The sequence below is a fragment of the Felis catus genome, chromosome B3 (genome assembly GCF_018350175.1).
Source record: "Felis catus isolate Fca126 chromosome B3, F.catus_Fca126_mat1.0, whole genome shotgun sequence".
Taxonomy (NCBI): domain Eukaryota; kingdom Metazoa; phylum Chordata; class Mammalia; order Carnivora; family Felidae; genus Felis; species Felis catus.
This window is the reverse complement of record NC_058373.1, coordinates 132,307,130-132,440,252: the sequence shown is the minus strand read 5'-3', so window position 1 is coordinate 132,440,252 and position 133,123 is coordinate 132,307,130. Positions and strand designations below refer to the sequence as shown.

Sequence of the window (133,123 nt, the reverse complement as noted above, 5' to 3'; positions counted from 1 at the left end):
GAAGGAAGGGTTCGTGGTTGGAATGACCTGTTGTTTTCTGTGTCTACTGCTGAAAGATGAAAGGACTTCTGACACTGAAAACTGTTAAGCATCAGAACCAGCTTGAGTGGGTGACGAAATGCTTGTGTATGTGTTTTTTTTTTTTTTTTTTCTAGAACAGTTTGGGAATGGCAATATTTGCAGGCAGGAAGTCACAGCTTTGTTATTTTTGCTATACTTATTAATGAGTCACAATTCACTTATTTTTAAATGTAGCTATAAATAAAGGCAAGGCATGGTTCCAGCACTGTTTAGATTAAGAAGATTATTCTGCAATTTTTTTTGGTGAGTCACCAGAACGATTAATAAAATACTCTATATCCATTGGTGCCATATATTGACAATGCCCCTCCCCTCGGGATCTCTTTAATATTATGTATCTTTAGAAGACACTATGAAATATTGAAATATATTTAAAGATATAGAGGAAAAAGTCAAGATGTAGATGGGATAAATTGTACTGTTTTTATTCACAATCCTTCCATTTCTCCCTATTCTTGCCAAAGTCACTGAGCAAAGTCTTTCCTTGTCTCACGTGACCATATTGCTTTGCCCAGTAGAATGTGAACAGTCAAAACACACACCACACCCGAGTAGAGGTTTTAAATGTGCTTGGGCGGATTGGCTTGACCACTTGCCCAGCTGTCTGGCGCCATGAGAAGAACCCACCCCAGGTAGCGGCTAATATTTTAGCTTCGCTCTCAGCAAAAGATGTGTGAAGAGTAGCCTTGGGATTACCCAAAACTAGAATCCAAGCCATGACAGCCAACTCACAAAACTCAGAAATAAGTGTTTATTGTTGGAAGTCACTGAGAGTTTTGGAGCTGTTTGTTACACAGCGTTAACCCAGTGATTGTTGACTGATAGAGGAGATTTCAGATGCTTTTTAAAATTCATTTTCTTTTTCTATTTTTTAAAAATGTTTTTCTTTTTGAGAGAGAGGAGGGAAGGGGTAGAGAGAGGTGGGGACAGAGAACCTAAAACGGTCTGCGTGCTGACAGCAGACAGGCCAATATGGGGCTCGAATTCACGAACCTTGAGATCATCACCTAAGCTGAAGTCAGATGCTCAACTGACAGCCATCCAGGCGCCCCTATTTTCTTTTTCTGGAACCGTATTTCCGATTTTTCTACAGTGAAAAAATGCTATTTAATTTACTCAGTCAGTAGTATGTATATATATATATATATTGAGCACCAACTGTATACCTGCCCTAGATATTGGGCATGAGGTGGTGGAAAAACAGTTGAAATACCTGCCCTCACAGAACTTAGGGTCTGATGGGGGAGACAGGCATCCATCCAACCATCGCACACACAAATGTGAGCTGGAACAATCAGCTGTGCTGCCAACGGGAAGCGTGTGGGGCTAGGAGTATGCAGAGAACAGAAATGTGACTTAGGCAGGTGCTCCAGGAGAGGCGTCACTGAGGATGTTGACCTCTGCCGAATGGGGGGCTAACCAGGTGAGCTGGTGTAATAGAGCCTGGCTTTTAGGAAAATAAGTTTGCTTTTATGTATCAGGTTCTGCCATAACATTAACAGGTAATGTTTAGCCCGAGGACTAACTTACCATCGATCTTAATACAAACATGCTAGAGGCTACATAGAAGGAGCACCTAGCTGTCCATCAAAATCCTCACTCCCCCTCCCAGGGTACAGAGTTGTTATTAGAGAGTCGCTGTCCAACCACAAACTCCTTTCCGAGATCCCCTTGTCTTCAGGTGCCGTTGTTCTTACCAATAGAACTGAGCCCCGGTGATGAGCACCATTTCTGGGCCAGCACTGTCAAGAATCAGGTGTGCTCTCTCCACACCAGAGCTTTTCTCCTCCTCCAGCAGATGACCCTGGCCACAATGGGACTCTGAATGACCGTGTGGAAGAAAGCTGTCCATCTACCGGGGACACCTGCCTAGGAACCCCCACCCCCCCACCCCTGTTATGTGAGCAAGAAACAAACTATTCTGTCAAACTGCTAAAATCTGGGGGCCTATTTGTTATGGCCTCTGTGTTACACGGATTCATAGTTACATGGAACGTATATTTTTAAAACCGATCCAGTGTTCTCCCTGGTCACTCACGTACACAGCCAATCTTTTACTCGGGTGGAATATTTCCTTTGTGCGAATTGAACTTTAGACCCAATGGTCTTTTCTCCCCACCTTGGTAGGACCTTGGTTGTGTGGGTCCCGCGTGTCGCACCTGATGTGGTGAGTTTGGTAGAACTGCTCGCTTTAATGCACTGCTAATTCTGTTTGCTTTTCCATTTCCATGAATTCTTGCAGGCAATGCTGACACTTCCAGCATGAGGACTGTTTTACACAAATCAGAGGTGCTCTGCCGGAGCCTGAAATGCATTACCTTGAGAGAAATACCGTATTTACTCACATAAATCTAAAAGGCCACATTTGAGAGGGCGGATGCCAGACCGAGGAGTCTGATTTGAGAGCCAACGGGGAGCCATTGCAGGCTCTCCAGTGGAGGAATGATAGGGCAGAGGAGGTGTTTTAGGAAGATGAATCTGAGAGTAGCACACAGAAGAAAGGAGAAAGGAAATAGTTCGGAGGCGTGGAGACCAACTGTTGTCACAGTCCAGCTGAGAAATAAAGAGGTCTCGTCTCGGAGGGTGCCCGTAGGGGTGGAGAGAAACGGGGGGCCACGTGAGGTTGCAGAAAAGGAAGAGCCCTGCTCGCCCACGGTCCCCAGCTCATCGAGTGTTCTTGGCAAACCCCAGAGGCTCCTCAGCCCGGTTCACTCCCATGGCTCCGTTCGCACTAGCTTCCCCGCAAAAAATAGCAATACAGACAGGATTATTAAAGTTATGGTCTTGTTTTTTAAAGAATGTTCATAAGAGAAAAAGGGGGTAATTGCTCCACTAATTAGAAATGAGACAGATGAGCTATTTTCTAAAATCGTTTCTAGTAGCTGACTAATCTCCAGAGAAGAAAAGATTGCACATCTTGGTTGGGGAAAAAAAAATTACCGTACACGTTTTTATGCCGGAATGAGAAAGTCAGCTAAAAGCTAGGAAGCTAGCATGAGAGCAAAGAGGATGCCTGAAGATGTTTTGTGGAAGCACTGGCAGGTGGCTTCTTTGATTTTTAAAAAAACTTTTCAAATGTTTGTTTATTTTTGAGAAAGAGAGTGTGTGTGGACGAGCCGGGGAAGGGCAGAGAAGGAGACAGAGAACCCCAAGCAGGCTCCACGCTGATAGCAGAGAGCCTGCCGTGGGGCTCGAACTCAGAGAACTGCGAGATCATGACCTGAGCCAAAGTCGTTTAACCGACTGAGCCCCTGGCAAGTCGCTTCTGTGTGTGCTCTGCTGGAGGAAAAGTCAGACTGCCAGGGTTAAGTCTGGCTCTGCCTTCCTCCCTGACCTCACCTTCCCCACCTCTCCTCGGCTGAAGCTGCTCTTGGCTCCTCAAATGCACAGGCTCATCTGTAGCTTGGGGACTTTGCCCGGCCCTTTATTTTTGGGAGAGAGAGAGAGACACACACACAGAATCTGAAGCAGGCTCCAGGCTCTGAGCTGTCAGCACAGAGCCTGACATGGGGCTCAAACTCAAGAACCGTGAGATCATGACCTGAGCCAAAGTCAGACGCTTAACTGACTGAGGCACCCAGGCGCCCCCCTCCCCCCCCCCCCATTTCACCTTAAATATCCCCTTGGAGAGTCTCTCCAGACATCCCAATCTAATGCAGCCCCTTCCCCCCACACCCATCATCCCATACCATGTCTCCTTATTTTAATTCTCTCCCAGCATGTATTTTGTTTTGATATCCTCCCATTTATCTACGTGTTTGTTCATCAATTTGCCCTGCTAGAACGTAAGCCCCATGAAAGAGCACCCAGCCAGTCTGACTCCCACATTATCTGCAGCTTCTAGAACAGCTCCCACATATAGTAGCAGCTCAATAAATATTTGCACATCATTGAACGACCAAGTCAGGGACTAATGATCAAAGTACCCAATGAATTAACCCCAAAATAAATATTCTCTTCTCAAAAAAAGCTTATTCAATGAAAGATTTTCCTCCCTGAGTTTACGTTTGATTAAGAAATATATTTTCGCAATTATGACTGAATTTTTCCAATCTGTATTTTATATCAGACAACTAGACTCTAGGAAAACATAAGGTTCCTAATCAAGGGGAAAAAAACCAAACATTTAAAAAATCATCTCTGGGAGAAGGATAACCTTAGATGTAAGTCATGAATTTTATGCATGGTTTCTGCCGCTGATTAGCATCTTTTCTCTTCTTAAAGCTACAGTATCTTCTAGGTAGCACCTATCACCGACTTACACACACATTCAAAATTCAGAAAATATTGAGGCAAGGATAAGGAGACAGTGTTTGTGATCTGTGGGTTTGGGAAGGGCTGAGAAGTTTAAAATAACTATCACCACCTCCAGGAAGTCTTTCCTGATTCTCCCAAGCAGAATTTCTTTCTTCTCTGCTCTCATAGCACTATTCACTTGACTCTATAACCACCCTGGTGTCTAACACCAATGAGGTACTTAATAGGCACTCGATTAAATGAACACATAGATGATTGAAATTATGTAAGGAAAAGCTGTCTGAATTGGGACAAGCTTTTAGAAATCACCTTAGGTAACGTTTCCTAAAATTTAGTTATTTGCATCTCCCATTAAAATTTTGGGCATACTATTCTTTTTTTAAGTTTATCTTTGAGAGAGAGAGCGGGCACACGCATGCAGGAGGGGTAGAGAGAGAGGGAGACAGAATGCCAAGTAGGCTCCGTGCTGTCAGTGCAGAGCCCGAGACGCGAGGTTCTATCCCACGCCGAAATCAAGAGTTGGTCGCTTAACCAACTGAGCCACCCAGACGCCCCCATACTGTTAGTGCTTATGTGTTTCTCTAAATCAATCCTTCTACTGCTTAAATGCATTCGTATTTTAAGAAAAATATGCATCATAATCAGTGGAGAACTGGCATGGCTTACCAGAAGTAGAAAGCAATCCCCCCCCCCCCTCCAAAAACCAGTGAAAGCTAAATAAAAATCTAGCTTGGTCTTATGGGCTGAACTGTGTCCTCTCCTCCCCATTTCTGTGTTGAAGTCTCAACCTCTAGTACCTCAGATTGTGACTATATTTGAGATAGGACTTTAGAGGTATTGAAGGTAAAGTCAAGTTGTGAGAATGGCCCTAATCCAATATGGCTGATGCCCTTATAAGAAGAGATTAGGACACAGAGACGCCAGACATGTGTAGACCTCAGACATGAGCGATGAACACAAAACAAGAAAATAAGCCACAGAATGAGGCTGGGGAAGAAACCAAGCCGACAGACCCTTTGATCTTGGACTTCCAGCCTCCAGAACTGTGAGAAAATAACTTTCTGTTGTTTAAACTCCCAAATCTGTGATACCTTGTTACGACAGCCAGAGCTAACACACTGCATATTACTGCTGGTGAGGGACACTGAGCCCAAAGGCAGATCTCATTTGGTTGAAACCTGAGGTTTTAAAAGAAAGCGAATTGTTAAAGACATACTACCACCAACTGAGATTTTCTCCTTGACAAAAAATGAAGTAGCATTTAAAAGGGAACTTTTTCACTTTAAGACTTATACTGGTCAAGCTGGAATATGCTGTATTAGAAATAATCTCAGTGTCTAGGGGCGCCTGGGTGGCTCAGTCGGTTGAGTGTCCGACTTCGCTCAGGTCATGATCTCGCAGTCTGTGAGTTGGAGCCCCGCATCGGGCTCTGTGCTAACATCTCAGAGCCTGGAGTCTGCTTCAGATTCTGTCTTCCTCTCTCTCTCTGCCCCTCCCACGTTCATACTCTGTCTCTGTCTCTCTCTCAAAAATAAATAAACATAAAAAAAAAAGAATCTCAGTGTCTTAACACATGAAAAATGTATGTTTCACACCTGCTATGTGTCCTGCACAGGTAGCATAGCACACCTGCTATGTGTCCTGCACTGGCCCCCGCACAGGTTAGCGGGGTGTCCCCGCTCCCCGGGTCAGGGACCCTAGGCTGATGAAAGTTCCACCATTTAGAACTCACGGGTACCTTCTCTCACCACGTGTGGGGAGGAAAGTTTGGAGAATTGTGCCTGGCCCTCCCACCCTCTCAGACCGGAAGTGATGCACATACCATTGTTGCTCACATGTCATTGGCCGGAACTTAACACGTGACCCCTGCTAGGCAGAGGACCAGGAAATGTAAGCAAACGAGCTGATTCTTCGAGATGTGTTACTGTCTCTTCCGTAAGGTCTGATGCTACGTAAGGTCATCTTTCTGTCCTTACAGAATCATCTCAAGGGGCGCCCGGTGAGCTCGGTGAAACGACTGAATCTTGATCTCCGCGTTGTGCGTTCCAGCCCCACGTGGGGTATAGAGATTACTTAAATAAATAAAACTTTAAAGAAACCATCTCAGCTCAAGGTTGCATCCATGTTTGGGGGAAGAAAAGATCTGGTACAGTTTCTTCATCGCAAAGCTGAAAATCCCAACGTGAGCATTTAGTTGGTGTTACATATCCTCTTTGCGGTGAGTTTGCAGCCAGAGATCTGGTTCTACCCTTCAGCTCTGTCCACTCAGCCCCGTGAGCGCGAAATTGTAGCAACTGGAACAATTGGGATGTCTGTTTTTGGTGCAAGAACTTTTCATTGTTTATAACGGGAAATATTCTAAAGGCTAATACCGATACTGAAGCACGTGAGGGCAACTTGTCCCATTAAGCATTTCATCCGGAACATGCGGAGACCTTTCCCACTCACGTCTGAGGCGACTACATCTGTGGCATCAATGAGAATGTATGATTGCTCGGTGTTGTCTGGTTAGCATCCAATTATGTACACTGTATTTATTTTAAATTTAGAAGATGCACACCAGAGGGTTCCAGGAACGACATGGGAAGAAACCGGCAGTGCACTGAATGGAAAAAATTAATGACTTGAATTATACAGCCTGTGTGCATCGAAGCCGACAAGAGGGGGAGAACAGGGGAGAAAGGAGGGCGCAGGTGTTCACACTGTAGTCCGCGGACAGTCCTGGGCGGTGCTTGAAGAGCAGTCACCCTCCGCGCCGCTGTCCGTCACATCCTTTACCTTCATGGCAAGGCGGGGCTCTTTGGATCACGCCTGTGCAACAATTTCGGGAGTACAAAAGTGATGCCCCTAAACAGACTTCCACAGCAGACATCTTTGTAGAGAACAGATCCAACTGTTAAGTTTCAGTGAAATCACTTTGTCAGCTCCACAGGGCTAGAGGGTGGTGGGGAGTGAGCAGAGCCAGAGCAAAGAAACACAGAGTGGGCCTTGGGCGTTTCTGCCGATGGAAGGAATCAATATCTGTTGGGCTGCTACCCTGGGAAGCACCTGTTATGTGTCAGGGACCTTCACACACATTGTCTCCTTCATCCCTCAGGATTACCGCTAAGTTCAGAGGCAAAGAAACTGAGGTCAGCCTGATTCCCTTGTCCTGGGTTAGGTTGTGTCCCCTCAAAATTCATACATTGAAATCCTGGCCCCCTAATACCTCAGAATACGACCTTCCTTGGGCATAGGGTCCTTGCAGAAGTAATTAGTGGAGATGAGGTCATATTAGAGTAGGGTGGGCTCCAGATACGATATGACTGATGTTCTGATGCAAAGGGGGAAATTTGGAGACAGACAGACAGACACACACACACACACACACACACACACACACACACAGGGAGGAGGCCGTGAGAGTGGAGGTAGGGATGGTAGTGATGCTTCTAGAAGCCAAGGATACCAGAGATTGCCAGTAACCACCCCACCCCACCCCCAGAAGATAGGAGAGAATCAGGGAACAGGTTCTCCCCCAAACCTTCGGAGGAGGAACCAGCCCAGCCAACACCTTCATCTCAGATGCCTGACCCCCAGAACTAAGAGACAATAAATGCTGTTGGTTAAGCCCTCAGTCTGTGCTCCGTTGTTCTGGCTGTCCCCGCAAATTAATACAACATGGTTACGAAGCAGAGGGCCACTAGGTCTGTCTGAGTCCAAACCTTGTCTGCGAAGGCAGGGTCAGTACTCGCCTTGGCACCTGCTGTGTGCGGGCATGTCCCGAAGTCTCCCCTCCTTTTATATAAAGGAGGAAACTGAGGCCCGGAGGTTAGACTGTCCTGTCCAAGGCTTCAGGTAGGCCAGGGCAGAGGCAGGTTTCTCTGTGCTTTTTCGTATGTGACATCATGATTCTTCTCCTCATCGTTCCAATTTCAGAATGTTCAAGACAGCTTCTTGGATTCCTGGTAAATCAGGAGCAGAAAGCAAAAAAAAAGGATTGTTCCTGACGTGGAAGTGCCTGAAAGCTTTTCATGGGGAAAGGATTTGGGATCCTGGCAGGTTGTAGTCTCAGAATCAATCAGTCATTTGTTCTGTGAGTTAGGTCTTACTCTTCTCATATTACACATGAGAAAACAGACTTGGAGACCGTGTAGCTGTTGGGGAATGGCGGCCTAAACCCCAGCCTGGTAGACCGCAGGGGCTGATCCGGGCACACAAACTGTGCCGCCCTGCCCAGAGTCCTTGGGTGCACTCTGCTCTTGGCCTCCCCTCTCCGAGGCTCATTCTTTGGCTTCCTGGCCCTCTTACCTCTTATCCGTCTTTTCTGTGGTTCCCTCTGGACTTCGGTGACAGTCTTCCATGTGACGTGTGTCATAGACAGTAGAAGCCATGTTCCCACACCACCATGGAGGACTTGTAAAAGGCTGATGGAAAATCAGTTTGTGACCCTTTGATGACCATCACCTCCGAAAGAGGGCTGGGTTTAGGGAAAGGGTTTCTTTGGAGAGCCCTGTCTCCATGGAGGTGATGGGGGCAGGGGTTTCTATTCTTATCTCTAATCTGGTGGAAGAGGTGCCAATGTGCCCTTGGCTTGGGATATGCCTCTGAGCTGTGGGGCAGGGCGTACTGGTGTATGACTTCTACCCAAGAGAGCCGTGCTGTGGGAAATAACTGTATTCTCACCTGACCATACTGCCCGTGTCCCAAGGACCACGGGTGAGTCAGGTGGGGCAAGCCACCCTCTCTACCCTCACTTCTGTCCATTCTTCATTCAGTCACATTGAATCAGTAGCATTGAATCAGTTCACTAAGTGTGTTGGGCTTTCTTTGACCCCCAGGCTGCTGCACATGCAGCTTACCCCACCCCCCCGAATACTCTGCCTCACCCTTTCTCCTGGTGAGTTTGAATCAGTCCTCTGCTCCAAAGTTGAGATAGTACTTTCCCTGGGACCCCAAAAGTTGAGTCAACTTTCCCTCATGGGCTCACTGGGATTTGAGCCTTCCGCTTCAGAAGGCTCCTGCACCAGTCTGAGAACTCCTTAGGTGAGGAGCACAGTCTAGTTCACACCTTCCTCCCAGAGCCCACTGCAGGGTCTCTTTTGTTCTACAACATTTAATGAATGAATGAATGAATGAGTGAGTGAATGAATGAGTGAATGAATGGGAACCCCAAGGTGCTCCTTGACAGGGTCATCTTGGGGCAGTCACATCCTAAGGGGGCTGTGGGCCAGTAGTCCCTTCTCAGCCCAGTTGACCCCCAGCCATGTGACGGGTGAGTGGCCCCAAACAGCAGAGAGGGAGGAGGGCAGAGGGATGTCTCCCCTGTAAAGCCTTGCCATAGATTGGGGGGCAGATATTTTGTGAGTGTTTCAGTGATCGGGAAGTAATTTAGAAGTGTGACAAAAGTGCCAACAGAAAGAAAACAATAGTCCCGTTTGCCCCCACTTACTAATGGGGTATCCGGAGGAGGCTCCACCCCCTCGCTGAAATTTCATTTCCTCAGTGGTAAATGGGTATCGCCACATACCCTCCTCCCTGGCTTATAACCAGGGGCAGCTACATGTGTGAAAATATGATGAGGCTGTCAAGACGCAAAAGGGAGCTGGGGCTGGCTCGTTCTTTCTGGGCCGCTGCTGTGACAAGGTAGTACTTGCCCGCAGGTGTGTTCTAAGGGTACAGGGTGCAAAGTATTGTGTGTCATCCACCTGTCCCTCTTAGGGACTTCAAGAGATGTATTTATTCCAGACCAGACTCTGGCATTTGTGGGAGACACCAAAATGAACACACAGTTTCTGCCTTCAAGGAACCTATAATTAAGTATAGGAGCTAAGACCTTTAATAGCTACTTGATGTACTAATGTATGACCTTGATGTCCACTGTCATCCCCTGGCCCTTTAAAATCTCAATAAGATTTGCCGAAAGCTCTCAGACAGTCTTCCATGCAAGTCTAAAACCATCCCCAAGATTTGTGAGAAGTCCCGTCCTGGGAGGATCACAGCCCCTCAGTCACCGGCCAGCTCTGCGTCCCCGCAGCCTCTGACTGTAGATCAACTTAGGGACAAGCTTCCTGTCCCTGTCCACTGCCTCGGTAAGCCAGACACGGGGGAGCCTCGGTTCCCTTCCCAAATATCCCAACTCTGACAGTGCTGTGCTCACGCACGTGTAGCAGACTTTACTGGAGGTCTGGAGGAAGAGGACACGGAGGGGTTTCCGGTGCAAAACCGCAACACGTAAAGTCGAGTGTTGCATCACAAAGTCTCCTGGCCGCCCCGACTCTGAGGATGTCACCACATGGTACCCCGGCCACATCCCCATCTCACCCGCTCTTGATCCTTTTTTGCCTCTCACCGTCCTTCCCCACCTCTCCTTCCCATTCTCTCCATTGTCCAAAGCCTTCACACTCCTTTCTGCAGAGCAACTCCTTTCTCCCACACGTCTTCCGGGCTCACTTCCAGAGTCCCGCCCTGCAGATCCAAACTCTCCCAGTGGGGGTGGACCCAAGGGTCTTCAGGAGGCGGACTGTTCACAGCAACCGCGTGTCTCCATTCTCCAGGATTGGGGCCTTTGGAGGCAGGGCAGAGAGGCAGATTCCAGTCAGAGGGATCCTGGCAGGAGGGAGATGAGCCTGGGGCCAGGAGAGCAGGACCATACCCTCTGGCCACCAGTGATGCAGGCTGTTGAGAGAAGGGACGGACCCAAGGTGGACAGGAAGGACAGAGGGAAAGCAGAACCCCGTTCTGCCCCAGCACCGCACTGGCCCCTAATTTGCTTGTTTACTTTTTATTCAACTAGCCTATATACATATGACATACGTTTATGTATAATATATATACTTTTCATATATATTTGTATTTTATAATATATATGTGTATCACCTATTTGTAAATACGTGTAATTCAATAGTTATCTCTATATAATACGCATGAAATACATTCATTAAACGTATAAATATAGATTTGTATTTACACTCACACACCGACTGTGCCTGTGTACCTTACGCCAGCACCCAGGCCTTGAAGCAGACCGTGCCAGCACCCAGATGCTCCCCTTGCAGCCCCCACATGAAGCACTCTTCTGACTACTCACTGCCCAGATCTGTTCTGCCTGTTTTTGTACTTTACATAAATGGAATACTAAAGTTGGCCCTCCTTCACGCCTGGCATCTTTCAGCATTTTATTTGTGCTCTGCGCCCCCATTTGGGGATGCGGCCATACATAGCACCCCCTTTTTACAGTTGGTACTGGGTGACTATGCCGTGATTTATTTGTATATTCTATTGTGGATGGACATAGATTGTTTCTAATTGGGAGTGACGGTGGAGCCTTTGCTTTTGAACCCGATACTTGCAAAAGGCCAGTTACTTGGAGGGACACAAAAGAGTCCCTCATTCACTCAGCAAACATCTGTAGTGACTTTGCTGTGCCAGGTGGGTGGACGAGCGCTGGAACCCGACACAGAGCAAGGTCCACGCGTCCCAGCCCTTGTGGAGCTGACCATCCGTATGGGAGGTGGGTGTGTGGGCAGACAATTAGAACAGGAGACTTAGATGGGGGCACCTGGTGGCTCGGTCGGTTAAGCATCTGACTCGCTCAGGTCATGATCTCGCCGCTCGTGAGTTCAAGCCTGCCTCGGGCTCTCTGCTCTCAGCACAGAGCTGGCTTTGAATCCTCGCTTTCCCCCTGTCTTGTCCCCCCCGCCCCCAAAATAAACATGAAAAAAAAAAAAAGCATTTCAAGAACACAAAGATTTAGAGCTTCGTCAAGGATGGAGAGGACCAGCAAAGGGAGGATTTGAAGGGAATCAAGCAAAGGGGGCTGGAGAGAGTATGTTGCAGGAGAAGGAACAGCTTGTGCAAAGGGCACATTCGTCAGACTCCAACCTCCCTAATGCTGAGGCCTAGGGAATGGGGTGGGGGTAGGTCAGGCTGCACTGGTAGGCAGGGGCGGATCTTGAAGGGCAAAGAGAACCACTTTAAGGAGCTGGGGCTTTTCTTGAGGACAAAGAGGCTCCATCTACATGGACATATGGCGTCAACCGCTTTGCCTTTTTAGGAGCCCCTCATGGTTGCAGCTCAGGGTGGGTGGAAGCAGGCATGCCTGGACACAGATGGACAGGCAGGGCATGTTTAGTCCGAGAAGAGGTGGTGGGCCTGAGTCCCTTTCCCCCGCTCCCGTCCCCAGACATGGACCTCACAGCGTAGCCTACAGGACAATGGATTCGCCAGAGACCTTCACGGAGCACATTTGCTTCGGGAGTCCCACATGCTTCCACTAGTCCCCTACGATGTTTCGTCTGGAAGCTTCCAAACTGAACTCTCATCTAACCTTTCTGTGTTTCTGGAGCCCTCGCTTCCCATTCAGAACTCTGACCCTCGATGGCCATTTCCTCCGGAGTCGCCTGGCCTGGCTCCTCTGAGGCGAGGAGTCTGGGAAAGAGAAGGCTGGGTCTTGCCTCGTGGGGAAAGAGACAGCTGCTGGGCCACATTTCCTCCGCCTTGCTTACTCTGCATTTTTGGGTGAGCTGTTTTTGTTTAATGTAAGCAGAGCAAATCCATCCATAGCAAAATCAGAGAAAATAACTTGTTGATGTGTAAACCAGGATGTCACAAATAACCCTGTTTGTTTAATTATAGCAGGCTGAGTGTTGTGAGCAGAGAAGGGGGTGGTGATGGCAGTGGTGGTGATAGAAGGGGATTTCAGGATACCGGTGCCCGTGCTGGCGTCCCATAGGCTTGCAGAGGAGACCTTGAGGAAAATGTGAACGCCTGGAGCCACGTGGATAAAGTGGGGCACATATGGTACATGAGTCAAGGTCAACGGAGTGGGTAGATGGCTTTCGGTGCTAATGGGGATTCGCTGTGGAGTCGCTAGACAGAAAAATTAAATCATAGGTGAAAGGAAAAAAAGAGGGAAATAATAAGACTGTGAGCGTAGGAAATTTTGACTTTAGGACTAACTGTTTTATGAAGAAGTTCTTCGCTGTGAAAGGCATCAATCTGGTAGAAGGCAGAGGACACCGGGCATGGGAAGAGGGGTCTCCCCACCCCCACCGCACCTACCATTGGCTCCTTTTCCATTTCAGGAAGAACCTAGAAACTAGGACTTTAGAAAAGTTAGCAGGAATGTAGCATAGCATTTGAGATCATGGCGTTGGATTTAGGGAGGCCTGGGTTCAAGTTTGGGTTCAAGTTTCTCTTCTCTCCTATGTAACCCTAGGAGTTAGCTCACTTTACCTGCCTCGGGTGTTGGGGTAATCCAATTCAAGAGGCATAGATGAGATCTTAGCACTGTACCTGGCACAGAGGTAAATATCAGTGAATAAAAGACAGGTACACCCCGCTTTTCAAAAGTTCACGTTATGTCACTTTGCTTTTACAAAATCTTTTTACAAAGACTTAAATTAGTACCTGTTTTCACAAACTGAAAGGAATCCATCCAAAGAGGAAATTTGCTTTTATGAAAAAAGGCGAAGAGTAAAAATAGTTCGGCATTTGTTTTGCCTCTCAAGCTGTTACAGAGGCAGCACCCCCCGCCCCCCCCCAGCATGGAGAAAGGTGTCGCCAAGCTCCTTCCCGTCGAACTGCCCTCAGCATCTCAGCATCAAGGCGCCAGAGCTTTGAACTGTGTCTTTGAACATCTGTGCTTTATCTCAATTTATTTTGTGCATCCATTAGTAAGACGTGTCCTAAGGAATTAGGAAAGCTTTCATAGGAAAGCTCCCCTTCCGGACAGCAGGGGAAGCCTGTACATATATCAGAATGAGAAACGAATGCTGTGGACAAGGGTGTGTTAGGTGATGCTGTTCTGGCATACACCAAGTGTCCCTGTCACCTGCATCACCTGGCAGGAGCTGCCCCAATGCCCCCATTAAGCTTTTAAGGAAGAAGTCACTCTATTTCTTTTTAAGAGAGAGAAAGCACGAGTGGGGGAGGGGCAGAGAGCGAGGGGGGTGGGGAGAGAGAGACAGAGAGAGAGAGAGGGAGAGAGAGAGAGAGGGGGAGAGAGAGAGAGAGAGAGAGAGAGAGAGAGAGAGAGAGAGAGAGAGAATCCCAAGCAGGCTCCATACCGTCAGCACAGAGCCTGATGGGGGTTCGAACTCATGAACCTCGAGATCATGACCTGAGCCAACACTGACTGAGCCACCCAGGCGGTGCCCCAAGGAAGCAGTCATTCCAAAGGGGCTTAAGACTTTCCTCAAAGACAGTAACACATTGGGTAGTTAATTGACTTTTTGGGGAGATGAGAGAACATGACAATTACCTTCAGAAATTTGGCTCTGAAGAAAAAAAGGTCACATTATAACTTTCCTGGGCTCATGGCACCTTTGCCCTCATGGGCCTTTTTCCTCCATAAGGAAAGGAAAGGAAAGGGAAAGGGAAAGGGAAGAAAAAATAAAATAATTATATTGTGTGACTACATTGGTAAAAGGATGCATGTAATATAGGTTGGCTTCATTATTATATATTCTTCATAATCATTTTTATTCTGGTTTTGAAAGAAATTAAAATATTTTTTGTGGCGTCTACGCCCAGGGCCTATTGGTGGGCCCGAGTTAGGAGCATGGAAAGTAAAACTTTTTTTTTTTTAAGTTTCTTTCTTTTGAGAGAGAGAGAGAGAGAGAGAGAGAGAGAGAGAGCACAGGCGGTGGGGGTGGGGGGAGAGGGGGAGAGAGAGAGAGAAAAAGAAAAGAAAATCCCAAACAGGCTCCTCTCTGTCAGTGCAGAGCCCCATGCGGGTCAGAACCCATGAACCGTAAAATTGTGACCCGAAACAAGATAAAAAGTCAGACTTTTAACTGACTGAGCCACCCAGGCGCTCCAAGCATTTTCTATGGAAGTGAAAATTTTATAAAAACAAGAAAATGCATTGCGTTTTGCACACAGCTACCTTTATTTAAGTAAAAGAGAGCTTTTTATTTTGAAACTTTTTCTGTTTTGTTTTCTTTCGTGGTTAAAACGGGCTTTCCGTCAGGAAATGATCATGAAATTACATAGTAATTTTATTTATTTATGTATGTATGTATGTATGTATGTATGTATGTATTTATTTATTTATTTATTTATTTATTTATTGGTTTGTTTGTTTTTTATGTATTGTTAATCGGACAAGATAAAAACAGCTCTGGGTTCACCTCTCCCCTGCTCAGGTTCCCAGCTTGCTTCCCTAAGGAACAATATTCCTTTGTTGAGCCACCCCTCCCCCACTCTCAGTAGTTCTGATTTGGGTGGGGGTGGTCACACCCCCCTTGAGCTGGTCTGGCCAATCAGAGTAGTCCTTGTGGGCGCTGATTGGTTCAGTGATAATAAGCGCTTGATTGCAGACAAGGCCAATGGGAGCCCAGCCTAGAATTCGTGCGGTGGGTGATCCGAGAAGGAGGAGCTCTGTTCCTACTAGGATCCCTGGTAAAAAGGCAAGTGTAAATTTCCAGCTCCCAGCGGCTACCCGTGGTAAATACCTACCTAAGAGTGAAGCCATGGCAGAGAAAAACAGAACAAAGAGATAGAAATGAAGCTCGGATAGCATCAGTTGAACACCTGGATTTAGTTATGCCTGAAGCTACTTAATCCTTGGGATTTAAATTACAGCAACCAATAATGTTTTTTGTGTGTTCATCGCTTAAATCCGTTTAAATTTAGTTGTTGTTTTTAATCAAACCAAAAATTCTGTCTAATACACCTGGCAACCTCAGAATTTTTTTTTTTTTAATGCCTTACCTGGGAAAGGGGGGGGGGGTGTCTGGGGGACTGCGTTGGTTAAGGGACTGACTCTTGATTTCAACTCAGATCACGATCTCTTGGTTCATGGGATCCAGCCCTGCCTCACCCTCCTCGCTGACAGTGTGGAGCCTGCTTGGGATTCTTGTTCTCCCTCTCTCTCTGTGCCCCTGCCCCACTTATTCGCTCTCTCTCCCTCTTTCTCAAAATAATAAACAAACAAACTTTAAAAACGCCTGGGTAGCTCAGTCAGCTGAGCATCTGATGCTTGATTTCAGCTCAGGTCATGATCCCAAGGTTGTGAAATTGAGTCCTGTGTCTGGCTCTCGCTAAGTATGGAGCCTGCTTAAGGTTCTCTCTCTCTCAGTCTCTCTCTCTCACTCGTGCTCTGCCCCTCTCCCCTGCTCATGTTCTCTCTCTCTCTCTCAAATAAATAGTTTAAAAAGAAATATATAAAATAAATAGAAATGCCTTATGAAATACATACATACATGTCAGAGAGTGTTCTGTGCCTACATGGAGTAAACGTAATGTTCAACCAGTGTTTCCACTTGGATGACTTGGCTTCTGCAACCGCCCTCCTCTTCCTTTCATTTTCTAAAAAATAACTTTAGGGGTTCCTTCCATCAGCAACTGGCTCCCTTGAAAGAGATTCTTCTGAATAAAAAAATGACCTCTTTTTCTGTATCAGGAACAGGTAGAACAGGCCTTCCCTGCACTGTGTCCCAGAAATGTGCTGTTGGAGAACTCCTCCGAGAGGAAAATCAACAATGACAATCAATATGTGTGATTCATTCACTATGGGCAGTATTTCCCAAAGTGTGGCCCCTGGACCAAAGCATCGGCATCATCCAGGAACTTTTTAGAAATGCAAACTTCTTGGGCCCCACCCTAGATTTACTGAATCAGAACCTCTGAGGGTGGGGCCCAGCAATCTCTATTTTTACAACCGTGAGAGGCACTAGCTCTGGGGTTTCCTCTTTGAGTTACTATAGATGCAGCTACTGGGTGTTTGAAATCAAACCACGGTAACTGTGGTAGAATCAATCTGGGTTTGCAATTCTTTTTTCACGTTGAGGATAGGAGGGGTCAAACTATAATAAATTGGCTGTTTTCTTTTTTTCCTTTTTGTTCATTAGTAGTTTGCTAAATACACGTTGTTTTTATTCTTTCCTCAAGCACTTGCTTTTTCACACTTGACTCAGCATATTTGACTATATATACTTCCATCAATGTTGAGAGCCAATTAGTATCTATTATCCACCTCCATTCAGAAGCTTAGACCTTGATAGTTCATCGTGTCTTTCTTCCCTCTTCCATTTTCTCTCCTTTCCCTCATTCCCAGGTTTTGTTGAAATCTTTTGGAATTTAACAGGTAGAATTTTTTCTTAACAATTAATTAAGCTTCACAGCCATGTTTTTGGTGTTCTGTTGGGCTTTACTGGTTTTATTAGTTTCTTTGCTCACCACAATTGGCGTGTGACCTATCTTCCTCTTTCTTGGATTCATTTTTCCTGTTGGAGTACATCCCCTAGAGAATCTTTCAGAAAGCATTCATGGAGAGGAACTTTCTGAGTCCTTGTTCATCTAAAATAGTTATTTTTATTTTGCACTTAAATAGTTTTTGGCCTGGTACGTAATTCTAGATTCAAAATTGTTTTTGTTTTTTGTTTTTTTCTGCAGAGCTTTATAGTACTTCATCTTATGGGATTTTATATTTATTGCACTTGAGAAGTCTGATGATGTCCTTCTGTTTGTTCTTCCTTGGAAGTTAAACTATTGGGATTTTTTTTCCTCTCTGGAATTTGTTTTCTTTATTCCTGGAAATTTTACCAATATGCCTGGGGCCAAATCCTCCACACTTCTCTCTCTCTCTCTCTCTCTCTCTCTTTTCAGTATTTTGTGGGCTCTTTTAGTATGAAAATTTGAGAATCTCTTTAAGTTTGACATTTTCTTGAAATTTTATTTGATTATTTTCTCTATCTATTTTCTTTTTGGATATTCTTTGAGACAGAGGTTGGAACTCCTGGTTCTGTGTTATGTATTTTTTTTTAAGGCTTTTTTCTTTTCTTTTTTTTTTTTTTTTAATTTTTTTTTCAACGTTTATTTATTTTTGGGGGGACAGAGAGAGACAGAGCATGAACGGGGGAGGGGCAGAGAGAGAGGGAGACACAGAATCGGAAACAGGCTCCAGGCTCTGAGCCATCAGCCCAGAACCTGACGCGGGGCTCGAACTCACGGACCGCGAGATCGTGACCTGGCTGAAGTCGGATGCTTAACCGACTGCGCCACCCAGGCGCCCCAAGCCTTTTTTATTTTCAAGTAATCTCTACACTCAATGTGGGGCTCGAACTCACACCCCGAGATCAAGAATCACACACTCCACCCGCTAAACCAGCCAAGCACTTCCTGGTGCTGTTTTTTATACTCAATTTTATGTCTCCCGCATTTCAATGCTTGGAATTTTACATTAGGTCCTGGGTAGATTCCTTGCCTCAATATTTCAGTTCTTTATGCACTCTTCATTTGTATGGATTTTATTTATCAGTCCATCATTTGTGGGGATTTTTTCATTTGAAAATATTGTAAGCCATAGAAAATTGCAGAAGATAGCATAACACCCATGCACACATCACTCAAATAATAAACATTGAGGTTTTGTCATATTTGCTTTAGTTCCTTTTAATAAAATATTGTTGATAAAATTGCAGTTTATTCCTCTCCTTTCTAAATTTACTCTTCTCTCTACTCCTTTTCTTCATCTTCCCCAGAGCAATTACTATCATAAATATTATTTGTTTATATGTGTAGATATTCTACCATCACCCCTCAGTCTTTCCTAGGTTTTTGTTATTGCTTTTGCTTTGTTTTGTTTTGTTTTCACATTTTCAGATAAATAGTAGTATCACACTGGATTTACCTTTCTGTAGCTAGTAGTTTGTTTTTTTTTTTTTCACTCAACAATAAGTTTGGGGAAACTTTTTTAGGTTGTTGGGTGTCTAGTTCATTCATTGTAGGAATATGTGCAATGTATTTATTCATTCCACTAATGATGGATATTTAAGCTGTTTCTAAGTTTTTTGCTCTGAGAAGCAACCCTTCAGAGAATACGTGTGCTTGTCTACTTGTACATGCATGAGAGTTTCTCTAAGAGTTATATTCAGAGAAAGAACTGCTGTGTCAAATGATACGCACATTTTCAATTATTAAAAAAACTGTTAAATTGCTTTCCAAAGATGATACACAGGTGGCATTCTTATATGTTTCTACCAATGGCGTTTGAGAATTTGTGGCTCCCCCCATCTTCACCAACTGTAGATCTTGTCAGACTTTTCCATTTAGGAAAGCTAATGGGTGAAAGGAAAAAAAAGGAAAGCTGATGAGTGGAAATTGTTTCTTCTACTGGGCTTTTGTTTTTGTTAATCAAGATTTTAGTTTCCAAGAATTCTTTTGTTTCTAGGAACTACTTTTCATAGAAGTTTTGTCTGTCTGTCTGTCTATCTATCTATCTATCTATCTGGATATGCAGCTGTCTCAAATGTCTCTGAGGATATTAATTATATTTATTAAAAAGCATTTCCTGGGGCACCTGGGTGGCTCAGTCAGTTGGGCGTCCGACTTCAGCTCAGATCATGATCTTGCCTTTCGAGTGTAAGTCCCACGTCAGACTCTATGCTGACAGCTCAGAACCCAGAACCTGCTTCTCATTCTGTCTCCCTCTCTCTCTGCCCCTCCCCCATTCATGCTCTGTCTCTGTCTCTCTCTAAAATAAATAAATATTTAAAAAAAAATTTTTAAGTTCCTTTCCCTTTTTTTTTTTTTTTTTTGGTTCTCCATTGAATGAATTCTGTTTCTTCAGGTGTAAGTTTTTCTGGAGGTGAGTTGGTGCCTCTCTTTCATTCTGCTAGTTTTTCTAAAAGTATTGGCAGTTCTTAGCATCTGTTTGTCCATATCACTCTGGCTAGAGTGGATTTCTCAGCCCACATGAGAATCCCTATTTACCTGGCCATGCCTGCAGGTGCTTAGTAGAGAAACCTGACTCCCCCATACAGGAGACAGAAAAGAGACATATGCAAGGGGTTTGTGTTGTGAGCATGAGGTTTTCCGTCCACTGTGATGGCCATGGATGGCTGGGGTACTGCTCAGCTATCCTGGCCAAGAGGCTCCTGTGGGAGTTTTCTCCTAGTTCTGGAGGCTAGATGTATGTCCAAGATGAAGATGTGGGCAGGGTCGGTTTCTTCTGTGGCCTCTTTCTGTGACTTGCTGGTGCCCTCCTTCTCCTGTGTCTTCACTTGATTTTCCTCTATGCCCGTCTGTCCGAGTCGCTTCTTATAAGGACACTGGTGATACTGGGTTATGGCCATTCCAACAGCCTCATTTTAATGTAATCACCTCTTTAAAGGCACTATCTTTAAGTAGGATTACATTCTGAAGTACTGGGGTTAGGACTTTGACATATGAAGTTGGAGGAGACACAACTCAGCCCATAACAGTCCTATTCTAGGGTTCTGCTGAAAAAAAAAAAAAAAAAAAAAAAAAAACCTCTTTTTCCTGTAAGGCCTCTCTTTATTCTATCTTGTTTATGCCATAGTATACAAACTGGACCGTCTCATATGGAGGTTAGCAAATTTGTTTAATTGAATCCTGTGATTAGATATTTAGTTGTACTTCCCTCCCCCCCTCCTCCTACCCTTTCTATTATAAACAGTCTGGGCAATAAACTTCTTGTGGCTAAATACATGTCCACAATTATTTTCTCCTATACAAGTTTTCATAATTCAAATTAGATAGAATGTGAAAGATGAATTAAGGAAATTTATTTGCATCACAGGGATCTCTAATGATTACAACTGAAATGCCTAGTGAGAAGTCGTGTCAAACATGTAAGGGAAAAAACTGTGGAACAATCTGGAATGAACAAGGGAGCTTCTAGAATGCTGGCAATGTTCTGTTTCTTGATTTTGGTGCTGGTGACATGGATATGTCATACGACGTGAATGTGTGCATGGAACTATATGCTTATGATAATGTATATTTCTGTACAGATAATATACTCCAATAAAAATTAAAAGGGGGAGAATCTAGTGAGCGGGCAGCTTAGGAACACAGTAACTTTGAGTACCGCTGGAGCGGTCGGCATTGCATTTTTTAAAGACAGTTATGAATGATGTGCTGTGTAGCAATTTATTTTAATGGTCTGGTGGTTCTCAACTCTGGCTGTACATTAAAATTGCCTGGGGATGTGTTTTAAAAAATCCTGCTGTCCGGCCCCACTGCAGATCAGCTCAGTCAGAGCCCCTTGGGGGTGGGGCTCCAGCACCAGTATGTTTACAAAGCTCCCCAGTGACTCTAGTGTGCAGCCAGGTTTGAGCAAAAGTGGTCTGGAAACAAAACTATTTTTATTATCTGTGTTCTCTTCTGATTTGCTCAGTGACTTCAAATTTTTTTTTTTTTTTGTCCGTTTAGATCCACCATTCCTTTCACAATAATAAAAAATGCACGTGGAGCTAGAATGTACTTTATTACCAACGTTCCTACAGGACAAAAACAGAACTTTTTACTGTAAATGTCAATTTAGCAGCTACTCACATCCTTTTTATTTGGAATCATAGAAATAACTTCTTTAATAAAGCAACTTTTGTGAAGTCAGGGATGTGATTATGGTGTCATACTCGGATGCATTCTTGGAATTAAAATTATTGGTTCACATGGGTGCTTCATCTTTTAGCTTCTGGTATCGTTCAGTTGTCTGCCGGGATTCCCATGGATAGAAGAGCAGGCGGGCTGCTCCCCAGTCTTGCTGCTTCCCCTTCTCTTCCTTTTTTTTTTTTTTTTTTTAAGAAAAATATGTTCATCACACAAGTCCTAATTGTATATAAAATACTAAGGAGAAAGCTAAAACGACCCGGAGTTCTACCACCCAGGTAATCATCCTTACCATGTTCTTGTCTCGCTATCTCAGTCTGTGTACAGATGTATGTAACGTGCAACTGGGGAGACAGGTCAGCCTCTCTTTCTTCCCGCACACCACCTCCTCCAGATGCTCTGTGGTCAGGATAGGAGGCCTGGGCCTGGCACCAGGATCATTATTATTTTTAAAGAACTGAGAATATAATCATTTCAGAAGATGTATACGTGCAGTGTGTGTGTATATATATGTTGTATACACACACACACACACACACACATTTTTTCTTCTAGATTCAACTGAGCGGTCTTTGAAAAGAAATTTTAGGTTTATTTTACATGCTTTAGGAGAGAAGCAGCTCCAGCCTGTTTCTCTTTCCTCCCCCCTCGCCATGTCCAATCCACATCTACCCCCACCCTCACACCGGGACTAAGTGGAGAAGAAAATGCCTGACCTTCTACCGGCTCCCAAGCTGTAGAATCTCAAGACACAAGAAGGGACTAGGGCATGGGACCTCTTCAATGGGCGTTCTCTGCAAGGTCACTCACACTGGATAGGAACATGTAAAACATCTACAGTCAAACTTATCATCTGCCCCATCTTGATTCTTAGTCCAGGTCATGGTCACTGGTGTTTCTCAGGCTTCTAAATGGGAGCTTACGGTGACACGTGGCCCTTCTTATCTCTAAGCAGAATGTAGCCATTATGCCCTGACTGATTCTGCCTTTTTTTTTTTTTAATTTACATCCAAGTTAATTAGCATACTGTGCAATGATGATTTCAGGAGTAGAGTCCAGTGATTTATCCCCTACGCATAACACCCAGTGCCCATCCCGACAAGTGTCTTCCTTAATGCCCCTCACCCATTTAGCCCATCCCCCACCCCACAACCCTTACAGCACCCCTCAGTTCTCTATAGTTAAGGGTCTCTTATGTTTTGTCCCCCTCTCTGTTTTTATATTACTTTTGCTTGCCTTCCCCTGTGTTCATCTGTTTTGTATCTTAAATTTCACATATGAGGGAAGGATTCTGCCTTTCTTAACTGGCTGCTCCTCTCCAGGCTGTGGGGTGAAGCTCACTCTCAGAGTCACCTTCTACAACAGATCTGATCCTGCCCCTTTCCTGCTTTCAAGTCTTTCTGGGCTTCCTGTGGTCCCCAGGAACAAGTCCAAGTCCCTAGCTCAATGGTCAAGGCCCTTCACCATCAAGATCCCTTCACTGCTTCATTCTGGCCCTGGCTGCCCTCCAAGGCACCACCAACATGCCAGCTGCTCTCAAACACCCAAGCTTCTGCGTCTTTGCAGGGCTGACCTTTGTCTCAGAACAGCTTTCCTCACCTGAGCTCTCAAAACCCAATTTAGATGTCTTTGGAAGGCATCCTGAGTTGTCAAGACCCAGTTTAGGTGTCTTTAGTTTGGGAACATTCTCCTTAACCCCCTATCCTTCTTAGGGCCAATCCTGAAAGGGGGGGGGTGATGGCGCAGGGGGGCAGGAAGGTCATTTGAACTGGACCACATGTTCAGGAATAATCTCAAATTCGGACTTTTGACGCTGTCTTCAAAAAGATGCATATGTACACACATACATTCACAGGATAATAGCCTGATTGCATTGAAAAGGAAGAAGATTCATCATGTGCCTCTAACCATGTCTCATTACCCAACCACACTGGCCAATAGGTGCTATACATTGATGGTTACTTTTAAATAAACTGTGATTATGCAATGACAGACACAATCACATTGTACTGTATGTTTGATGGATGCAATATTTGAAACATCTCACAGATTTTATAACTTTTTGGCATTTTCTTTTCTTTTTAATATACTGCAGTGAAGTCTGTGTAACTCTCTGCTTGGTCTCCTTTAGAAGTCAAGATACCTCTATTATGATGCCTACTGTATTACATTGCAGCAAAACCAGGTTATCCAACAGGTTGAGCTCAGTGTACATAAGAGGAAACAGCTTTGCTCTCTCCCCCCACTGCCATCCACCATACTCTGTGGCCTCTCCCTGCCCCATAGCTTTTCAGTCACTTGCAGCTGTGACAGCAGTTCTTTTGGGGGTACTGTAGAGGCCATTCCAGCATGGATCAAAACTTCAATCTCACATCCTGTTCCATGGGGCTCCCATCCCAGCTCAGGCCAGTGGTTAGAGGATGCAGTGGGGACAGGAACAGGGCTGGGCTCAACCTTCCAGGTCGTTCTGCTACTCCTTCCCTGCCACCTGCTGATTCCTCCAGAGGTGAGAAGGGGGAGATCATTTGAAGGACAGGGTTGGTGTTCTTGAGATGTGCACAGCAGGCCCTCCCTCACACTAAGGCATTTGTGAATGCCTTAGAGACTTCCTCAACAGTGTGGTTGGTCCACGCTCCCTCTGATCTCCAACAAGCCCCTGCATTTCTTATGCTCACCTCCCCGGCACTCACTGGATATTTAGAATGAGGGCCCTTGACCTGGCAGGAGCCCTTGGGAAGGTCCTTCCGTGGAGCTCTCTGGGCCCTGCTTCCACTGCGGCCTTCTCTCTTCTCTCTTTCCTTATGGGAAGCTGGGGCCAGCCTCCTGCCTTCAGTGTCCTACAGCCAGGAGGGAAATATCCCAATTCCGTGTTTGTGTCATCCAGACTCCTAGGGACACATCGCATTTTCCGAGGAACTATCTTCCTCGTGCCAGTGGCCTCTGTGAGATAGGCGTTCAAGTCTCTGCAGCTTGGCAAGTGCCTCTAGTTGAGGGGTAAGGGCTCAGCTCCCTTCACAAAGCCCCCCCTTAGTCTCTAGGAGCTGTTCTCTTGGGGGTTCCCCCCAGACTGAAAGTGCTCTTTTCTCCTACAAATGCCCCATATTTATTTCTATTGCGGCTATAGTATAATAAATTACAAAAACCTAGTAGCTTAGAACAACACATATGTATTCTCTCACAGTTTCTGAAGGGTAGGAGCCTGACACGGTGACACTGTGCTAACATCTGGTGTCGGCAGAGCCGCTGTCCTCCTGGAGCTTGAGGGGAGAGTCTACACCCTTGCCTTTTCCAGCTTCTAGAGGCCTCCATGTGTCTCGGCTAAGGACACAGCTGCTCATCTATCCTTGAAGCCAGCAACATTGTATCTCCCTGACCTTTCCCCCAGGGCCACATGTGCCTCTCTGACAACAGCCAGGCAAGGTGATTAGATTCACCCCCCAACCCCCGCTGAAAGATCCAGGATAATCTCCACACGCCATGGTCTCCAACCTTAATCAGTCCCGCCAGGCACCAAGTGCATTTATTTATTTATTTATTTATTGCCAAGTAAGGTAACATGTACACAGGTTTTGGGGATTAGTACACGGCATCTTTGGGGAAGCAATATTCTACCACATCCCATTGTTTCCATGACCCTTCCTTCAAATGTCTGCTGTTGTTTTACATAAACTGGAGGAGAGCAGTGGGACTGACAACAATAGGACAGTCTCAGCCTCATTTCAGTAACTCCTGTGGGGACAGCTCTCTCTAGGATCCAGAGTGGTTATCGCCTGTTGCCCTCGGCTTTGGGGCCGTAACTGGAATTCTAAGCATCTGAAAAAGTCACACGCCATACACTGGCCTTCCCACTCCCGGCCAAGAGATCCTTGAGGGCAGGGTCTGTTTCTTGTTTGTCAAATATTGGTGCCAGGCACAGTGCCTCGAGCCAGCGAGCCTTCTGGAAGACTTCGTTGTGTGTATGCCAGAAGAGAACCCAAAGTTACCCGCTTCATTGCTTGGAGGAACCCGGGATATACGACAGTTGTCATGAATGCTGGATAAAATGACATAATACATTTATTTAACAGAGTAGGCAGACTTCAGGCAAATATCAGGCCGCATTAGCTTGCCAAGGAGGGAGAAAGACTTGTGACTTTCTGGACTGAGGATGCTCTCTTGGTGATTGTGATTAGCATGCCAGTATGAGAGAACACCTGATGGGGTTCCAGCCGCCCTTGGCACAAAAGGTTCGCTGCACAGTCCAGATCAGTCTTGCTCAGGCTCCTGGTACTTTACTGCCTGAGAGCTATGGCTCTAAATCCTATTCCTCCTCTTAAACAACTGCAAAGTGGACTGCAGGGAGATTATTTTCGGTGCTGCCTTAGGGGCACTGGGAAGGTGGGGAACCCGTTCGATACTGTTAGCCTGCAATGGAACTGGGCATCGGTGCATTGGGACAAACTGGCTTTCACCCGCCTGTTGACAGGAGTGGACAGACTCGGTTATAGAGCCACTTAGCCAACTCTGCCTGCTCCCTCTTATTTATGTTTGGTCCCTAGGCAACCTGAAATTCCTCCTGTGACTTTTAAACAAAGCCCAGGGGAGAGAGAGGTGGGTGGGAGGAAGCCTGGGCTGGGCTGACTGGGATGGAGTCAGTCTCTCACACTCTGGCCCCCTTGTTTTATATACTGTGAATGCTGGAAATGTAGTCACACCCAGATTCAAAACACAGTGAAAATCCCCAGATAGCTCTGTGTGTGTGTGTGTGTGTGTGTGTGTGTGTGTGTGTTTGCGTGTGGTGTGTTTTCATTTATGCCTCATTCTTTATTTGGTGAAGTAGGCTGAATAATGGTGCCCTTGACGGATAATAGGAGTGAATATCAGGTAAGAATCCCCAGAGCCTGTACTCATTACCTTATATGGTTAAAAAAAAAAGGGGGGGACTTTGCAGAAGTGATCACTAAGGATTTTGAGATGGGGAGATTGTCACCCTACATTTCCAGAGTGAACCCTAAATGCTGTAACACATAGTTTAACATAGTTTAATAAGAGGCAGGCAGAGGGGGAATTGACTACCATAGACAGGAAGGCCCTGTGACCAAGGAAGCAGAATTGGGGTGATGTGGCCACAAGCCAAGGAATGGCGAGAACCCCCAGAAGCTAGAAGAGGCAAAGAATGGAGTCCCCAGGACCTCCGGAGGGAGCACATCCTTCTGGGTGCTTGACTTCAGCCCAGTGGTACTGATTTTGGACTCCCCCCTGCAACCCCTGCAGAATTGCAGAGAATAAATTTCTGTGTTTTAAGCCACCAGATTTGTAGCAATTCGTTACAGCCCCAGGAAACGAATACATTTGGTATATAGCTGAGAACAGATAACCTACATTATTCATACCTTCAACAAACATTTGCCATGGTGCAGGCACACATTTGAGCCAGGGGGCAGGCAGACGAGGGCTGGGGGACACTCATGGTCCCATACCACCCCCTCAGTCATAGGCCAAATGCTCCAAATGTACACATTTTTCTGAAGAGAAGCTTTTATCATTTGCGTCAGGCTCTGAAAGGTTCACATCCCCCCAAAGTTAAGAAGCTTTTTTTTTTTTTAATTTTTTTTCAACGTTTTTATTTATTTTTGGGACAGAGACACAGAGCATGAACGGGGGAGGGGCAGAGAGAGAGGGAGACACAGAATCAGAAACAGGCTCCAGGCTCTGAGCCATCAGCCCAGAGCCTGACGCGGGGCTCGAACTCACGGACTGCGAGATCGTGACCTGGCTGAAGTCAGATGCTTAACTGACTGCGCCACCTAGGCGCCCCAAGAAGCTTTGATATAAATATCGATGGCCAAAGTTTCTGCCTTGGCTGAGTGACTCCACACTCACCTCCCCCAAACACCTGGAGGACAAAACAACAACCACAACCACAACCACAACAAAAAGCAAAAGTGCGTTCTTTGCCTTTCTTGGGAGACTAGATAAAGAGACAGAAATTTACATATTGCATTTCATTGTTTATATTAAAATTTAGAGATCATTTGTCTATGCAAATATTTGCCAAGCACTTGGTCCGTGCCAGCTGCTACCCTAAAACACCAGGCATACGGGGGGAACAAGGCAGACCAAAACAGCCCTGCTCTCATGAAGCTGACATTCTAGTTGAGGCGAGCAGACAGAAACGCGGATCCATATGTAACGAGCCTGGTGCCGTCACGTGGGAGGCTGAAGCGACAGAGGCTGGTGGTGGGCACTGGGACGTGGTTCATTTAGAGAATGGTCAGCGCACTGATCAAAACTAGCTGTTGGTTTTGTTTAGCCGGTAAACAACCTAGCGATACACAGAGGGAAACAATTCAACTAAGAGAGAATTTTTTTCCCTGGTGGTATCAGATCTCAGGGAGACTTGTTACATAGTGAGTTGTTACCCAAAGGAAGAGAGGGAAGCTCTGTTGGGTTGTTTAGAATTCCACTTAGAGGAGGGAATACGTTGACAGGCAAAGTGCCCAGAACAATCCAGAAAGCAAACAGGACTTGGGTTTCTAAGTAAATGTGAAGCAGTAATGAGTTGACCAGAAAGAAGAAGTGGGAGGGGGTTGGTTGGGTGTCTTGTGGGATATTTTTGCGTGTGTTTGTTTTCAGTAGTTTGTAACTGAGCCTCGAGACCATGTTTCTAACTTTACTAAACGGTGACAGTAAGCGGTTGTTCACATTCGGGGCTTTCAGATTGACAGCAGGCCCTGGAAGTTTAACTGGGGAAAGTGACCGGAGAAAGCGACCTGGAAAGACCTCCAAACCAGTGGGTGGGCCTTCGGAAGGCCGGTCCCAAGGATCTGGGAGGGAGTGTTGAAAACACACTGCTCCCTGGAGGGCCTGGGCCAGCAGAAATGAGGTTTCCAGGGCCCTGGTTCCTGAAATGCGGTGAGGATGCTTGTGCGCAGCAACTTGAAGGTAATAAAACTCTGATTCAATTCCACAAACGGAGCCGACTGAGAGGCAGTACAGGGTGGTGATCGCATGCGAGCGGAGGCGGAGCCGACCTGGGCTGGAACCCCGGTCCCTCCTCTGGCTCCTTGACCTTGGAAAGCTACTTTTCCCACCTGAGTATCTGTAGTGAGGTCCGCCTACATCTGTATCTGTAGAATCGCGTCCGCCCCAATTCATGGCCGCCCAAACCCTCAGATGAGGGTCTTTACAGACGAGGTCATCCTGGATTGTGATGGGCCCTAAGTCCAATGATAGTGTCTTTACACGTGAAAGCAGAGGGAAATCCAGACATGGAGACGAGCAGGGAAGAAGGCCAGGTGACCACGGAGGCAGAGATTGGAGGGAGACCGCTATCAGCCAAGGAATAAGAAGGATCACCAGCAGTCACCAGAACCCGGGGAAGGCAGGAAGGATTCTCCCCGAGAGCCTTCAGAGGGAGCAGGGCCCTGCCTACACTTTGATTTCAACTTCCAGCCTCCCAGACTGTGAGAGAAGGAATTTCCCTTGCTTTATGTCACGAGTTTGGGATAATTTCTTGGAGGAGCTCCGGGAAACGAATCCAGCAACTTCGTCTATAAATTGAGATTATTTGAATGGTCTCCCTCTGTTTCTTGCTGGTCTGTTTACCAGCTAAATGAGACTAGCAACTAGAATGGGGTGCCTGGGAGGCTCAGTCGGGTAAGCATCTGACCCTTGCTTTTGGCCCAGGATATGATCTCGCGGTTTCATGGGTTCAAGCCCTACCTCGAGCTCTATGCTGGCATCGTAGAGCCTGCTTGGGATTCTCCCTCTCTCCTCTCTCTCTGTCCCTCCCCTACTCTCACGGTCTCTGTCTCTCTCAAAAATAAATAAACTTCAAAACAAAACCTAGCAACTAGTTTTAATCAGTTTGCGTGGGACTGACAGCTTTCCCAAGATGCTGAACTGATGCCTCACCTGATTCATCCACAGAGAAAACAAAACCCACCTTTTCTTCAGATTTTTAGGGGATTGGATGAAAGGAATCATTTACTTAACAAATATGTATTAAACAGCTTTAATATGCCAGGTGTTAATTATACGAGCTGATACACAGGTTAAACAAAATACACACAGTTCCCGCCTCCCAGTATGATACAGTCTAGTGGGAAGAGGAGATTTATACAAGGAAGTTGCAACTGTGGTTAAAGGTGGGCAGGAAATGGGAAAAAGAACCAGGTGGGCCTGCTCTGCGTTGAATGAAGGAAAAAGCCTCTGGGAACTGAAAGGTGCGGTACCAGCTTTTAATATTTTTAACGAGAACCCATTAAGTATATAAACTAAGGGAGGGACCAGTGACATTTTTTATAATGTTAACTTTTCCTATCCAAGAATAGGACAAACTTTTCCATTAATTCAGAGTGCTTTCAGGCTAAAGGGAAGTGCTATTTTCTGAGTTTTGTTTTCAGTGTTTGAATTTTTGTTTTTAATAATGAGCTGGCTCACTGAAAGCAAGGAAGGCTGACAATCACGCCCCCCCCCCCACCCCTTGGCGCCCCCTGCAGGCTCCTCCTACAGATCCAAGGCCCTGCCTCCTGCCTCCGTGTGGTGGGGTGAAGGGCACGCGCTCCCCAAAACTGTACTTATGATTCCTTGTCTTCGTTCCTAATTTTACACATTTCCATGTACACGTGAAAAATACGCTGCCCATTTTGCTTACTTTTTGATCTTTCTGTAAGTGAAATCACACTGTCTGCCTTCTCTAGGCATTTGCTTTCTTTGCTCAACGTCAGGTTGCTGAGATTCATACGTGTCGATGGAAGGACAGCCATGCCTTCCCAGGTATGTACCCATTTTCCCGCTGGTGGTAATTTGGGTTGAATGTGATTCCTGGTGTCTGTGTGTAAGTCTTTCCAGGACATTTATCTGGGAGTGGAACCAGTGGACCATAGGGTATGGGCATGTTTCACTTGAAAGGTAATGCCAGTGTTTTCCCAAAGTTGTTGAACCAATTTATCTTCCCATTAGCGGCACGTAAATGTTGCCTTGGCTCCACATCTTTGCCAACACGTGGCATTGCTAAATCCTTTTTCATATTCACTTGGGTCAGTGTGGGTATGAAAGGGTAGCTCCTTGTTTTAAATTAGCATTTCCTGCTTATTGAGAAGGAACATCTTTTCTGATGTTTGTCAGCCACTGTGTTCTCTTCTGTGAAAAATCTTTTATTTTGTTGTTCATTAAAAAAATGAATCGTGGGGCGCCTGGGTGGCTCAGTCGGTCAAGCGTCCGACTTCGGCTCATGTCATGATCTCATGGTCCATGAGTTCGAGCCCCGCGTCGGGCTCTATGCTGACATCTCAGAGCTGGAGCCTGCTTCAGATTCTGTGTCTCCTTCTCTCTCTGCCCTCCCCTGCTTGCACTCTGTCTCTCTCTCTTTCTCAAAAATAAATAAACATTAAAAAATTTAAATGTATGAAATGAAACTCATTGGATTACAAAGAAAACCAATGATACTGAAATGTAGTTATCAAAATACCAAAAATTATAACATATAAGTGTGTTTCTTTTCAATGTATTCAATAACTAGATTTAGCAGAAAATCTAACAGCTGCTGTAAAGTTCCGTGTACTGATGAACATAAATAATATTTTGTGATACCTACAGCAGGTATCATACGATATGAAAATATCTGTTTTCTTATTAGTGGCAACATCACAGGTACAGGTAAGAGGGCTGTGGTGTGGTGTGTATGTTCATGATTGGATCTCTGAGTTTTAGCTCAAGATTTGTGAAAATAAATATCAATTTTTTTCCCATCTGTGTTCACAAACCTATTGAATTCTATTCCCTGACCCACTGGGGGGTCTGTGGGACCTAAGTAATGAACCCCTGAATTTTATAAAAATGTTAATGTTTTATCCTTCTGTTTTTGTCTTTTATCAATCAGAGGTTTTTCCCTTTATATGGTATATCACATTTCCTTTTTTCTCTTTTATTGATTAATCTATTCCTTCCCCTTTGATCTATAATGTATGTCCTGGCTTAAATCATGGTTCTTTTTAATGGTCCATCTGTTTCTGGAAGCTTTATTCTACTCTGCTTATGTAGTTAATTATCTGCGTAAACTACAAGTATCTTAGTTACTATAACTTTATTTTTTTCAATATTTATTCAACTTTTGAGAGACAGAGAGAGCACGAGTGGGGGAGGGACAGAGAAAGAGGAAGGCACAGAATCTGAAGCAGGCTCCAGGCTCTGAGCTGTCAGCACAGTGCCAGATGTGGGGGGCGAACTCACCAACCATGAGATCGTGACCTGAACTGAAGTCGGACGCTTAACTGACTGAGCCACCCAGGCGCCCCTAGCTACTATAACTTTAAAGTCTGACATCTAGTAAGGCAAGTCCCCGTACCTGTGTGTTGGCTTCCCTTAGTCTTTTGCTTTTCTATGTAAATTTTAGAACAGCTTGACATGTTCCATGAGAAGGCCCATTGGGTTGTTGACTGAAATTTCATTGAGTTTATAGACCATTTATTTATACCTTTCAGTAAAAGTTTATGTATTTTTTTTCATTAAAGACGCATACACCTTTTGTTAGGCTGCTTCCAGGCCTCTCTCTCTGCCTTCCCCTACTTACCTATCTATGTTGCAGTTGGAAATTATATCCTTAATATTATATTTTCTCTTTGTTGTTAATGTATAGAAAATCAATTGCTTTTGAATATTGTTCCTTTATCTCTCAACCTTTTTAAACCTGCTTATTAAATCTACTTGTTTGTAGAATTTCAGGGAGTTCCCTATGAAAATAATTATATCACCTTCAATGAATGCCTGTTTTGTTTCTTTGATTCTAAACCTCGTATCTTGTATTTCTTTTTCTTGTTTTATTTCACTCACCAGTACCTTCAGTACAGTATTGAATAAAAGCCGTGATTCTTTTTTTGACACTTCTAACCTTTAAATATGATGTTTGCTGTGGGCTTTTGGTGGATGTTCTGTATTGGGTTGCAAACATTGCCTTTTATTTATAGCTCATTGATTTTGTTTTAAAATCGGAAGTGAATATTGTTGGGTTTTTGTTTTGTTTTATTTTTTAAGGACAGATACCAGAATGTGTATTATGTCAAAGAAAAACGTTCACTGAGGAAAAGGAAATTGAAGATACAAAACAGGGAGGAGATAACTTGAATACCCAAGTCCTTGAGAAGACTGAGGGTGGAGTTTTATGTATTTCTTTATGCATGTAAAGTACTTTACATAATGCCTGGTCTGTTAATTTCCTCTTGCTGTGGTAAAAAATTACCACAGACTTGGTGGCTTAAAACAACACAAATTGAATCTCTTACAGCTCTGGAGATCAGAAATCTGGAATCACTTTTACTTCACTAAAGTCAAGGTGTGAGCAGGGTTGAGTTCGTTCTGGAGGTTCCACGAGAGAATCTATTTCTTTTTTTTTTTTTTTTTTAATTTTTTTTTTCAACGTTTATTCATTTTTGGGACAGAGAGAGACAGAGCATGAACGGGGGAGGGGCAGAGAGAGAGGGAGACACAGAATCGGAAACAGGCTCCAGACTCTGAGCCATCAGCCCAGAGCCCGACGCGGGGCTCGAACTCATGGACCGCGAGATCGTGACCTGGCTGAAGTCGGACACTTAACCGACTGCGCCACCCAGGCGCCCCAAGAGAATCTATTTCTTACATCTTCCACCTTTTAAGGTTTTTTGCTTTGTTTTTTTTTTTTGTTTTTGTTTTTGTTTTTTTATTATTTAAGAGAAGGGGAGAGGGGCAGAAAGAGAGAATCTTAAGCAGGGTCTCAGCTTGGAGCCCAACATAGGGCTTGATCCCACAACCCTGGGATCATGACGTGTACTGAAATCAAGAGTCAGAGGCTCAACGAACTGAGCCACCCAGGCGCCCCATCTCCCACCTTTTAGAGGCTGCTGACAATCTTTGGCCAGTGGCCTCTTCCTTTATCTTCAAAGCCAGTAGAATAGCATCTTTAAATTGTCCTCTACTCTCATCGAAGCAAAGTTGCCTCCTTCTATGGAAGGATCTTTGTCAATAATTGGGCCCACCCTGATAATCCAGGATTCTCTCTCTATCTCAAAATCCTTTACTTAATGACATCTGCAAAGACCCTTTTGCCGTATAAGGTAACATGCACAGGTTCAAGGGATTAGGATGGGGACATCTTTGGGGTCCATTATTCGGCTCAGCATTCTTGCATGTATTTGATTACACCATATGTGTTTGAGGGTTATAAAAAAAGTTGAATATTAGCAATTCTCTGTGTTTCAACCTGAAGGTTCTCAATATATAGAAATTACTATTAATACTAACAACAAAAGAGGAGATTATTTCACCATAAACTGCCAGCTCCAGGGCTGTCCCTGTTGTTTTCAGCAACTTGCAGTAGACATCCTGGATCCTGGGTCACTGCCCTGGGAGCATAGGTATGTCCCTCTCCCCAAGGCCCTTGCCTCCCCCCTGTCTTGGTAGAGGCCAGCTAAAGGACTACAGGAAGATCCTCTTCCCATGGGGCAGGAGAATCCTTCTGTCCAGCTCCAAGCACAAATATTCTACCTCTACCCCACAGCACAAATATTCTCCAGGAGAAATCAACTCTAAGGATCTTCCATGTTGGAAATGTGTGTGAGGCCGGTGCTGAGCCGCGCCATATTGGGACCTGAGGCCAAAGGGGAAAAACGATCAGTGGTACTGATCCCGTCTTAATTTAAAATTTTGATGTTTTCTTCACCGTGAATCTTGTTGCATTAATTTGGACTTAAAACAAAATATTGCATTAAAATATTAGTTATCTTGATTACTGAGTCTTTTGGCACCCCCTTAAATTTCACACCCTAGATTTCACTCTCCTTACTTTCATTCCCACTCTGGTCTACGGATCTATATTTGTAGCTGTTTTCTCTAATGCTAGTGTTGGATGAACACTCCTGGCAAAAGTTCAAGCCTTATCTGTAGAGAAAACCCACGACGGTTAGGATTGACCGAGATAACAGGAAAGGAAGGCCACCTCCCAACCTCTGAACTGCCCATTGTCCAAGCGACTCTCTTTCTGCCAATTGCCTTCTCCAAGCGCGAAAGAATAAACTAATTTCATACCTATTCAGTCCAATAAGGCTCATTGTCCTACCTCTACCTCCAGTGATAAGAGACAGGAACACTTCATTTTCCATTGCTAAGCAACAACAAAAACAGAGCCTGGCATCTGTGCCGGCCTGACCGGCTGATAGGGATCAGTGTCTAAAGTTCTTGTTTGCATTTTGAAGTCAACAATAATTGCAGTTCTCTATTAGTGTTCATTAAGTTGGTTTATGGCTGGACCAACTCCAATCTCCACTCGGCAGTTTGAATGTGTTGTCCTCCTAGGGAAAGAAATATTTGGCAATAAAAACCCTGTGCTGATTTCCTCAACTCATTTCCCCTCGATAGACTGGGAAGCTGTGGTCACCATCCGCAGTTCTCTAGCTCCGGAGAACAAGGCCTCTGTTGAAGGTTCTGGAAGAGTGCGTGGAGAGCAGGGCAGGGAGGATGGCTCTGCTTCCCCAAGCTGGCTTCCTTCCACTCCAAGCGAAAAGTAGGCCAGTGGAGCAGAAGACTATTATGTGAACCGAGCTGGGGTGGAAAGTACTTGCCCCATTTCCCCAACGCCAGCACTAAAGTTTGGAAAGAGCTCTCTCAGCTTCTTTCCATGGTCTCGTGCCAGGAACAGGCGCGACCGGGGGACGTGATCGGCTCCTGCCTTCCCTGGCCTGGGAATGGGTCAAACAGTGGCCTCAGCGTAATGGTAGAAAGTTCCAGCCAGCTTGAAAGAGCCGCCCTTGGATGCCATTTCCCAGGTGTTGACTCACCCCGGGCGGCTGAAAGGCTGCCAGCCCAGCCAAGGAGCAGGTCTGCTGCCTTACATAACCTTCCCTTCATCCCCACTTGTCGGGAGCTAGGTCTGCTCTGAAAAGAAAATCAGAAAACAGCTTAAAGCAATTAATGAGGATGTTGTTCTCCTTTCTAGACTCCAGTCCAAGACACCCTTCCACTCTCGGCACTTTCCGAAGTGAAAGAGTGACTCCTGGTAGTCATCATCTTGTCTCTTCTGCGCCGGTGAGAATTTCTTAGGGCCAAGCTGGAGAACAGCTTCCTTGCGCCCCCTAGTGTACATAGGAGCCCGGCACCGTGCAAAGTTGGGTCTGGATGAGGCCAGACCAGGCAAGTGGGACTGTGCAAGTGTGTCCTGGTGACTGGGGATTGGGGTAGGAGGGTGCAACTCCATGAGGCCCGGGGCAGGTAAGAGGAAGCCACCTTTGCATTTTCGATTCAGTTCATGACCCAGGAATTTGGGTCACTTTCTTCCGACTCTCCTCTCTTCCTCTGCCTGCTACAGAGCAAGAGGCTCTTTGCGTCTCTATTACCGAGAGCAGGTGAGGACTAAGGAGTCAAAATACTTGGATCTCATTGAGAAGCCGCAGAATAGGCCTGTCTTAACGGTTAATATGTGCAGAAGCTTCACTGTGGTGAACTGAGAAACTCTGAAAGTCGCCGTCGTTTGATTTGCTGTTGTTGTGACCATGGGTGCACGCTTCTGTCGGGTTCCACGGTCCCCCAGGGCGCTGATTCCCAAACAGCAGACTAGCTGTGGAAGGTCGAGAAGATCCGAACCCCAAGTTCCTTGTATCCTCGTAATTCCATGAATCATTCTGCAGGAGAGAGTTCAGGTAAATGTGAGAAAGAAAGTCTGTTTTGAGGATTAGCCAAGGCAGGATGGGCAATGGAGTACGACGTGGGTATCAAGAACCATAGAAATCTTTAAAAGAAGAATTGACAACCGTTATCTAGGATAAGTAGGAGGCTTACCTACCTTGAATCTTTCCAGATTGACTGTTTTGATCAAGAAGTTAAGAATAGGGATGGCAAATAGGTTTAATATTATGGACAGACGTTAGTGATGTCTGCCAGGAGCACAGGACAGAATACTGACGGTACACATGCGAACAAGACAAGAAGAAAAGGGAGCGTATAAGAATGAGAATAATATGAATTATAATCATAAAAAATTATTAAGAGAGCTAAGCCACCTCATCTTTTGATGCTGTTTTTCTTTTTTCTTTTCTTTTTTTTTGGCATTCTTGCAATCATGAATTATGACGATGTGGTTTTTCCAACTTCCTGTGCTAGGGTGCGGGGAACTTATTGTTCCTGTCTTCTTCCTTAGTTTGTGTAGTGTCTCAGCTGACTTGAAGGCTGATGTGAAATAACAACAGGGTGGAGGTGAGAATTCATCTGATTCTCACCTGTCTTGAGATTATTATACAGTGATGGCTCAATCCCCAAGTACACTTGAATGTTGACTGTGTACCCAGTAGGCTGGTAAGTGCTATGGGTGTGCAGAGAAAGAGAGGGGAGAGGTACCAAAAACCCTAAGTTTATACTCTCCTTAGTTACTTGACCCATAAGAGGCAACTAGAGAACAGGGTCCTGGATGCATACCGTGGTCTCAGGAGAAACACAGAAAGCAGGAAGGGGAGAAGGTTAAGCAACCACATCATCTCCCTCGGACCCTGTAGACCCTCACGCAGCCTTGGATTGGAAGGCAGAGAGCTGCTCTGAGGGTCTGGCTCAACTCTGAAGCGGTGCCCTGTCCGGGGGCCCCTGCAGACTGCCACAGAGTACTGGGGAGTCTGAGTGCCCCCCTTCCAAAATGCACCTTGAACTTTCCACTTCTCTTCATCTCCACCACTCCCGTTTCAGTCCCGGCCATGGTCACCTATCCCTGGACAATGCACTGGCCTCCTAACAGTTCTCCCTGCATCTGTCCCTGGCCCCCCAAACCTTCGGTCCACCCCATGGCCTGGGGTTCACTCCCACCATCCCCTCCCCTTTGCTCTGACCCCATAGCTACATGGGCCTCCATGTGTCACCTTGAAGTAATACCTCTGCCCAGTGGCCCTTGTGTAGACCTTTCTGCCTGAATCCCTCACCCTCCCTCTCCTTCTCTTCTTTACTTTGTTAACATCTCCCTCCCGCTGTGTCTCTTCACCTCCTTGGGGCTCGGTTAGGACCTTGTGCTTATAGGCTCACAGAGCACCTTAAACTCTCCCTGGGGACATCGATCATAATTGTAACTAGTTATTTGTAAAATTATCTGCATAGTGTCCATTCCCAGCTAGACGATAAGCCCCATGAAAAGAGATCTGATGCTCTTATTTACTTCAGTGTCTCAAGTTCTTAGCATAGCCCCTAACACAGTTCTTGACAGGTAATAGGTGCTTAATATTTATTGAATAAATTAATAAATGGAAGGGGGAGAGAGAGAGAAAGATGTATGGATAGAGGGATGGGTGGATTGGACTTTCTGAGATTTCCAGTCGATTTCCACCCCTTGCCTATCACAGTGGAAGAGATAGGGCCTGTGGGTTTGGTATCATCACTAAAGGCTGGGTGGGGGAAGGGGGGGAAGGAGGGTGTGTTGTATGGATAGACAGATCGTTCTAGATTGTAGCTTCATTTCCCACGTTCCTCAGCTTTGCCTTTCCAAGACTTCCAGGGTTGAGTGTGCAGAATCCCATTCCTCAAAATGTTATCTAAGGAAAGGAAAAATCCAAAAGAAAACTTTATAGATCAGAGGGAAGGAAATCAAACTTTGAGCACTCATTCACGTTGCAGGGAAGGTTATATGAAAATAAGTCCCTTCTGTGGCTGCTTTTGAGCCGTTCCAGCCTCCGCAGCAGCCTAATTGCCAAACAATGTGTTGCCTTGCCCTGGGACCTTCTGAAATCTAAGAAAGCAGACAAGCCTAGCAGTGTCACGATCTATTTTTTTAATAAGGCAGGCTCCACAGACCCAGTAATTGGCCATGTAAATGAATACCTCAGGTACGTAACATGAGGGAAAACGAATATAATATTGTTTTCGGCTCCCTAGGATCTATTCAGGCATCTGAGGCCTGTGCTGTCAACTCTTTTGGTGGAAGGGGAGCTGAGGAGTGGGGCATGGATGGCTCAGCAGCAGGACATATCCAGAGAGTGGGGTCTTCCAAGCACTAAACTTGGGGACGGGTTCGGAGACTCGGCCATGGTTTCCACACTCCCAGCCGAGAGCTGGGTCTCCTTGCCTGTCAAGGGAGCGCACGTTGCATTGGGTTTTTGTGGGCTTGTACCAGAGGTGTGGACCCCATTCTGCTATCGAGGCCCATCCAGAGCTGGGCTGATGGACATGAAGGGCAGAAATCTCCGTGGATGGGAATCGGCAGCCACCACCTACAGGGCTTCTGTGTAGACAAGGGAGCGCCTTTCGGGGATACCGCAGAGGGCAGCGTGGCTGGGTGAGGTGCTCACTCCATGCTCCCTCAGCACACGGCAAGCACCACTCTGTGCACATCAGTCATAGGCGGGAAGCTCTGTGAGCAAAGGGACCACGTCTGCCTCCTTAGAGCACTGTGCCTCCTAGCGCCGTGCCTGGCCCCGCGACCCTGACGAATACATGCTTGCTGATGAAGAATAAATGCATGGATGGATGGAGATATGGGCTGAATATCACTCAAAGCTTTCTGATCAATTGAACGGCCCAGCGATGGAATGGGCTGCTTTGAAAAGGACCATGGATGTAAATTCCAGTTGGAATGGGGCAGCACCAAGGCATCTGGTGGTGGGAGACAGATGTGGAATCCGTGTGCTTTGGGGGCAGACAAATCTGGTGTGAGTCCTGCCTCTGCTACTTATGGCTGTGAGACTTTAAGGCAATTTGCCTCCACGTCCACATTTGTAAAATGGGCGTAAGAATCCAGTTTGAGTTTCCTTAAAGAAGAGCCTGAGACAAAGACGTGAGGAAAGGTAATTTATTTGGGAGGTCATCCAGGAAGCAGGAGGGAAGCAGCCTCCTGCTCTGAGTGGGGGCCAGAGAAGGAGGAAAAGCCCATCAAGGGGGCCTCTTAAGCCTTGCTAAACTAGTAGGACTCACTCCTATTGGCTGTCCTAAAGGGATTACGTGGAAAGTGTTTCTCTTAAAGGGTGAAAGTCCTGACATCTCCCCACCACCTCCCATCTCCATCCTTTGAGGCAAACTTCCCTGCATCTTATTCTTTTTTTTTTTTTTTTTGATTTTTTTAATGTTTATTTTATTTTATTTTTGAGAGAGAGACAGAGTGTGAATGGGGAGGGGCAAGGAGAGAGGGAGACACAGAATCGAAAGCAGGCTCCAGGCTCCGAGCCGTCAGCACAGAGCCCGACGCGGGGCTCGAACTCACGGACCGTGAGATCATGACCTGGGCAGAAATCAGACACTTAACCGACTGAGCCACCCAGACACCTCCAGGCTTCATCTTCTTGTGGGATAAGGCCTCTCCTTCCCTCCGTCCTCAAATAAGAGGCCACTGGAGGTGGGGAGCTGTGCATCCCAGCCACGGCTGCAGACGGAGGTGGGTAGAGGGGATATGGCACAGAGCACTGTTCTGTGCCTGCCTCAAATCTTTCCATGGTGGGGCACCTGGGGGGCTCAGTCAGTAAAGCGTCCGACTTTGGCTCAGGTCATGGCCTCTCAGTTCGTGAGTTCCAGCCCCGAGTCAGGCTCTGTGCTGACAGCTTGGAGCCTGGAGCCTGCTTCAGATTCTATCTGCCTGTCTGTCTCTCTCTCTCTCTCTGCCCCTCCCCCAGTCATGCTCTGTCTCTCTCTCTCTCTCAAGTAAATAAACATAAACAAATTAAAAAAAAAAAAAACCTTTCCACGGTGATAGATAGAAACCTTTCCATGGTGGTGGAATGGGAGCTCCGTGAGGGAGGGACTTGTCAAGACTAGAGTGACTCAATAAGTATATTTTGTGGGCACCTGACTGTCTCAGTTGGTAGAGCATGCGACTTTTGATCTCAAGGATGTGAGTTCAAGCCTCATGTTGGGTGCAGAGTTTACTTCAAACAAAGTCTGAATTAATATATAAGGGTTACATAAAGTAAAATTCTAAGGTGTAATACAGTATCTGAAAAGAAAGTGCTGCCTATGGCTATTAATTGTTATTAATTTCTTTTTATTAATAGATGATGCTACTTTTCAAGAGGAATAGGAATCGTTTGGGGTAACACTGTAGCATTTGGGCTTGCGTAGTTGCTTACAGGAACTCGTTGTTTTGGAGATAAAAAGAGTTCTGGCTTTGACCTACAGAATGCAGACTCTAGATGAGTTAGGACAGCCTTTCAGACATCTGGGCACATTGGAGTTTCTCGTCTGGATTTTAGTGAAGCCACTGCCTTTAAGACCCTCTGACATGCGGCCTACAAGTTTTCTGAGTTGAACTGACAGTTTTAAAGCAGGAACAATAGGATCATGTCAGGGAGAATTACCTGGAGACCCTGGACATCCTAAGATGGTCTTTTAACTGACTGATTTATGGAAAATAAAAGTGTCAAAAGTTGTGCGGACACACACTTTGCCATCGAGCTCAAACCCTACCCCATGGTGCAAAAGGAACACGTGGCCAAAAGGGTTAATCCACACTTCTGCACAGTCAGGACCAGCACCAGCTCCGTCAACCATCACACGCCTCTCCCCACGGGAGAAATGGAGACAGTGACAAACAGGTGGGACGGCTTTTCCTGTGGGAGGGGGCCCGGCCCATGCTGTAGAACTGTTTTCTGAAGCCTTTGGTCTTAGGGTGCCTGGGTGGTGCCGTTGGTTATGCGTCCGACTCTTGAGCTCAGCTCAGGTCAAGATCTCTTGGTTTGTGAGTTTGAGCCCCACATCCGGCTCCCTGAGCTGATGGTCAGGAGCCTGCTTGGGATTCTCTCTCTCCTTCTCTCTGCCCCCCCTCCCTCCCCCAACTTGTGTGCTCTCTCTCTCAAAAGTAAATAAATAAAACTTAAAAAAGAAATTTTTGGTCTTGACCTGGGTATGCTCACTAAAGGAAACCTCTTCTCCATTCTGAATAGATTTGGCCTCAGGGGAGAAGGCAGATGATGGGGGGAGAGTGGGGGAGGGAGAAGGTGGTACCAAGGTACAATGGAAAAAACAGAAACGATGGTCTAGAAGGAATCCAATGGGATGGCCGCCAGGCACGTTGGCAAGTCTTCGGGCAGCATTAGAATTCTCAAGCAACAGATCCCTTCTTTCACAGACAGTGGCTTGGGTGGGAGCTGTCCCCCTAGCTACCCTATGGTTTCTACCATTGCCAAACTACTGAATGGTCACCTTGAAGACTAAAGATTCTCATTTTCTGGCGTTTGAGGTTCTCCTGGCCGGCAGAGATGGGTACCAAAAACCAGCTGTCTTTTCTTCTGTGGCACAGTGCACAGCAAAGACACTTGGCTTACGCCCGCGAGATGCAAAAGAAGTGTTCTTGAAATACGTTGCCGCCCTGTCGATACTAATGCATTCAGGAAGCTGAAGGTGATTCCCAGGACACTGTGTCAGGCCTGGCATTCAAATATTTAGTGGCCGAGTAATTACTGTAATAATTAATTTCCATTGCTTAATCCAGCAATCAGGCATGTCGCTTTACACATGGGAAAATGTTGGTCCCCGTAGGGATGTGTGTGTGCGTGTGTGTGTGTGTGTGTGCGTGTTTGCGTGTTGGGTAAAATACAGAACAGCAGTGGCTATTTAGTTAAGATTTGGAGATCAGTCTGTGGAATAAATGAGATGCTTTTGGTTTGGTTTTTACTTACAGGTTTGAGAGAAAAGCCAAAAGGTGAATCAAGAGCAAGAAAACTTAAATGCCCCAAACTTCAATCGCCATCCTTGTGAGACCTTCTCCAAGTCTGATCAAATGTTACCATTTGCAGCTTTGGAGATTTCACCTTGAAAGTGGATAATATTACCCAGATCCTGCCCTAGGCTTTCCAGAGCTGTGCTGCTCAGCAGGGATACCCTGCAAGCCACATAGGTAATCTTAAGTTTTCCAGTAGCCACATTTTAAAAAAAGCAGAAAGAGATAATGAAATTATTTTTAATCATGTGACTTCATGGAATAGATCTGAAATACTACCAATGGAAAATATAAGACAGTAATGGGGTATCTTCCGTTCTCTTTCGTACAAAGACTTTGAATCTGATGTATTTTTCACACTCCCAAGATATCTCAGTTCAGTTAAAAATTTAGTTCCTCAAGCTCAGTAGCCACATTTCAGGTACCCAAAAGCTACATGTGACTAGAGACCTCTATCCTGGCAGCACAGAGGCACAGAATGCTGATGGCCCGCTAGGAAGCCATCACTTAAATAGAAATGATAACATTATCATAAAAGAAATAGGCTATGGTGTTTAGTGTGTCAAAGGATGATCTGATTCAATTTAAGCAGTAACTGGGCACCTCGACAGACTGAGCGAGGTAGGGACCACGTCTTTCTTATCTTAAGCCCCCCTTTGCATTCATTTTTTTGTATTGTTTTTTCATCTTTCCTCGTATGATGAGAACCCAGAACATGGGAATTGAGTGAAAGCCTAGCCCCACTTGATAGGTGGGAGAAAGACAGGATACAGAACAAGAATTGAGATGGACTCTGAACTCAAGGAATTTGCCATCAGAAGAAGCCATATCAAAACGGAATGATGCGAGAATGTCACCTGATGTCTAGAGTATGGTATTGGGTTAAATGTGTTTAAATGCCACAGTGAAAGGTGGATGGGAATAGAGAAGTCAAAGCTGGCTGTATTTACTAGGGATAATTTCTAGGGAATGGCAGACCCTTCAAGGCTGGCTGGGGTGTGAGCAGGTACAGGGGAAAGGCATTGGGGGGGGGGCAAGTGTACTGTGGAGATCCAATGAGCATCCTCTCTCTTCGACATTCATTAAGTCTGGATTCGTGGCTGTAGTTGCTTTGCTCTATTCAAGGCCAGCCAAAAATTGGAGATGTTGCAAGGGCAATTAGATTTGCCTACTTCTTTGAAAGCCTCCATCTTCCCTCTTTGCCCTTGATTTTGACTTTTCTTTCCTCACCCCCTATGGTAGTCTTGAGTGCAGTGTATAGGGAATCCTAGTTTCCCATCTTCTGGAAGGAGTGCACTTCCTGGCCCCTGCGTGTCTGGGCAGGGCCATGTGACTAGTTCCTTTTTTTTTTTTTTAATTTTTTTTTTAACATTTATTCATTTTTGAGAGACAGAGAGAGACAGAGCATGAGCGGGGAAGGGGCAGAGAGAGGGAGACACAGAATCCGAAGCAGGCTCCAGGCTCCGAGCTGTCAGCACAGAGCCCGACGCGGGGCTCGAACCCACGAACTGTGAGATCATGACCTGAGCCGAAGTCGGACGCTCAACCCACCGAGCCACCCAGGCGCCCCATCATGTGACTAGTTCTGACCAATGTGACGACAAGTGAAGTGAGTCACTCCCAGACCAGTCCTTATCAGTGTGAGACCCTCTGTGAAGGGCTCTCTTTGAAGAACTGGCTTGAGATAGTGGCCCTCCGTCACTAACTATATGCTTTGAGCCCTTCTGCTGACTGCTAGTGGGCATGTCATGGGAGACTGAAATGCACTGTAGTGGTTTTAAATCCCATTCCATAGACATTGTTGCCGTGATTTGACCTAGCCTATCCCGACTGCTACAACCCTTCCACTGAGAGAGGACACAATTTCCTTGCGGCGGATGGGTTTGAAAGAGGGGCCAGGAGAGTGATGTCTCTAACATAGACGTGAAGAGACCCTGGAATACCCTGCTTAGGACAACCCTCTCCGTGGTCACCTAAGATTTTAAGGGCCCCCTGCTGGGAAACTCAGCTCCAGTGGCCATCCCATGGAAGACATACACAGTCGGCACTCAGTGCTGAATACTGGAGGCGGAGTGGTGGGGAGGAAATGCCTAGATCTGTACCCCCAGAAGGAGAAAGAAGAGAATAGGGGTCTGGCCCACCGGTGCTAAAGAAAACTAAAGGCTTAGGGTCAAAGAACATCTTGGTTCACCCTGGACTGCTGCCCAGAATGTCCCTCTTCCTCCACAGCCCTATAGCTGCATGCTGCTTCCCAAGGCTTCCTTTCCCTTTCTCGCCCCTTGCCGCTAGTCCTTTAGTCAGATTTTACCTTGCCAGGTAAGCAAGGGGTCTCATGTTCAATCAGTTATTTAACAGACAGCCCTTGATGTCCTCCTATGTGCTTGTCTTTAGGATACTGTGCCAGATGTACTCCTGCCCTTAAGGAGTTCCATCTAGTGGGGGAGAGCGACCAGTAGGACTGGAATTCCTCAGGTGAGTTTTAAGAGCTAGGACTGGCAGTCCAGAGGCAGTTACCACAGAAAAGGAGCCCTTCTCCCAGCCTGAGAAGTCAAGGAGGGCTTCTTAGTGGAGGTGAGGCAGGAGCCACTGGGCAGAGTTAAGGGAGAGGCAGTCCAGGCAGAGGTAGTAAGGAGAGAAAAAGAGGAAGTGAGTGAAGGTGAGATGGCTGGGCTGTGTGCATTCAGAGAGCACTAAGTAGCTGGGCAGGAGAGGCTAGGGAGGCATTGTGGGCAAGCAGTGAGAGATGAGGCTGAAATGGAGGGGGCAGGACCCGGTCACCAAGGGCTCCGTAACCATAGCAATGGTGATGAGTACAGGCTAGCAAGAGCTACTGCGGAGATTTAAGCAAAGGAACACCTTGATCAGATTTACGTGCCGTTGGGAGAGGGAAGTTTGTGTGTGTGTGTGTGTGTGTGTGTGTGTGAGCTGGCCAGACAGGAAGAGATCTGTTTTGTGGATTTATTTGTTTGCGTGTGTATTTATTTGTGTTAAACAAAACTCCCCTCTGGCACAGGTGATGTGAAAGGATAAACCGGTATCTTAACAAATTGAGAGCACTTGTTTATTTTTCCTCACTAAGGGACCCAGGAGAAGTAGCAGCTCAGCACAGGGGGAAGGGAGCTGGGCAAAGCTCACCAGTGATCAATACCCTCGAGTGAGGGTGGCTGAAGGCCGGCAAATAGGGGTGTCCAGTATTAAATGTGAAAGGATTAGGGGCACCACACTTCAGCGTTAACCCCACCCCAGCCCCACCACCCACCAATCCTCACCAAAAGTGACTTCTGTGTTGATGTGGGTCCAAGAGAAGGGAAAACCCTAGGACGTGAGATTCAAAGACGAGCCAGAGAGTTGGAAGGAGCAAGCCATGGGGGATGGGGTGAAAAGGAGGAAGGTAGGTCCTCCCCAGAGGACTATTGCGGATATTGGGTGGAGGGAGATGTTGAAACGGGGCCTGAGCCAGATTTCTTTAATGCAATAAAGGAAATGATGGGAGGGAGGTGAATGGCCACTTGGGCTGTCACAGTACTCTGAATGAGAATATACAAGGTTAGATGCTGTCTGTGTTTACTTGAAAATAGCTCAGGATGGATGTAGGAGGAATATACGTAGGTAAGCTAACGTTAAGTGGAGACCAAGGTTGAAGGGTGCTAATTAGTAAATATGTGAAGAATCCCAAGTTTCAAATATTGCGCTCTAAAGCTTCCCCAGAGAGTTTAATTAAGAATGATTAGGTATTTGGGGTTGGCTAAAAGAGCAATGCTAATGCATGCGGAGAGCTAGAAAGATATACAGGCATCTCTCCATGCGTACAAGAAAGTGGCACTACAACCTAATGCTTTGGTCCAGAACTTTGGTCCTGTCTTCCATCCCATGTTCCCCCTCCCCGCCCAGATCCTGTCACCTAATTGGTTGGTTCTGCCATAAGAATTTTACTGCATTTGCCTCAGCTGAACCTAAGTTAGTTAGGGTATGCTGTTGTAAAAGAGAGCTCTCCACCTCCCCCCCCCCCCCCGAAAATAGAGGGACTTACAGAAGTTGATTACTTTCTCAGATAACCATCTCTAGGTGAGAGATCCGGGCTGATGGGGCAACTCTCCTCCAGGCAATGATTTAGGGATCCAGGCTCCTCCCATCTTGGTGCTCTGTCGTCCTGTAGGGCATTGCCTTGCAGGGTCAGAGCTCAGTTGTGGGTTCTGCATCTTCCTACCCATGGGAAGGGAAAAGAAGGAAGCTCAGGTGCACGCAGGTCAGCTCTCAACTTGGAGTATAAGTTTTAAGTTGCCTTTTAAGTTGGGTGAGTTGGGCTCTATCTCCCAGGAGATTTGCCTGGGTGTTGCATATATCCCGTTCTGCTCCCTTCCCACTGGCTTAGACTTCCTGACAGATCCACCCAGAATGGAAGACCAGGAAATGAGGTCTCTGGCTCAATGGCACCCGCCTACCCTCAGTCCCAGCACCATGAAAGAAGGGGACAGTGGATTTTTACCACTCTGCCACAGCACCCTTCCTTAAGTTTCTTGCCAAAAGGACAGGGCATTGGGACCTCACAACAGGCTGAATCTAGTTTCTGTGCCTACAAGTTAGTAAATGTAGGTACAGCAGAATTTGGTCTCAGAAGTCCTTTCATTGCAACATACGGATGGCAAGGTAGTGGAGGCTGGTCAGCCATGACCTGGGAACTTGTTAGAAATGCAGGGCTCAGGTCCCACCCTAGACTGCTGAGTCAGGGCCTGTCCTTTAACACTGGTTGTCCTTTAACAACCTCGAGGTGATTGGTGGAGAAGCAAGGTGTCCCAGGAACTTTACCTGGTCTTGACTTTGGCCTCATACATAGACAGCTTTCCGTTGATTTTTACAGCTGGGAGAGCCCAGCCAGCCTCTATGACAGTGATCTTCCAACTTTAAGAATCCACTAGTGAGTAGGGATATTTTAGCAGATCATACCCAGCATTGAAAGAAAAGTAGAAAAGACATAGTATAGAATTTAAAAGAAAAGAAAAGAAAGGGCACATCACACTAAGGGTGTTTGCAGTTAGGTGCAGGTCACTGTCAAAAACCAAAAAGGTGTTTGAAAGCCACGGATGGGGGCGCCTGGGTGGCGCAGTCGGTTAAGCGTCCGACTTCAGCCAGGTCACGATCTCGCGGTCCGTGACTTCGAGCCCCGCGTTGGGCTCTGTGCTGACGGCTCAGAGCCTGGAGCCTGTTTCCGATTCTGTGTCTCCCTCTCTCTCTGCCCCTCCCCCGTTCATGCTCTGTCTCTCTCTGTCCCAAAAATAAATAAACGTTGAAAAAAAAATAAAAAAAAAAAAAAAAGAAAGCCACGGATGTAGGAGGTAGGGGTCTGTGGCAGAAGTTCACGGACTAGATAGCAACAGTCGTCGGGCTGAATACCACTTCTGAACAGGGTGGCTTTGACCAACATTGAGCCTCATGTCCTCACATGTACAACAGGTTAACTGCGGCCTGCCGGGTTGTGACCTGGATGAGGAATAAGTCTCATGTGGGTCCTTCCTTTGCCCTTAGTCATACCCCCTTTCTTTTTAGGACAGGAGAGTGGCTTGCCTGGGCTTCTCAGCTGACACTAAAGCCAAGACTCCTCTTTCTTTGAGCCTCACTTTCCCTGTTTGTAAAGAAAGGCACTTTTGCCAAGAAGACCTTTGAAGGGGTTCAGGTCCAGGGTCGGTGCAAGAGAAGAATGTGTCCAGAAGGCACGTGTTTGGGGTGTGGGAGGGGCGGTGGTGGAATGACCCTCAATGTGTCTCCGCACCTCGCAGACGCCCTGGTTCCCGCCCTAGCCCCCCGCCTCCAGCCCCCCCCCCCCCCCCCCCCCCCCGCGGCAGCAAGAAAGATCCTCCGCGGCGCAGGGCGCCCCTCGTCCCTCGCCTCTGAGAGCGGGCGGTGCGGCAGCGCCACCATGTGGCCGCACAACATCAAAGCGCCGCCGCTCGGCCACCTGTCTTGACCCCTGCAACATTCACGCGTGAAAGAATGGAGACAGAAGAACTTTGCGGTGAGGGCGCAAGGTTAATTATGTGGCCAGCTGGGAGGACTCGGGGGGTTACTCTTGGGGATAGGCCGAGCCCTGCCTGAGACCTGCAGGGAGGGAGGGCAGCGGGCGGGGGCATCTCCTCCGGCACCACCCGGGTCCCCGTTTTCATGCACGCCCTCCCGTTGCGGAGCTGTTCGCGCCACCGGGTACAGAGTGGACGGGGCAGGGGCGGTGCCCCCTCCCTGCGCTCGCATGGCAGCTCGGCCAGGCACAGTCCCTCTCCCAACGGGACACATCTGCAGGAGGATGCGGCCAGAGTCTCCTTGCCAGCTCCAGAGCTCATGGTTAGAGCGCACTGGTCTTGTAAACGGGGCCACGGGTTCGAGCCTCGCTGGGTCCAGCCGCACGTTTTCCAGTCGCGCTCCCTGGCGAGCGGATCGCCCATCGCGGGTCAGGTTCTGCGTTTACTCTCGGATCCCGCAGGGGAAGGAGGAATACCATGGACATAGTTCAGGTGAAGGGCAGCCAGGAGCATCCTGAGCTGCGGGAACCAGGCCTCGCCCTGGACAACAACCGCCAGGCGGCTTCCGGGGCGCCTGGGCCCAGGGTCCGCGAGTCCGGGAATGGCTCCGCCCCAGCGCCCGCGCTCCAGACGTGGGAGTTTTCCCGCGCTCTGCCTGCGAGCTCCGCGGCCTTGGAAGAGGAGGATACGCCCCTCGCCCCCAGTCCCACTCTGAGCTCGCAGTCACAGAGGCTCACCCTGGGTCAGCCTTTGGGCCAAATTCCCCTCCTAAAGGAACCCTGTGGGCGTTCGACAGTGTATATAGCTAAGGAATATGACGCCAAAAGACATTAAGTAATTTGCTCTTTTGCTTCCCCACCCCCAGCCTTCGGGCGACCAGGCGCTCGTTACTGAGCGAGATCGGGGAAACCTGGGGGATTTGGGAAGAAAACGCCTACCTCATCCCTTAGCGGCTCCCTTAGCCACCACGCCCCCTGCAGGAACTCGCGCGCAGCTTCCTCTTCTGTGCAATGGGAACGCAGGAACATTCCTGCCACCTGTCTGGACTATTTCAGGGCTCACACGCGAGGGAATGGAGACAAAGAAGAACTTTGCGGTGAGAGCCCAAGGTTAAGGATCTGGCCTGGGATGGTTCTGGGGGGTGGGGGGTACTCTTGGGGTTGGGGATGGTGACCATGATTAAATCTGGATTTGGTGCAAGTTACTTCCAACTTTCTGAACTGCTCTCCCTTGTGACTACTACTAACAGCTAATACTCTTTTTTCCCTAGAGAGAGAGCACGTAAGCAGGGAGAGGGGCAAAGGGAAAGAGAGAGAATCCCAAGCAGGCTCCATGAGCATGGAACTCCATGTAGGGCTCCATCGCACGACCCTGGGATCACCACCAGGGCCCAAATCAAGAGTCAGAGGTTCGACTGATGGAACCACCAAGGGGCCGGTAACAGGTAATACTTTGAAAGCAACTGTCAAATCCTAAGCAGAATCACTGAATTAACACAGTGAGTGTTTACAAAAACGTTATAAGTGGTATCATTCATCTCACTGTCCATAGAAGGAAGCTGAGGCCCGGAGAAGTTAAGTATCTTGCCTAGGGCCACCCGGAGCAACTAGCAGAGTCAGGATTCACATCAGGCTACGTAGCTCCAGGTGTCACTTTCACCACTGTGTTGCTGTGTAAGACATTCAGAGTCCCTGTTAGGGGTTTTCTGGAGCCAGAGAGAACAAAGTTGTGCCTTCAGGGAAATACAGTTTTTGCAACCGTTCTGTGGAAGTCAGCTTTTAGAACCAGGAGATTTTGTTCACACCATTCATGAGGGGAAAAAAGAAAACCATCTTAAAAATGAATTCTCCTTGTACCTGTTCCTAAGAGTTCTCTATGGAAGGAAGATGTTTTCTGTGTCTGGCAGTAATATCTTTTTATCCTACATAGAGATAAATGCAAAGTGTCTATTATATGCACCCTCCCAAACACTTTATTATTTTTATTCTACGTGGAGTTATGTTGATGTCTTGCAAAAAGATATCCACCCTTTTACAGCTTTTAAAACAACAGCAAATAGTGGCACCTGGGTGGCTCAGTCAGTTGAGCGTCTGACTTCAGTTCAGGTCATGATCTCATGGTTTGTGGGTTCAAGCCCCGCATCAGGCTCTGTGCTGACAGCTCAGAGCCTGAAACCTGCCTCAGATTCTGCATCTCCCTCTCTCTCTGCTCCTCCCCTACTCATGCTGTGTGTGTGTGTGTGTGTGTCTCTCAAAAATAAACTTAAAAAATTTTAAAACAACAGCAAAGAAACCAGGTTTTTGCGTGTATTCATGTGTCCCGTACCATGGGCATTTAGGTTTGCTAGTAGATTGTATTTTCCAAAAGTGGTCCCCGCAATACTTCCCATCCTATATGCTCTTAAATTGTACCTGTGACATTCCTCTTGAAACTTTGTGGACCTTTGTGACTGCCTCAACCAATTAGTTGTGGTGTAAGTGATGGTATGTAGCTTCTGAGGCTGGATCATAAAAATGCCATGCATGTGCACCTTGCTCTGTTGAGACACTTGTTCCTGGAACTCACCTGCCATGCTGTGGGGAAGCCAATCAGCCACTTGGAGAGACCACATGCAGGAACTCAGGCCTACAGTTCCTCCTGAGGTCCCAGGTGACACACAACCAGCATCAGTCCCCAGATAGGTGAGCCAATGACTGCATCTTCAGATGGTTCCAGCCCCTCACCTTCCAGCCACCCCAGCTGATGCCACATGGAGCAAAGAGGAGCTTTTCCTGCCAAGCTCCGCCCAAATGGAAGATTCGTGAACAGAATAAGTGATCGCTGTTGTTTTAAGCCACTAAGTTACACAGCAATGGATGACTGGAACTGTTTCTCTACACTTTTTCTGCTGTTATGAACTGTTCTGCAGTGACCTTCTTTAGGACTCTTGTCTTCTGCACATACCTGAAGATTTCCCTAGAGAGACATCTAGAAGCAGCATTCCTGGGCTCAAGTATAAACCTCAAAGGGAATCCTATAGCGCAGTTAAAATGAATTAACCATATCTACATCTAACAACATGGGGCCATCTTGAAAACAATGTCAAGTGAAACATGCAAGTTGTAAAATGATACAGTATGGAATGACATGTAGAATTCTAAGAACACTGAGAACAATGTTATATGTTGTTTACATACATGTAGTAAAGGTGTGAAAACATACAGGGGGGCAATACACATACATGAGTGAGTGTGAAGTTTAGTAGTACCCATAGGATTTTATTTCTTGGGGGCACCTGGGTGGCTCAGTTGGTTAAGTGACTGATTCTTCATTTCAGCTCGGGTCATGATCTCATGGTCTATCCTGAGAGCCCCATGCCAAGCCCCAAGTTGAGCCCTGAGCTGGTCATGGAGCCTGCTTAAGATTGCCTCCCTCCCTCTCCCTTTGCCGCTCCCCTCCTTGAACACACACCCACCCACCCACACCCCCCCCCACACACACACATTTTATTTCTTAAAAAAAATGAAGCTCTAAAGCAAATATTACAATATTGACATCTGCTAAATCTGGGTGTGGGGGATACATGGGTATTGTTATTGAAAATTTTTCTTTATACTTCTTATATATGTTACGTATTGATGTTATGTTATTAATAGTTATGTGAATATTTCATTATTTAAAAATGTTTAAAAGTCTCCACTCAAATAGAATTGTGGTCACAGTAATTTTGTCCCTTGTGATTTTCTGGGTTTTTATGTTTGATCACATAACTGATTAATTAAAGCAAGACCTTTGGATTTTGATAGACTGATCATTCAATTCAAATACCCCCCCCCCACACACACACCTACCACGCATTCTTCATCCTGACCACACTCAAGGACTCTTCCTTTAAGAAGCAATCAGAGCTTGGGACACCTGGGTGGCTCAGTCTGTTAAGCATCTGACTTTGGCTGGGGTCATGATCTCACGGCTTGTGGGCCCAAGCCCAGCGTCGGGCTCTGTGCTGACCTCTCAGAGCCTGGAGCCTGCTTCGGATTCTGTGTCTTCCTCTCTCTCTGCCCCTCCCCTGCTTGTGCTCTGTCTCTCAAAAATAAATAAATGTTAAAAATAATAACAATAAAAAAAGAAACAGGACGCCTGGGTGGCTCAGTCGGTTAAGCATCCGACTTCAGCTCAGGTCATGCTCTCACGGTCTGTGAGTTCGAGCCCCGCGTCAGGCTCTGTGCTGACAGCTCAGAGCCTGGAGCCTGCTTTGGATTCTGTGTCTCCCTCTCTCTCTGACCCTCCCCCATTCATGCTCTGTCTCTCTCTGTCTCAAAAATAAATAAACGTTAAAAAAATAAATAAAAAGAAAGAAACAATCAGAGTCTTTAGTTTCCCTGCCTTTACATGGGATAGTCCCTCTGACTGGAATAATCCCCAGAGATTTGGTTTCAATAATCATTCTTCTTATGTTTCATTCAATCCTCCCCAGCCCCCTGTGACTGTCTGCCATTTACTGGGTGCTTATACCAGCCAAGCATCATGTCAAATGCCTCACGTGTGTTTTCTTTTTTAAGTAAACCTACTTAATAATTATTGTCTTCCCTATTGTGTAGACAATGTATTGATGTTATGATGTTTAAGACTTTGGCTTCAATGTTAGTTGCTCTTGTTATTGTCCCGGTTGTGGTTGTTATTTTCCCAAAACCTTGGGGGCCGAGCAAGAGTCAACCCCAGGCCTGTTCAGACTCCACACCCTCGGCCATTAGACTGTCCTGTTTCCTGTGAAGAAGCTGTTCTTTTTATTTTCAAATTACAGATAAAGAACCAGATTCTCAGAGTTTCTCTCCTTGTCTGCCTGACGAACTATGCATCCCTCCAGGCGCAGTGCAATGTCACCTCGTTTGGCCAGGCCCTCGGTGAGAGCAGTTCATGCCACTCCGTCATAGAAGTGCGTTTGTATCCTGCCTTCTCCACTTCGTCTGTGAGCTCCTTTAAGGTAGAGACTGGCCAATGCACATTTGTATTCTCAGCACCCGGAACAGCACCTGATGTGGCTTTTCAGAAATGAATATTGATTAGCACCTGCCTTGCTCAGTCCCTGAGCTACATACATACTTGCCGTTAACGCAGGTGAGTAATTCATTTCACCTGTATGCACAGGGCACAGCTTGTGCAAAATGGCTCACAGCCATCCTCTAAAACACAAACAAGAAATTCTTTCTCATCTTGATCAAAGAAACTTGAAGGACTGCCCAACTTGAGAACTGGGATTCACAGATGGATACCCTGAAAGCTCCGTAACGGTCATACTAATAGAACCAGAATGACTGTGGATTGGGCATTTAACACCTACCAGGAACTGGGCCAAGTGATATACATGGATTTAATTTTTGCAAAATAAAATGAACCATTGCTTTTTTTTTTTTTCAGTGAGCAATGTGTTCTGGTTTCTGTGTTAGTGATGGCCCCAATCAGAATTTGTCGGGAAGGTTTGGAGGCTAGGATAGGATGTCTTAACTCAAAAGCTTTGTCATATTATCATCACTTGGTGAGGAGACTCCTGGAAGCACAGCTTCCCTGAGCCCAGGGTGGCGTTTGTCATATCCTGCGGGGCAGGTGTGGCAGTGCCATTTAATGATGCCATCATGCCATGCTTTGTCAATATCTCTTTTCAAACTGCCTCAGGAGTAACAGGCAATACTGTGTGGACTGATCTGCATTGTGACATTGGATGCTGACAAAGTCTCTTGTATCAGTCTTGCTTTTCTCATGAAGTTTTGAAAGGATGTTGGCATGACACTGTTTCTCCTCTTTCAACAGCACATTCAACTCACTCACTTAAACCCTCCTGTGATGTTGTGCATAGGAAGCTATAAAGCCACACGAGGACAGCTGAAACCAGTGACTCAGGTGATCCCATGGCTCTGTGTCTCAGTTTCTTGTCTGAGGATCTGTCTCCTTGGTGCCTCCATACACTAGGTGGTGGAAAGGTCAAGTCTCACATCCGAAATTTTGCTAAAACACAGAAGTTACTAGTGTGCATCAAGTCTGTGCTATGTAACAGTTTACCTGGTTCCGTGAAAGGTTCAAGGGAAGTTTAAGGTTTTGGTATCTGCCCTTAAAGAGTTTAGTGCCTGACTGCATGGACAAAGGAAGACCTATGAAAAACTTACAAAACAGTTGAGAATATGTCTTCTACCCAGGTTCAAATGCCCATGAGTAAAATTAGAGATTGGTCAAGATGGAAAAAAAAAGCAACTTCTCATTCCTTACCCCACCTCCTCCTCCAAAGGGAAAGGAAGAATCTGACCTGATTTCATGAAACTCAATCTTGATCTGCCAAGCTGATCATCCAGGGTGACAGAAATCAGTCCTTATACTTCATTTAAGCCTCTAGAAGACAGTTTAAGTGGAGTCCAAGTGGAGGAACAGCTAGAGTTAAAGGTGTAATGAGAAAAGGTTTCTCATCTCCTCTCAGTTGGTCAGCAACTAGGTAGAACTTAGGTGTTCCTTGCTTGGGCCTTGTGCTAAAGTTATTGAAATGGCCTAAATACCTATTCTCAGGCAAAACACTGGAGAGAACTCTAGGAAACTACGTCATTATGTCTACATAAAAAAGCATTTGATAAAATCCAACACCTTTCATGAAAAAAGTGCTAAAAACAAAAACAAAAATGACCCACAAACTACTAGGTATAGGAGGGAATTTCTTGAACCCAAAAAAGAATATCCATAAAAGACCCACCCCTAACATCATACCTAATGGTGAAAAACTGATTGCTTTCCCCTTAAGATCAAAAACAAGGGAAGACGTCTACTCCTGCCACTTCTATTCAACATCGTGCTGGAGATTCTAGTGAGGACAATTAAACAAGAAAAGAAATAAAAGCATCCAGATAGCAAAGGAAGAAGATACATATGACGTAATCTTGTATATAGGAAATCTTAAGGACTCCATTAAAAAACTATTAGAATGAATAAATAAGTTCAGCAAAGTTGTAGAGTACAAGATCAATATACAAAAATCAATTGCATTTCTATACACTAGCAATGAACAATCTGAAAATGAAATTAAGAAACTACATTTACAATAGCATCAAAAAGAATAAATACTTAGGAATAAATTTCACAAAAAGAAGCACAAAATTCATACTCTTAAAATAAAACAAAAAACCATTGTTGACAGAAATTAAAGAAGACCTAAATAAATGGAAAGACATCCCATGTTCATGGATGGGAAGACTTAATATTGTTAAGGCAGTACTAGTCCTTGTATCGATCCACAGATTCAACACAATTACTATCACAATCTCAGATGCATTTTTTGCAGATTTCAACAGCCTGACCCTGAAATTCATACAGAAAAATAAGGAATTTAGAATAACCAAAACAGTCTTGAAAAAGAAGGACTCCCATTTCCTGATTTTAAAACTTAACTATAAAGCTATGATAATCAAGACAGTATGGTACTGGCATGAGGATAGACATATAAATCAATGAAATAGAATTGAGGATCTAAAAAAAACTCTCATATGTATGGTCAGTTGATTTTCAAACAGAGTTCCAAGACAATTCAATGGGAAAAGAATAGTCTTTTCAACAAATGGTGTTGGAACAACCAGATATCCAAATACAAAATAATGGATTTGAACCTCTACCTCACACCATATACAAAAACTAAACCAAAATGAATCAGAGACCTAAATGTAAGAACCAAAACTATAAAACTCTTAGGAAGAACATAGAGGTGAATTGTTGTGATCTTGGATGAGGGAATGGTTTCTTAGGTATAACACCAAAAGCACAAGTGACAATCAGAAAAAGAAGTAAATCAGTTTCCATAAAAATTAAAAACATTTTTTTTTTGCACCAAAGGACACCATCAAGAAAGTGAAAAAATGTGAGAAAAATTTTACAATTGTATATCTGGCAAGGGACAGGTATCTTGAATATACGAAGAACTCCAACAACTCAATAATAAAAAGACAATCCAATTTAAAAATGGGCAAAGGATATGCATAGATATTTCTCCAAGGAAGTTATACAAATGACCAATAAGCAAAAATGCTTACTGCTATTAGTCATCAAGAAAATTTAGGGGCGCCTGGGTGGCGCAGTCGGTTAAGCGTCCGACTTCAGCCAGGTCACGATCTCGCGGTCCGTGAGTTCGAGCCCCGCGTCAGGCTCTGGGCTGACGGCTCAGAGCCTGGAGCCTGTTTCCGATTCTGTGTCTCCCTCTCTGTCTGCCTCTCCCCCGTTCGTGCTCTGTCTCTCTCTGTCCCAAAAAAAATAAATAAAACGTTGAAAAAAAATTAAAAAAAAAAAAGAAAAGAAAATTCAAATCAAAAACACAGTGAGATACCACTTCCCACCCACTGGATTGCTATAATTAAAAAAAAAACCCAGAAAATAAAAAACGTTGGCAACAATATGGAGAAATTGGAACCTTCATACATGGCTGGTGGAAATATAAAACGGTGCAGCCTTTTTGGAGAATAGTCTGGCATTGTCTCAAAAAGCTAAACATAGAGTTACTGTATGGCCCAACAATGACACTTCTACCTGTATACCCAAAAGAAATGAAAACATGTGCCCACAAAAAGTTGTATATGAAAGTTCACAGAAACGTTACTCATATAAAAACCAAAAAGTAGAAATAACCAACTGATGAGTGTATAAAAAAAATGTAGCATATTCATATAATGGAATGCTATTGGACAATAAAAAAGAAGTCAAGTACTGGTACATGGATGAACCTTGAAAACATGCTAAGGATAAAAAGTTATAAAAGACCAATCGTATGACTCCATTTATATGAAGTGTCCAGAATAAGTAAATCTGTAGAGACAAAAAGAGTGGGAAATGATAGCTAAGGAGTACTGGTCTTCGTTTTGGAGTAATATCATTGATTTTGCTGATGGTTGCATAACTCTGTGAATATACTAAAAACCACTGAACTGTTCAATTTAAATCGGTGAATTATATGGTATGTGAATAAAATTGCTAATGTTAATGAAGCTGTTGGAAAAAAGTATCAGTGATATTACAAGAATCTTTGGGAATAAAAGAAGCAGTAGTGAATAAAATATACACTTTAATCAGAAGATGTGTCATGATTTCAGAAACGTTGCGAAGTGCCATCTTGGAATTGAGAAAACTTGATATTACACCCATTTCGTAGATGAAGAAATCAAGTCCTAGAGAGTTTAAAAATTTGCTCAAGGTTATCTTGTTAGTAAATGTCAAAGCCAGGACTTGGGTGCAGGACAACCACTGTAGTGTCGACTCCAGGAGTAGTGAATTCTTCACCTTAAATTTAGTCTAAGGAAAGTAAACAGTGTTGATCCTATTAAAAGTTTGGTGGGTTGTTTTGAATACAGACAATGGGCTCAGGGAGCTTCCAAGAGATTCCGTCCTTTGGAGCCCAGCTAGACATCTCTGTCTGCTCTGGCATCGTGTCTAGGATGTAAGGTGGGGAGCCGCGCATCCCAGGCCTGGGCTCAGAGGACTCCAGCCCAGCAGCAGCAGGCATGGGGAGCTCCGAACCTATCCACGGGCCTGGGGCAGAGATTGTTTTCCCCACGTGGCTCTGGCTTTGTCTCCAATTCACTTACCCAGCCCCTTGGACCATTAGCTAGACTGATTTATACACTTCATGACTGTCTTTTGTATTTATTTTCCCTCTGATTCTGATTTTACAATGGTTTCGGTGTATGAGCCGAAAAGGACTGGTCATGTTTGAGTTGGGGCAGTATTGCTCATTCTGTATCAGTAGTCAACAGGCCATGGGTTCCAAATAGACTTTTTTTTTTTTTAATTCAAAGAGGTTCCTGATGTACTGCAAAGTTAATCAAACCATGTACTTCCTTGTCTATTAACTTTATGTTTTATGAATTCTGTATTTTATGGACTAGAAACCCAAGTGCAGAGGCCATGCGTCTCATTCTGGGCAACACAGAAGGCACAGCTCTCAAATCCTGTGGGGGCTACACTCCTCACATCCATGTCATTTGCCCACCAGTGAGGTGTGAGTGTGGGGTCAGGACCATCCCCGAGGAGGGCATTAACTTGGGCAGTGCTGTAAAGCTTCCAAAGCATCGTCTCCTATATTCTCACTTTCCATCTTGATTCTCATTATAATCCTGAGCTTATAGTGTTATTCCTATCTTTCAGATGAGGAAACTGAGGCTCAGAGTAGCTCAGTGACTTGCTCAAGATCACATACATAATTGGGATTTGAACTTTAGAGTGTTAGACTCTAGGCTGAGATTCTTTTCCTGCCCATCCCCACCCCCCCCTTGGCCAGAGAAAATCGTGTATGTCCCCCCCCTCATCAGTCTTCACCTGCCCCCCACATCCCCATTTGAAACCCAGTGAAATTAATTTGGCTTTAAAGGACACCCATGAGGGCCTTGAGGGAGAAAGGAGACATGAGTGGCCAATATAAGACTGGGGTGTGTGAGAAAAAGAGAGGCAGTGACTTGTTCTTGGTGATGGGGGTGGGGGAGTTGGGGGGACAAGACCAAAAAGTGTAGGTGCCTTGAACAGGCTAACAATTTGTCCTGTCTCTTTTTTCATTAATTATTGTTAATTGAAAAAGTAATAAATGTCTGTGGTAAAAAGGTTTAAACTACTTCTCCCTATACCTACACCCTCCCAGATACCTTCAAGAGAGGACAACCTGTCCTGTGTCTCCCTCAGGAACATTCTAGATACACGTACACACAGACACACCCCTTCCCTTGTATTTTTACAATACTCTGTGCCCTGTCTTCTACCTCATTTTACTCCCTTAATTGAAGACTCTTCTATACGAGCTCACACAGATCCATCCCTTTTTCTTCATTCTGTTACAACTGCAAGTGTTTCGTTCTACGGATGTTCCTTAGTTTATCCAACCAGCCCATTGCTGGGGTCATTTGGATGATTTACAAATTTGGGCTGTTATAAACAATGCTGGAAAAAACAAATCCTTGTATCTTCATTTTCAAGCTTGTCTCTGTGATAAATTCCTAGAACCTGAATTGATGAAGAAACTGCTAAATGCAAGAGAAAGGATCTTTTACTCTTGATAGAGATCGCCAGATTGTCCGTCGTGCATCAATCTGAACTCCTACCACCAGGCTCTGAGAAATGCCTGCTTCCCCTCAGTGTGACATAATTTTTGTCTCTGTGTTAGAAAAAGTTGTGGGCTGAATACATCAGGTCCTGATTCCTGGGTCCTGTGAAAAGTTTCACAGTATGGAATAAGGGTCTTTGCAGGTGTGATTGGATTAGGAACTTTGAGAGGGGGAAATTAGCCAGGTGGACCCAATGTAATCTCCAGTGGCCTTATAAGAGGAAGCTGGGGATCAGATTACAGGCAAAAGAGAAGATTATGTGATGGAAGCAGAAGGCAGCAGCGAGGGAAGATGCCACAGTACTGGCTTTGGAGACTGAAAAAGATGACATTTGGTGAAGGTATAGAAAGAGTCTCCCCTAGAACCTCCGGAGAGAGCACTGCTCTGTCATCACTTTGATTTTAGCCCAGTAAAGCCATTTTAGACTTCTGGCCTCTAAAACTCTAAGAGAAAAAATTCTGCAGCTTTATTTGTTACAGCAGCAATAGGTAGCTAATACTGGAGGGAAGGCTCACTGCTATGGGAGGAGGGGCAAAAGAAAAGCCGCTGTTCTCTGTCCCCCAACACGCACACATTCCTTCGCTCCCTGGTCAGTCGACCAAAGCAAGTCCCCTCGGGCCCCATGCCTGTAACCCTTCCCTGAGCAGAGCACGCTCAAAGCCTTGCTGCTTATTAGCCCCACTCTAAGGAAGGCAACTTAGGCTGATGTCTGTTGCAAACAGCACATTAAAATATTTCCTCCAACCACCCACAGATCTCACTGAGAAGATATGGACAAATGCCATTTTCTTCATGTTCCTTTGTTTCCAGTAGCCCCTGTAGATTTGCCCGTGGGGACCTCGTGCACATAAATTTGGGATTTTTACAGCACTAGCTTTGCGACTCCCTGCCGCAAAGCAATAGGTGGGGAGGGACCTAATTGGATATACTTTCAGGACAGCGTGCCTATTTGGAAGCTGCCAGGTCTCTTTGAATTGGGGCTCTCTTGGCCCTTGGGGTAAGGTAAGAAATCAATGTTTGTGGGGATTTCTGTGATCTGGCTGGGAGGAATCAGATCTGAAATTTGATACATTCAAAAGCTCAGATCTGGCTGTGAGAGCTCCCCAAGGAAAGAGAAGGAACTAAATCGTTGACCAAATAAACCTTGTCTCACAGAAATCCTTCCGGGGCAAATGAGTTACAGAAGGTACCTGTGGTTTGCAAATGGATGCTTGATTAAAGTCCACCTTGTCTATTTTTAGTTGTCAGGAATGTCCCTCTCCTTCCTCCCTCTACTGGTTCCCTGGCTCTGGCTTACCAATTCCTGCTCTGGGCCAAGCAGGTGAGAGTTACAGGGGAGTTTGTTCACTAAACCACCTGTTAGAATAATCCTGGGCTCCTCCACATCCCCCTCCCAGGCAAATAGATCAGACCATGCAACAGGATGACAGTCTAATTATCCCAACCATCAGAAACTTCTTCTGTCTTTAATCTACCTTGACAATCCGGTGGCTTGTCACTTCGAGGCCTCTTAATTGGCTGCATGATTGACAAGGCGTGTGGGGGCTTTTTATTTTAAGGATTGAGGAGAACCTATGCCTTCAAAATTAGCTCAGTTATATGATGCCAGAGACCTAGTTTGCACCCAACATGGGCTAGAATCTGATTTTTTTTTTCCAGTCACTCTGATCCTAGGTAACTAGTGGGAATGATGAAAGAAAAACAGCTTTCTGTGTTTATTATTTACCTTCACCAAAAGTCTCCTCAGCCCTAGGTCAACCTATTCTCTTTCAACACCATTATGAAAAAGACTACTGTGATCTGAATGGCCCCCTCAAAATTCATGTTTTGGTTGCAGGTGACAGGAATGTAGTTAATTTTTTCTTGTGCATATAACTTAGAAGCCTGAGCTTAGACTGTTTGGAGTCATAGCTGGATTTCAGTGTTTAAACAGTATGGACACAGCTCTGTCACCCTTTTTCTGGCTCTCCATACTGCCTTCCTTCTGGGAAGTTTTTCTCTTCATGGAGTAGGAGAGATGGCCCCCTAGCAAGGCCAACCTTTCCTTAGTGGTCCACTCTCCCAGAGAAGGAGCATACCCCTCTCTTGGGAATCCTATTACCACAGCATTCGTGGAAGGCTCTGACTGGTCCAGCCTGGGCCACGTGCCTTCCTCCTGAATCCAGCACTGGAGACAGGAGAATGGAGTTGTGTGATTGGCCAGCCCCTCCCCCACCCTGTCATGTGACCAGAAAGATCAGAAGGCACCATGGTTGGCAAGTCTCACCAGGACCATGTGAAATAGTTGAAGCATCCTTTCCTGTTGCCAGAGGGGACCAGCCAGAGAGAGACAACCTATATCCCCCTACAGACATTAGAGTTGAAACAATTTCAAATGCAGTCACCTGGGTAGGTCCTGTGTCTCCACTTTTTCTTCTGAATAGCCTCTGTTAGTCTGACTGTATAGCCCGTTGTGACAACCAGCCTTCCAGAGGTGGCTGAACGTGTGAAGGGAAGGTTCTGAACGTGTGGGAAGCTGGTTGATTTCCCCATTCACAGGGCATGGTGCTGGTAAAGGGGATTAGATGGCTCTGCCTCTGGTCCTTGAAACCTCACTGGTCAGAAGCGATTCTTGCCTTTCCAGAGGATGGCAATGGCTGGGGGCTCCTTGGGTGGACATTGATAAGCACAGGGAGGAAGGGACAGCCCCACTGGCCTCTGCCTTGTCCACCTGCGACCTCTGGCAGACCTGCTTTCCCTATTCCTGGACTTCCTTGCTGGGCATGAGCCCAGCCTCTGTTAGAAGGTCTAATCAGAGGTTGTGAAAACTTGCCTGTTTTCTCCTTTCTGGCCTTTTGAAGCTTTGAAGAGCACATTTCTGGATTTTTTCCCCTTTTCCCGCCTGCATAATTCATAGACTGCCTAAACTGGGAGGAGAGAGGAAAAGCCTTTGGAAGTTTTCTGGCAAAAAGATCCTTGGAATTTACCTGGTCCATTGGCTCATTTGAGACTGAAGCCTATGCTACAGAATCACGAGGTCCTCATGATCTCAGCATAAATACTTCAAGGGATCAGAAGCTCACTCTCCAGCTGGTTCATTCCATTGCTAGACATCTCTGGTAGTTGTAAAGTTCTGTACTTGGAGGATAATCTGCTTGTTTGTCTTAGTTCTGGCATATCAAATTTCTCACCTTCTGTAGCCATTTAAATATTGGAGGACTGCTTTTATGTTCTCTTAGCTAATGTTTATTGCATATGTACTCTGTCTAGGGCTGTGCCGTTTGACGTGCATGCTCACTTAAGCCTCCCAACAACCTGTAACATAGGTGGCATTTTAATGCCCATTTTGTAAGTAAGGAAACTGGGGCACAAGGAGTCGCCAAGCTGACTTGTCAGATTGGTCTGATGCCAGAGCTCCCACTTCTAATCACAGGAGCTTCCCAATTCTTTTTTTTTTTTTAATGTTTTATTTTGAGACAGAGAGAGATAGAGCATGAACAGGGGAGGGGCAGAGAAAGAGGTAGACACAGAATCCAAAGCAGGCTCCAGGCTCTGAGCTGTCAGCACAGAGCCCGACGCGGGGCTCCAACCCACAAACCACGAGATCATGACCTGAGCCGAAGTCAGACGCTTGACTGACTGAGCCACCCAGACGCCCCTTCCCAATTCTTTTAAACAAAGTAAACCGTATAAATCCAATGTACTGAGCAATCTAATAACCTTCATTATGGCCTTTTAAATCTCCTGAAGGGCTCAAGGAAGAGGACAAACTTTATTTATAAACAGTGGAGAGGAAGTATGGAGACAACCCAGAGAGGATAAGGAGGCAGAAGCCATATTGGAGCCCCCCAGCACCTGAGTATCCACTACCAAGGGCAAAGCTGAATTGTTACTGGCTAAGAAGACACTGTAGTGCAACTGTCCTAGTCAAAGCTTCAGGAGACCTGGAATTTATTCTAGGCCATGCCAAAGAACCATGTTAAGCACCGCCCTTCAGTTTCACCAACCGAGATATGGGGATACCCGTTAGATCCACCAACTTTCCAAAAAAGTTATAAGAAATGAATGCCCAAATAAAAGATGAGTTTTGAAGCTCTTGGGGAAAAAAAGAGCGATAATAGAAAAATCCAGCTTTACTTTTAGATAGTCAACCCACATGGGCCGGTTTCTGACTGCAACATAGATTCCTTCTTTTTTTTTTAATATGAAACTTGTCAAATTGGTTTCCATACAACACCCAGTGCTCATCCCAACAGGTGCCCTCCTCAATGCCCATCACCCACTTTCCCCTCCCTCCCACCCCCCCATCAATCCTCAGTTTATTCTCAGTTTTTAAGAGTCTCTTATAGTTTGCCTCCTTCCCTCTCTGTAACTTTTTTTTTCCCCCTTCCCCTCCCCCATGGTCTTCTGTTAAGTTTCTCAGGATCCACATAAGAGTGAAAACATATGGTATCTGTCTTTCTCTGTATGACTTATTTCACTTAGCATAACACTCTCCAGTTCCATCCACATTGCCACAAAAGGCCATATTTCATTCTTTCTCATTGCCAAGTAGTATTCCATTGTATATATAAACCACAACTTCTTTATCCATTCTTCAGTTGATGGAAATTTGGGCTCTCTCCATAATTTGGTTATTGTTGAAAGTGTTGCTATAAACATTGGGGTACAAGTGCCCCTATGCATCAGCACTCCTGTATCCCTTGGGTAAATTCCTAGTCAACAGACACCTGAAAATATGCTCCACGTCACTCCTTATCAGGGAAATACAGGTAAAAACCACACTGAGCTATCGCCTCACTCCAGTCAGTGTGGCTAAAACCTAGATTCCTTCGAAGACCAGCAAAGAGTCAGCCAGAAACCTATTGTGTGATGGGTACGTTCTAGGATAGGCTGTAAGCCATTCGTCTCCCATGAGGCCGTGATGGGGATGGGCTGAGAGGATGGATCATTTTGTCTAATGAAAACACCCCCTTCTCTACACATTTGTGTAAATAAATGTGTCTTGATCTTATTGGCCTCTTTGAGGATTCTCCATTTGAGGACAGTTTGTGACTTAAGCCATGTGGCTAGAACAGTTGATATCTGAGCTCATTATTATATTTGTTCTCTCTTCTCCCACTGGGCAAATTTAGCTTGCCTTAACCACTCAGCGTAGTGTATGTACTGATTAATCTTTCCCTAGTATTCCTTTCATCCTCGTATCTCCTGGCTTTTTACCTGCAGAATAAAGTATAACTTCCTCAACTGTCCATAGTCTGTTCCTGGATCACCCCTCCCATATTCTCTCCCCCTTCATTCCTGTAGAAGCTTTTATTTCAGGCAGTCTTGCCTTCCAAACTATTCACATAGTTGTGCATCAATCTTCACAGTTTTAGAACATTTCTATTACTCACAAAAAAGAAACCCCAATGACCCTTACCCATTCCTCACTCCCTCCCTTCTAGCCCCTCCAGCCCCAGGCAACCACTAATCTATTTCCCTCCTCTGTAGATTGGCCTATTCTGAACCCCACAATATGAAGTCCTTTGTGCTTACTTCTTCAATTTAGTATGATCTTTTCAAAGCTCATCCATGTCATATCATGTATCAGTACTTTGTTTCATTTTATTGTCCAATAATATTCCATTGCATGGGTATGTCACAATTGTTTATTCATTTATGGATATTTGGGCTGTTTCCACTTTTGGAGTACTATGAATAATGCTATGAAAATTTGCAAACAACTTTTTGTGTGGATGTGTTCTCATTTCTCTTGGGTGTATACCTAGGAGCAGAATTGCTGGGTCATGTGGTAACTCTATGCTTAATCTTTTGGGAAATTGTCAGACTGTTTTGTAAAGGAACTGGTCACTTTACATTTCTACCAGCAGCATATGGGGGTTCTGATTTCCTCCATGTCCTTGCCAATGATTTCATCTGTCCTTTTAATGCTGGCCATGCTAGTGTATGTGAGGTAGTATTGTGGGTTTGATTTGCATTCCCTTGATGATTAATGATGTTGAACATCTTTGCATATTAATCATTTTTCTTTGTTGGAGAAGTATCTGTTTGGATCCTTCGCCCATTTTTTAACTGGGTTATTTGTCTTTTCATTGTTGAATTGAAAGTGTTCTTTATATATTCTAGATACAAGTCTATTATCAGATATACGATTTGGCAAATATTTTCTCCCATTTCTGTGGATATTTTCTTGGTGGTTGTCCTTTGAAACCTAAAAGTTTTTAATTTTGAGTCCAAGTGATGTATTTTTCCTTTTGTTTCTTGTGCTTTTGACATTATAGAGAAGAAACCATGGTCTAATCCAAGGTCACAAATATTTATGCCTTTGTTTTAATTTAAGAGATTTTTAGTTTCTGTCCTTACATTTAGGTCTATATTTATTTTGAGTTAATTTTTGTCAGGTATGGGTCCAACTTAATTCTTTTGCATGTGGATATCCAGTAGTTCCAGCATTGTTTTTGGAAAATTCACTGGGAAGAGAAAAATCTTATCTTGGCACCCTTATCAAGCAACTAGCCATTTCGGCCATAGTACATTGTAGCTATTTTCTATACCATATAATACCACCATGCTGGCCTGGGCTGATTGGATTGTGACAGGATGCTGATTTGTGTACTTATTGGACATTTGAACATTTGCATATCTTCCTTGGAGAAAATGTCTTTTCAAGTCCTTTGTCCATTTTAAAAACTGCATTGTTTGGTTTTGTTATTGTTGAGTTATAGGAGTTCTTTATAGTTTTTGGATATTATCCCCTCACCAGATATGATTGGCAAATATTTTCTCCCATGGGTTGCCTTTTCATTCTGCTGGTTGTCTTTTGATGCATAGAACTTTGAAATTTTGATGTAGTCTAGTTTGTCCATTTCTTTTTGCCTCTCCTCTTGGTGTCATATGTAAGAAATTATTGGCAAAGAGTTGTATTGTCTATTGAATGACCTTCCAATTTCCAAATTTTGTCCCAGTTTTTTGACTTCTTTATTTCCCTGTTTATCCTGTTAATAAATCATCATCTCCCAAGGTGACCTGGATATGCGTCTCTACTCTTTGAAAATAAGATGCAACCAAAACATCTTTCATAAACCAAATAGACATCGTATTCTGTGTCATAGGGCAGCATTTTTCAGTCCTTTCATTGAACCATCGCCATACATGCAGTAAAAACAAAGTGTGATGAAATGAATGTGGGAAATGCTATGAAGCCTACCTCTTGTAGGTCCAAAATGCATATTAAAGTTTCTGAGAAGTCCTGTGATAAAGAAGCCAGTTTAATTTTGTTTAGTGAACAAACTCATTTCCTCAGGGGAACACATCTATTCCCCAGCATACCATTAACATGCCCAGGAAGGCTTTTCCTAAACACCCCTGGGAAGCTCAGTCTTTTTTTTTTTTTTAAATTTTTTTTTTCAACATTTATTTATTTTTGGGACAGAGAGAGAGACACAGCATGAACGGGGGAGGGGCAGAGAGAGAGGGAGACACAGATACAGAAACAGGCTCCAGGCTCTGAGCCATCAGCCCAGAGCCCGACGCGGGGCTCGAACTCACGGACCGCGAGATCGTGACCTGGCTGAAGTCGGACGCTTAACCGACTGCGCCACCCAGGCGCCCCTGGGAAGCTCAGTCTTAAAGAAAAGTGAGCCCTGAGTGAGCTAAGGCACATGCACCTGGAATGTGGAATAAGCATTATTACTGATCTAACAAAACCCCTTTGTTTTTTGTCTCCCACACCCCTTATACTTTATTCAGTAGGAGTAACCTCCCCTACCTATTGTAGCAAATCACTTGACTTTTATGCTCACCTTTGAATAATAGAGTACTATAAGGATGTTAAGTCTCAAACGGAATCCAAGTTCAGGAATTAGAATGCTCTAAGCTGTTCACCTTAGCTCAGATGTACTTTAAGTCCCCTGCAGTGGGGGAAGGGGGACACTGCTGACCCCTCCTCCCTCTGGCTCTCTGCTCACCTCCTCATCCACTCTTTACTGCAGTTTGGGCTTCTCCTGGGGGAGGGAGGATAGCTATGGGAGAGGACAGCATGCACTCTTCTGGGTGACTCAATTCTCTCTGGGCTTGATGATGGTCAAGGCTGGCTCTTATTGGCAGTACCTTTCAGGTCTTTTCTGAGAGGTCCTGCTGAGCCCCGTCTCCTGCAGCCCCCTTGGCTCAGGCTGATACATCTATGTTCTGGGGGATCCCTCCTAGCCCATAGCTGTGCACTGGCAGCTCTGTCTTTAGAAGACAGTGCAGTTTTAGAGACAAAGTTATCTACTGATGGCCTTAATTTTTGTGCTCTGCTGTCATGGTAACTCTCTAGTATGGCTACTTCTGTGGGGAAGCACTCTCTCTCCCCTGCTCTGACCATTCCTTGGGAGATGACCAATCCAACATGGCAACCATGTCCTGCACCCCCACCAGGGCATTCCATCAGCATTCATCCTGAAAGGGGAGAACACCATCCTCCACCCAGGGCCACATAAGATTTCTTGGACATAAGCCAGGCCCCAGTCCTCTGGGGCTCCAACATTTCAAAGCCCTTGTCTTGGGATCAGAAGGTGATACCTGTATCCCTCCCCCTGGAGACTTGGTGAGGCAGCTAAAAAATCCTCTCACCTTTTTCCTTACCTTTTTTTTTTAATGTTTATTATTTTTTTAATGTTTATTTATTTTTGAGAGAGACAGAGACAGAATGTGAGTGGGCTAGGGGCACAGAGAGGGGGAGACGCAGAATCTGAAGCAGGCTCCAGGCTCCAAGCTGTCAGCACAGAGCCTGACGTGGGGCTCGAACTCACAAGCTGTGAGATTATGACCTGAGCCGAAGTCAGACGCTCAACCGACTGAGCCACCCAGGTGCTCCAATGTTTGTTTATTTTTGAGAGAGAGAAGGGTGGGGGGGGGTGGGTAGAGAGAGAGGGAGACTGAGAGTCCCAAACAGGGGGTTTGGAACTCATGAACTGTGAGATCATGACCTGAGCTGAAACCAAGAGTCAGACACTTAACCAACTAAGCCACCCTGGTGCCCTTTTCCTTACTTTAATTTAAATTCCTATTCTGTTGAGGGGTCTGAAAACAGAGTAGCATGATAGGTTAGCGAGTTGGCACATGGAAGGTATCATTCTCCCACCCCTTTGGGCTCTTGACATCCATCATATGGGCTCATCACTTGAAACTCATGCTGGAATAGTATTGTTCTAACATCTGGTCACATATATCAAACCTCTAGAATTGCCTAACATATGATAGTTGCTCAGACCATGACCTTTGTTTTTCCTTGTCTTTCTCTCTAAATGAGAACTTCTCCTTTTTTTTTTCCCCCTGAACCAGCTCCAATAATTTCTCCTTTGGCAAATCCTTCCAGATCAATCACCTGAGAGTGAGAGCCCCTCTAGTGGCACTTACAGAGATTCCTTTGTTGCTGGGACCTACCTGGGACTTGGGCACCCCAGACTGGGAACAGCTGCTATGGAAGCCTACTAAGGTCCAGAAAGGAGACCTGAATTCAGTGAGATCACAGAGCTAGTTAGTGTGAAATCCTGGAAAAGTCTAAGTGTCCTCACCCCCAAATGAGCTTTCAAATTAAGAGCAAACTGAGAAAATAAATACCAAGAGACAGGAGCACATCAATTCCCCTTCTGGTATTTACTGAGCATTCTTCCCCATCCCTATTAAAAAGTGAAGCTGCCTTGTAGAGCTTGTGATTTGCCCTCACTACAGTTAACTCACTTACTTTGCTGTAACAACACATTTATCTCCAGATTCTTAGAGATGCAGAGCAGATCCTATGGCAAATATTAACTAAGACAGTCTCAATTCCCTGCCACTAAAAGGCAGTGTTGATAGCCACAATTTGTAAATTGCCCCATTTAGGGATGGCCTTTTTTCCCCCAGCCATTGAGATATAATTGAGATATAATATTGTGTCAGTTTAAGGTGTGCTATGTGTTGAGTTAGTACACTTCTATATTGTAAAATGATTACCATCATAACCTTAGCCAGCACCCCATCCCATCACATAATTACCATTTTATCTTGTGGTGAGAACATTTAAGATCTATTCTCTTAGCAGCTTTTAAGTATATAATACAGAATTATCAGCTATAATCTCCAGAACTTACTAATCTTACAACTGGAACTTTGGCCCGATTTCCCCATTTCTCCTACCTCCCACCCCTTGACAACCACTACCAGACCCTCTGTTTTTGGGTCAGGTGTTTTAGATTCTGTGTGTAAATAAGATCGTACAGTATTTGTCTTTCTCTAACTTATTTCATTTATCATAATGTGGCATGGTCTGTATTGTTCAGTTTGGAAAGTTCTTTTTTTGGTGTGGCTCTGAGGTCCTCTCAGCAGCTGATGAAAAGGGTTGGTCCCCATCTGCCTCTTACAACCACCAGCCCCTCAAGTAAAGGCGGCGGCGGCGGCGGCGGCGGCTTCTTCTTCTTCTTCTTCTTCTTCTTCTTCTTCTTCTTCTTCTTCTTTTTCTTTTACTTTCAGAGAGTAGAGAGGAAGTCTCCATGGAGAAGCATGTGATTGAAATCTCTGGCTAAAGATTAAACTTCCAAATCTGAGCAAAACCAAATTGTATACATGCTGTCACAGACTGGACTCCCAGGGAGCAAACATCACGCTCCTCCCCCTCCTACTGTGGAGGAGGGATGTGTCACCACTGCCCCATTGACATTGGACTTGGCCATGTGACTCGTTTGATGGAATGTTGATCATGTCTACTAACGTAGACCTGATGTGAGCAGAGGCCTTCAATGTGCTTGTGTTGTTGTATCTCTGCTACCTGCTGTAAGGAAGCATGTCCTGGTTAGCCACTCAACCTAAGACAGTGGGAATTAACGAGACGCCTTTTCTCAGTGTTTGTTTGATCAGTGTGTTCTTAGTCGGAAGGCTCATTTGGAAGTGAGGAGAACTGGTTCTTTCATAGGTTCTCACACCAGCCAGTTACGTGGTCTCACCAGCAGCACATCTCTCTGGGTCTGTGTGGATTTGACTGTAGAGTAGCAGATTTGAAATGAGCCCGAGTCAAAGCCTCAACTGTCCTAGGTAAGCCCAGCAGAGCCACAGCTGACCTGCAGAGCAGTAAGGCAAGAAAACAAAGCCACTGAGTTTTGGGATGGCTTGTTACAGAGCATATTTGTAGAAATAAGGATACTTAGGCTGAAGCAAAATTCAAAGCCCTCTGAACAGGATAGAGCAGATCCATGTGAGTTGATATGTGTTGGAAATTTTCCAGATGAAAGAAGGAACTTTTATCTCGCACCATTGCAGCTATTGTAAGAAAAACAGGGTCACCCAGTGGTCACGCCCCTGAAAATTCTGGGCAAGTCCAGACCTCACTGTGCTCTAGAGTGCTGCACAGCTGGAAAGACGTCTAGATGCCAAGCATGAGAGATGAGTCCTGTCCAACGTGTTCACTTCATCATCAGTAACACTCATTGAACATCTGATACATGCAGAACACTGGGAGGGTATCTAAAAGTTCCTGTCTTTTCATAGCTCTTCCAGAAAACCACTTTTGTTGCTGCCTCAGGAACTTTGCTCTTACTGTTCGCGCTCTCTGCCTGGAATGGTCTTTGCTGAGATTCTCACATGGTTGCCTTATCATTCAGGTTTCAGCTGGAATATGACCTTCTTAGAGAGGTTTCTGTGATCATTCTGGATAAGGCAGCCACTGCTTGCCCTGGCTTACTCACCAGCACACCATCCCAGTTTGTCTTTATAGCACTTACCACCACTGGCCATGTTGTATATTATTCATTTGTTTATAGTCTTCTTCCACTAAAATGTAAGCTCCCCAAGAATGGGATATAATCTGTCTTCTTCACTACAGTACCCTCAACTCCTAAAACAGTGCCTCGTACATTGTAGATGCTCAGTAAATATTCTTGTAACAAGTGAGCAAGGTGCTTACAATGAGGCAAAGATGGAGGGGGTGAAGAGAAAGAAAAAGTGTGCCTCCAGGACAAAAATGACCTGTGATAAATGTATGCAGTGTCCTCTACCAGAAAGAGCACAGGTTCTAGAGTCTTACTCTACCATCAATTACCCAAAAAGTTTGGACAAATTATTTATATTGGGTCAACTCACTTTAGCTGCTATAACAATGGGCTACATTAGTCACGGATTAAACAACACGATAATTTATTTCTCTCGCTTAAAGTCCTAAGCAGTAGTCTGGGGCTGGTAGGTGGCCCTGCAATCACCAGGGGCCCAGGCTCCTTCTGTCTTGTTGCTCTGCCATCCTTAAATGTGGCTTCCAACTTGCCCAGAACAGTGCTCTGGCTCTTCTTATGTCTACATTCCAGCCTGCAAAGGGGAGGAATGAGGGAAGGGAAGTCCTTGCTTCAAGGACTCGGAAGTTACGCTCATCACTCCCGTTTATATCCCATTGGGCAAAATGTAGACATATGGGCGCACTTGCCTGCCAAGAAGTGTGAGAAATTTATTTTTAGCTTAGTGGTCCTGTTCCCACCTGAGACATTCTATCATCACAGGAGGGGAAAATGCATCAGTAGCAGTACTCTGGCACATTTTTACCACCAACCTGCTCCTAGCCCTCAGCCCTGTCCAGTTTCCTATTTGTAAAACATGTCTCACTGTGTTATAATCAAATAAGATGAGTTATCTGGAAGGACCCTATAAGCTCCAGAGTTCTCTCCATACTTAAATTACCAATTGTAAATTAATGAAAACTACTAATAGAGGGCTTTTGGAATCCTACAACAAGAGGAGATTCATTCTAGCTGAAATGAGAGGAGTTTGTGGAGCAGGTAGTTTTGGAGCTGGGCATTGGAATTTTGATTGGCATTTGCTAAGGAGGGAAATAAAGGCCATAACATGGGGTGGGGGCATGGAAAGCACCCTGAATGATGGGAAAACTAAGATCAAAGGCAATAAGGTGGGAATTTAAATCCATGTTTGAGACACTACATGGGGTACAGTTAGAGGGAGGACAGGGGCAAGAGGAAGAAGTTGGACCAGAGCAGGCAGAGCCCTCATACCAGGAGCAGGAGCTGTGGGACTGGAGGTGGGGGTGGGTGGGACCTGATCTTCTCCACAGTGGCTCCTGTGTCTGGAGGAAGATGGGCTTGGGAATTGAAATGGAAGTCATTTACGAGACTCACGAGAGCCCTAGTGAGATGGGCAGGGACCTGAGCCAGGGATGTGAGGGTGGAAAGGTAGAGCTGGATGTGGGGTCTATTTTACAGGTAGGAGCACTGGACTTTACCAGGTACCACTGACCAGGAGGGAGACCCCAGAAGGAAGGGCAAATTCTAGAGGAAGAATGTAAATTCAGATGTAAATCTGAGGTCTGCATATAACATTGAAGACAAAGAACTAAAGAATTTACCAAAATGATAAAGATGCTTAATCAAAATACTGTTGCCTCTTGGAGTATGATCTAATGTCTAACAGCTCAGACAGCACAATTAAAATTCAGTCTTGGGGAATAACTTCTTTCCCCTTCTGGAGCTCAGGCTTTTGTAACTCACTCTTTATGCCCAAGTGAGGCTGGGCTGTGTCCTTACTTGACACAGGGAGGGCAGTGACAGAAGCCCTGCAGGGTGAAGAGTGCCTGTCATCATTGGCTGCGGAAACATTTGGCCATTTCTTTCTTTTCCCCAAACATACTCCTTTGGTCTGAAAACATCCAGACCTTAGTCCTCAGTCCAGCTGTGAGAAAATCTTTCCAATTTTTGCTCATAGTGACAAGAAGAGGTTAAAAATATCCTCTTGAGCTGAATCACAGATCAAGAATGAAAACTGGTCAGGATTGTGATTTTCTTTTCCCCTTCAGAATTTTCCGTCATTGCCACAAAATTGACTATGCAAAAAGTGCAAACTGATTTTGTTTAAACGTGACCTTGAGAGTTCTCATGGACAGTGGAAGGTCTTGGATGGAGGTAGCAATTGGAGATTTCTCCTCAGCCATGCATTGTCATTGGTTCCACCATCCCACTCTGCAAAACTCCCAGTGCCTGTCACTTGGTTCTGGGTAATTCATCTCATTTTGTTATAGATTTGACCTTGAACATCCTGAGCTGGGAGACAGAATTTACTAACCACTCTTGGCTATTATGTTCATTTTCCCTATATGTTTGGAGACCCATGTGGTCCAGGCTAAGAACAGTGTTACATTCATAATCCAATAAACAAGAATGTAACTAAAATCCTACATGTGCATTTCTTAGAGAACATCAAAGCTCCATCAAAATCTGTCACAATATTTAATAAAGTTCTCTCTGTTCCCCCAGTACACCCATGTGGTTTCTCCCTCCCTCCCTCTCTCTCTCTCTATTCCCCAGCACCTCTTTCCATCTCCTTAATATGAAATTAGCATGGTCTCTCTCATAACATGAAATAATATTTCCTTTTGAGGAAGATAGCAAATTCAGGGCTTAATAGGCAAATAGAGGAGAAGAAATCTGGGAAATAATCACATGTAGGAATTTTTCCCACCACTTAATCAGAAACTGCAATTCATTATTTATATTAATGTAAAATTAATAGTAATAGCCAACTTTTATATAGTGCTTCACAATTTCTGAAGGGTTTTTATACCCCTAACCCCTTTACTGCTCATCACAAGAAAAGCATTCTAATAGCCCTCATGTTTTACAGATGAGGAAACAGAGGAGAAGTAGAATGAATGCCCCCATGTCACAGGACTAGGAAAGAGGACCTGGGTTCCAGTCCAGGTTCTGTGGCTCTGAGGACCTCAGTAACATAGCCGTGGGTCTCCATTGTCCTCACTCTGGACCTGGCTTCAGAGGCTCTGCTTCTTGGGAACCTGGGAGTTCTGTTAGTGGGTCTGCAGCAAACTTCTGGCTGGGCTGCAGGACAGAAGTGAGGGTGGGCAGCTGTATGGCACATAAATTACAGAGGCATTGCTCACTCTCAGGACTGGGCAAGTGCACAGTCCTTGACTTTTACACCATTACCCCCTTACGTGCTTCACCTTAGCACTACCCATGCTGGGCTTACCCAGGAGAAAGGAAAGGAATCCCAGCCCCTCCACCCTCCTTTCTTTTTTTTTTTTTTTTAATTTTTTTTAACATTTATTTATTTTTGAGACAGAGAGAGACAGAGCATGAACAGGGGAGGGTCACAGAGAGGGAGACACAGAATCTGAAACAGGCTCCAGGCTCTGAGCTGTCAGCACAGAGCCCGACGCGGGGCTCGAACCCACGGACCGCGAGATCATGACCTGAGCCGAAGTCGGACGCTTAACTGACCAAGCCACCCAGGTGCCCCAATCCACCCTCCTTTCAACAACCAGCACAACCTGTCTCTTCAAACAGCAAAGAGAGCACCTCCTCACCAACCTTCACAATCAGACAGGAGGCTTTGGTTGGCTGACATGGGCTTTCGGCAGCTGCAGGAATCTGGGGAAGGAGAAGTGTCTCTGGCCGACTCAGCTAAACAAACATTATGGTGCCATTTAAAGTATTTAACATGGTATGGGTAATTTAATATTTAGTTGGTGGCTGTGATATTTTTTTTTTGTCTTTGTACTTTGCCGAAGGTAAATGATTCATGTTCCTAATCTCCCTAGAGCAGGAGACAGATTTCAAGCTCATTGTTCAAAAAGTGAGACAGTTTTACTGCTAATTTTTTTTTTTTTTAAGAAAATAAGTCTCCCTGGGTGGCTCAGTCAGTTAAGCATCAGACTTCGGCTCAGCTCATGATCTCGTGGTTCATGAGTTTGAGCCCCACGTCAGGCTCTGTGCTGACAGCTCAATGCCTGGAGTCTGCTTCTGATTCTGTGTCTCCCTCTCTCACCTCTCCCTGGGAGTCTCTTTTATTAGGGCACTAATCCCATAAATGAAGGCTCTACCTTTGTGGCTTAATCACCTCCCAAAGGGCCTCACCTCCAACTACCATCATAGTGAGGACTAGGACTCAACATCTGAATGTTGAAGGGACATAAGCATTCAGTGTATGGCAACTGTCTGTAAGTGGTTGCCCTTAACAAAAGCTCAAAACAACCCTGAAAACCCAGCTATGTTCAGTGTTTTAAATAATGTTTCATAAAAATGTGACATATGGAAAAGTGCACAGAATATAAATGCATGAGATCAACGAATTATTACAAAGCAAACACCGCTGTACTCACCATCCAGGTCAAGAAAAAAAAAATGTTCTCACCCTAGATGTCTCCTTCCTTCCCCACTGCACATCCCTTCTCAAAATGTTTGACAAGTTTCACGTCCTAAATTTAATAGAGGAAGGAGATTTGTCTGATGCCTTTAGTCAAAGGACTGACAGATTGGAAAAGGTAGAGAGAAACTTCCTTTTAATGGTTTCGTTTGTTGGCTTTAAGCTTAAAGAATAAGTTTTATCTTTAAGATGTTGTCAAATCCCCAAAGATTTCCCAGGCACTGGACAAGGAAGGGGGGAAGGGGAGAGGCAGAAGTTAAATTCTGTTCTATCCTTGTTCAGGAGTCTAATCTTGATAAGCAAAGAATATAATTAAAATGGATTACAGACTGTTAAACACAAACAAGAACAAAATGATTGCAGTGTGTGCAAGCCAGTAATTAAAGCCTTAAAAGAGGAAAAAGTCACCATCACTTAAAATGTTTATTTGTCAAGGTTAGTAACAAATATTGACAGGAGAGCTTTTTTCTTTTATTTTCTTCCCAGCATCAGGCTCTCAGCAATTAGTGGTGCATATTCCAGAATCAATATGGCCTCAGGTCTGAAGCAGTAAGATCCATACATTTTAAAATTAGTTGGTGTAATAGCAGACTGGCTCCATAAAGCAGACCTGCTGGCAACATCATTCAATTAGTGCTTATTACAAGACAAAGAGAAGCATGTCAGGAATAACATCTCCTTAAATTGGTTTCATCTCAAAGATCTATTCTTATGACCATTAGGGAGAGACTTCTTAACGGCAAAGGATTTTGTTTTACCTTTACTGTTGAAAAACTTGACTCCCTAAGATAGAATGTTCCTTAAACATACAGTTCAGTGATTAAAAGCCTGGGCTTTAGGGTCAGACGGCTTGGATTCAAATCACAGCTCTACCATTTTCCAACTGTGTGACTTTGGGCAAGTGGTTCCAGTTCTCTGTCTCTTAGTTTCCTCTATGTCTATAAAATGTCAGTAATAATCAGATCTACCTTATAAGATATTGTGAAGAGTAAATGAGATAATAGATGCACAGGTCCTGGTGGGCAGTCTGAGCTCATGCTGTTAGCTGCTGAAGCCCCGTGGATTTACTCAATGAACTTCACTTCTCATTCAAGCCAAGCCTCCACCGAGGGTCAGTGGAGGGGAGAGGAAGAGAGCTGTGTTACAGAGACACTCAGGGACCCACCACTTGATAGCTACACTACGAGGAACATGCAGGGGCACCTGGGTGGCTCAGTCGGTTAGGTGTCCGACTTTGGCTCAGGTCATGATCTCACGGTTGGTGGATACGAGCCAGCATCAGGCTCTGTGCAGACAGCTCAGAGACTGGAGCCTGCTTCAGATTGTGTCTCCATGTCTCTGCCTCTCCCCCGCTTGACTCTATCTCTCTCTCTCAAAAGTAAACAAACATTAAAAAAAGTAAGAGGAACATGCAGCAGTAGGAGAAGAGATAGTAGAAACCCACTCAGAAGCGACACGTGTGATTTCTAACAAGTCTCATTCAGAATCCGCCTAATGAGTGCCCTAAAGGCCTGGGAAATATTAGAGGCGGGCAGAATGTTTAATGAGTCTCTGCTGTACATATTACATCATTGTCTTTATTAATGTTATAGGTTTTGTACGAGTTTTACTGCATGAAATTTGGAGATCACATTTTGACCTGGGATATAACTGAACCCCAGAGAATTCCCTCATTCAATAGCTATTTGTTAAACACTTATGATGAGGTGATACTGTTCTAAGTGTGGGAGGCAGGGATAAACCTGGTCAGATAAGGACCTTCATGCCATAGACCTTCTAGTACAAAAATGATATAACCAAGTCAAACTAGATAAGCTCTGACCATATTAAGTTCTAACAATGTGGGTCAGGGGGTGGTGGTGGTGGTGTTTGTGTTGACACCTGAATGACAGGGTGGAGTCAGGGAAATCTGGAGGAAGAGATCTCCAAGCAGAGGAAAACCAGTAGGTTTCAATAGTTGTAAACAAGGACAGTGTAGCTGGAAGACAGAGAGCAAGGGAGAGGTGACAGGAGAGGAGGTGACAGAATGTAGCTGGAGCCAGTTCATGTTTGGACACATAGGCTGTGGGAAGTGGTTTTGAATTCCATTGAAGGGAGTTGGGAAGCTGGGCGGGGCAAGAATGGAGAGAAGAAAGGGAGAAGGTAGAGCTCTGAGGAGGCTCATGAAGTCGTCCAGGTGAGAGGTAGTGGTGGCTTGGATTAGGTTGGGGACAATAGAAGTGGTCAGGTTTGGGGTATGTTTTGGAGTCAAAACTGGGTGATAATGGATTTGGCTTCTTGAAGGGCCCTCCCTCATTGCCTCCTACCTGGATCAGCAATGCTAAAGATCCACTGAAAACACTCCATCCTTGGATGACCATAGGAACAGATGATACCTCTGAACCCTTTTATCTCTCATAGGCCCCTGGACAAAAATTTTAACAAGGTCTTTGCAAATCTCACCTCACAGTGATAAACAATTTAGGTCAATGCTTTTTGAATGAATAAAGACTTCTAGTTACCAATCTCTTTCTGTCAGGTTTACACCCTAAAAGCCCTCTTGCCAGGAGATCTAGTGGTTAGGGCTGCCTGTGGATTAGAGTCATCTTTGGAATCGAATGCCTCTTGAAGGTTTTCATCCTTCCTGTCCAACAAAGCACTGATTTTATCAGAGATGGAAACCAGCATCCCATGCAGGGTCCTGACCTTGAGGCCAGGAGTCCACTGTCATTTGCTGTGGTGCTTGGACAGTGTACGTGACTTCCCTGGGACGGCTCATGCTCCAGATATTTTTTAAGTGTTAAGCCCAGGGCCTATGGATATGCATAAAACAGAAGTTGTTGGCCTCAAGTAGTCTATAGGGAATTAATGTAAATGACCCTTAACATTCCTTCTAGTTTTGACCCCAGTGATTTTCCCAATATTGTGAAATCTCCCCTATCCAGCTTCCTAAGAGGTAATCAGTGAAGCCTGGGATGCCTGCCTGTTTTTACAGACCTGGAGGCTGGTTCTTACAATAGCAATGTTTCCATCCAAGCAGCAAAATACCTGTGGGGCCCATGTGTCTGAGATTGTACCTGTGTAAGGTTATAAATAACCACCCCTCTCTGGGGATGTAACAAGGATTAATGAGGTTTAATATCATGAAGTCTTGCCAAGCAGGCGTTAGGAAATCAGGTGATTCTTTGATTCATGAGACAGATCATGTTTATAAGGAGTGATCTCTTTGGATCACCAAGGCAAAGGGAAGCAGCTTGATTCGGCCATGAGCCAAGAATGTTGAGATGGTGGTGGACAAAGCCCAGAGTCATTGGATGTGCAGAGAAGTGTGCTGACCAGAGGCTACCCATGGATGCTGGTTAGGCCAGGGCCAGGTCCAGAAGGTAGGCTCAGGCCAGGGAGAAGTAAACTGCATTCCAGACTTCAGACTTCTAGAGGAAGTTCTGGTGCAGACCAGCAAGGAATGCGAACTTTATGGGAGGAGGAGGGCAGGGGAGCAGGTCAAGCACAAGGTGGGGTCTGAAGTACCTGAGAATGAGAGCTTTATACCGCCTGCAAAATGAGGACAAGAACAAATCATCCTAGGGTTCTCATGAAGACTAAAGGAGTGTAGGATGCTACAAGTCACAGAATATTCAAGTAAAAAGGATTTACTTAACATGGCTAAAATTTCAGGGGTAAGGCCTTTCCAGAATTGGTTCATCAACTCAACAATATCATCAAGTGCTCAGGTTCTTTCCATAGTTCTGTTCTGACATCTTTGGGGTCTTTTGACTTTGGAGTTAGGTTTGCTTCCTCATGCTCACAAGATGGCTGCTACAGTTCGAGTCGTTGCATGTAGACATGACAGTCTTTAATGAAAGAAGCACTCTCTGTTTGTCACGTTTTACTGGGTAAGAAAATCTTCCTAGAAGTCCCCAGCAGTCTTCTCCTTGGGCCTCATTGGCCAAAATGTCAGTCACATGTTCTAGCTACAGGGGAGCCTGAGGAATCAGGTTTCTGGCATTTTCAGCCTTTCAATGGCAGGTGGCCGTGGGGCCAGGAAGGAGGGGATGGTGACGGCTATTGGGGAGGCTACAAAGAGGTCTATTAAAAGACACTGCACTGTGCTTGGCATACACAGAACTTATCCTTCATCCTCTTATCTCACCATTACTAACCCACCACATCATCCAGTTACCTTCAGTAACTGTAACTTTCATCTCAGAACTGACCCCTCCCCCAACGGCACAGAAACAGTATGGCTGCTCAGCTCTGAACACCAGTGGGTGTAAGATTGTTTAGATCCAGAGAAGCCATTATACTGGGCTATAAATATCCCCTGGTATTTGGCTTTCTCTCCCTTTGGGTATATCTAAGAACTAGGCAATAATGCCAGGTAGCTTAACCTCAATAAAAATTAAAAAAAAAATCCAGACCTCCCTGGTCTTCCAGCATTCCAGCAATAGGACATCTAAGTGATGAATATCCCCAGGGCAGGTTCTCCATCTGGAGAATTCCCACCTGCCAAGGTGACTGTTGTGCTCATTATTGAAACCCCACAGAGCAGTAATGAACCATTATCCAGGGAGGTCACACCCCCCAATTAACAACATATATGTCAAATCCTGTTAGGGGCAACTCCAGGGCATCTTTCAGAATCCTTTGTAACCAGGAAATCAGCTCTTTTGGAATACATCCTGAAACAAGCCAGCTTCAGGCTGAGATTTTAAATGTCATGCTGTGTGTACTTTTAAACTATGCTTTTTAAAGTTGTAAAACAATATAATCACATTACAGAAAACTTGGGAAACAGGGAAAAGACAAGTATAGCTACCAATAATTCTACCACACAAACACAACCACCATTGTTGTTTTGGTGCAAATCCTTCTCAGCATTTTTCCTTTGCTCAAGTGTTTTTACATAGTTATAATCATAGTATGCACGCTATTTTTATTCTACTTTTTCAGCTTAAATTTAAGAATTATTTACTGTGTATGTGTTAGGCTGAGTGTTAGATGGCAGGAGTTCAATGGAGTACAACATAGGCAATGACAGACAATGAAGACAATGCAATATCATAAGTGAATAGAAGTATATGGCAGGGATTTGGGAGGGATGGGGAGCTGTGGTCTCTGTACAAGGAAGTGTTTCTCATGGCATGGGCAAGACCTAAGTTGAGCAAGGGCATGGTGTTTGGAAAACATGGTATGAGAGTAATTCAGCATGTGAGAATTTAGAATCTCTTAGGGATTGAATTGTCCTCCCTGCCCCAAATTCACACGTGGAAGTCCTACTCCCCAATGTTACTATATCTGAAGTTGGGCCCTTAAGGAGCTAACAAAGGTTAAATATGGTCATAAGAGCAGAGTTCTATTCCTGCAAGCCTGGAAGTAAGGAAGAAAGGAAGAAATTTATTGTAAGGAATTGGCTTATGTGATTATGGAGACCATTAAGTCCAAAATCTGTAATACCAATGACCCAGTTGGAGTTCAAAGGCTGGAGACTGCTGTAGAACCAGGAAGAGCCAGTGTCCCAGTTCAGAGGTCATCAGGCAGGAAGACAATCTCCTCCTACCCTGGGGAGTATCAGCCTTTTGTTTTATTCAAGCTTTCAACTGATTGGATGAGATCCACCCACATTATGGGGGGCAATCTGCTTTATGCAGTCCACTGATCTAAATGTTAATCTGATTCAAAAAAAATGCCTCACAGAATCACCCAGAATACTGTTTGACTAACTACATGGGCACTGGCCCAGTCAAATTGACATGTAAGATTAAGCCTCACAGACTCCATGATGAGGAAGGGTAAGAGAAGAGGCTAGGGAGTTTGACAGTGGCCAGAGATCATCATGAGCTTCCCTGTTAGCCAAAATAAGGGCTTTGGACTTGTTTCCAACGTCAAAGGGTAGTTATTGAATGGTTTTAATAAAAAAAAAAAACACTTCCTATGTAGTGTATTCATTTTAAGAACTAGCATTGAGGCTACAGGTAGGAAACACATTCAGGATTGCCCTGTACAGTTGATCATGTTGTATAGTACACAACTCTAGTGTAGGCATCATTTCCATCCTGGTGTACAGGATAGTCCCTTTTGGAGTTGTGCAGTATACAACTGAGCACATTAGAAGGGACAAGACAGGAGGCAAGGAAATCAGTTAGGAGGCCATGACAATACTGTGGGTCCAAAGTTTGCAAATGTTGCATAGTCATGATTTAATAGCTTTCTCTTTAGTGATAAACCATGATTTACTTACCCATTTTCCTTTTGTTGTTTATAAGTGTAGTTTTACCATGGTGGTGTTAGATGTAAGCAGATTTACTCTGTATTTAGATGCCCACAGGTGGCCATATGATTTATTATCCAGCTGGGTCACTTGAGAGCAAAGGGCTTCTAAGTGATTACAATGGCAGAACAGGCATAATCTGCAGCTGTGTTAGGCATACCAGGATGAATGGCCATCTTACCCCTCCCCTCTCTCTCTGGATTTCAAGCCTTCTCTCTAGGGAGTTTCATTCCTGGGACAATCAGTAGTCAACTGCACATGATGTACTTACCTAGTGTCAAAAAACTTCATTCTCTTTCTGCAGATTGAAACCCTATAATTTTTGTGCTTCAGCAAAGTAAATTGTACTGTCTACATTTATTTATATTCCTTTCATGTCTTCAGGAGCAAGAGATAGCTGAGAACATTTTATTCTCCTCCCACTAAGTTGCTGTGATTTCTCTAGGGTTTTTTATTTTTGTTTTTATTTTTATCTTGGGGTGAACATAGACCCTCCTAAAGTTTTGAAGGCAAGACTTCCAGGCATAAGAGAGCAAAGAGGAAGGAATAAATGACTGTTTCTCTCCCGTGTTTGGAAGAAAATAGGAAGAAGGAATAAGATGCCAAATTATCAAAATTCTCAGTGGTCTTCCTTCTAACATTAGGCGGTTTGTCCTCTGCCCACACCTTTGCTTCTGACTCCAGTGGAATTACCCAGAAAAATATTCAGGGAGCTTCAGTTGTATGGCTATTCTAGAATCAGTGAGAGGAGCCAGGGTTTCTTCTGAAACTTGAATGGACCACTAAAAGGAGCTCCCACTTGGAACAGAGGGATGCTACCCCTAAAAGGGTGTTGGCAGGAACTGCTAAAGCCCATTAACATCCACGTCTATACTTGTTTCTGGAAAGCTACACTGCATTCCCCACGCTCCCTTGAAGTTAGCGTGATCAAAGGCATGTGAGCCAAAATGATGACCACCGCTTTCAGGTACAACCCATATAAACCTCCCCCGACCAATCCCTGTTCCCTTTCCCTATCTCCTTGCTGAATGGAGAGGACTCTGAGATCGCAGAGGTGGAGGAAGCCACAAAATGGAAGGAACCTGGTTCCTTGGGTGACTGCGTGGAGTAGAACGCCCCTACCTGCTCCACACTGGAAGTATATGTGAGTGAGAAATAACGTCCACGTTGAGTAACTGAGATATGGGGAGCTACTGGTTAGCAATAGACCTGCTTAAGATGGATAGACAAACAGGTACCTCCACTGTTACTCAGCCAGAGAGATCTGAGAACAATGATAGCAATGAATGAATATTTACTGGGAATATCCTCATGCACCTATTTCACTACCTATCAGGAAAGAGTGATTTAGTACAGAAGTCTCCAACCACGATTGCCTGTGGCCACATCTGCTTCCTTAAGGAAGTGGCATGATTTTCCTCTGGACTGTAGGGCTTTTATTCAACCAATTCCTTGGTGAGCCTTTGGTGGTGAGAAGACAGTCCTCAGCATGCAACCTCAAAAGGTATGGCATAAAGAGAAGTAAAATTATGCTAAAAAAAACAAACCAAACTGGAGGTTTGGGGAGGGTGCTCTAGTAGAATAGGTTGGGAGGGAAACAGCACTGAGTGAGATAGGGCTGGGAAGAGAAAGGACAGAGGTTCCTGGAAGCAGGACATCATGGGCCTTTTAGGAGAGAATTCTAATGAACCATTTTTAAGGTATCTGTTGTGTCTGCTACAGCAAAAGCCCCCGTTATTCTCTCCTAAGTGATCACTAGAGCAGGTGTTCACTCAGCCTTGGTCTGTGTGTCACCAGAAAGGGGCACATGTTGGCTTCAGACAGATAAGCAGAGGCCCAAAGTGAGATATGGTGTCAGAAGTAGTAGAGACATGGAGCTGACTTGGGAGTAGATGTGAGACAGACCCCTTCCCTTCAGTATATGAGGGAAAGAGTAACTCTTTGGATGGGTGGGAACCTTGAGGTTCCATGAAGAAGGTAAAATAGGTTATGTAAAGAAGGATCAACTTTTTACCAAGTAGGTAGGATGTCCCTTCTCCCGCAAAACCATTCCAAATAGAAGTGTTTACCAGCACACCATCTGGGCTCGTATGTGGGGAGGGCCACTGAAAGACACCATGGTTAGTGGAATGGACTCCGTGAGGCAAAGGTCACTGTTGGCCAGGGGTCAGGAAGTTCCATCAGGTTGGGAACTAAGGGCATGTGCCCTGCATGCATGTCTTTCTTGGTCAGTGTGGGCTGTCCTTGAGAAAATTAATGGCCTTCTGGATAGGAGGAAGGAATGGGGTTCAGGTTGTCTGCTGGTCTCGTCACGAGGAGGTGGAGGGCATCATCTTGATTGAAATTCAGTCAGGCCTTTTAATTCTTGACCTTCCATGCAAGCTGGGCATGAACTGGGCCAAGGTGTTAATGCAGTTAGGGCAGCAAGCTGGTGCCCGGCCACCTACCTCTTCTCTGACTCACTGGCTGCAATGCCCTCCAGATGACCCCTTAGCACTCTCCCTGAGTGTCCACAGCTCACCTTTGGCACTTTGCCTGCTTGAGAGGAAAATTCCTATGATAATCAGTTGAAGGAGATCATAACTCATAAAGAAAAAGAACCACTGAGTTAAGTATTTTTCCTGCTCCATTGGGACATTGTAGGTGTCCATAACTTCCTGGATGAGCTGTCTACTCAGTGGATGTCCACAGAGCCCAGCACGGAAGCTGGCACTTAAAGTGTGTTCCACAAATCACATCTGTTCCTTCTTCTTCCCACCATTGCTGTCACCATCCCTATCACCATTATAATTGCTATACCCAGCTTTTCCTAGGACCAGGCCTACCGTGAATGTTGTGGTTAATTCTATTCCCCTCCTGCCAGAATGTCAGTATATCTTAGCCCTGAGGAAAACCAGACACCCTCAGAATGGTCCTAATGCCTATGTGAAGCCTAATACAATAACAGATCTCAGACTAGTTGGGAAACAGCCAGCCTACACTTTCACAGTTAAATAAAGATAGCTGGAGGGCCCTGCTTGAACACAGAGCAGCTGTCCATCAAGTATCAATTTTGTTTATTAGAATCTCCTCGTTTGTTGCTCCATAACTTCTTCATCATTTGTTTGAATGAATGTTCTCCCTGGGGGAGGAAGCACAGCCACCTGCCTAGGCCCAGAGCAATGGTGGTTTGAAGATAAAGGAGACTTAGCTTTGCTGGCTGCTTTGGCAAGGCCTTGGGTTGGCCTTAGTAGAGTCTTATGACCCAGGGTCTTATCCTCAGGATTGCATTTTCAGAGAATCCAAGTTACTTGAAATCTCTGAGCCACACTTTCCTGATCTGTAAATGGAGTTAGCAATTCTTATCTGGTAAGACTGTCATAGGGAAAATTGAGATCATATATGTCAAGTGCTTGCCCAGTGCCTGGGACTCCCTGTGCTAGACAGATGTTGAGCTGAAGAAGTCATAATGGTGGTAGTGATAGTTAATCCAGAGTTTATTAAATTCCAACAGGACTCATTTCACCTAACTCATAAGATATTGACCAATGACTAACTGGAGGGTTGAAGATAGGAAATATGTCTGCCAGAAAGCGTAGAATATTCAAGTCCTGCAGCATCTTTACCACTGCAGAGAATCCTGCAAGTCTGTACGAGAGCTTGGTGGGTGTGCAATCCATGCAAAGAGTGTCAACTGATCTTTAAGGGGTGTGATGAAAAGCCACTTTATAGCCCAAAGCTACCATCTCCACTGCAGGGATATATGGATATGGCTTCTGACCAGCCAGTGATAGACAGAGTGGCTAAGGCCCTTTCTTCACTGCTTTGTTCTAGACTTTATGGAGACCCTGTCCTTCCACAAGGGCATCGTTCCTTCAGGCTGCCCAGCTGCTGTCTACCTGTTGAGTGCCATCCTGCTCCAATGACCTATAGCAAGTCCTGAGAACTCTCCAGGCCACCCCACTTGGATTGATTGTTTCCAGGCCTCCCAGATGGTACATTTACAGACTGTGCCTCGAGGTGGGGCATCTTCTGCAGGTTGTTGTTATTACGTTTAATGTTGGCTTTTAGAACATTCATTCTCATAGAGTAAACTAATTTTTGCCCTATGAGCCCAAGTTCGGTGGGCTCTTGACTTTAAGCTCTATATACCGAGTACAGGATCCCATGCAGCGATTCTCATTCTTTTGGTGTGGAGGTTGTTCTTTGTCCCAGGAAGGTGAAAGGAAGTGGGTATTATGGGATTGGATATTATGGGATTGGAACTTTGACCTTCCTCACCTTCTATGCCACACACTCTCCATTTTCAGTACTTTCAGGGTTTTGTCTGCCATCTTTGACTCTAAAATCTCCATCTGTAATCTCAACTTCTAGTGGTGTGCTGGAGGTGGCTTAGATGTACTCACAAAAGTTGATTATTAAATATTTAGGAAACTTGCAAGCTGGTTTTTAAGCCATTGGTAACTTGAAATCAGCCATGGTAGCCGAATTTACATGACAAAAATTGGCAAATGCTACATATTGTGGGGGTTTTTTCCCTTAAGAGAGCAGGTTTACCAGAAGACCACTAGATGACCTTCCTCCTAAACTCTAGGATAGCCAATTACTTAGGGGACATCTCCACATAGATGACCCATAAATACTTCAAATTTAATGACTCCAAATTGAATTCAATTTTCCCCAACTCTCAGCCTCTTGTATTTTGTCTTCATCAATGGCACCAACAGCAACCAAAGGTCAGGGAATTTAGAATACAAAGGGGATGAGTCATAAGTTTAGCAGAGGAGTGAATTCAAGGACCAAAAAAACCCTTCCCTTCCTGTAAGCAGAGGCAAAAAGGATAGCAAGGATGGGTCCTTATGTAAATGAGTATGAGTCCATTTGTAAATGCTCTGATACTTGAGGGCAGAACTTCTCTTTCTATTGGTAAAGTTAGAGATAATTTCATCTCTAAGGGAAAGGGCAAAATAATGCTTCAGTAATCACTCAAATAGGGGCAGGGAGCGTCTGAACAGGGTTAAGGATCAATTCATTCATGCAGTAGATATCTAGCTAAATCTGTAATATAAGTAATTTCTCTTTTTTCCTTTAAGATTCAAGTTGGTATTTTAGCTCAACCTAGTTGTTGTTCTAAGAGAAAATAGAGGTTAAAGAATCTACTTAATGTGGTTTATAGATGTCCCTGAGATAGGACACAGTGCACCCCTGGAGTGGGAGACAGGGGCAGAAATTATGAAAAGCAGAGGATGTGGAAGGTGGAGGAGATTTCAGGGGGTGCCTCTAGACCAAGGGTATGGACACTCTTCCAAAGTTCTGCCTGCTTGCTTGCTTGCTTTCAAGAGATTGCTCATCTTTGTGTCTTCCATTGTCTCACTCTCCATGCTTATATGCAAAACAGACATTGTTCATCAACTACAGTACTTTTCTCACTGAATGTGCAAGTGCCCTAGATTCCTTTTCAGCAGTCACTACTAATCCGTCCAAGGGGGCATATGAGATGAAAACAATTTGTCATCTCTGGTCTAATTCAAAGGAAACACATAATGAAAGGAGAAGGCTGAAGGACTGACATGTAGTATGTTTGGCAGTTGTTTTGAAATGTCAAAATGATCAGTGGACATTGTAAAAAATGGGTCTGGGTGTCCTATACACTACTGAAGCATATTTTTCTATAAAAATTGATGCAATTTCTTTCCTCCTCCAATTAAAAGTAAAAAAATATATAAAAATTCTCAAAGGGAAATTTAACCTGGAGTCTAAGCATCTTAGCCAAAAGTGGCATTTTTCTTGTCGATGTAGGATAGATTGACTCAGTACAATACTGGAATTTAAGAGAATCTGTGACTCATGCTAAATCATGTACTGAGTACAAAGAGGACTAAAGTGGAATCAGAATATAAGATTCCGGACAATGAGATGATCGTTAAGCCCTCTGCCAGATCTAAGTTTGTTGTTGGTGGTGGTGTTTTTTGTTTTTTGCATAATAAGCCAGAGTACATTAGGGTTTCCCAATGAATAGAAATGAGCATCCTAATCCTGGTAGAATGAGGCTGGGGATCCCATGCCCAATGGCATGAAGACTAGGTACAGGACCCTGTTCTTATTCTACCATGATCTCCAGATAATGGGTGATGCTCAGGTGTCTTTACAGTCTTCTGAAATCCTGACTTCCAGCTGTTTGCACAAAGGTATATTTGTGAATAATAAAAGATAAGATTAAGGTTAATGGGACAAAGCATTGATAACTGAAAAACATCAACGTGTGTGTCAGTACAATATTTTAGTTTCATTAATAAACTATGTGTGTATATTTGTATGTGGATATGCCCATGTGTGTTTGTGTGTCTTCCTCATTAGTACAGTGGCCTGTGTTGGGAATAGCTGAAGGCCCTATGCATGAAAAAGTTGTCACTGAACTTACAATGGGCTAGAAGGTCATACTTTATGTTTTCACAGACCGTATCACAAGGAGTAGCAAATAGTAAAGAAGTTCTTGATTCCATGTAGCCTGTTCATAGAACCCCAGATCCAGAGTATCAGCTCATGGAAGAACCCCCTCCCCACCCACCCAACCACTATGCTTTGGTGGAGATTGCCATCAAGACCACCTTCACCCCCACCCCCACCCCAACCCCAGTCTCTGGTAGCATAAACCCAGGACTGGCAGGCCTCTGCCTAACTGCTCTCATAGAACAACCTGAGCACTTCAAAGCAGAATCCACTTATGGCTGGGCCTTAGGCAGTTTCAAGAGTCCCACTGGGACCTTTGAGGCAGCCAATCCAGCCACGGCCTACACCCTTATCAGCTCTGTCTCCTCTTGGCCAACTCAGCTCCTCAGAGTTGGTTCCTCAACATGCTTCTGTATTCCCTGTTCCCCTGCCATCATCATCACCAGTCTTTACACTTCGCCTTTCTCCATCAGAAATATCACACTTCCCTGGCATCCTCAACTTCCTCGTCTTAGTTACAACAGGTTTTTCCAAGGACACTGCTCCCCCTACAGCCCTCTACAATATAGGAGTCATTTTCCCACATCTCACACAACTCACATACTGGAGGTGGGCTCACCATTCCATTAGGTGTGGGGCCCATGCCACATTGTTGCTTCTGTTCTTGTGGAAGGCTTCTGCTTCCATCTCCTGAAACTTTTAAACCTCCCTGCCCCCACCTCTCCTACAGTCTTCCTGGCTGCTCCCCTGATTCTTCAGTCTTTTGTCACCTGGATCTCGTTCTTCCTTTCCACCAGATGCCATCATCCTGAATGACATTACCCACCCAATACCCTGGCCTCAACCTTGGTAGCTTCTACCTCCCTCTACTTAAGCCATTCCCCTGTTTTCTCCCCTGCCCCCACCTGCCTTATTACTCCTTCAACTGCTTCTGAAGTCTAAAACTCTAGAATACCTCACTCTGAACAATCTCTTGTCTTTCCCTTCCCAGAACCCCTTCTAAATATGTGTACCCTTTGACCTCCAAGAGATCCCTAGTAGCTTGATTACTGTATTTTCTCCCACCCACCCTAGCCCTGCATTCTTCTCCTCTAGCCTAGACCACTAGCCTATACACTTTATATTCCCACTAGACTTACACTAATACACATAGACATGATATATGCCCACTTTACAGTCTGTTAGGAAGTCTCAATGCTGCATTGGCCTTCAATTCTACATTCTGCTAAGATTCTGTAGAATTCAAATCTATTCCCTGCTGTCAAAATCCCACATCTGGATCAGTGCTGCCATCTGGCCTTTGCCAAAGCTGTACTGACACAGATGGACACCCCCAAATGGCACCACACCAGCCAAGTGGAATGTCAGGACCACTCAACAGTCTGTTAGTTGTCTTTCTATCTCCCTCCCTGGCCATGCCATACCTTCACCACTCTCTTCAAGTGACCTTTCCATCCCCATTCTCACCTCCTCTCCTACTACCCTCCCCCACCCCCTAGATCTATTTTCCATGTTTTCCTGGATATATGGCTGCTTAGCTAGAGACCACATTTCGCAGCCTCCTTGCAGGTTAGGGTGGCCATGAGACTAATTTCTCTTTAATAGGTGATGAGCAAAAGCAGTGTGTGCAAGTTGTTTTCTTTAAGATCTCACCCTACACTTGCTCATTCATTTTCTTCCCATGGGCTGGGAATAGCCTTGGGAGCCACATGTTAAGGATGGCAGTGTTACCTTGCTTGCCTGGGTCTCTGGGCAATTTCATGATGCAGAGCCTGCCTACTCTTCCTGGACCATCACATGAGAGAAAAATAAAGTGCTGTCTTATTTGAGCCACTCAATTCTTTGTTATAGCAGCTTAGCCTTTACCCTGATAACCTACACACCTACTCATTTATCTGTACCCTTGATTGCCTCCTTCTCACTAGTGTCAGAGGTTGAAATGCATCTCTGATTGCTAAGGTTAATTCCCCTCCTCCCTGATGTGCTTCTCCATTTACCCTATGATTTTGCTCCAGCAAGTCTCTCCTCTCTCGTCTACATCTCTACATGTTCTCTATTTGCTGTGTTCCCTCAACCTGCACATGCTGTCCATCACATTGCTCACACCTTCTGTGACCTTCCTATCCCTTCTATCCACAGCCCTCTCTTTCTCCATTGCTTCTCGACAAAGATTCTTACAAAGACAAAGAAGTTGGTGCTTACTGTGTCCATTTCCGTACTTCTCACTTCCTCCATGACCCTCTGAAATCTGGCTTTCATTGTCACCATTTTGCTGGAACTATTTTTGCTAGAGTTACCTATTGCCTCCATGGTTTTAAACCCAAGAGGGATTTTCCAGTCCAGTTCCTGACTGTCCTCTCAGCCAACTCTTAGGACGATACACCATGAGAATGATCCATCTCTCCAGCTTACATTCTGGCTCCTTCCTTGGCTCGTGTCCACTCCTCAAACATGGGTGTTGTTCTCAAGGATTCTGTTCTTGTCCTTCTTCCTCTACATGTTTGACTTGGAAAAGCCAGTGATCCCTTTGTAATTTTGACCACCAGGATGACCTTCCAAATCATACCTTCACTCTAATCTTTCTCTTGAACTCTGACTTATGTATCCAACTGCTGATTTGACATTGTAGACATACTATGGACACCTTCCACTCAATCCGTCCCAAACTGAGCCTACTTCCCCTTTACAAAACTGCCTCTTCTTCCTCTACTTCTACTTCTTCTCTCCGTTGATTTGTGGCATCTCCACTTTCCCAGTCACCCACCCTGGACTTAAAGGTTATCATGGGTCCTCCCTCACCCTCTGCAACTACTCAAAAATTAATTCTTGCTACTTTGGCTTCATGGATAGTTCAAAAAATCTACCTAGTCCTTTCCACTCTAGCTCAGGCCTTTATTATCTCACACTTAGCAATTGCAGCAGCCTCCTATTGGCCTTCCTGCCTTTACGTTTGCCTGCCTCGACCCCCTTTCCATATTGCTGTCAAAATCGTCTTTCTAAAGTGCAGTTTTACTTTAAGCTCCCACCATGGCATGCAAGGTCCTCTCTGCACTCCTTTGTAAGCCTCCAGCTCATCTATCTCTACCCCACTCTCTCTGCTGTGGAAACCAAATGGCCTGCGCTCCTCTCTGTTTACAGTGCCCATTCTCCTGTATTCATGGGTTTACTATTAGTCCTCATCATTCCCTCCAGCACCAGTTGGCCTAAGTTCCCCTCCTCCCTACTTAGTGCTCCTAAAACCCCCTGTGAGTGCCTCTATTGAGCACTTCCCATAATACTGTAAAATACATATTTTATTTATCTGTAGTGGACATTCATATTTCCTTTTGACCACCTAGGATCTGAACCTTCTTCCTATACTTGGGGCATCCCCCACTCCTTATAAGCCTAATTCCCACTACAGAATCAGAAAATATCAGATACACACTCACTCAATCTTTCTTTCAGTGAAGTGAGGACTCCTGATCTGTCTTCTCCAGTTGTATACCCTTCCCCAGGCTTGAACCAGAAATTTATGGCAGAGAGAGGTGGGGACCCCATGCTGGTGAGGGTGGCTGCAGCAGTGGTAGCTGTTCTAGTGGCCACAACTGGGGTCCTGTGTTGGTGGTACCAGCAGTGTAAGCTGGGGCATGATTTCAAGCTTTGGTCCTATTCTGTGCCCCAGCCTGCAAGTCCCCCAATATCCTTTTAATAAATCTCTTTTCTGCTTGGTCATAACTGAGTTCTGTTACCACCAAGAACCCTGTGTTTTTCCATGTTGAGACTGTGAGCTCCTCAACAGCAACAGTATCTTCATTACCTTTGTATCCACAGTCCCAGCATGCAGTGGACATTCAGTAATTGTTGCATTTGTGCATAGACTGCCAACAATGTCTAGGCCCAACTCAGAGAGACATTATACATTTGAACATTTTCATCCTTTTGCTTCCAATGAGGCAGCAATCAGGGCAGATAATAATTATCTGTCTCTTGCATGTACAGATTCTCCCCTACTCAAAGAAATGTGTACCTCCACTACCTCCATTCTCCCACCCCTACTTCCTCTGCTGGGCTGAAGGCTTTTTCTCTTCATGACCCAAACTCTTTGGAAGCTAATAAGTGATCTCTTGCCTTGGCTGTACCATTTTCCCCTTTCCAATTTTACCTGGGATGGGAAGGTTGAGATGTTATTCCTTGTGAGCCCTGGCTAATGTATCCCATGCAATATTTATGCTTTGCACGTACCTGAACTTCCCAAGCTGTGCCCTATTTATGCATTCATGAGCAAGTGCTCAAGATAATGTCATTTCATCAAATAGAGCTGAACCATGGCTCCACTTTATGAGGGATTACAGGCTGTTTTTTCTTTATTTGTAAATGTGCCAGCCTAAAAAATGCCATGTTTTGTCAGAGACAGCTGATTAAACACCTCTGAGTATCTGTCAGTGCAAACCGTGAGATCATTAATTTATGCTGTAAAAAGAATAGCTGGGGAAGTGTGACTTGGACTGGTGTTTTTCCTTTCCTCGTTTGAAACAAATAACATTTACATCTTTGGAAAGAATGTTGTAAAAAGTCACCCTAATGGCTCAGTGTTTTCCAGAATGACATCACTGGTGTCACTTTGGTGCTCATCTCTTTAAAGCCTCAAAGTGGGTATTTTAGTCTTAAACAGCAGGTGTCCTGATATGGAAAAGCTTTTAAATTTGCTTGGGCTTAGGAAGCTTTTGATCTTTTTCCGGTTTTTCTCTTTTTCCTCCTTTCTGTCTCCCTCATTTTCTCATTCACCTGCCAAAGTCTCACCATTACTATGTGGTTTTGAAATAATTTCTGCATCTTGTTGGTATCTTGGTCTGGATCTGGAGATCAAGGAGTTTCATCTCCTGGTGGAGTTTGCCTGGTGGGTTTGTTCTGAATTCTGGACTTGAAAGAAGTGTGAAATAATGACTTTTCAAACCAATAAAGAAATTAGGAGAGAAAATTTCCCTTCAAAAGGTGTAGAGGTTGCGTTTACTAAGTTGAACTGAGGTTTTTAAAAGTGGAGTGTAAAAATGTTTACACAGTTTTAGTAACAAAAATGCCTCATGAATCCTTTTCTTTCAGTATGGAATTCTGGTTTCTCATACAGTATTTGTAGTGTCAGCCTTTGAAATCTGCTACCATTTCCTAAAATTCTTTCCGATGGACTCCACAGCATATTCTACTCTCCATAAATAAAAACAGGACTCACCAATTTGCACTATCAAACCTATACAATAGTCAACTGTTTAATTTGACCCTCATAATAACTCTATGAGTAAACAGGACCCTATTTTGCAGGTGAGGAAACATTTTCAGACATTTCTGGAAGGGCTGGCCTAAGGTTGCATAGACTCTGTAGATAGTTTGGTTTAATACACAATCACCTTGCTCAGAGCTAAAGACACAAAAATGAATTAAATGCAACTTCTGCCTTTAAAGTTTAATGATTAGAATTTCACCCAAGTCTTTTTTTTTAATAGATATCCATTAAGAGATTAAGGAAGTTAATCTTCTCTTCCTAGATTGCTGACATATTTTTTAAAGATTAATAAGCATTTATTAAGGGGGAAAATGTGAGCAATTCGCCGGGTTTTTTTTTATTATTATTATTATTATTATTATTACAAGTCTTGTCACCCTTTGCTGTCTCAGAGCTAAGGTTAGGGCCAGTCTTAGGCAAAATCATCACGTCTGAGGAATTTGCTTTCACCAAGTAGCCTTCCCTCTTTTTTATTCTCCTTTTCCTTAAACATCTAACATCTTCATGCTTTCCAAGCCACACTCCCTCTCCTTTTATAATTTTAATTAAAATGTTTTTAATTTTTAAATTTCTCTTTATTAAAGACAGAGAGAGTACACGTGAGCAGGAGAGGGGCAGAGAGAGAGAGGGAGAGAGAGAGAATCTCAAGCAGACTCCACACTGTCAGCATGAGCCCAACAGGGGGCTCGATCTCACCAGCCATGAGATTATGACCTGGGCTGAAATCAAGAGTCGGAGATTTAACAGACTAGCCACCCAGCTGCCCCCCACAAGTCTCTCTCTTAATCAGAACCCACCCTTATCCCCTTAGCCAGGCACATCTATGCGGGATACAACCTACAGAGTGATACAGAGCGGCCTGTACAGCAAGAAATGTGTTTTGCTTTGCCAAGGGTGTAGATGGGGATGGCCATATGGAGAAAGCACAGAGGCTGCTGTCCGTGGTCCTGAAGAATCCCTGCTCACAACAATATTCTGTATTCTATCTCTGAGTCCCCAGTGATTCTTGAATGCTTCCACTGCTCACAGGCTGGCTTCCTTTCCTTTCCTTTCCTTTTCCTTTTCCTTTTCCTTTTCCTTTTCCTTTTCCTTTTCCTTTTCCTTTTCCTTTCCTTTCCTTTCCTTTTCCTTTCCTTTCCTTTCCTTTTTCCTTTCCTTTCCTTTCCTTTTTCCTTTTCTTTCTTTCTTTCTTTCTTTCTTTCTTTCTTTCTTTCTTTCTTTCTTTCTTTCTTTCTTTCCTTCCTTCCTTCCTTCCTTCCTTCCTTCCTTCCTTCCTTCCTTCCTTCCTTCCTTCCTTCCTATCTTTCTATCTCAATGAGGAGTTTGTCTTTTTTACCCTGTCACAACACAAATAAGACCTATGAGTCCTGTGTCACAATTTATGAAGGAGAGTGTCTTTAGACAGTCTGGGTTTAAATCCCCCTCCCCCTTTGCTAGTGGGATCTTGGTGGGGGCTAACTGGCCTCTCCAGACTTCAGTTTTTCCATGTTTAAATTCTTTTAATGTTCATTTATTTTTGAGAGAGAGAGAGTGCAAGCGAGGAAGGGGCAGAGAGAGAGGGAGACACAGGATCTGAAGCAGGATCCAGGCTCTGAGCTGTCACACAGAGCCTGATGCAGGACTCGAACTCATGAACCATGAGATCATGACTTGAGCCAACTGGACGTCTAACTGGCTAAGCCACTCAGGCACCCCTTCCATCTTTAAAGTGAGGATAAGAGTAATAGTTTGTAGGATTGCTTTGAGGATTAATTGAGATAATATATATAAAGTGCTTTGACAGTGTGTTGTCTATAGGAAAATTCAATAAGGGCTTTTTAGAAGTGATAAAAGTAATAGTTCTGAATGTAATAATTAATGTAATTTTAGGAGTCCTATAAGATTTTTAACAGGACATTTTTTTGTCACCAGGAAGTTGTGGAAATATATGATCTTTCTCTAACAGGAAAATAGAAACCATACTAGTTATTTTAACAGAGAATATTATGAATTTACTAAACAGAATGTGAAAGAAGGATAAAGCTAAAAGAGAATAGTGAGGTAACTTAGAGAGGATAGTAATGGCAGGAAGAACGTACTAACCCTTAGGACTGGTGCAACAAAGGGGAGAGATTGGAGTCTTCAAAATTTTGAAGGCTGGAAGAGGGGCGCCTCTCTGCCCTGTGGTGCTATTGGTTAATAATAAGAAATTAAATGACTGGCAATGGCTTGGTAAGCTATCAGTCCAGTTGACCAAGAAAGAAGCGTCTCATATGTGGCTCAATATACTATGAAATGTATCTCACAGTACCCTATTTTACATAAGAAAACCTAAAAATTATCCAAAACGTGAAAAAAGGCAAAGAATGTTGCATGTCCTTTAATTTCACATTGGAGTGTTATCTAGCAGCTACTCTCAAGGGTTACCTAATTCTCTAGGAAAATGTATCTTTGTTTCATTTACTATGTATTGTTAATTAGAGCCTACCTAGACTGCAAAGTTCTATCTTAGCTTGAGAAAGATTGGCAAGCTACAAATTTTTTGTTCAGTAGAGATGCAAATTATTTCTGTATTTCTCACTCTAGTAGAAAAAATAGTCCTAAAGATTACAGATATGTTTCCCTGTAGAATATTCAACACTTTTACATCTAACTTAGCAGTTTTATTTCTGCATTCCTTTCCTGACGGACTAAATGTGTGTTTCTAAATATCTTGAGTAAATATCTGTTTTGAATGCTCTTTGAGCTAACTTCATCATCCTGCAGGTCCCCTCCTTAATGAGAGTATTAGAGTTCTCCACAGAAACAGGATATCTATAAAGAGAGAATATAATTTGTTATAAGGAACTGGCTCATATGACTATGGAGACTGAGAAGTCCCACAGTCTGTCATCTGCAAGCTGGATCCCAAGAAAGCCGATAGCACAGTTTGTAGGCCTGAGAATCAGGAGTGCTGAGGGCAGAAGATCCATGTGTCAGCTCAGACTGCCAGGCAGATAAAGAGCAAATCTCTTCCTCTACCTTTTTTGTTTAATTCAAACCCTCAATAGATTGAAGGAGGCCCACCCACATTGGGGAGGGCCATCTGCTTTACTCAGTCTACTAATTCCAAGGGTAATCTTTCCCAGAAACATTCTCACAGACACACCCAGAAGGAATGTTTAACCAGATATCTGGTGTCCTGTCATCCAGCTGAGTTGATGCATAAAATTAACTATCACAACGAGTTAAATAAATCTTTTACATATGTTCACTGTAAACTTGTTCGAGAATCATGCTTTCAAAAATTAAATTTTGACAGGAACCGAAATGAGAGAAGATAGCGTAATTTGGCCAGACTCCCACAGTTAGAAAATAGTGGAGTCAGGACACCCACTCAAGTCTGGCTGATCCCCAAATCCACCTTATGATCTCTTGGTGCCTTTACTCCAAACAAGAGCTGTTTAATAGAGAGATTGTACAAGGAATTGCTGTCAAGCTCCTGCCTGAAGCTTGACAAAATTGGGAGTCAGCTGGACTGATAAGCCAGTCTACAACCCTCAGGGCAGATCTGTTGACTGCAATAGGTCAGAAAAGGTCACATGTTGATGCAAAGCAGGGAAGACAGTGAAAATGGTAATGGGAGTCTGAGAAGGATGGCAGCCGTGTTGACACGGGCATGAATTTTAAGACCAACACCAGGCTGCAGCTGTGGGAGGCCTGGACTGACAGCCAGCAACCAGCGCTAAGTCGAGGCAGACAGTCCACTTTCTTCCGCTCCCACTCAGGGGCTCCCAGGCCGCTTACATAGGCAGGAATGCAGGGCAGCTCAACCACACTCTCTTTGATAAATTCTTAAGGAACGGGGTGCCTGGGTGGCGCAGTCGGTTAAGCGTCCGACTTCAGCCAGGTCACGATCTCGCGGTCCGTGAGTTCGAGCCCCGCGTCGGGCTCTGGGCTGATGGCTCGGAGCCTGGAGCCTGTTTCCGATTCTGTGTCTCCCTCTCTCTCTGCCCCTCCCCTGTTCATGCTCTGTCTCTCTCTGTCCCCAAAATAAATAAAAACATTGAAAAAAAAATTAAAAAAAAATTCTTAAGGAACTTCATGTAGAGTCGAGAGAATACTATTTGGAAATTAAAACAAAACAAAACAAAACCAGCAGCAGCCATGCAGGAGTCTAAAACAAACTTACACATTTTATTAAAAAATTTAGTACTCAGAATTTAGCCTTAAGTCAACTTCAGAAATACATGAAGGTCTCCCAGGTGCAAGGCACTGTGGGGAGCAGGAAGAAAAGAAAAAGAAAAGATGCTTTTGAAAGGTTTCTAAGACTAGAAACCACCATCTCTAAGAGGTCAATCTTTACTCTCAGTTGTCAGGAAACAATTTTATTGATCTCCTTCTGTGCATCAGGTTCTGTTCCAGGTCTGGAAATACATCAGGGGACAAGAGCTGTGAAGTCCTTGCTCTCATGGAGCTCATGAACTAGTGAGGGTGGTATAATATATTTATATATGATATTATCAATATACAATATATTGTATCAATATATAATACATGAAATATGTATTATAATATATAATACATGTAACATATACATAATATATATTATTTATAACATGTTAACTGTGGTTAATATGTAATTGTATATTAATATAAGATATAATCTCCAGAGTGATTAGTGCTATGGAGAAAACAGAGCATGAAAGGTGATAGAGTTGTGGCAGGTTTGAAGAGCTATTTTAGAGCTAGTAAAGGCCTGTCTGAAGTATTTAATTAGGTGAAGGAGCAAACTATTTTAAAATGTTAAGGGAAGGATGTACCTGGCAGAGGGAACAGTAATTTCAAAGGCCTTGATGAGGGAGTAAATTTGGTGGTTGAAGAGGAGCTCTTGCTAGATTGTGTTCACCTAGGGGGTCAGCAGTAGGAGACGAAGTCAGCGAGGTAAGCAGGGGCCAGATCATGCCCAGCCTTGATCACACATGCAAGAGTTTATTCCAGCTATGTCATCCTGGAACATTTGTTTTTCTTGTTAGTGAACAAGGATGTCCTGGTCCATCATTTATTAAGCAAATTCTGCACAGCAACTCTGTATGTGTGTCCTGCCTTGGCAAATGTGGAAGATCTACAAACATGAAAAAGGCCTGATACTTGCTTTCATGGGACTCATCATCCAGGAGGCTCCCTCAGTGGCCAAGGGAAGCAAAAGGTCAGTAGAGAACCAGAGACCCTGAGCCTCTGCTAATGGAACCACCATTCACTTGCTACTGTCAGAAACTTCATTTCAAGTCAGCCACCAAGTTCTACCAATTGTACATTTTAAGGAGCTCCCCATACATTCCAGCCTGTTCCTCTCCATTAGCAATGCCTTGGTTAAACGGTATTACCCTTTCAGGCCTAGGCCATTATGATGGCCTTCCAACTGCTCTCTCTGCCTCTGGGCTCACCCCACCTCCAATCCAGCTTCCATACTGGGGTCTGACTAATCTTTCTAAACTACAAATCCATCATGTCTCCCCTACTTGGAAAAAAACAGTTAGTGACTTTACATCACTCAAAGTTTGCTAAAGCCCAAGTTCCTACAGGTTTCCCAATGCTTGGCTTCAGACTTTCTTTCTGAATTCATATTCTGTCTCATCTCCCCAGATGTTTATTCTGAAACCATACTGGACTCTCATCATTTCCTAAAAATAGTGCATTTTTATATTTTAACATATTACATTGTATAGTCTCCATGTATTTACTTCTGACTCTCCCACTACATAGCAAAACTTTAAATAGGAACAAACATCCTATTTATTTTCTATTACCCAGTGTACAGTAGATGTTTTTTGTTTAGTAAATAAGTTTGGTGTTTCCCAAACTGCTTTAAAGGATGTTAATAGAGGGGCGCCTGGGTAGGTCAGTCGGTTGAGTGTCCGACTTCGGCTCAGGTCATGATCTCGCGGCCCATGAGTTTGAGCCCCGCGTCAGGCTCTGTGCTGACAGCTCAGAGCCTGGAGCCTGCTTCGGATTCTGTGTCTCCCTCTCTCTCTGGCCCTCCCCCGTTCATGCTCTGTCTCTCTCTGTCTCAAAAATAAAAATAAACATTAAAAAAAATTTAAAGGATGTTAATAGACGTGTTAATAAAAAAATTTCCATGTAGGGGTGCCTGGATGGCTCAGTCGGTTAAGCATCTGACTTTGGCTCAGGTCATGATCTCAAGTCAATGAGTTTGAGCCCCACGACGGGCTCTGTGCTGGCAGCTCAGAGCCTGGAGCCTGCTTCAGGTTCTGTGTATCCCTCTCTTTCTGCCCCTCCTCCACTCATGCTCTGTCTCTGTCTCAAAAATAAATGAACATTAAAAAAAATTTTTTTTTAATTTCCATGCAAATAAGTTTAGCAAACAATGGCTTAAACATAGTTAAATCAGGGCTGATATATATATATATATATATATATATATATATATATATAGCATGATCCCATTTGTATTTGTTCAAAAATAGATATTTATTTGTAGAAAATTTTCTGACAAAGTAGGTGGGAAACTGTTAACAGTGTCATCTCTGGGGAGTGAAAACGGGGAATTAAGGGGTAAGGGGAAGAGAATTTTCATTTTACGATATGATTCTTTAAAAAATCAGCATATGCAATACTTTTAAGTAATTGATAAAAACAATGAAATACATGGCCATATGTAGAAAATCACACTAGCAATCTTATGCCTCCAGGAAGAGCTGTCTCTGGGCCGTTCCCCAAAGAACTCTGGGAAGAGACTCCATTCAAGGCCCGAGAGGATGAGGCCTGTGTAGAAAGAGAAAGAAAGATAGCAGAGTCAGTATACAGGATAATGGAGATTTGGAACATGGCTTGAACTCTTGGATCCAGTCATACCTGAAGCCAGTCTCACCTAGCAGTTTACTTTCAAAAGTCAACAGCTTTCTACATTGTAAAGAAGCCTAAAGGGTTCCAATGGGATATAGCCCTGCCCTGGGAAATAGGTGACATAGCATCTCCTAGTAATTGGCTGGATCCTCATTTCTTCTCTACAAGCCTTACTTATCACAACCGAAAAATGTGTTGACAAACTGTCTTCTAACTCAGCTTTGTGATCTGTGTCCTGTTTGACTCCTAGGTCTACTAGGATCTCCCAGGTCTCCTAGCATCTACTCTGCCTGACTAGATGCTGCCTCTCCTTCAATAGGTGGGAGTGTGCCCAGGCTCTTCTGTTTTAGTTGTTTCTGACCCCAGGAGTCAGAGGCAGCTGATGTGGCTGAGTCTATTCAAGGATAGATAGGAATTAAGATCGATGCTAGGGCGGACTCTGAGCCCAATGTCAAAATACCGGTCATTTTAGGAAGGCTGTCTCTCTCCTCCTCCCTATTGTTTCAAGGGACATTTTGAACAAAAGCAAACTAATGAGTGCATGTACTTAGAAAGTGAACCTGAGGGGTTAGAAGACCCCTTGGTCTGGGGATCACTTATGTTGGGGCCTTAGAATTTAACACTATTCCCCAAATCATGGAAACTGTGTTTGGTTCAAGGCCTCCTGCAGTGCCTGGAACCTAGAGGACTAAGAGAAGCCTGTGGTTGGATTGGACAGGTGACTGGAGCAGGTGGGGAAGATGGGAGTCAACAGAAATGACCACAATGAGCAACAGAAAATAGTGCCTGTGGATGAGCAGAACCCAGCATCAGGAAAAAAAAAAAAAAAAAAAAAAAAAAAAAAGGAGCTACCACCCTAGTTTAGCTATTCTGCTCAGGTTCTGTGCTAGATGCTTTACATCTATTTTCTTATTTAATCCACAGAAGAGGTATTGTGTCCACATTATATAGATGAAAGAACTGAGGCTCAGAAGGGTAGAATATCTTGTCCAAAGTCACGCAGCTTGCAAGAGACAAAGCCATGATCCAAACCAGGCTGGTGTGACTCAAGTGTCTCTTGTGTGGCCCCAGCCACAGGCATAGGATGTGGTCCTTGGAAAGCCTAAGGCTGTAGGGGGTGGAGAGAGACAGATATGACTTAAGTCTGGAAGGATTGGGTGAACATGGGACAAGAGCAAGCTTGGAGAAACACAAGGAAAGCACGATGGCCAGAGCTGGGGCCTTGGGCTCAGTTAGCCCATTGGTGAGGCTGACCACAGCCAGCTTCCAGCCTCTCTTGATGGAGCAAAGACTGCTCTGGACACTCACTGGCAAACACACCACTAGGTCCTTAGCCTCCTGAGGCTCACAATCTAGTGGAATTAAAACATATCACACAAAAAATCACTCAGGAAAACACTTACAAACTGCAGTAAGAACTATGACTGTGTGAGAGGGACCCCTGATGTGTCAGTCAGTAAGGGCAGGAGTCAGGGTCAGAGAAGTTTTGCTCACCTGTGTTAATTTCCTATTGTGCTGTAACAAATCAACACAAACTTAGTGGCTCAAAACAACACAAATTTATTCTCTTCTAGTTCTGGAACTCAGGGATCCAAAATGGGCCTCACTGGGCTAAAATCAAAATGTCAGCATGGCTGTGTTCCTTCTGGAGGCCCTAAGGGAGAATCTGTGCTGTGCCTTTTCCAACTTCTAGAGGCCACCTGTATTCCTTGGCTCATGGCCTCCTACAATCTTCAAAGCTAGCAATTACATTGCTCCCATGATCTCTTCCATGATCTCTTCTTCCCTGACTCTGACTCTCCTAGCTGCATTTTGCATCTCCTAGCTAGGACCTTTGTGATTACTTGGGGTCCCTAGATAATCCAAGATAATCTCCCCATTGAAAGATCTTTAACTCAATCATATCTGCAAAGTCCTTTTAGGGAAGGTGCCATAATCATAGGGTCAGGAGATTAGGACATGGACATCTGGTGGGGGGGTGGCATTATTCTGCCCACCACACTGAAGGAGTGACCTCTGAACCATAAATGGAAAAAGAGGGAATTAACTGAGTGAAGTGAGTGAAGGAGGGTGAGAAAGCATTTCCCAAGAGGAAACAGCATGAGCAAAGTTTGTGGACAGGGAGGGTGGGCAGGGAGAGGGGGGAGGGTAATGAGCTGAAGATTTTTTTTTTAAAAGCTAGTGTGGCTGGAGTACAGAGTGGGGGAGGGGAAGGCAAGACATTAGGCAGGAAAGAAGGAAGGAGCAGGGCTTCCACAGCCTTGGAAAGGATTTCGTCCTTCCTAGGTCAAGAGTGGGGTATAATCGGATGTGTCATTTGAAGATGCTGCATGAGCTTCCCTTGGAAAATGGCTTGGAAGGGGCCAAGGGTAGACACAGGGAGCCCTTTAGATAAATGGGGGGCTGGAGCCCACTTTGGCCATCACTTAAAGCCTCCTGGCCCTTGCAGGTGGTATATATGAACCATATATACCTTGCTCATAAGCTTTGATATTAATTATAACATGGAAAATTGCAAGCATATATACAAGCAGAGAGAGTTTACTAAAGGCCCACATATCCATCTCCTGGCTATACTAACTAGTCAGTTGATGGCAAATCTTATAGCATCTATATTCTCCTATCCCAGGATTATTTTGAAGAAAATCCCAAGTAGCCTATCATTTCACCCAGATTTATTTTAGCTTGTATCTGTATCTGTATAAGGAATCCTTATCAATAATAATAATAATTGCTTGGGAGCTACTAAGTCCCTGTACTGGCTCAGCACATACCTGTAGAAGGAAGAAATGAGTAATTATGCATTTTGACAACCTTGTAGGAAGAATATTCCTTTCTCATGTTTGCCCAGGATTCCAGAGCACCTTGTATGTCAAAATCCACATCCTCTTGGGACAGAGGATTTCTCCTCCTGGGTATGCCAAGCTTCGTCCAGTTGTCCCAGAACCTTCTCTTGCCAACCCTTGAGCATCCTTGCTGTGGGTTGCAGGGGCCCCAGGGGGTATGCATCCTGTTTTTCAGATGAGACAATAAAGACCCTGCTCTGGCTCAGCTCACAAGATGGCTGAAGCTTCAGGCTGGTGTTTCAGCACCAGGGGAAAAAGCCTTTTCAAAATGACAAAAGAAGCTCACACAACCCACACACTGACATGCTCATTTCCAGGACACCTGTAGTTAGGCTTCCTCCTCTCCAAATTACTCTCTATTGCTGGGTGGGAGGTGGAGAGGCCTCTAATTACACCTTTCTTGCAGTCTGTTGGTTCTGTGACTGTTTCAAGGAGGAGTGGAACAATGTTGACATCTTCTCTCAAATGAGGCCCCTCCCCCAAAGTCTCCTCTCCACTCCTCGGTCCATGAAAGTCTTGATTGTCTGGTGATGTTTTCTTTTGGTTATCAATTGCTATGTAGCAAAATATCCAAATGGCTTAAATAAAAATGATTTAATCATTTTGTGATGTTCATGACATATGGGGGAAATTAGGTGAGTCTCAGCTGGGCAGTTCTGCTCCATGTGGTATTGAGCTGGTGCATGGTTCGGCCTGGAAGGTCCAAGAAGGTCTTCACTCACATGTCTGAGGTCTGGTGGGCACAACTGGATCCCTGTCTTTCCATGTAGTCTTAGGGCCTCTCCTATAGCCTCTCCAGCAGAAATCAGGCCTCTTACATTACAGTTCAGGGCTTCAAAAGTACTTGCTCCCAGAGAAAGTTGGAGATGTCATCCATTCAGGCCTGGAAACTGCTACAGCAGACTTATTTTGCTTATTCTTTCACAAAGTGGGAAGGACATGGACCCACCTCTCAATGGAAGGAATGTAAAAGAATGTGTGGCAATCTTTAATTCTTTTCTTAGTCTGTTTGAGCTTCTATTATTGGGATACCATAGACTGGGTGCCTTATAAACAACAGAAATTTATTTCTTGCAGGTCTAGAACCTGGGAAGTCCAAGATCAAGGAGACAGCAGATTTTGGTGTCTGTCGAGAGCTTGCTTCATAGTTCATAGGTGGCCATCTTTTTGCTGCATCCTCCAATGGGGGGAAGAGGCAAGGGCATTCTCTTTAATAAGGGTGCTAATATCATTCATTGGGGCTTCACTCTCATGACCTGGGCCGCCTCACAAAGTCTCCACCTCCAAATACCATCACCTAGGAAGTTAGGTTTCCATGAATGAATTTTGGGGAGACACAAACATTCAATTGGTAACAATCTTCCATAGGTAAAGGAGAGGAGAGCATAGATTCTTTGTGACCCCAAGAAAATGCAGTGGCCCACTTGCAGGAGCTGTCCCAGGACAGGTTCGAATGGAAACACAGTTTTCAGCATTCTGAGACCAAACTGCAGTCCTGTTACAGGGAAGCTCTGTAGGTGCTTACCAGTCTACGTGTCTTCTGCTTGAAAGGTAAGAATGTCAGTTTCCATAGGCAAAGGGAGAGTAGCTGCTGTGTTAAAGTAATAAATTATGGATGCTCCTGAAACTAAAAGGAATGACTTTGCTGGCTTCTGCATAGGGCAAATCTAGTGAATCAAGCTGATTTGAATCATTACCCTGGGATAACTCTGTCCTTGTAGAATTGACTGGGATGTCACTTCTCTTTCCTCTCCCTGAGCTCTGTGGCTAAAGACCCCAGTGTTGAGGGTAGGAGACTTTGTGAGCAGGGGCTCTGGGTTGGATTTTTGGTCTTCTAGCATGGGCTTCAATGTAACATCTCTCCATTAGTAAAATGGGAATAGAAACATTCCTTGAAGGTTTGAGAGAATTGAAAACTGAACATAAAGGACTTGATTTAGTTTCTGGAACACATGATAGATGCTTAAATATAATTTACTTCTCTTATTTCTCTCCCTTCACTTTGTGTCTTTTTCCTTTTTCCTTTTTTCTCTTCCCTTTGTCTTCTCATTTCTCCTTTTCTCTTACCTTTCCTGTTACCTTTTCTCTTTCCCTTTTATTCTCTCTCATTCTGCTCCCCTCTACAAACTCTGATCAAGGAAAACTGGTATTTGCTTCTCCCTAAATATTCCTTCCATTTTCTCATCTCCACACATGTCCTCATCTCATCCCCTCTCCTAGCGTGACTTCTCCCTCTTCCCACTGATCTAAAACTTCAGGGTCCTTCCTACTTTCCATACTCTTTCCTCTGTGAAATATTTCCTGCCCATCTCAATTTGAAATCATCTCTTCCTCCTGTGAATTCCCATAGTTCTGGTCTATTTGCTATTTGGTGGCAGGAAAAGAGCTTATGGCCCAGGAGTCAGGAAACATGGATCATATTCCTGGCTCTACCACTAAATAGCTATGTAACCTCAGACAAATCATTTACTCTCCATAAGTTTTATACTTCCCATCTATAAAATAAGGCAGTGAAACTATATAATTCTTTAACTGGAGGACTTTCTGCTACAGATTATAAAAATGCTACTCCGATATCTTAAACCACAACGGAGTTTATTGCATTATATAACTGAAAAGTCCAAGGTTACAGTCAAGGTCAGCTGGATCCAGAAGCTCAGATGATCATCAATAATAACTGGAAATAAAAATAACTACCTTCTTTCCTGATAATGTCAGGAAACTCTCCATGCTGACTCTCATTAGGCTGCACTGAGGCATGAGCTCATCCCTGAATCAGTCACAGTGGACAGAAAAATAAATATTCTCATTGGTCTAGATTTTATCACATGCCCACCCTTGGAGCTGAGGATATGGCCAGCCCCACCAAAATGCATTGGCTGAAAGTAGAGGGATAGTTCTCTAGAAAAGTCTGGGTACTGCTGTCAGAGGAAGGGGCAATGGATTCTGAGAATGCAAAAATACTAGTTATCTACTACAGTCCACCCCTTAGCTGATAATCTTCCATACACCAATCTTCCTATAAATCCAGCTTCGGAGTGCCCTGCCACACACAAGGCAGCTATTCCATGTGCAACACTAAACACACTCATCTTATTCTCCAAGGAGACATGGCCCAGGTTTTGTCTAGTTACTGTGTCCATGCAATTCCAGGCTTTCTTGGTGATGCATGTTCCTCTCCGTCAGACTGAGTGTGGCTCTTCAATTTCTACAGCCTTTGAATAAGTGACATTTTCCCCATCCACCCAGTAGACACTAGTGAAGAAAAAGCAAGGTAACCTCTATTAAAGCATTCATTTGAAAAAGGAAAACAGGAAACAGTGGTTATTAGCCCATGGCATATCCTGCTGGAGGAAGGTAGGAAAGTTCCCTGCAGGGGCAGTGGAATGAGTGCCTTGACTAGCCAATCCAGCTGCCCCGGGTTTTGTTCTCCTTGGTGCCTTCCATAAACATAGGAGACATGGACTTTGAAGTGACTTGCCCTTCGGGAATGCAGTGCTTTAGTGGCTGGTTTCCTGTTAGCCTAAGTTCAAGTGCATCAGCAATGCAGTCATCTGCAAGGAATAGAATGCCTGGCTAACAGTGGCTTAAACAAGCATGAGTTTGTTTTTCTCATGTAACAGTATATCCAGAGGGGGCAAGCAGTCACCAGCATTAATTATATCAAGGGCCAATGAACTGTGATTTTATTGGCCTTTTCTAATACATGGAATGCTGCAGCTCACATATACATTCAAGGGAAGAAGAAGGTGAAAGGACTGCTACAGTGTATCTGTCCCCTTTTACCACAAAATGTAAAAGCTTTCCCCAAGCTCTCCTCAAACTTTTGTTTAGATCTCATTGACCAGAATTGCATCTTACGGTCACTGCTAGCTGGAAGGGAGGTTGTGGAAGCTAGTATTTTGTCCTCTGTTCCCCAAATAGAACTGAGATTTATTAGCAAGGAAGGCCTGAAAACTACTATAGGGATTGAGAGTGAAGGTATGGGGGGTGGTAAGTTTGGTTTTCCAAAGTAAAGTTAGGGATCAATTACTACAAAAAGAGGGGGAAGCATGCCAAATAGGAAAAGACAATAGACTGCCACCACAATCCCAAATAGACTGTTTCTGACTCTACAAACCTTTGGTCCAAAAGGCATAAATTAAACAAAAAGAAAAGTTTCTGGGCTTAAATAAAAGAATACTAATATTGAAGAGGAGATTTGGAAAGTGAAAGTCAGTGGCAATTATTTTTAAAATAACACCTTTCTGAGATAACAATGACAACTTTTGACCTTATCAGAAATTTCAGGAAGGATGAAGGAGACTTTAAGCATCCTGACATGTGCCTTGTCATCTGTAGCATAGGTGATATTTCTCTTGGGGATGTCAAGGAACTAAGGCTGCCATTCCCCCTCCTTTCCCCCTTCCTCCTTCCCATAGTAATGGAATATGCTAGGAATCAGTTTCTGATTTACATAACCACTGAGGCTAAATGGCCAGGAGCCTCTGCTGCCCCCCTTTCCCCTGGCCCCACCCTGCAGTTAATATCCAGAGCTAAGAAGGCTTAAGAGAGATTTTTAGATGTGTTTCATTATTCCCAGACTGGATTAGTTGGCTCACCCAATGTGAGCCTAAAGGCCCACTTAGAGCCCCCTCCCCCCAGCCAGGGGCTCCTGAGTGATCATCTTAGGGGGTGTTTCTGGCAGGGTGGGTCTTGTGAAATGGGCAGCAGCACAAAGTGGGTTGCAGTTCTGGGGCAGGGGAGCATTTGATAGAGTGGAAAGGAGATGCTTCAGTTCTGGGCATGCCCCAAGGGAATGAAGCTAATACAATAGACCTGTTCATTGGAAACCAAGTTAATTTTTTGAAGCAAAGGCTAAAATAGGCTTTCATCTTTTCCTTTATCACTTCCTCACCCCACACCTAACCTAAAATAATAATAGAAGTGATTAGGAGGAGGTCTGCTATGCAAAACAAAATAAACCTGCTTCACGACAATGACCAATTCTGTACTATAGCACATGGGCCAGTTCTTTGACTGTTGGCTCAACTGAAAAAAGAATGCATCAAGCAAAAGAGCCTCTCTCAGGCAGTCTCCAGAGCCCATGGCCCTTTAAATTTATCACCCCACAGGGAGGGAGTAGAAATCCTTTTTAGGATTCATACTCAGGATTTTAATCTGTTTTCTATTTTTAACCTTTAGAAGAGAAGACGAAACCCTGCAAACTAAAAGAAGCCATTATCTTTGCTAAAGTAATTTCAGCTCTGAGAGAGCGAGAGTCCAATTTAGCTTTCTAGGTTGGGGTTGTTGTTGTTGATGTTGTTGTCGTTGTTGTCTTTCATTCCTTGCAAATTAGAACAGGTGCTAGCAGATCTGTGAAGCTGAGAGAGTGGGTCCTGTGGGTGCCAGGAAAGAGGGCTGCATATGTCAGTCGGGCTCCCCAAATCACACATCACTGCTGCCCACAACTACGCCAGCCTGGACTACTGCATATCCTCCCAGTCACTCTTTCATCCATTCTCTACAATTCTGCTCATGCTCTTTTTCTACACTGGGTTCTCATCCCACCATTCCTCTGCTTAAAAACCACACTGAACTCTATATTGTCTTCAGAAGGGAGTACAAACTCCAAAGCAAGATGCACAAGGCCTCCCAGCCATCTCCTTTCTCCAGCCTGTCTTTCCGTATCATCTTGTTCTTTGCAACCAGTGGCCTTTGCCTAGTACAGCACCTCCTGTGTATTGTTTCATTTGTCCGGCAAATGCTAATCAGCCATACCAGTCACCATCTCCTGCATTTAATGTGCATTTACACTTCTCCAGGCTCTGTACATTCAAGCCCTTCCCTTTGCCAGGAATAGCCTTTCCCATTCCATCTGCCTGAGAAGCAGGTACTTATTCCCAAGCCTCCAACTCAAATGTCAGCTCTTTTCCATAGCCTCCCTTGACACTCCCTTCACCCACCCACACACCGCAAGGCAGAATTATTTTGGGTTACCCTCCTCTTTTATGCATTCCACTGCAGTAGCAGTTGCCACATTGCATATTTATATAGCCTGATATGCTATAAAAAGATAATTGGGTTCCTAAGAAAATTGACTTTATCAAAATTAAATTACAAACCAATTGATTTGGTGAGAGATAAAAGGGGTTGCAGTCAGTGTGTTCAAGGCTTACAATAACAAAGTTCTCCTGCAGGATTTTCAATAATAAAGGTGCTTTATAGTTTTCACAGCATTTAATTGCATGCTAAAATATCAAATTGCTTGATTGAGAAAGACAAAAATGAACCCAAACATCTTATTTGACTCACAAGCCGCACACACCCAAGAGCCTTCCAAACCTCAGTCATCTTAGCCTTGACCTTGCAACTTTGCCAGCATCACAGTTCATAACAGAGTAAACAAAAGAACCACAGGCATGAACTGGTGTACAAAGGAAGAGACAGTGTGTCCTCACACTACCTGTCATCCTGCTCATCAAGGACTGATCCCTAAGGACAAGCCTATTGTTACCAATGGCAATCAGGGTAATGCAAATTGTGTTTCTTAATTCACTGACCTTATGGTCAATATCTCTCTGTAGGGAAAGACCTCCATTACTAATCTATTACTTTCCCTCTACATGGGAGGATGCCAAAAGCAGGGAAAATGTCCTACTCAACTTTGTTGTCCCAATAGTGCTGAATTGATGACAGATGTCCTGCGTTGTCCAGATAATTTACTTTAGTCTTGACTTTAGCGCTTGCTTCATGTGTAGGCTGTTTTGGCATGAGCTGGATCCATTTCCCATCCTCACCTCAAGCTTCTGTATACTGATTACAAGATTTTATTGTCATGAGGATTGTTCTTAATATAGCCCTTCTGTACTACAATGTTAATATTTATTGAAAACTGGACTAAACCTTTTATGTGAATTATCTCCATCTGTTCCTCCCAACAACCCTGGAACATCAGTAATATTGACCCACTGTACATAAAGAGTAAACTGAGGCTTAGAAAGGTCAATTATTTGTCCTACAGACAAATAAGTGGAATATAATGGCATAAAATAATCACTCCAAAATAAAAAATCTCATTGGTGTAGATATCCCCCAACCTTTAGTTGTTTTATAGCTCTCCACCTCAAATAGACAGTCAATTCATTTATTTGCACATTTTCAATTAGTTTATCTTTTTTTTTTTAAGTAGGCTTCATGCCCAGCATGGAGCCCAACACAGGACTTGAACTCACAACCTGAGTTGAGATCAAGAGTCAGATGCTCAATCAACTGAGCTACCCAGGAGCCACTGCAGTTAGTTTATCTTGCAATATTGAACTGCATAATATTGGATATGCAAGGTATACTTCTGTTTTTATGGCCAAGGAGGTACTAATTTGAACATTCTTAAGCTAAAATGACCATAGATGTTTTCTCTAGCAGAAAATGGAGGCCCTCGGTCATTTATTTGTCCAGTGTAGTGTGGACCAGAGGTATTTTCTAAGGGAAATCTTGGCCATATCCAGGGGACACACTTACAGTGAGGTCTGAGGAGGTAGAATGAATGCATTTTCCCAAAAGGGTAGAGACCCTCTCAAGAGTTGGCATATGTCTCAGCACTTAATCCATCCCATAATTCATGTCCTTCAGTTCTCTTCAGACATATCTTTGCATGCTTGCTACCTGATTCTTATCAACAGCCTAGTTTGTACAAATAACATTAGTGATGATGTCTTGAAGTACTGTGCCTACAGCCTTCTAATTCACAGATAAGGTATCTTAATTTTAAAATGAGACATTATATATATAATTAATTAATTATGGTGATTTCAGATAAGTCATTTAACTTTCTTACACCTTAGTATCCCCACTGGTACCATGAGGTAGTTGGTCTGGATGTCAAAGTGATTTCCAGGGCTAACATTTCATCAAGTATCCTCAACTCTAGCCATACATGTGCTCATGAGAGTCTCATCACAAATTACAAATGCATTGGAAGGTCCAAGCATTATTTCTGTTTGGTTTAGGAATGCATTAGAATTTGTGGCTTTCTGGGGAGAGTAATAAATGGGCAATGGAATCCTTCCCCTCTCCTACTGCAGCCAGTTTCCATGGAAAGTCATGTGAGTCCAAAGAAGCTGACTTCTCCAGAGGAGTTGAGAGGGTGTTGCTACAGTTTGTGTAAGAGGTGGTGTCAGGCCAGACTGGTGTCAATGGGAATGGACTCAAGAAGTAATTTCAATGGATTGGAAATGGGAGATGAGGGAGAGAGATGAATCAAGGATTCCCAGGTTTTCTGGCTTGAGCAACCTGGTAGATGGAACTATTTGCTGAGAAAGAAAAGTAGGAGGAACCGGTTGGCAGTGGGCACAATCACAGTTTGATATTGTCCATATGCATCTGTGCCCACTCCCCAGCCCCCACTTAATTGAAAACTCCTGGAGAGGAGCAAGCTTGACCTGCTCCTCTTTGAACCCCCACACAGCACCCAGCACCCAGCACGGGGCTGTCAGCACAGACTTGCTGACTAAATGACCATTCTCAAGTCAATATCTTGGTGTCAAATAGTAGGTAAGGAATGTGTAGTGGAGACTGAGGTGGCTTTGGTCCCAAAGGGGAATTTGTTGGCTCATGATCTAAAAACCCAGGAAGAGCAGGGCTGAAACTGGCCTTAAGAGATAGCTAGAGCCAACACTCAAGGCCTACTAGGGTCTTCTTCCCCTCCAGTTTCCACTTTTCTCTGGGTGTTAGCCTCATTCACTGTCATTCCTACTTTTTACATTCTTCTTCATGTAATACTTTTACAAATCATCTTCTTCATGTACTTGTGTATTGCCTGCCTTCCTACCCCATGCCCTATCATGTAAACTCCATAAAGACAGGAATTACTTCTATCTTGTTTATTGCTACTTCCCCAGCATGTCAAATAGTGCCTCTCTTTGAGTGGAGGTCTTGTAAAAATTTTGTGAATGAATGAATGAATGAGCAAATGAAAGGCTTTTTCATGCAAAAGGCAAGGATTCTGTCTCAATTTGCCTACCTCTGAGTCTAATCACTATGCCCAGGGTTTTGAGGTACTATCATTGTCTCATCTTGAGTCATGCCCCTGTGTCTGGGGGTGGGAGGAGACACAGAACCAAAAGTAGGACAGACAAAAGCTATGGGCAAAGAGAAGATCTTTGGCCAACAACATTACGGGCAAATGGCACTAAGAAGTAGTCTCTTAGACACTGCTGAGTGTAAACTATTCTCAGCCTTGACCTCTCCTTGGAAATGTGTGGGCATTGTCTCTTCCAATCTCCTGGCTTCTACAGTGATTTGGACATATTTATGAGACACACACTCTGGGCAATCTATTTAAACCTTGGATGCAGTGATAATATTCTCCAAACCAAAATTCAAATACACAGTCTGATAAATGTGGGGACAACAGGATGCAACGTTTAAATTAGGCTTGTTCCCAAAATGTCATGATAGTTGCTGGTTTCTCCTATAGGTGTCCACTCCAGGTTAGCTGGGAAGCCATTAGCCATTTGAGCCTTGATTCAACGAATGACATTTACATGGGGGAAGCGCTGGCATTAGCTCATCAACATCATTTGCAGTATCCAGCAGTGAGTCCAATTTCCCTTAACCATTTGGAAAAGTGGCAAATTATAGGGAACAAATGTTCCTTCCAGCAGCAGGAGAGACACCTGCCTAATGAATCAGCAGTTATGCAGATGGTAAAATGGAGAAACCAAGCAGGAAAGGTCTGGAGTCGGCTTCTCTTGATAAGTAATCGGTGCCAGAGCATCTTCCCCCCCTCTAATCCTGCTGGGCTGGACCACATGGCTTTCCACACAAATGTAGGTCATTTAAAATGCTGTCAGCAAGCTGGTGTTTCTTACTGCCAAGACACTGGAAAACCTATAATGACTAGGAGAAATTATTTCCAAGCTGGTGTTTCTCTCTTAAAACAGAGAATCCAGAATTTTAAAGCTATATTCTATACTCAGAGTCATTCTCCTTCAGTGTTCCCCAGATAGCTACCAACTTTGTACGTGTATGGGTTCAGGGGTGGGAATGGAAGTAATGGGAAAAGGAGGGGAAGGAAAGAGTGCTAAGCTGTCTTTTTAAAGGCACTAATTACAATTTTGCACTTTACTCTTGAAGGTATTTTAAAGCATTATACTCACTTATATGAAGAATCAAAATGTCATCCTTTATGCCAAGATCTGGAGACACATTTGGCCCTTGGTTTGGCTGAAAAAGAAAAGTATCTGTTCTACTGATTGAATTTACCATTTTGCAAAATTACCTCTGTTTAATTCATGAAATTTAATCATGATCATTCTGGGATTTATTGCTTCTCATTAATGCTTCCTTTGAAGATGAGTGGGAAGACCTAAGGTTGAGAGGAAAGAAAGATTCTTTCCAAAGTACTGTAAGATTTAATTTGGATTTTATTAAATCTCATTAGTTCACTAATACAAAATTTATAACACTTTGGACAGACAGTGGGTTGGTATTTATCTTCGTTTAATCTATGAAAAAGTGATTTTTCTCTGCAGGTGAATGATATCAATAAGTCTCAAGGGGATATTCTATATCCTTGATAGAATATTTATTAGACACTTTCTTTTATGTACAAGTACTATACTAATTTCAAAATTTTTCATATATTCATTAAAGAAGATGGATAGAGGCTACCTCTTGAAATACTTTCCTATTTACTATTACCATTGCTTTTTAATTTTTACTCTTCCTCATTCCAAAAAGTGTCTGAACCAGCCTACAACAGAGGGCAATCTATGTAGTTAAAACTAAATGTATGTCTGATTACCACATCACACAAAAATGTTGAACCAGATTTTCATTAAATCGGGAGAACATTTTTGGGATGGTCTGTCTTAAAAAAATGGGTGAATCTGAAATTAATTTTTGAAAAGTTCTGGGAAATGCTGTAAAAATGGTGTAGCAGTTTTAGTGGAAAACCCAAAATAAGAGTGACTTCAAAAAAGTAAAAGTTTATTTCTGATTCACCTAAGAGAACCCATTAGCTAGGTGGCTGGAGCTGAGAGGATGACTTTCCAGGCATCAGTGACTTACTACCCATCTTTTTGTTCCATCATCCTAGTGCAGGCTTCTATCCCTTGGGACACTTCATGGTCCAAGATAGCTGCTGGTGTGACAGGGATACTACCCATTCAACAGGTAGGAAAGACAAAAGACTCCCTCTCCAGTGGGTCAGCACCCTTTAAGCAGCCTTCCTGGAAGTCCCACAGAAAACTTACGTTAAAGCTCATTGGTCAAAACTTAGTCACATGACCAAACTTCACAGAAAGGGGACTTTTGTTAATAAGGAAGAACAGGAGAATGGATGTGGGGTGGAACCAACAAGGCCCTGCCATGAACAGATAGATAGCCATCCGTCTGGGTGGCTACAATTGTGGTATAATCTGAGGAGAAGAACTAGAAAATGAAGGGCAAGGAAAGTAAATGAATGCATGCAGTTACTATGATTAAACAGCAGTTTTAACACTGATCTTCTTGATAGCCACCAAAAACAAAAAACCAAAAACCATTGTTTTTACTAAAAAAGCAAATATATCAATTCTTCAGTAGAAGCAATATGTATATTGGAACTGAATACTATAATGTTTCTCTCACTGGCACCACAGACAAGCATAATAGACACATGTTCTGTACTTTCAAAATTACTTTCATTATTAAATAGTCTATCCCATTGTTCTCCATACATATACTCACCTGTGCACATCCAATTTCTGTCTTAGAAAACATGGTCACCTTGGGTATTGGAAACAGTGAAAGGCACAATTGACTGTTGTGATAAATTTTGCAGGCAGTATGAAGAGTGGTTCTGTGGAAATCAGAGGAAGGGATGAAGCAGAAATGTCATAATGTTGTCATCCATGCCCAGGTCTTTTGTTTTATAGGCCCTGGACCTCACTGATACCAGGCTTGACCAAGTCCTGGAAGACTAACTTGGCCTAACTGAAATGCACATGAAATGGAGACAAAAACCAACAGTAAGTAAAATAATTGTCACAAAGACTAAGAGTGTCTTTACTGGCATTATCTGCACATTTTGTCTCTTTAGTTAAGATATTTGGGAAGCCCAATCTTGATCCAAAGCCACACTTTGGATCTGTCATGAAAAATCTCTATCACAGGGGTCAAATTACTCAAAACTCAAACAATTCATTTATCTCCCTCTTAGGCAAGTGTACATGGAAACCCAAAGGTTGCTTTGAAAACAGGAAATTAGAGGAAGTTAAGTGATACCCTGAATATTTAATGGCATCAAGACTGTCTACTACCACATAGATGGGATAATTTTGCCTAGAGAATGGAAATCATAGAAACCTTTTGGCTGAGACTCTTCTCTCCTTAATACAGTCTCAACATGCATGACCAACATTTGCTCCTTTGCCCTTCTTTTTTAAGGCTCTCATGGCTGCCCAAACCTCCTTGGGGACATAGCATTCTTTAATGATGTCCTGCTTACCCAAAAAAGCTTTTTCTCTTTTGGGTGACCTTTCACTTCTTTGCTCTTCTTCATTGAGTGTTCCTCTCCTGGGCTAACTCTGAGAGGGCAATCCAGAGTCTTATGGGGGCCATTGTAGTGAAATCCCTAAGTATGGTCTTCAAATGAACTTTCATAAATATCAAGAGCATAAGACTCTAGTGGCTATCATTTATTGAGAGCCCACTGTGTTGGCCAATGGCCAAAGGCAGCTTTACTTATAGTTTCTCATTAAATCCATAAAATCTAGTGGGAAAGATTATTATGTCATCTCACAGCTAAGGAAACCTTAACTTGCAAAGTATATTCATGTCCTAGGGCTGCCATAACAAATTTTCACAAACCTAGTGGCTTAAAAACAATAGAAATGTATTCTCTCAGAGTTCTGGAGGACATCAGTCCAAAATTAAGGTGTTGGCAAGGCTGTAATCCCTCCAAAGACTCTAGGGGAGACAATCCCTTGTCTCTTTCAGCTTCTGGAGTGGTTACATCCTTCCAATCTCTGCTTCCATCTTTATGTCACTTTCTCCTTCAGACATCTAGCATTCTTCCACTGATGTTCTATAGTATAGGAGAAGGCACAAAAAATGAATTTCTTATTTCTATAGCTCTCTGGTTCTCAGGTGGACTCCCGTACAGGACTGCCTTCTCCTTGGAGGTTCTGAGCAGGGACCAGCATTAAGAATCACATCACAGGGAGCTAAAGAAAGATAGATATAAAGCCACTCTCAGAATAATGGAGTCAAGACTAGAAACTGGTTCTGCTTGATGAGCGCTCATTACTTTGATCTCTACAATACTGGACGATAGTCCATGTCATAGTTTGAGTTAGGTGGGTCACTAATAGTGTTACCTAACAAGTGTGGCAGTTTCTCAGAGTGTCAGCTGTAGGTGTGCCTCCTAACACCTCCTCCATGTACCAGGCTCTGTGCTGTATCTTGGGGACACAGGTACAATTCAGCTATACTCCTTGATGCCAAGGTACTAGGAGAAGACAAGCCAGTGATCAAATAAGCAGGCATGGTGAGATGCAAGTGTTGCAGTAATAGAAGTTTGTATTATGGGGTAACATAGAGGAGGGGATGGTTTGTTTCAGAAGAGGCCGAACTCAGGGATGCTTTTACAAAAAAGTATGGGTTCTCTACCCAAGATTATACAGTCAGTAGGCAAAGCAGCTAGAATGGGAGCCCCGATCTGTCCACCTCCAAAAACATTCTTAATGTTCTTTCCACTCTGTGAAGACATTTATGCAAGGGCAAAATTAATGAAGTAGAAGTATGCACCCCAGGAGGTCTGACCTGGTCCAAATTAGAACTTAGAATGTCTTGAGGGGTGGACATAGCATTTGTTTGCATGTCCTTTTCTGAAATATCACCTGTCTCAGCTGGCTGGTGATGATGGGAGAAGAAACAGCAAAATATTCTAGGTTTCTCTCTCAGAAGGCATCCTGGAGTGCTGGTTATTGCCTCCCTGATTGGGGGAAGCAGACGACCAGATGGTCATACTCTGTTTATTTTCTCCAAAAAGCACTTTAACTGTTTATCTAAAAGCTAATCTTGTAACGTACAGCATTTAAACTAACTTATCTCAATTAATCTAATTAGTAAGATACAGCTGCATACTCTGTAGGATAAAGGCAGTGTGCTCTCTATTTCTTTGGCCCCCACCAGGTCTAGCCCAGATCCTTGCATATAGTAGGTGAGCAGTACAATTCTATTGGACTAAATTGAGTTCTTCTTGTGCACTGTTGGTGGGAGTGTAAAATGGTGCAGCTGCTGTGGAAACCAGTATGGAGGTTCCTCAAAAAATTAAAAATAGAGTTACCATATGACCCAGCAATTCCTTTTCTGGGTATATACCCAAAAGAATTGAAAGCAGGGTCTCCAAGAGATATTCGTGGATATAACCCATGGTCATAGCAGCAGCATTCACAATGGCTAAAATGTGGAAGCAACCCACGTGTCCATTTATGGTTAAATGAATAAACAAAATATTGCATATACCCACAGTGGAATATTACTGAGCTTTAAAAAGGAGGAGATAGGCTACAACATGGATTCAATTTAAGGACATTATGCTAAATGAAATAAGCTGGTCACAATAGGACAGACACTGTAGGAGTTCACTTATGTAAGGTGCCTAGAGTAGTCAAGATCATAAAGACAAAAAGTAGCATGGGGGAGGGGAATCTGGAGAGTTAGTGTTTTAATCGGTACAGTTTCAGTTAGAGAAGAATGAGTTCTGGAGATGGATGGTGGCGATGGCCACACACCAATGTGGATGTACTTAATGCCACTAAACTGTACACTTAAAAATGGCTAAGACAGTCAATTTCATGTTGTGTGTTTTAATCGAATAAAAAAAAAGGGAAGATGGGCACCTGGGTGGTTCAGTCGGTTAAGCATCCAACTTTAGCTCAGATCATGATCTCACAAATTCCAGCCCCGCTTCAGGCTCTGTGCCTCCCCCACTCTGTCTGTCTGTCTGTCTCTCTCTCAAAAATAAATAAAACAATAAATAAATAAATAAAACAATAAATAAATAAAACATTAAAAAGTTTTTAAAGAAATAAAAATTGTTTAAAAAGGGAAGAAAAAAGGAAGCGATAGAGAGGTCAGACAAACTTCATCCCCTCTGAGGTTTGTTGTGCTTTTGGTACACATTTCAACTTTCATAATAAATATATTGAGGTACAAAAAATGTTTGAGTTCTATTTAACATCCCCATACAATGTTGGAAACCAGTAAGAATTCAAGTCATATTAATTTCATGATAAATTTAAAGTGATAAAGCCTGTAGGTAAAATAATTTGGCAAGTAATTGTTATCTGAATGAAAGATTACTTGATCTAATATTCTAAATTTATTGTAGGTCATTGAAAATAATAGGTCCCAAATGATGGTAGAGTTCCCACTACGACCTTCCGTGAAAAGGCAAGGTGTCCCAAAGGAATAGCTTGCTGTAAGCTGAGAAATGTGGGGCAGGAGCATTTTGTTTTAATAATAACTTTGTTTATCCTGCTAGTTTCTCTCACTGCTCTTCTTATTCGAGCAGCCAGGCCTTCCCAGTGATGATGACCCAGAAGCGTCCTCCTGGTTTTGGTTTCCAAAAGCCTGAGGCCCTGATAGGTGGTCAGTTGAAGAGAATAGCTATGAACTGAATGTTTGTGTCCCCAACAATTCATGTGTTGAAATCCTGTGTGGAGCTATGAGGATTTAGGGGCCTTTGGGAAGGAACTAGGGTTAGTAAGGTCATGGGGGGGAGCCCTCATAATGGGATCAGTGTCCTTGTAAGGCTTGGCATGGGGCTTTCTTCCCTCTCTACTCTTACCACGTGAGGATACAATGGGAAATCAACAGTCTACAGCCTGGAAGAGGGTCCTCACCAGAACCCAGCCATGCTGGCATCTGATCTCAAACTTATGCTTCCAGAATTGTGAGAAATACTTTTCTGTTGTTCATTAGCCACCCAGTCTGTGGTATTTTTGCTATAGCCACTCAAGCTGATTAAGACAAGGACTCCACCAAATCTTGGAAGAAGGGGGGGGGGTGCTTTTTCTGAAGACCAAGCAAGCATTCCTTAGGCTGTGGGAATAGGAGATGAAGAGTGAGTGATGAGGGTACAGGCACCAGTAGGTTCCTAAACAGGGGGCCCTACAGCCTGCTTCCTGCTACAGCCAGCAAGACCCAAAGAGGAGATGGCAGGTTTGTGAGTTTGGCAGATGGCTGACTGCAACCTGGCAGTAGTGGGGAGAGCCCTGAGACATGAAGGACCTTTGTGGACAGGAACAGGGGCACCTCTGTGGCAGCTGCACAGATTGATGGCTGTGGCACCTCTCAGGAAATCTCCTTTCCAGTAAGACTGCCCTTCCAACAAGGCTAGAGCAGCAGTTGGATCATTGGCTTGTACTGAAATGGTTTGTTGTTGGAAGATTTGTTACACACATAGAATAGACTTCCCAGAGTTAAATATGTATATGACACAACTCCCCCATGCTCTCCAGAGTTGAGAGGAAATAGAAAACATTCATCCTTAGTGGTGATAGGCACTATTTGCAGGACAGTTTGGCAAATCTTGCCACAAGTTTTAATAGCATACAGACTGTTGGGCTGCCTGGGTGGCTCAGTCAGTTAGGCGTCGACTTCAGCTCAGGTCATGATCTCACGGCTTGTGGGTTCCAGCCCCATATCAGGCTCTTTGCTGACAGCTCAGAGCCTGGAGCCTGCTTCTGATTCTGTCTCCCTTCTGAATCTGTCTCCCTCTCTCTCTGCCCCTCCCCTACTTGCTCTCTCGCTCTCTCTCTCTCTCTCTCAAAAATAAACATTAAAAAAAATTTAAAGCATACAGGCTGTTCAACTCCGTACCTCTCTACTTCTAAAAATTTATCTTAAATGATTCATTTTGTACTAAATACTAAATCAAAGATTTAAGAACAAGATTGTTCAGTGGAGCATTGTTTGTAACAGAAAAACATAGTAGGAAACCACCAAATTGTTCAATCACATGGTTGGATCAGAGATGGGAAAGTGAAAGCTCTCTTAGCCAACCTAACTGAACTAACTTCCTTTTTCTCCATAAAATCCACTGACTGAGGCTGTGGTCCCTCCAGCAGGCCAGTGGGCTATGCAGAGGAGTGCACTGAATACCTTCTGCCACCTGCTGAGGTGTGTGGTCACTAAGAGCCTGCAGGAATCAGGCTCAAAAGGCCCAAAGTAGTTCATGGCAGTTGTACTTACTATCTTCATCCCATGATATAATGAAATATTATATAGTGATACAATATGTACAGAGAGAAAGAGTTGTTTCTATGAAAACTACCTTGAGTGTATAAGAAAAACGTCCATAAATCAGAGTTCCCAAGGAATCACTGTGGAATGAGATCTAAATGAGATCATTATAAGTAAGTGGGGAAAATTCGAAGGATTTTGCACCAGGAATGTGTGGCTGTGTCTTTAAATGTTCACTCACTTTTTTTTTTTTTAATGTTTATTTATTTTTGGGAGAGAGAGACAGAGCACAAGCTGGGGAGGGGCAGAGAAGGGGGGAGGGGCAGAGAAAGAGGGAAACACAGATTCCAAAACAGGCTCCAGGCTTTGCACTGTCAGCACAGAGTCCCATGCGGGGCTTGAACTCACCAACCTTGAGATCATGACCTGAGCCAAAGTCGGATGCTTAACTGACTGAGCCACCCAGGCACCCCTAAATGTTCACCCACTTTAAAAGCACAGAAACTGGAAATGAAGGTGTGGTTTATAGGCAAGACATAGGGCTGTAATCCCAGCCACCCAAAGGCTCCAAGCCACTGTCCTTACAAGGAGTGAACTATGGGCTGGGGTCCTTCAGTGGAAGGCCTCTGGGAGGAAGGGGGTTGGTTGCTCAAGCTCATCAATATATCCACCGCCAGGACTGGCTTCGTGATCTGTGGAACCTTGTGCAAAATGAAAATGTATGCCCCTTGTTAAAAAAATGACAAAGTATTTGAAGACTGCATTGGCAAGGCATTAAACTAAGCTTGGGGCCCTTCTGAGAGCCTGTGCCCACTACACAGATTATATGCCCATAAAGTTGCCCTTGAAAACCTCCTAAAATTAGCAGAAGAGAAAAAAGAAATCACCGAGGACAAGATAAATGCAACTTAATCAAAGATGGGTATCAGAAGGCTATGAGGGCCCAGCACTTAAATTACCAAATCACATGGGACACAGAGTGGTTAATTCACTGAGATTTTGGGTTAACTGTGCCTCCAGTATTACCTCCTGTATTTCTAACAAGGTCTGCTTGATCGTGATGGACAGGCACACTGTGCCCGAAGGTCACATGTTCCAGTGAAACAGCGGTGGTTCAGATTTACATTTTGGGGGTGACAATGGACGATGGTCTTTGAAAAGCATCTGTAATTTGAACAAGCCTCCTTCCCACAGAGTCCCTTTCTTCTCTGGAATGGCACACCCCCAGTTCATGAGGTTCATCATGCCATTGGGGTTTTTGTTGTTATAGCCACAAAGACAAACGGGTGGTCCTTCCTCCAGGCTTTCCTCTCCTAGGCAAGTCTGCTGAGGGCCATCCCTGACATATTCAAAGTCCCTTGGGCTGTTAACTGTGCCTCCACTCTTACGGAACTAATCCTAAACAAAGAACTTCGGTAGAATGAAGAAGAGTTTCACCAATTTTACCTACACATCCGTGAATTCGTATTGTTTTACTGTGACTTATCATAGACATTCCCAGGGGGCACTGATGGGTTATCAAGTGAACCCTGAAGTGGTCCATGGATCTGCTTACCTGGGGAAATTCATAGAATGACTCTCTGAACAGGCTCTTAGAATACTATTATTATCCCCCAAATAAAACGTATTATTTGGACCTAAAGTTTGTATCTGCACAAAGCTTTAAACTTACAAAGTGCTTTCTTTTTGTTTGTTTGTTTTTTTAAGATTTTATTTTTAAATAATCTCTACACCCAATGTGAGGCTCGAACTCACAACCCCAGGATCAAGAGTTACATGCTCCACCGACTGAGCCAGCCAGCAGAGTGCTTTCACATTACTATATGGTGTTATTCTCAGACCATCTCACTGGTTAAAGGCAGAGCCAGTTTTTTACCTTTGCTTTACAGATGAGGAAACCGAGGCAGGCAGAGTTGGAATGATTTGACCAAGGTCTCCCAGCTGTAAGGCTGGGAACTGGGACTAGAATACACACCTCCTGACTCCTGGACAGGGACAGGTGCAGCCGAGTCATTCCTTTTACTGAAACCACACCAAACCTGCTGCCTGCTCAGCCAGCAGAGAAAGCCTGAGAGGACCTGGTTTCTGAGGAAGCAGGAGCAAGGCCCTTCTGTCTGGACCTGGGGGTTTGACAGGAGGCCAGATATCTGTTCTGTTCCAATTCACTTTCTGCAAGGCTGTAACCTCTAGAATTCCCAGGAGGATGATCACAATGAAACATAATCTGATAGCCCCGAAGCAATCCCCAGCACCTGCTTGTTCCTTCCCACAAGGACATCACGTCCTGCAGGCTGCCATCAAGAGCAACTAGCTTATAGCCCTGTTACCCTCCTATGGCAAAGCTCTGTGTCTCTGTGTCAGGTTGGTGGGAGGCAAAGGGATGACAGTGTCTCTTCTTGATGGCTGCATCTCCCCAGAAATGAAGGGAAGGTTGACTCAAGGTGGCCACATTTGTGCAACTGCATGCTTTTACCATTTCCAGCTCCACCCAAAGAGCTTGCATTCAATAGAAGCATCTATCTCAAGAGCAGATTCAGGGAGACAGCATTGCCATTTGGGTGGTTGTCCTCAGAATTCTTGTCCATACACTGGAGGTGCTCAGTCCCTTGAACAGCCCCATTCTGTGACAGCAGAGTCTTGGAAAGAGATGAGTTTGCCCCGCTAAGGAGTTTGGTACTGAAGGCCAAGTACAAGCTGCATCCCAGAGATGCCTCATTCCCCGTGTGGCTATGCAGCAGGTGCAATCTGACATAGCCTTCCCCTTAAAGGTTCAGAGTTGAACTTCCAGTGAACTGGAAAGTTCTAGGTCTCTGGAATTCTTTTCCCTTCCTAGCTAGCTCAAGCTGGGTGGATTGAATTTGGAGGACATAGTTTTTCAAAAAAGAAAGGAAGGGAAGGAGAGATTGAGAAAGAGAAAGAGAGTGGGAAGAAGGGAAGGAAGGAGGGAGGAAGGAATAAAAAATGAAAAGAAGGAAGGAAGGAAGGAAGGAAGGAAGGAAGGAAGGAAGGAAGGAAGGAAGGAAAGAGGTCTTTGAGATCTGAAAGAAGAAACATAACTAGGTAGAGGGGTAGAGGGAAAATGTTCTGTCAGAGGTGGAGGAGGACACATATGCAGCCCAGAAAAATACATGATACTTGTAGTAGTTAAGGTTGTACCAAGTTGCTATGATAAAAATCCCCAAAATACGACTCACATGATAGCAATTTCATTTCTGTCTGTAATTAGCAACTAGAATGAATAGGCAGTGCTGCCCCAATAGGTTGTTCAGAGACCCAAGCTTCTTCCATCTTATTGCTTAGCCATCCCTCTTGGAACAGAAGGTGTTTTCCTTATCCACATAATCAAAGCTGGTTCACCTTGAAAACCCCACCATTTCAACCAAGAGGGGAATAAAGAAGTGGCTAGCAAGCACCAGTGGAGAGAACTTAATCACAGAGCCAGATCCAACTGCAGGGGAGGCTGGAAAATGTGGCCTTCAGCAAATGGCCATGTGCTCTGACAAAAAGTGTATGAGAGTGGCAACAAGCTCTACTCTAAAAAGGGAGAAGGAAAGAATGGGCATTAGGATACATAGCCTCTGCCGTAAAGCAAAAGCACTCCCGACACATATTGTCATTGAACTAACAAATATAGATGGATGTCAGCTGTTGCCTTGGTTCAGTTGGAATGACTGCACCATAAAGATTTCATAGTTTTATGTTTCCTGGAAATGTCCTAGTTGCAGCTTCTCATCTTTGTATATCGTGAATGAAGTACCAGGGAAGGAGCTCCATCTATAGAGTAATTACTATGTCAGGGACTGTGTTCTGTATTTTGCATACATTGTCTCATGCGAACGTAGTAACAATCCATTTTATAGATGATGAAACTGAGGAAGAGAGAAATTAAGATCACATTAGGTCACATCACAAGTGTATATGATGTATTAGAATTCAGATCTGATTCCAGATTCCATGTTTTTAACAGGTACACGATATGACTGCTCCTAGAAATTATAACTCTATTGAAAGGAATTTAAGAAGTAATGCATGTCAAAAAAAAAAAAAAAAAAAGAACTAGTGTACGTCATTCTACTAAAGGAAACAAAATCACTACATTAAAGAGTTTTCTGCACCCCCTTCTCACTGCAGGATTATTTACACTAGCCAAGACATGAACACAACCTAAGTGTCCATCAATGGATGAATGAAGAAGATGTGGTATATACATAAGTGGACACCTGGGAGGCTCAATAGATTAAAAGTCCTACCGGATCTCAGCTCTGGTCTTGATCTCAAGTTTGTGAATTCAAGCCCCACATTGGGCTCCACACTGGGCACAAAGCCTACTTAAAAAAAGAGGATGATGAAGATGTGGCATATACATAAATAGAATCTTTCAGTCATAAAAAAAAAAAGGAAATCCTTCCACTTGCAACAGCATGATTGGACTTTGAAGGCATTGTGCTAAGTGAAATCAGAGAAAGTCAAATACTGAATGATCTTATATGTGGAATCTAAAAAAAATGAGCTCATAGAAACAGAACAGATTGGCAGTTACCAGAGGCAGGGGCTTGGGCTGAGGGAAATGGGTGAAGGTGGTCAAAAGCTACAAACTTTTAGTAATAAGATTAATATGTTCTGATGTTGTAATACACACCATGGTGACTAATAATACTTTGCTATATATTGAAAGCTGCTAAGAGAGTAGATCTTAAAAGTTCTCATCACAAGAAAAAAAGTGGGGACTATGTTAGGCAACAGATGTTAGCTAGACTTACTGTGGCAATCATTTCACAATATATACATATACCAAACCATTATGTTGTACTCTTTAAACTAATACAGTGTTGTATGTCAATTATATCTCAATGCAACGGCTGGTGGGGTAGCAAATTGAGATATGAATTTAACAGAGAACAAGGATAAAAATCATAATTCATTTATAACAGGGTAGATACTTTCTATTTTATGTCCTTAGGAATATTCTAGTTTAAACATCTTGCTTTTTGCTTCTTTCCTTCCTTCCCCCATTCATGATTAAGTCTTCCGTTTTATCATCTAAGTGACTGGTTTGCAAGTTACCCTTACACTCCTAAACACTGGGTTATACCACATACTGGTCATTGAATACTGATTTTTCAAACAGTGAGACTCCCAGAACAGATGACTTTTAATTCACTGAAGGGAATTTAACCTTTTTATTTTTAGCTGTTCAGAAGTCTCGACTTTAGTCATCAAACATTTACTGATCACCTACATTAGGAACAGTGTTAGGCACAGGCTACAAAAAATGAATACAGCCCAGACCCTGCCCTGGAGATGCTCTCAGTCTTGTGGTGGAGGCACACAAGCAAGTGTGCAGTAATGGCATTGGCACGACACAGTGGCCAAGGACATCAAAGACTGCTTGGAGAGCAGGGTGGGTGTCGAGGACAGGAGAGGCTTCGTGGGCATGATGATATTTAGGAAGAATCTTGAAAGGTGAGAAAGACTCAAATAGTGAACAAGGGAAAGGAAGGCCTACCAGGTAGAGGGAAGAGTATTTAGCAAAAGCACAGAGGTGTGGCATATAAGGACACCTGATTTACAACAAAAGCTTTATGGCAATTCAGTAGAGAAATGATAGTCTTTTTGATAGTTGATGCTGGGCCAGTGGAATGTCCACATGGGGGAAAAAAACGAATTCAATCTCTGCCTCCCACCATACACAAAAATTAATTTATGATAGATCTTAGAACTAAATGTGAAAATAAAATCAATAAGGTATGTAGAAAAAAGATAGGAAAATATCTTCATGATCTTGGGATAAGCAAAGATTCCTTAAAACAAAAAACACTAACTTTAAAATTTTGATAAATTGAATTTCATTAAAATTTAAAACTTTGGCAAAAACCAACAGAAGATTGGAGGAGTAGAAAAGCAAGCCACTGGCTGGAGGATACATATATCCAACAAGGAATTTGTATCCATACTGTATTAAGAACAGAAAATCAGTAAGAAATACACAAAGTGTGCAGAAGAATTGAACAGGCACTACACACATACACACACACACACACACACACACACACACACACACACATCAAAATGGCTGATAAAAGTCTCTCCAAGACCAATGGTAGGACCTGGGGTTTCATTCTGCATTTAAGCAGGGAGCATCATGGTGGTGGTGGTGGTAGAGGAGGAGGGAGTCTGAGCAGGGGAGTGTCATGACCCAAATTTAGGCTCTCCAAAGCATTTGGAAGCAGGAAGACCTGTTAATACATGACTGGAAAACTCAGCAGAGCTATCCCCATAGAAGACCTTATATAAGAACAATTGAAGTCAGGGTGTGACTTGCTCAGTTTCATGTGCTAGAAAAATCACATTGGCTACTATGGAGAGTGACCTTGGAGAGAGTGGGGTTGGGGGGAGCCAGGTGAGTGACCGTGAGTATACTTCCAACTCTTCCTCAGGATCACCATTCTAAGCATCTATACATAGGTTATTCTAGAGTCAGGAATGCTGATTCATTGGGAGTTCTGGTTAACAGGATGCCCAGTGCCAGAGAGCTTTCTCCATAGAAACCTCATGGCAAGATTGCAGCATTTATCTCAGATCTTTCTTAACAGTGTTTTACACAGAGGATAAATGAACAGCTGCCCCTCTATATTGACTCTCTTTTCACCCTTTTCTTCAAACAAAATGGCAACTGGAGAGGGTTTGGCTGCTCTTTTGGGTTTAGCTCCATTTCCCAGCTCATAGTCACTCCCATGTGGCAAAGAGGAGCTGGTTTGTGGGCACATAAATGAAGCCCAGCTGTGAGAGAGGCTAAGGAAAGAAGGGTCATTATCATAGCATCTCATTTGGATTTCATTTTTGCATGTCCACAACTGAGGAAAATTGAGAGATTAAGAGCCAAGTGGAAATTTTTTTAAGTTTATTTATTTATTTTGAGAGAGAGAGAGCAGGAGAAGGGCAGAGAGAGAGGGAGAGAGAGAGATTCCCAAGCAGGATCCATGCTGACAGCATGGGGCTCAATCCCATGAACCATGAGATCATGGCCTAAGTCAAAATCAAGAGTCAGATGTGTAACCAACCAAGCCACCCAGATGCCCCACAAATGGAACTTTCTTACTTGCAAAGCAAATCTATGTTCTACTGGAACCGCTTGCTGTAAAAAAAAAAAAAAAAAAAAAAAATCACAGAGAGCTGGGAACACACAGCCATTTTCAAATACTGTCATTATAGAAAAGACCCTTTTAGGATTAAGCACAGTGATGTAATGTTGTTATTCAAAGGAATGTACTACAAATTTGTATTTTGTGCTTTTATTGTAGCTGGGGGGTAGGTTTTAAACACTGAGCAAAGTGTAAGCCAACTGGAATATTGCTTATTCTCAAATGCTGTAGAAATAATAAGACAACCCCTTTTATTTGAGAAGCAGGGAGCCATGGGTGGTTATAAGAAGACAACAGAGAATTTGGAGTTGGACAGATCTGGGTTCAAATCCCACCTCCACCACTTACCAGAGGAATGATCTTTGGACATTTGCTAAACCTCTCTGAGCATAGTTTTCTGTCTGTAAAATAGAAATAAAATGCCTACCTTTCCAGGTTGTTGTAAATATTAAACTAGAAAGTGCACATAAAGCATTGACACATAGCAGATGCTCAGTAAAGGAGGGAAATGTGACTAACATGCTATCTACATAATGCTTTCAGATGTATAATTGTATATACTCGATAATACCAAAACACATTGCAGACAATAAATAAAATAGCCATTTGAATATTCCTCCTGGTACCAGACCTTCAATATGGCACTCCAAGGGCCCATTATCACAGGACTCCCCTATGGTGTTAGACCCCCCCTGCCCCCACCAACCCAGGAGCCTCCCCAGGCTTCCCCAGACCCCTAATGATCTGCAAAGGAAATAATGGATTTCCCAAAAGCTATCATTAGTATTTCAAGAAAAGACTAACACAGAGCTACCTACCCCTCAATAAACCTGCACAGACTATCTAAAAGTTCAAGAGCTGTTGCTTTTGTCTGAAATTAAGTCAGCCCAGGTGTTAACCCATGTTAGGCAGAAGCTCAGAGTCTTTGCCATACACATCTTTGATGATTAAAAATGGGCAAAATGAATTAGACATTTTTCCTCGGATTGTCTTCATATGTCCAGGTGCCTATGACAACAACAACATAGACTGGGTTGCTCATAAACAACAAACGTTTATAGCTCACAGTTGTGGAGGTTGGAAAGTCCAAGATTATAGTGCTGGCAGATTTCCTAGACAGACATCATTTCTCTGTAACCTCACTTGACTGATGGGGCAAGGGATCTCTCTGGGGTCTCTTTTATAGAGACACTAATCCCATTTGTGGGGGCTCAGCCCTCATAACCTCATCACCTCCCAAGGGCCCCATCTCGTACTACCTTCACCTTGGAGGTTAGGATTTCAGCATATAGAGTCGGGAGGCACAAACATTCAGACCATAGCACAGATGAAATCTTTCTTATGGAGTCCAGAGGTCAGCTGGAGGCTCTGAGATCTGAGGAAACCTGCCTCAAGTCTCTCCACCCCATAATTTGAGGTAGTTCAAAGCCTTCGCTGAGGCATCTGCAGATCTCTGGGGATTTGGTTCCTCTGGCTCCTATGCTGGTTCCTCTTTGACTCCACTTTAGTCTGAGCTCATTTACACACACACACACACACACACACACACACACACACACACACTATGTACTCACGCTGTGCATTTTGTGGGTTTAATTGACTTTGCTGAGGGTTGTGGGGGACACAAGGATGGAGGTGTCACCAGCAAGGACCCCTCTTCTTACTGACTTCACACTGATAAAACTCCCTTTCTTCTCTGTCTCCCTTTTTCCTTCTTCCTTCCTCACTTCTTGCTTTGTCTCAGCAAAGCAGTCCAGCCAACATCCTTTTGAGCTAGAGCATTGGGTGTCTTCTCCCCCACACAAAATGGCTGTCTTCCTCCAATGAATGTCAAGGAAGAAGAAAAATTTTCCCCACCTTATAAAGTTAATATAAATTTATTTGAAGAAAATCATCCAAAAAAGAAGGGGGCAGTCTTTACTAACAAAAGTATAAGAACAATTAATCTAAGGAAGTGGTTCTCAAAATGTGGTTCCTAGACTGGGCACAAGGGCATCACCTGGGAGCTTGTTAGAAACATAAATTCTCAGGCCTTACCCCAAACCCACAGAAACTCTGGGGTGGGATCCAGCAAATTCTGTTTTCACAAGCCCTCTGGGTAATTTGGATGTGTACTAAAGTTTGAGAAGTGTTGATCTAGAAGGAGGACTTTGGGGTCGCCTGGGTGGCTCAGTCGATTAAGCGTCCGTCTTTGGCTCAGGTCGTGATCTCGCGGTCCGTGAATTCGAGCCCCACGTCAGGCTCTGTGCTGACAGCTCAGAACCTGGAGCCTGATTCTGTGTCTCCCTCTCTCTCTGACCCTCCCCCCATTCATGCTCTGTCTCTCTGTCTCAAAAATAAATAAACGTTAAATTTTTTTTTTAAATAAAAGGAGGACTTTGGCTGTTACCAGATGGGAGTTCCAAACTGAATGCCCATAGAGGCCAGGCAGTAATATAAAAGGTATTAGGCAGAAGGGCATGTGATGAAGATATGAGTGAGCTCCGGCTGGTTTCCACTACCTGGAAAGGAAGATCCAGGGTGGTCAGTGTCTCTAAATCTTCAAGAGAAGACAGAAATGTGAGTTTTTATATGCAATCTGCAGCTGTTTTAAGTGTTAGCAACCAACTGAGAAGCAACCAAGTGAGAAGGTCATTTTGACCTTCTCAGTTAATTCAGAGGCTTGCAGATCCTATCCACATCGTCTCCCCACTTACACTGAGAATCACAGGTTTCCAAGCCCGACTCCTGGATCTGCTGCTCCCAGTTCAATTTTGAAAGCACAATTAGGAACACAGAAGAAAAAAGACCTGGAGACATTCATTTAACATGGATTTTGTGCCAAACATTAAAATGGGTTTTTAAGTTAATGCAGGGCTGTGGAGTACAGAGCTTGTGAGGTGGCAGGGAAATGGCACTTGAACTAACATGAGACGTTGTTTCTGGGCAGCCTTTTTATTTCCATCTGTATTTTCTCAGGAAGTCACCAGGGAATCCGTTTTGTTCCCTGCATCAAGTTTAAAGCCCAGCCTATAGAATATATGCAGTGCTCTGCTGTTGCCATGGCAACCATTAATCTCCTAATTCCTTTTCTAAAAATAAAGTGCCCTTTCTCAGAGTGTCTGTTTCCACTTTTTATTTAAATCTCACTGTCTGCAGAGGCTCCATCTCTGTTTGACCTGAATGTTACTTTTGTTTGGCTCCAGAAGAGATGGTGATAACATGCACTCTAGACCTGTTAAGGTAGAAGGCTAATCAGAGCTACAGACTCAGAGGCCATAAAACAACCCCAGTGATTTCACAGAGAGGGGTTCATGGCCATGTTCCTTCAGCACAGGTGCCACCTGGACCAGTGTCTCTCCGGCCCATTATTTCATCTGCTCCTTCCAAAGAACTGTATCTCCGCTACGTAAAGAAAAGTCAGAGAGACAAAGAGACAGGCTGAGGGCCCAAAGCCCAAAGCCCTGATGCAGGATGGAGTCTTTCACCTTCACTCCTGATCTGTAACTAGACAATTGTCACAGGCTTTTCTTCACCTCCACACAGGTCTTGATGATCCACTTTTGAGGCATTTGAAGAGCTGAAGGGAAAGGAAATGTTGAGTATTGACAAAAATTCTGCAGCCTTTGTACATCAAAGACCAGGCCTCCATCAAGATGTCTGCTAACTGACTGCTTGGGACTTCTGACCTGAGAGGGAAATGATCTATAGACTGTCCTTCCTGAGGCCACTTGCCATGTTGAGATCCTACGAAAATGGGGCTTGTCAGGAGATAAGATGAAAAAATCTACCCAAGATGAAATAATAGGTGTGATCCCTGCCTTCTATGAGCCCGCACCCAAACTAGCCCACACTAAAGTGCCCAAGCAAATGACTAGAAGGCATTCATAAAGTCACAGTGGCATCCCTGGTTTTCAGGGGAATGTGTCCTTGGAATTTTCTCCACATGTGGGCGAGCCATCCACACTCCTCCCTCTCCATCCTTGCTGTGGCCAGCCTGCTCCTTGACAATCCAAGCTTGTCTGTTAACTCTGTGATGATGAAAAAGGCACGTTCCTCCCTGCCAAACTAAGTGGCCAAGGCAGAAATGGCAAGTGTGACTTTGGCTCATTTATACCATACACAGCTTGTGTTTGAAACACAGACTGTCTAATGGGAGTCTTAAAGTTTGCCTATTATAGATAATACAAAGTTAGGTGAAATCATTATTTTCTTTCTCTTCCTCTTGCAATTTTAAGAGCTAGTTTTAGCCGACATTCTATCCTACTATAATGTTGTTCACTTGGATGATGGCCCTTTGGCACTGCTAATGTAGAGCCTCAACTCTGTGGTGTTTTTACTGAGGTAATGTCACCTGCCATGACCCCAACTGTACACTGTGGCTGGGGGTCAGGCTGGAGGTGATGGGTCAGCCACTGGGGACTGAAAACGGTCGGTCAAGAATTGGTCCTTGGAAAATTTCATATGACTTCATTCATATGTGGAATTTAAGATACAAAACAAATGAGCATAAGGAAATGGAAGCAAAAATAATATAAAAACAGGGGGACAAAACATAAGAGACTGTTAAATGCAGAGAACAAACTGAGGGTTGCTGGAGGGGTCACGGATGAGGGGATGGGCTCAATGGGTAAGGGGCATTAAGGAAGACACTTGTTGGGATGAGCACTGGATGTTACATGTAGGGGATGAATCACTGGAAGCTACTCCTGAAATCATTATTGCACTATATGCTAACTAACTTGGATGTAAGTAAGTAAATAAATAAATTAAATTAAATTAAATTAAATTAAATTAAATTAAAAAAAAAAAAAAGAGGGGCGCCTGGGTGGCGCAGTTGGTTGGGCGTCCGACTTCAGCCAGGTCACGATCTCGCGGTCCGGGAGTTCGAGCCCCGCGTCAGGCTCTGGGCTGATGGATCAGAGCCTGGAGCCTGTTTCCGATTCTGTGTCTCCCTCTCTCTCTGCCCCTCCCCCATTCATGCTCTGTCTCTCTCTGTCCCAAAAATAAATAAACGTTGAGGAAAAAAAAAAAAAAAACAAAAAACAAAGAATTGGTCCTGGCAGAAGTCCAGGGCAGCACAAGGGATTCTGGGCCATATCTCCAAATGGACAAGTTGCTCACAGAAGAGAGCACTGAATTAGGTGTTGGTGGCACTGGCCAGTCCTACTATGAGGAGGAGAGAGTCCAGGGGCAGGGACTGCCCTGCTGGAGGATGAAAACACCTGCACAGAAAGCAGGAAGACGCCTCCCTCTGACTACTTCCCCAGGAGTCTTTATGATCTGATCCCTAAAGACTCAGACTGACCTTGGCTTTCACAACGCTTTTTCTAAGGTCTCATCACATGCTTGATAATCTTCATGTTAATACTTAATCTTAAAACCCCTGTGCTTTTATGGCAGCATTTTCCCCAGCAGCCAAACTGGAAAGCAATCCAAGTGCCCATCGACAGACAAAAGGATAAACAAAATGTGGCGCATACACACAATGGAATGTCATTTAGCTTTCACAAGGAAGGAAATTCTAGCACGTATTACCACACAGATGAACTTTGAGGACATGATGCTAAGTGAAAGAAGCCAGTCACAAAAGGACAAATACTGTATGATTCCATATATATGAG

The 133,123-nt window shown here is 44.1% G+C and overlaps 1 long non-coding RNA gene and 1 other non-coding gene across 6 annotated transcripts; both read left to right on the top strand.

Moving 5' to 3' along the window:
• The first annotated feature begins 40,432 nt into the window (after positions 1 to 40,432).
• TRNAK-UUU lies at positions 40,433 to 40,505 on the top strand. Its single transcript has one exon. It is a non-coding gene; the product is annotated as a tRNA-Lys (tRNA).
• Positions 40,506 to 60,345: 19,840 nt separating this feature from the next.
• On the top strand, positions 60,346 to 132,070 carry LOC123386177. Of its 5 annotated transcripts, none has more exons than XR_006599911.1 (5): positions 60,346 to 60,404; positions 98,485 to 98,657; positions 114,242 to 114,318; positions 115,062 to 115,154; positions 131,046 to 132,070. It is a non-coding gene; the product is annotated as an uncharacterized LOC123386177 (long non-coding RNA). The 5 variants fall into 5 exon arrangements; XR_006599908.1 differs by lacking the exon at positions 131,046 to 132,070 and adding an exon at positions 124,510 to 126,839; XR_006599909.1 differs by lacking the exon at positions 131,046 to 132,070 and adding an exon at positions 124,346 to 126,839.
• The last annotated feature ends 1,053 nt before the right edge of the window (positions 132,071 to 133,123 follow it).